Source organism: Cydia pomonella, chromosome 13 (assembly GCF_033807575.1).
Source record: "Cydia pomonella isolate Wapato2018A chromosome 13, ilCydPomo1, whole genome shotgun sequence".
NCBI classification, from domain to species: Eukaryota; Metazoa; Arthropoda; class Insecta; order Lepidoptera; family Tortricidae; genus Cydia; species Cydia pomonella.
In genome coordinates, this window is record NC_084715.1 from 21,595,731 (window position 1) to 21,739,909 (window position 144,179).

Genomic DNA, 144,179 nt, shown 5'->3' on the forward strand with positions numbered 1-144,179 from the left:
AAAACATTAAAGTATTATGTGACTATATTTCATTGTCTTCGGTGTAGATTATTTACTGATGTTCCAATTTCCTGTATCAGTTTGGTACCAGGAAATATAAAAACTACACCTCTTCAAAAACTTTGCTGGTAGTTCGACATCTGTAAGTTTATATATAAAACATGATAAAAACACTTAAGTCAAAAACGTATACATAATATATTTGCCCTATATTCTGGTCGCTCGGTAGGGTGCTCAGAAGGCTGGGTGCATTTCCGCGCTGGTTAACAATGCTGATCCTCTGGTCACCAGAAGCCTATATAAGGCGCTCTCATAGAGCCACACTAGTGCCCTAGAGTTTCAAATTCAACCCCAAGTGCCACAAATATGTAGTTAAGGGTTTAAATTCTGGATCAAGAACATGGAATACTGTTCGCTAGTAAGGCCATAGGTATTAGAAAAAAATAATAGTAGGAGACGGCCGTGGTCATGGTAGGTGGTACAGGTGGGCCAGGCAAGCTCTGAAATTATGCACCTATTTTACTATAACTTTGTTCACCTGTGTATATTTACTGTTTCCATGATAATCATTTTTAATATGTAGCCCGTGTAATCGGGCTGTATCATTGGTCTCATATTTTTTAACACAAAATCATAATTTTAATTCAATAATTAATGGTGTTTTACATATTAATCATTAATGTACCTATTTTGCAAAATTTTCTTGCATATAATAATATTGTTTACTTCAATTGACGTGTTTATTATTTTCGTTACTATGTCAACGTTAATACTTAAAAAATTATAACGTGAAGGTTGAGTCCGCAGTACAGTTACAGTTTACGTACATAGTGGCATTAGCACAGTCGGATTAGGACCAAACTCGAAATGTCTGAACATATATATCTGCTTACCATCAGGCGGGCCGTATGCTTGTTTGCCGCCGTCGTGGTATAAAAAAAGTCATGAAATTTGGTATGTATATACGTTAAAGGCCCCTTTTTCATGCCCACACCATTTGACATTTGGGGACCTCGAGGAACCACAGCCATCTTGGAAAATGTGGACCATCCAGGAGAAATTCGCGTTTTACTCTAAATCTACGTTCTTTATTCAATAATCGTGTAAGGCAACATTCAAGCTTATAAAATTCTACATAAAATAGTTTTAGACATCTTTGCGAAAAAAAAAATGATCTTGCTTTAAAAAATACTTGCTAAACCCAGATTTAGCCCTTATACCCTTTCATAGGATATTCTCTTAATAGGAAACTTGGAAGAATAAAAATTCCACTTTTAACTATACATTTGTACATAATCTACCCCAATATCAATATTTTACTTGACTGCAACTTAACCAGAAAGTAGGGTATAAGTACTGAGGATTCAGGACAGCCTGTAGCTTAGGATACTGGACGGATTTTTTAAATGACGTATTATTTAGCCCTAAACTTTTTTCTTCCGTTAATTTTAGTAACTTTGTATTGCATAGCACTTGTATTCTAACTGTGGATCTACTGATCAGGGTGATACTGTGGCTCAATAGTTTAGGCGCTAGAAGAAAAAATATTATTTAATATTCGGAGTCCTCTTAAGGCGGCTGTATTGATTTTTCTTTAATAGAACAAGTAAAAGTAGGTTGTGAATGGCAAGAGGAAACTAACGATACGTCATTTAAAAAAATCCGTCCCGTATCTTAATACCTAGCTACTGGGTGTACTGAAACATCAGTACACCCAAAACCCTTCTTTCTGGTGTAGTCGCAGTAAAATAAAATGTTAATATTGGGGTAGACCACGTACAAATGTATAGTTAAATATAGAATTCATATTCCTCCGAGTTTCCTTTTAAGAGAATGTCCCCTGGAAGTGTATAAGCGTTAAACTTAGATTCAGTAAGTATTCTCTATAACAAGATGTATTGTTCCGTAAAGATATCGAGGACTTTTTTGTGTAGAATTTAATAAGTTTTAATGTTGACTGTTGTGTTGATGGTATACATTTTCCAAGATGGCTCGGATTCCTCGAGGTCCCCAAATGTTAAATGGTTTGGGCATGAAAAAGGGGCCTTTAATTTATATACATAATAAATTTCATGACTGTTACAGAGATTTCGAGGTTGGTCCTAATCCGATTATGCTACATTGTGCGTCCGCAGCAAATTCGGTTCTCCATACAAATGTAGTTTCGCTCTCATTTTAAATCGGCTAGCTAGATTGCTCTGAAACTTTGTACTTACAATAGGATATGGTATATCTATGCCTATAATTAATTTAAAACATAAATGTGAAATGAGAGCCAATTAAGTTCAATATTAAGAATATGTGTTGTTGTTGACTCGCCGACAACGGAATTGAGATCTATATGGGTGCCATGTTCTGTGCTGTGTAGAAAATCCTGAAATTATAAAGGATTTGTCTTGGCTAGTTTTTACATATAGGCTACGTATCACCGAAACGTCACAAACACCACGAAGGTTCGGCTTGTACGGGCCCTCGTTTTTCCTATATTCTTATACGCTGCGGAGACCTGGACTATCCGAAAGACAGAGGAGAAGACGATAGACGCCCTAGAAATATGATGCTGGAGGAAAATGCTGGGGATATCCTGGACCGAGTTTCGGACTAATGTCTCCATCCTTAAAGAACTCCGTATCAAGCAGCGCCTTCCGACTCTCGTAAAGACCCGCATACTCAGTTTTTTCGGTCACGTCTCGAGGAGGAACAACGACTCCATAGAGCGTCTAGTGGTGCAGGGTAGAGCAAACGGAAAAAGACCGCGCAAAAGGCCACCTATGCGATGGACTGACCAAATCAAATCTGCCATGAAGGGTCCCCTGAACGCATTTGCCAGAATTGCCCCCAACCGCGAAAAATGGCGAGAAATCGTACGGCAAGCAACATCTGCGCCTGATATCAGCAGTTGACCACGACGCTCTGCAAAGAGTACAACGACAAAGAAGAAGAAGACGTATCATATTTGTCTAAAATTTGGTTTGTTGGTACACACACAAGGGATAGTCTCTAGCTAGGTACGGGGTGCCACACTCGTCAGCGCGACGGCGATATTTTTTACCTTTTACCTAAAAATCTCAAATTTGTGTACGGGCTCAGCTCCTGTTTCGTCTTAAGCCTAAATTTAACAGATTCTGACTCACAGGGGGCTTTGAGCATGCTGTTGCGTTCGTTTTCAAATTTTGAAAAAAAAAAACTAGCCTAACAACACAATAAATGCTTGTTTTTCCGCATTCTTCACTATATCTCCCTGTCTCACTAGTATCTGACCTTCTAACCCAGAGGGGAAAATATACCTTATTGGGGATACTCCATCTTCCTCATGATAATATATTTTACTTTACTGAAAAGCAATCGGTACATGTTACAAGATGCACATTGTTAAGAGCCGGGGTTAGAACCCACGACCATTGGTTTTAAAATGAAGCTTTGTATATAATTTGTATTTTTATAATAAATCTGTTTTCTTGTTGACATTTTGTGGTATTGTATTGCTTTATGTTAATTGTCAAGATATTTTTTTCATTTGTCACATGCGTCACATGTACGTTTTTATGATAGATCTACATCGACGCAACTGCATGTCATTGTCAAAGAGCATATAATCACTACGTTCTAAGAGACGGGACTTCCATACTAGCGAGTGGAATCAGTTTGTTTCGCAAATCATTACCAAAATGTACGACAAAAAACTGTCAAAGAACCATAGCACCAACATAAGCGATTTAAATAGTGTAGTACGCTACACGCTTACGATTCTTATCGATATCGATAAAATGGGGAGGGTTGAAACATAGGCTCCTGTCTACAAATTTTGTACTCGAAATCAGGTTAGCATCGAGTCCACATTTAAGTTGTATGTTATATAGTGGATAGTTCTTAATTGGACTACTATCTGGTCGGGCTTAATGTGGACCCGAATTATTTTAATACAGTTTTTAAGTCGTGTTTTTTATTTTATTAAATGCTTGATTTTCATAATGATGTGCACATACATGTTTGAATAAATGTAACTTTTCTATGGAAAGATGTATCAGGTCTTCGTTCCCAACAAATTTGGCCCACTGCCTGCATCTGAAAACATACAGCCTTGGAAAAACATGACTTTATCTACAGTTTATATTCCATGTGTTTGCTAATGAGATGATTAACTGATTATTTCGCGCTAATATGCATCTATAAATCATGTTTTTCGGCATCCAGTTATCAACAACCCTTTATCAATGCTTTAACTTTTTAGTATTTATATGTCTGTTAAGCATGAGAACGGGTCTGGCCTTGTTGGCAGCGACCCTGCCTATGAAGCCGATGGTCCCAGGTTCAAATCCTGGAACGGGCATTTATTAGTGTGATGAGCATGAATATTTGTTCCTGAGACATGGGTATTTCCTATGTATTTATAAATACTTATAAATTAGGACTATGTACATATATATATTCATTATTACACAAACTGACTTAGTACTAAAGTATGAATGGCATGTGTTGTGGGTATATATATATATATATATATATTGTTGTCTAAGTACCCACAACACATGCCATTCATACTTTAGTACTAAGTCAGTTTGTGTAATAATGTCCTATAATATTTCATTATTTATCATAAAAACAGAGATTAATTTTCTTACATTTTAGGTTAATATATTAAATAATCACTAGATAAAAAAAATATGTTAACTAATGACCATTAATGCATAAGTAATAGATAATTTATGCATTATTAATTTTCGACGAATTAATTATGGTCATATTGCATGCTAGTTCTAAGGAAATTTCACATATTTAATTTAATTATTTACACTGATATACAAATAAAACTACAGTTATCGATAGTTATAGTACATCCCTAGTTCACAACGAAAAATAATGTAAAATATCTAATTTTCGATGTGTTTATAGCCCGCTGACCCAAAATAAGGTCAAAAGTATCTAAAGCAATACTTACCAGTCTTCATCCAAGGGAAATTTCGCCATAAAATCCCTTTTATCGTGATTTTCTCGAGTGGCTCGCTTGCCACATATTTCACACTTAGTAAACCGTTTTCTCGCTGGCATTGTAACAAACTCGCTCTTTACTCTGATCACGGTTGACTATTTTCGATTTTTTCACTAAATAATAAAGAAATTACACGAAATGCCCGAACAAAACATTGAAGCCTTCAAAACAAACAAAGCAATTAGGCTGACAGTAGACTTGATGTAAACTTGACAGAATAAATAGCACTGACGTTTTCTTTTTCTTCGTTGGCAATGATTTGCGAAACAAATTCCATACAAAACTTTTTTCTTCCTAGTTGCGTCAGCCTGATCGGAATTTGGCAGCTAACTCCATCTTGCGTCCAGTAGAAGAATCAAAATCGTACAGAAAAAACTACTCTCTGCCTTAGGATCCCCTTTTAAATGTCATAAATCCAAACATGGCAGCCATACCCATCGACAAAAAAGTCTACCGTTGATCTAATTTCATTTGACAGTTAACTAATACGTATTCGACACGCTTATATTTGACAACTAGAATCCTGACTAGAGCTGGGACTGCGTACCAAAAGTACGTCTCTGTTACTCGTACCAAAAGTACGTCTAAAATACCAGTTTTACGAGTATGACCCCCAATAGGCAGTTTACGTATTTGCCGTGCTTAGGCGTCTTACAAATAAGGATTATTTATACAAATATCGACTTATTATTTCGGTAAGGGTCGGAAATATGGTGACGTTTTGAGTGAAGGCTATGAATCTATTGTCATATTTTTGTTATATATTATTACATTATTTTTCGATACAACAGACACCCAGACGACCATCTGTTAACAAAATTTTATTTTACCTAAAGTAACGGTAAGAATGGAGGTACGAGGTGATAAAAGTTTCATATTTGTTTTATTTCAGAAATCAAAGTCCGTACTTTTAAATACTCGACAAGCTAAAAGTAGTCTATTACAAATAACCTGTTCCAAAAACTATTCCGGTACAACGCCCCGCCTCTAGTGTGGATATTGTTCACTGACAGGTGGTGATAATAGCAATTCGACAAGTCACAATATTTCTCACATCAAATGGAAATCAACACGAAACGTCACTTTTAGCATGTCGAATAAGGGCCCTGCCTATTATATTATTACGATTTTGCTGCACGGTACGTTTTCTTGTCTTCGAATAAATCGATACCAAATCGCATTCTCAATATCTGCAGAAAAATGAAAAATATCTCCACATAAGCGCAATGCAACCCCTGCAATATTCTACGAATTCCCGGCATCAAAGGCATTTCCTTGCACCCCTGGGGTGCATGTCCGCGCGGGGGGCAAATGAAATGTCGGTCCCCATGCTCCCTTAACTACTGCTCGTGGGGTTCTTTCCCTCTTGTCGTATTATCGCTTACAACATGTAAATATTGGTCGTAGCTACGGTAATAAGTAATGAGTACTGATGATTTGGAAGACATTGTTTATGGGGTGTTCGATTGACATTATTGTCAATGGGGTATGTGAGGGTTAAAGGATGACCCACGCTAGAATGGCCCGAGTTCAGGTCGAGGCGACCGATACTTTGTTTTTAGGTTTCCGTACCAAAATAGTACATTACGATACAAGTGCGAAAAATAGGAAATTCGAAACGAGTGGCGATAAATTAAAACACGACCGAAGGGAGTGTTTTAAATCGACACGAGTTGCGAATTACCTATTCGCACATGTATCGTACAACGTTTTACAGTACATATGGCCCTTTAAATGTTCGACACAGTAACATAATATGCTACTTCTCGCACTAATGCTATAAAGTAGCCCCATATGTACTGTAAAGGTACAAAAGGAACCCTTATAGTGCGACTCTCTCCGTCTGTCACATCGCTAAATATCTCAAGAACCTCTTAAGCTATCGATTTGCAATATGGAATAGTTTCGAACGCTAACCCAATTATATTGAAAGTATTATTTTTAATGTTTACTTTTAAGACCTATGGAAAATGCCCTACATGAAGAAGGGGAAAAATTTATCGTGTAGGTATGTGTAAGTGTATCGTTTGAAAGAGCTTAAATTATACATTCAAAAACATTTTTTTTCCACAGTGAAATAAAATTATTTATGAAGGAAAACGTGACATAACACCATTCCTCCTTATATCCAAAGTTTACCGAAGAAAACAAATGAAATTTTGACATGATATTAACATTACTATAAATTTTACAGCAAAAATATCTACCTCTATCTTTTGTTATTTTGTTTTTTTAATTATTGATAAGAAAGCATCACGTGTTCACCGATCACCTGTCACGGAAAACGAGACGTCAGACGTCACTTATAGCAAGTCGAATACCGGTCGAGGTGCCGGACGGCTCGGCCCAGTCATTTAAACGTGAGTTCCTTTAACGCGTTTTAGTATGGTGGAGCAAATGTTACACCTGCGGCACCGATTCATAATTAACTACGATACGATATTGCGTAGTACCCATCTGTGGCCAGCGAGGGCGTTAAAATGATTTGCAGGCAAGACGGAACAAATATAATATTTTCCTGTAGCTCAGCTTTTGAAAAAAATAGGCAAGTCGGTGTCGTCATCGATATCCCGCCACCACTATCAATTGCACTTCATGAACTCAAAATAGGTATATTTAGAACATGAAACGCATCGAGTTGCTAAAACTTCGGTCTTGTGAATATATTTTTTCTTCAGGAGCTCGAAATGCCTGAATACTGTGCTAAAATTCAGAAACTTTTCAAATTGAGCGTGTTTTTGGTTAAACTACATGTTTGGCCGCTATGGGAAAAGTTTGTGATCGAAAAGACTTATAAAAGTTGCAAAGGATGCAGACAGAAGCCTTCTCAACGTATCCATCCATTTTTAACTGTTGCAACCGCACTTTTAAAACTCCAGCACGAATTGAAGTTGTGAAAAATGAAGAGTGCCTCAAAGTTAGACGCTTAGCCTTACTGTTGGCTCGTGGCCAGAAACAGCATTTGAACTAAAAGTTGTACCATCAATCATATCATCGTTGCTGTAAAGTTCCGAAATTAAAAGTGTCCTAATTTTGTAAAAAATATGTATTTGGAGTCGACATAATTTCTCTATTCTTTCCTCTCAGACAGTCAGCTTTCTATCTCTAGTGCCTATACTGTGCTAGAACGTTCAATATCGTCAGGTAGGTATGCCGGCCGAGGTTTATGAAATCGTTTCGGCTTGGAATATTGGACCGAAAGGATACCCGGGATAACTCGTTTGACAAAGCTTCGGGATAACGCGGTAATATAAATGCTTCCGACCATCCAATTTTACCTATAATGGGTTTTGTTCATGAATTTTCAATGGGTATATTTACTTATGGGTATATTTATGGGTCTATTTATGCTTTTATTTATTCTCCCATACTTAGGTACCCTCTTACTTAGGTAGGTAGTAGCTAGTAGGTAGGTTAGAGTACTTAGGTAGGGCTAGTTTACTCTCTGGGTTGGAAGGTCAGATGGCAGTCGCTTTCGTAAAAACTAATGCCTACGCCAAATCTTGGGATTAGTTGTCAAGCGGACCCCAGGCTCCCATGAGCCGTGGCAAAAATGCCGGGACAACGCGAGGAAGAAGACTTAGGTAAATAAATATGTAGGTGAAAGAGAACATTGCATTGTGAGGTAACCTGCATAATTTATTAGGGTCGGCAACGCGCATGTAACTCCTCTGGAGGTGCAGGCATACATAGGCTACGGACACTGCTTACCATCAGGCGGGCCGTATGCTTGTTTGCCACCGACGTAGTATAAAAAAAAATTGAGCCAAGAGCATGTCGGGCCATGCTCAGTGTAGGGTTCCGTAGTTACCATTGTGTCAGAATAGGCTAAACGGGGGCTAACTCGGAGTAAGTACGAGTATCATGTACATTACAAGCGAAAGGGAGTACTTTCGCAGCGCTGTGTACGTTTTTTCTTCTGAGAAGACTTTTTGGAATAACTCAAAAATGACTGGACCGATTATGTTTGCTATAGTTTTCATTGATTGTATTGTAAAAAAATATATCCCCTACCCTAATTTTTTTTTTGTAAGTACTTACTTTTGATTTTACAGATCGCTTGCCATGCATGATTTATATATCCATGCCAAATTGCAGCTTTCTACCACTAACGATCACGGAGCAAAGCCGCGGACGGACGGACAGACGGACATGGCGAAACTACTTTAAGTAGGTATAGTATAAGGGTTAGTACCGAATAGGTATAGTATAAGGGTTTCCTAGTTGACTACGTAACCCTAAAAAAGAACGAGTGCCGAAAGCGGGAGGAAGTTTTATGGTGTCCGTTAAAGTCAATTTTGGAGCTACAATTTCCGTAGCCCTTTCCTTAGAAAAGTAAAAACATATTTAGCACCCCAAAAAGCGATAAATACCTATATTATTCTTATTATATTCTATTAATTTTTTGTCGTGACATTGTTTTATTTATTAATTTTATATTTTTTTTATTTTCTGTTCTAATGTTAAGTTGAAGATCTTTTTCTTTAAGAAATAAATAAATCTAATCTAGTCTATTTTTTTCTGTTAACCACAAAATTAGATTGTTTGACTATAATATCACAAGCACAATTTTTAAAGGGTCGGCAACGCGCATGTGATACCTCTGGGGTTGCAGGCGTCCATAGGCTACGGTGACTGCTTACCATCAGGCGGGCCGTATGCTTGCTTGCCACCGTCGTGGTATAAAAAAAAACAATATAAGCAGTTTTCTCACGCTCCAGCTATCTAGTGTCATCAATCAAGAGCATTCCGACCCAGTTACGAGATACAAACACGTCGTATTTAATCACACAGCTCGTATTTCTGCGACATTTCTAGTACAAAAAGCTTTTGCTGGCACTACAGCATTTTAAATTGAAATGTAACGAGTAGAACGGAGTTTTTAACATTATCTAATCGCAGTGCGAGAGTGAAGCAAGCAAATGATGTTTAAAAAACTTGTCCTAGAAGGCGGACTTTCGAAGTTTACAAATTGATATCATTTCGATATCACTCTACAGATTTTTTCGTATTTTTCCGATTTTCCAGCATCTTTCTTCCTGATTGATCTGGCCCGTCTCGTGCCCAACGCAGACAAATGGCCCGTTTATACGCATTCTATCTTTATTATTAATGCCCCCATTAGGGAAGGGAATATTTAGATTGCGGGACCCGTCAGGACCCACATGTGCTAGAGTTATAAAAGGTTAAGAGTCATCGCACTAAGCCCACTTTTCACAGTGATAACTACATGTTTCAAGAGCACTGCATTTTTTTTCTGTAACAAAGTGACTTTGATCCTGTTCTCACCAAGGGACCTAGCTAAGATGGCAATCGTACATCGACAATCGCTAAACAAAAAGAAGAAAATATATCGGGATGAGATATGCTACAAAAGTTTTGTGACTATTGCATATATTATTTATATTAAGGGTCTGTCTGTTTCACAAAGTCTGAGTAAAATATCGGATAGCTAAGCAAATAAATTAATTGCCAGATAAAACTTCCTGCAAAACTTAGCACTTTAACCAACCAGTTAAGCTTATTTGAAGATTGTGTAACGCCAGCGATGATATCATTCGTCATATAAGTGGCCAATAGCTTATTCAGAACTTTACTTGGACACTGTGAAACTTTAATTGGACATTGTGAAACTTTACTTGGACATTGTGAAACTTTACTTGGACATTGTGAAACTTTACTTGGACATTGTGAAACTTTACTTGGACATTGTGAAACAGCCCCTTAGATTGAAGTTTTCTATCAAATTATCAACGATTGTCATCTTGAGGATTCTTCTGGGGGCCTACCAGAAGGGAAAAGTGACAATATTAAAGAAGCTCAGAAGTTTTGTACAGAGATTTCTATTCATTCTTCCATTTAAACGACCTAGATTGTTTTATACGAGTACATAGGTGTATAAAATTGCCAAGGGATAACGTTCGAGTGTTTTTGGCCAAAAGGTGGAAAAAGATGTGCAATCCAGTTTGAGTGTTTCGATACTGAACCGCGATTGTATCGCTGTGGTCGCCGTCTGCTATGTCAGTCCAAAATAAGATAAAAAATATATTGGGCCTCATAATGATTAGAGTTCAAAATCGTGCCAAAAAATCTCTTATTCAAAACTTATAAATTATTTGGATTACGGTATGGAGAGTACCCTTCATTCGCCTGTGGCCGTCAACCCTTCGTTTGCTGACCTAACGGGCCAATTATCTCAGTCGTGTTTAAACGTCACTCATTGTGCGGGTTGACTTTTATTATTGGGGTGAAGGGTTATGGATTTGGTTCATGTCATAATAAAGGATTTCGCATTGGTAGATTGTACGGGAAATATCGAGATTAGATGAAGATCGTATTCGTTGTTGCAAATTGTCTCTAATTATGCACCCGGCCATGCTTCTTTTAAACATTTTATTAGAATAATGTTCAATTAATAGATCCATTTAGTGCGGGTTTTATAGAAACCACTTTTACACAGGAATCGTAATTTTAATTGGTTTAAGGACCTGAAAAATGTGTAGCATTTAAAGGAAATCAGCGAAATGAAATATTATTCTCCGACATAGTAAAAAATTATGCAAACGCAAATCAGGATCGGTGAAAATTAAAATCTAAAGGGGCCAAAGGGGGTTTTGTAAATGTTTCTAAAATTCAATCACAAAAACCGTTCCACCTCGCTAGACAGACTCAAATTGAAACCTAGATTGGTGACAAAAAGCGCAAAGAATCCACCCCTTTCAGATCTAGGGCCTGAATGGATGAATACAACGGGGGTCGTCAGAGCAGAAGGTAGTTCGCGAAGCTTGCCGAACGCTGTATATTGCAGACCAGCCAACCTACTTATTACATAGGTTGTAGCATTGTTTTAGTATTAATCTTTAAGAATAAAACTTCGAAGTTGAGTCCTGACAGGTGTAGAGAAGTCACCATTTAAACTAAGAGATACATACGTCAGTCACAATAGGTTGGTTCTATAAAACTAGGTTTCTTCGTTAAAATATTCTGAGGTCATCATTTTTAATGTCTTTATATGGGATCAACTCAATGAATGCAAAGATAAAGTAATAATCAAAAGTGTAACCAAGGTGACAATTAAAAGGAAACATTAGTGGTCATTTTTCCATACAAAGCTTTTTCGACTTTTCTGCTCTGCATTTTGGGTTCACTTTTTTTTATATGAGTTCAATATTACCATTCCCAGTGTCTGTACTTTTTGCTTTTTTTAATAACAGCGCAAAAAATCAAAACGGTGAGATAGATAATTTCTTTCTCATTTCGTTCCCAAAATTTCGTTACGCTTGGTTAAGTTTTGGGGGCGGAAAATGTCGAGAATGAAACCTCGATTTCTGAGTTTTTTACATCGGGTTTTTTGCCTAAGCTGCAGTTGCCCTTATCGCACTAATTTTAGAAGCTGCTCCCATCAGCGCGACGGAGACATTTATCTAAAATTCTCAAATCTCAGAAGGGGCTCATCTGGTATTTCCTCTTAAGTGTTGTCTCTATTTGGTTGTAATTTATCCCATGGTTCAAGTTATTTTAGATATGAGACGAGTCGTTTTGTGAATAGACAAGTGTTGAATACGGAGGTGTAGGGTGGGGGGAGGCAGTTATCGTCTCGAGTCGAGGCACGAGTGTTTGGTGATTTAACGTGTTTGTCGCTTGACACTGAGGCTGGCTGTGATGGATCAAGTTTGAACCCTTGTGATTTCTAGGAAGTCTAAAGTCGTTGGCAGTAAGTGCTAAGAATACACAGTTAAGAACCTCAATTTCATAACCTCTACTTTTTATTTAATGTACATTTCAATTTATTTATTCAACAGACAACAATGGTCCATAATGGTTAGTAACAAAACTAAGTGTTAGTAGAACAAAAAACAAAAAGCGAACAGTACAGCAAAAACAATCACCTAGCGTTCATGACACTCAATAGTACATTGTGCAACGTGGGGGGGGGGGGGGAATTTTTCATCACACTTGCGAAGAAAAAAACTAAATTTTAAGCGAAATAATTCTTAAATACGGTGATCTTAGGCATCGAAGACCAGACCTATTCGGCATTCAGCCACGATTGAAAATTATGTAAGAATATTTGAAACGGCTGTTAAATTAATCAAATTAAATAATTTTAAACATAAACAAAAATATTGGATTATAAACCTCAGTATTTTAAAAGTAAAACTCATTTATGCTATTTGGTTTGTATGAATAAGTGACATAATTTTAAAAAATCTATATAAATTATTTCATAATTACATAATTTCACAATCCATAACTCCCGCGGGAACAATATAGGCCTTTGTCCTTCTGTACACCTGCATGAAATAAGATCTTTGTCGAGCGAGTGTGATGAAAAATGTTGCACAATAGGTGAGTCGGAGCTGGCCCGCACTCTGCAGCAGGGATCGGAACCGGTTTTTTGGAAAAACTCTGAAATAAACATATATTTCGGTTTATTTTATACTCCAAATATAGGACTCGGTTGTGTTTTTAGATAACGACTTCGTATTATTAGATTGCCCAATTAGAAATGAAATAATTAACAAAGAACGAAAAAATACCGTTTTCGTTCCCATACAATAAATACCGGTTTCCGATCCCTGCTCTGCAGAGCAACGACGCAATTCTTTTTCGTATTATGGCATTGTAGTCAGTAGTATAGAAAACCCTGGTCGGCTAAAGTTATGTAGTTCGACTATGACATTGCTACACTTTGTTATTGCAAATGCCACGCAGCATTAGCTTGGTCCCTCTCTAATCCCATATTTTAATTTGGGATCAGGTAGGTAGGTGGGGATTGGGAAGGGGAACTATTCTCTGAAGCATTGTATGCCATCCTTTTCCCTCATCATTTGAATAATGGAGTCAAACGAATTGTCATTACGAAGACGTGGCGTATGATTGCTGAACTTCTGTCATGCATACTGATGCTTTAGCCCGTTTAAATGTAAATTTTGTGGCTAGAATATTGACGAACTAGGAGTAGGTACGATAGGAAGATAGATTACAGTCAGTAGATGTGGCTAAGCGGGCTAGGGATCTACAGTGATGAATCTTCCTCCTCGCGTTTGTCCCACTAACACACACACACACACACACACACACACACACACACACACACACACACACACACACACACGCACGCACCCACGCACGCACGCACGCACGCACACACACACACACAAATAATAAATAAATAATAAATATTATAGGACATTACACACAGTGATGAATCTTACTAAGTAAATGTAACAAAAATTTTAAAGTCCAAAAGACGTTGCGACGGTCAGCCAATACATGTGGATAAAGATCTAGATGAATAAAGTTTTTCGTTATAAATAAATAGGTAAATATTACACAGAATGGCTTAGTCCCACACAGTAAGCTCAATAAGGCTTGTGTTGTGGGTATTAGAAAACCATTTTTTTATTTTTTTATTAGCCTATTTGTGTGTCCCACTGTTGGGCAAAGGCCTCCCCTCTAGCTTTCCAATCCTCCCTGTGCTGAGCAAGCACTATATATAAAAATATAGTTATATATAAATACTCATTTACAAAGAAAGAATCCATAAATCAGAAACAAATATTTGTGATAAACACAAATAAATGCCCTTACCAGAATTCGAGCCCTAAAAAACTTAAAAAAGACTTAAAAAAGTTTTCCAGAGTAAGGTATATTCACCTCGCACAATATGGCCAAAAATAAAAGTACCTGTATGTCCTACTCTATAATACCCCGCTATATAGATATCCCTAACGGCCCGACCACGAACTAGCGCGGCGGCGGCAGCGGCGAGCAGCGACCATAGGTTGGAGCGAGACGCAGCGATCCGACCTTTTGTTCCCACCTGCCGCCGCTTGCCGCTGCCGCCGCCGCGCGATGTCGTGACCGGCCCGTAACGGCGAGCCGGCTTGCATAAATTGCATAAAGCCGGCGCGGCGCTGCATGCAAATCGACCGTCTTCACTGGGCTTACATTTCCCGGCAAGTCTGTGATGGTTTCCAGGCGGTTATAGCATTTTTGAGTCTTAAATCCGTTGTACAATAGTAATTCAATAAACAGAATTCAATTAAAATATTTATCAACGCGCTTCATTGCAAGGTAATCGCTCCGCTTAAGTATTGACTGTATCGATGAATTGAAATTGTATGAATGAACTCATAAAAATTCTTATTTTGAAACATCGAGCAAGATCATCGCATTTAATTTCAGACTACGTTGTAGGTACTTCATAGGTTTCACGTACCATCGCTCACACTGTTAACTGCCCATCGGTGGACCTTATTAGAAAGGGCATAAGGTCCACCGATGGTCAGTTAAGAGTGTTGCTGTTTGTACGCTACGAGTACGTCGTAGCGCGTAGCAAATATTTCTTATAATGCTACAACCAGACATATTTGTAGCAAATACTAACGATAATGCTACGATATAACGCTACAAATTGCTGAAAGTGCGATGCACCAAATGAAGAAAGATTTGAAAAGCCAATGGCTACTTATAAAATGAGCTGAGTAGGTAAAAAAAAAGTTAGTATCAAGTTAAATGTAGAATTCACAGCTACATATTTTTAACTGTACCAGAGGCTACTAATTATTACCATCCAGCGATCATTCTAAGAAGGTTTAAAATAGTTATGAAAAGTTGAAATTTTTGGCATAGATTTATAAGTTTTGCTGTGCTATGTACGAACACTAATATGGATTGTATTATTCGAAATAAAAATATTGAATTGAATAATGTATTTTAACATCGCGAAACCAATTTGATGAGTCCCGTTTATCACGATTTCAATCTATCCAATAAACGTTCAACGCAAATCGCACGTTTCGTTTGTAATTCGAGGTTCAAAGTCGCACCCTGTAATACTTTGAAGTTTGATCTAACAACCACTCTAATATTGATAGAATTTTCAAGTTCAACCAACTGGTTGTCAAATTTGCGACTACACCCCTAGGAGACACTTCTTATGTCTCACACACATCTTAGCTTGCAAATTGGTACATGCTTCTAAATTCAATACATACGGGGTTAGACGAGGGGAGCAAATTGAATTCAGTTCGCGACTTGCTCGTGAAGTATTTTTAAAACATCCCCAATATTTTATGTGACATTGAAGTTAGTTGCAAGGATCTTGTAAAGGATCTATAAGCTGCGGTAACCAATTCATTTAGAGTCGGACCAAGATAAGTTGGCAGCGATTTTGATAGCCCAGACGATGCAAGTGTCAAGTAAATGTCATAATTTTATACAAGTTTGACGTTTAAAATAACCATACATCGTTATCGCGGGAGCAAAAACAATCCTGTCAAAGAACACATGTAACAGAATGTCTGTTTTGTATAAACGGAATTTTCTGCCTACGCATTCTAAGCCTCTTAGATGTGCTTCATCTGGCATGAAGTTTTCGTTTGAAAAGGTCAATCATTGCACCTATCACATGAACCTACGTCGTAAAGACAGATTAGCCCTACCAAGTAGTAACTTGCAAATGAGCAGTAAGAGCCCTCATATGACAACTATACGAGCATACAATAACCTGCCTAAAGAAATAACCAAAGAGGAAAAATATGGTAAATTTGTTAATAATTTGAAAAAATATTTAATAGAACAAGATTATTTTAATTTGTATAAATTTAAAAAATAGTTTGATTATGTACTTTTTTTGTGTGATTTTAGTTATAGTTTTGCAATACCCTAACAGGGTCTCATGTTGTGCTTTAATTTTGTAAGTTTCACCTGTATTTGTTTGTACCAACATGATCGCAATAAATATATGATATGATATGATATGATCCAACTCGTATTTCACTATGTAACAGCTTATGAGTCAACGTGTCAACTTGAATAATAAGTCACTAATTTAATTTTTATTTTATTTAGGGTTTTGTAATAGATGCCCAATATTTATCTAAATTTTCTACTACTACATTTTGAACTCTAATTTTTTTTTATACTACGTCGGTGGCAAACTAGCATACGGCCCGCCTGATGGTAAGCAGTATCCGTAGCCTATGTACGCCTGCAACTCCAGAGGAGTTACATGCGCGTTGCTGACCCTAACCCCCTCCCGCCCCTCGTTGAGCTCTGGCAACCTTACTCACCGGCAGGAACACAACACTATGAGTCATCTAGTGTTATTTGGCTGCGGTTTTCTGTAAGGTGGAGGTACTTCCCCAGTTAGGCTCTGCTCTAGATCTGGAATGACATCCGCTGTGCTGTGCCCTACCACACAAAGCGAGATGACATTCACAATGCCCATACCTCTCTTGTGGACGTAGTTTAAGGACGTACCCGGGTCCAATATGTACCCATGTACATATTAACATTTCTGGATAGAAGTGTCACCTCTGTTATTGTTTATTTGTCACGATCTTTCAGTACTGTCAAATCGTTGTTACCCCCGCGATAACGATGTATGAAAATAACCCGTGCACCGTCTAGGCTATCAAAACCGGTGCCAACTGATCTTGGTTTGACTCTATATACACTTTTCACAAAGCGGCAACTAGTAACTTATACTGGGTGTCCTATCCGCCGGCAGATTTCCGATTTAAATATTTGATGAAAAAAAAAGTATATACCAAGTCTATTTATTACAAGCTTTTATTTACTTTCACCTGTCCCGTTGTCTGTGTGTCGGTCTGTAATCAAATCTTGCAAATTAAATTTGACCCACTTCTCGGTTTCCGATGAAGCTGAAAATTTGCATATATGTAAGTCGGGTGGCAACGCAATATTATGGTACCATCGAGATGATCTGATGATGGAGACAGGAGGTGGCCATAGGAACTCTGTGATAAAACAAACCTAATTGTGTTTGGGTTTTTTAGAATTGTCTCGATGAGTATTAGTTGCTCGTGGAAAGAAAAGTACAGTCAGCGATAAAAGCTTGTACCAAAAATATTTGGAGGGTCTGCCATCTTGTGGCCTGAATCGGAACAATAAACGTGTAAATTTACATGTCACGTGTTTTGTTGTGCATGGTAGGTTCTGCCATCTTGTGGGCTACATTGGAACAATAAACATCACATTTACGCCTCGCGCCAAAAATCTGACGGCTCCTGTGCTGCCTCCTATAGTTCATGCACGCTCCCTATACTAAATGAAACTAAAACTCTCCCCCGCGTCTCTCTTGTACTTTGCCTCCAAAATTTTTTTTACGGACGCTACTCTAATATCATAAAGAAGCTAAAAAGCTACATTAACACTTGTTACACTTAATAGAATTTCTTTCATGATATCCGATTTTCTTTACATTTATGGATATAAAAGAATTTCCTGGATTTGATATACAGGAGAAGCTGACAATAGAAGGGGGTGTGAACGTGCAATGAAGAGGTAATCATAGTGGGGGGAGGAGGTGATCAGCCCCCTTAATCTGTCTATTCTTGAACATAATACTATTAAGGCTTGAAGTAGATGGAATTGAAAGGTTCTTTCCTTTATAAATGTCGGGATAAACGTATTATCTAGTAACTTAGACAATTCATTTTAGAAGAGGCACTTAGACCTAAGTAATAAGAAAAGAAAGAGTAATAAGGTAAGTACATTTTAAAACAAGTTACGTAAAATGGCGTGGCTTTATATTTTAACGCAGGATTTTTACAGTAGTTGAACATCAGTATAGTAATCTAACTAGTTATACGAACAGTTCTAGTAAATAATGAATAACAGTATAATTTTGTGGCGGTTTTAAAATTATCAAAGCAAACCCAATGTTTCCTAAAACTATCCTGTTTTACCGGTACTCTTAGTTCTCAGGAATGTCGTCCCATATAAATTAGAATAAAATTATACATATACTCGTAGCACAGCAAAAGAAATTCAAATATTTTTGTCCTAATGATCTAATAATAATAGTATTGTACAACGAGGGCATAACTCGGTATTTAGTTATATTATTATGGTTAAAGCACCGCAAGATGTTGACAGTCTGACACCCGACAACTGACTCAGTCAGTCAGTCAGTTGTCGGGTGTCAGACCGTCAACATCTCCAGCATCTCCTTAGGATGCCTCGTAGAGAGGCGAAACACGTGTCGAGTTTTGTATTTTTTGGTGGTGGGTTGTTATATTTATTTGCGTATTTCTTTTTGCGGTGGTAGGGTGGGAACATTAATTGCATGTAAAAATACGCAAGTAAGTATAACGGGTTAGCACTGATTGACTATCGTTATTTTCTCGCGGATTAGCAAAGTAATATTTCTTGCTTTAATTAGCATGGATTTCCGCAAAGTAACGCCTGATTCTATTAATTATATTATTATGGGTTTAACTTTAATTGCAAATAAAATTGGCTCTAATCTCTCTTTTTAAACCTACACAATGACTTATAATTATAATGTGCTTACACTAAAAAGAAGAACTTTATTACGAGCTATTACTTAGAGAGTGAAAAATGTCTTAATGATTACTGAAGACTCCAAAGATTTAAACGGGCAATAAGCTGTGAAGAATTCATTTATTTCTAAAAAGCAAAGTTTTTACAGAAATGGGAGTTGACGTGTTTTAACATCATAATCAACAATCACAACTTTCAAATTGTTTCTTCAACTGCTTCTTCTCAGAGTTTTTAATGACGTAGGTTTCATATACCGAATGGGCCCTACGGAAGACCAGCGCTGGCTTTATGCTGAGCTGGGTCAATTTCGTGATGCATGCACAATTAATGAGATCTCCTTTTCTTGCTATTGTTGTCTGTACATGTTTTGTGATCGTCACGAATAAATATATTTTTACCTTTTATCTTTAATAAGATTTCTGTAAAATACCTGTCTTTATGTGTAACTTTAGCGATAAGATATTATAAAACTTCGAATGTCGATTTTTTTAGGAAAAAATGAGTTTTAGCCGATATAACAAAACACATGCTCATTATTTTTGCTGCTTTCAAACATATACTCAAACCAGCCATTAACTAGCAAGTTGCTTGAGCATCACTTTCTATAGGACTTAGAAGATTTAGTAACTTTTTAGTACTTTGAAGGCCATTTTCTCCTAACAGGTTGAGTTTGGGCAGCTAAAAAAAAATACGTGTCCGTTATTTTAGACTACTCTATAACATATATTAAAATGAATCAAATCGGAGTCAGACAGTTGGGTACCCTTCCTTGTAAGTATCTGTTAGTTTAGTAAGTTAGTTTCACTTCACTTCACTTGTTTAAAATTATGGCTTCAGTCCAGTGGGACTATTTCGCTAACTCAGGTATAAGAAGCTTTGAATACGACTAAAATTGTACGTTTAGTACAAGACAGTGTACGGTGATTTTATTAGCTCTTGTAAAATAGCTGGACTTTACAAGTAGCACGTGGACTACCGGCCGTTGACTCCAAAATGGTGGTTAAACGCGTTTCAAGATTAATTTTCCATTCACTGCACACTACCACATTAGTTTACTGTATAATATAATAAACTATCGATATTACACTTTAAACAATATTAATGAACAAAAAACAAAGGAATTAATTACGAGGCTAATTATCAAGACGGTTTTCGAACCCGAAGTTTCGTTAGTTTAGTTATTCGATCTGTTTCCGATATGATACTGAACTGTCAGTGTCAAAACTGTCAAAAGTGACGTTTATGTATGAAGAAATGTCAGTTTTGACATTGAAAAATCAGTATCACATCGAATTGTCCTGTAACTCTAATTTCGTTCACTTTTTGTGAACGACAATGAAAACTTTGAACTGTTATTTTATTTCCTTGGTGCTTTTAAAGTGGCGTTTACACGAAGAAAAGAAGATATTTTTATTCAATTCACGTTTGCGGCAATCCCGTTGGAGTGTAGGTTGACCTGAATAATGTCTGCGTAAAGGGGAAAATGCGAATAAATCGTCGCTGAAATAAATAATTCATGTTTTATTTTAATGTTAAGTTTTTTGTTGAAAACACAAACCTGGATTTAACTAACAAAATACCGCTTGTGGCAAAACAGTAATGCATATAGTAGGATGAATCGCTAATAAATGGTATATCAATATATCATACATATTACACAGGTAAATTCCAGAGACAAAAATATATTCAAGAAAATACACAGGTAGTAAAATTGAAAGTACCTAAGTAAAACCATAACCAATTTGAATATTATGATGTGTTTATTACTTATGTAAGTAATGCGCCGTAGGCAGTGGCCACGCTCACAGAAATGTTTTAGCGTTTGTCAATGTACGATTGCCATCTTGGGGCGTTTGTCAATGTACGATTGCCATCTTGGGGCGTTTGTCAATGTACGATTGCCATCTTGGGGCGTTTGTCAATGTACGATTGCCATCTTGGGGCATTTGTCAATGTACGATTGCCATCTTGGGGCGTTTGTCAATGTACGATTTCCATCTTGGGGCGTTTGTCAATGTACGATTGCCCCTGTAGTCATAACTTTGATTTTTTTATACTTAACAATTTTTTTAGGGTTAAAAAGTAAAGTAGGTACGAGGCAATTCCAATACATATAATAAATAAAATTTGTATCATATTTTCCACATTTTATTGTTCCTCCTTGAAATCCTGACCATTTTTGCGTGCAGAGCATTTTTGTTACTAAATGGCGCCCTAGCCAGTACAATGGCCACCCAATTTTCCACAACACAAACACCGACCAGCCTCTGTAAATCAAACTTTTCCATCCACCACCCTGAGACCATCCCTCGAACAAAACTCCCCTACAACGGGGTTTATTCAAACACGCTTGATTACTGGCTACAGGGGAAACTATACTTTATTATATGTACTATTTAAAGGGTATAGTTGTGTGAAACTGGCCTCTATACTAAGAGCAATTGTTAAGGTGCCGTAGCTTCAGAGAGGGGTTTTTGAAAATCGTACCTTTTTAGGGTTCCGTAGCCAAATGGCAAAAAACGGAACCCTTATGGATTCGTCATGTCTTTCTGTCTGTCTGTGCGTTCGTATGTCACAGCCACTTTTCCCGAAACTATAAGAACTATACTGTTGAAACTTGGTAAGTAGATGTATTCTGTGAACTGCATTAAGATTTTCACACAAAAATAGAAAAAAAAACAACAAATATTAGGGGTTCCCCATACTTAGAACTGAAACTCAAATTTTTTTTTTCATCATACCCATACGTGTGGGATATCTAAATATCCATGGATAGGTCTTCAAAAATGATATTAAGGTTTCTAAGATCACTTTTTCTAAACTAAATAGTTTGCGCGAGAGACACTACACACCAAAGTGGTAAAATTTGTGTCCCGCCCCCCTGTAACTTCTAAAATAAGAGAATGATAGAAAATATATATGATGTACATTACCATGCAAACCATCCACCGAAAAATGGTTTGAACGAGATCTAGTAACTAGTTTTTTTTTAATACGTCATAAATGGTAAGGAACCCTTCATGGGCGAGTCCGACTCGCACTTAGCCGCTTTTTTTGACTTTCGCTCGATGTAAAAAAATCACGAACGTAGCTCTAAAATGCACTTCAAGAATTTGTAACTACATATTTATGCACAAAAGCTGAAAATATGAGACCGGTTTGGCCTAGTGGGTAGTGACCCTGCCTACGAAGCTGATGGTCCCGGGTTCAAATCCTGGTAAGGGCATTTATTCGTGTGATGAGCATGGATATTTGTTCCTGAGTCATGGGTGTTTTCTATGTATTTAAGTATTTATAAATATTTATATATTATATATATATCGTTGTCTAAGTACCCTCAATACAAGCCTTATTGAGCTTACTGTGGGACTTAGTCAATTTGTGTAATAATGTCCTATAATATTTATTTATTTATTTATGAGAATCGTTTTTTATTTGGTAAAACTCTCAACAAATTAAAATTGAAAAACATGATAATCAGCAGTCTCGAGTACGCGCATCCGTCTCGCTCACGTTTACACTCAGTGAGAGTGAGAGAACAGCACGAACCTACGAGGCCTTAATGATTGCGTGGACGGGAGGGTGAACGACCCTCGGTGCCGTCGGCAAGCCAGGGTGCTAATGGTTTTGACTGTAATTGGACATTTGCTGTATTTATTGGTCACAGGTATGAAGTTCGGGTGGTTGCTTAGGGCGGATGACATGCAAAAATTTCACAATTTTTCATTCGTAAATTTCGGAGATAAGGGGGGGGATAAGCTTAGCAATAGGTATAATACTTATGTAACATTAAATCGATTATTAGAATAAATAGTAACGGTTAGTTAGCCACATAACGAATGATGTAAATAATAGATTAAGTACATAGTATTAAGACATGACATGTAAAATATATTTTATTAATAAATTATCGTATCGTATCGTATCGAATGGTATATTTTTTTCACATTTCCCTTCATAAGTAAATTTTTAATAAAAAAAAAGTGTTGTGATGTACAATTATGAGCTCTTTCAAATGACACCCCACATGACCTAGTAACTATACTTTGAAATTTTGCCCCCTCTTTATATTGGGAATTTTTCATAATTAATATAAATGAATGAAAAATACACTTCCAATATGTCGGGGTTAGCGTTATTACTGTTTCAAATTTTAATTTTTTTTCAAATCGATAGCGTAAGTAATTCTCGAGATATTTAGCAATGTGACAGACGGACGGACGGATAGAGTCGCACCAGAAGGTTCCTTTTGTACCTTTTTGGTACGGAACCCTAAAAATGGTTCATTCACGTATTTTTTTTAATTGTCATGGATTTTTGGAGCATTATTAACTGCAAACCAAACACTTACACCGAGTGACCCATTAAAAAAAAAACTACATTACTATTATTACACACATTGACTAAGTCCAACGACGTAGTATAAAAAAAAGTGAAGACCTTTTAGCACAATTTTCTGTTCGTTAGTATACAGGGTGATTCATGAGACGTGAGCAGGACTAAGCATACACAATCAGTAAATGTTAATGAATCGTTCACCATCATATTTAAGTAAAACAATCACGCTTTTTATCTGGTATTTAACTTTTTGTTAAGGACAAATTTGATTATCTACAATCATGGACACCCTACAACACTTAATTAAGAAAGATAAAACCTCTTTAACCGTTATGACAGCAGTTTGATTATGAAGAAAACAAAATGTCACACTTGCGTGAGATACGATTTTTCAAAAGTAACCAGACTCCGATGACATTCAATTTGTCACTTGTGTCACTTATGGATAAAACAAAGAGGGTGACCATACATGGCGTAAATAAATCAAAACTATTTTTTTTGAACAGTAAAAAATTAAAGAACGTTAATCTCACAAATACTGGTACGAAACAGTTGCTTATAACTTACTGAATGCTCAAGCTTGATCCTGCTCACGTCTCCTGAATCACCCTGTATTATATTTGTGTATGATAATTTATGTTCTTTTTGTGCTAATAAATTCTTCTTATCTTATCTTAGATTATGGTCAAATGCTTACGTTTTTCTAATAATAAAAAAAACTGAGAATGTTTTGTATGGAAATTCCGCAACTTCGGAAACTTCTTGGTACAGTCAAGTGTAAAAATATGTGTAAAAAGGCCCAAAAAGAAAAGCACTCTTGTTGACTATACAATAATGTAATAAATTCAATAGAGGTACAACTGTTATAAAAGCTTGACAATAATTAGTACCGGCCAGACGTCATGTTTCTCGGGAAAATCTTAACACCGCGATCTAGGATTTTCAACACATGGTATAGCGACATCTAGCAGGCAATGATATGATATGATATGATATGATTTATTTATCTCACAATATACAATTTCACTTAAAACTACGCGTGGTAAATTCTTAGGAATTTATATTGTGATTGTCGGTTTGTCTTACTTTATATACATAGGAAAAACATGTGACAATTAATAATTCATTTAAAATTACGAAAGTTTTTAAATTTCAATTGTATAAATAAATTCACCAAGAACGGGTCGTCATTAAGGTAGAAAATAAATAGTAACAGTTACAGAAATAATGTCAGCATAAGAAATAATGTCACCATTAGGGTCGTTATTAAGCTAACAAATAAGTAAATTATAGTAAATCTTAAAATACAGATGTCGACAATATGCTTACTATTTAAATAAATCTAATTGGTAATGTCATAAAACTCTTTTATAGAATACAATGGGTTATCCAATAAAAAGTTTCTCAAACGGCTCTTAAATTTTTCATTAGAGGGCTCGTCTTTTAAGTCTTGGGGTAGTCGCTCGTAGTAAGTTAGCTCGTAGCAATTTGACAACTAAAATTAACTTCTTGCAAATAAAATTAGGAAATACATACAGAGGTTGGACATTCCGCCCACCAAGGACAATAATAACACAAGTGTCCTTATTTCCGCCCACCATGAGACATCTAACTCTAACAAAAAAACAGAATGTCATGTAACATGGCACAGTGGAAAGAAATTGTAACATGTGATATTCAAAATGTATAAATACAAACTCAGAATTATTACACTGCAATAAGTTTGCATATAAATTGAACCAGTGATACCAAATTAAAAAAAAACCTCAACTTATATTTGGCAAGAAACAAAAACACAAAAAAAACTTAACTAACAATCTAAAGTTTCTATTGGCAAAAAACATAGTTTGCCAACAGGTCGTTTGATAATATTCCCTTTGCAACGTAAACTAACTACTCTAGTGATTCCATCCAGACCTGGGTGTTTATCAGTGACTACACCATATAACCATCTTGCTGGAGGCAAGTTATCTTCCTTTACTAACACCACACTACCTACCACTGGCTCGGGAGTTTGATGGGCCCACTTATAACGGTGGTAAAACTGAGTCAGATATTCACGCGACCATCGGCGCCAGAAATCTTGGACCATTTTCTGTGTTAGCTGCCATCTTCTTAAACTACCTACATTGGTACACTCATAGTTAGAGTCCGGGACAAGTACTAGGGGCTCTCCAACCAGAAAATGTCCAGGAGTGAGTGGTATAGAATCATCAATGTTGCTACTATTAATTCTTGACATAGGCCTTGAGTTAAGGCAAGCTTCGATTTGAGCTAAAACTGTTGCCATTTCCTCAAATGTCAAGGTGGAATTTCCAATTACTCGTCTAAGATGATGTTTTGTGGATTTGACTCCCGCCTCCCAGAGGCCTCCAAAGTTTGGAGAATGTGGAGGAATCCAATGCCAATTAGTGGAATTTGTAGCAAGCTGGTCGGCAATTTCCACAGCTATGCTTGATCGTTCTTCCGCGTATAACTGCTTCAGCTCACGAGCAGCTCCTACGAAGTTTGTTCCATTGTCGCTCCACAAATCAGCGCAATGACCACGGCGTGCTGTAAAGCGTTTAAAGGCCGCAATAAATCCTTGAGCTGTCAAGTCACTGACTGCTTCAAGATGTATTGCTCTTGTAGCCATACAAATGAAAAGGCAGATGTAGCCTTTGTAAGAGCGGTGGCCTCTTCCCTTTGAGGTGCGCATGTTTATTGGACCAGCATAGTCCACACCACTCTGAAAAAAGGGGCGATTGACAGTTCCTCGAACTGACGGCAGCTGTCCCATCAGTGGATGTCGCGATGCAGCAGCATAGCGAGCGCAAGTCACACATTTGCGAACGAATAACTTAACGGAATTGGTTGCTCCGATGACAAAATATTTAGATCTTAAGTAATTGAGCATCAGTTGTGGGTTGCCATGCAGAGTTTTTTCGTGCGCGTTGTCTAAGACCAAAGTTGTGAAGTGCGACTTATGTGGAATTATAACTGGGTGTTTCATTTGTTCACTGATTCCAGCATGCTCTAATCTTCCACCAACTCTCAGGATACCATCTTCATCAATTATAGGGTTTAGTGAGGTAAGTTGACTCTTCTTATTAATTGTTTTATTTTCGTTCAGATTTTTCAATTCTTCTTTGAAATGATTCGCTTGAACAATCTTAATACACATTTTCAAAATCTCTTGTATTTCAGTGCTTGTTAACCATAAACTTACTTTTTCTTTTCTAACACATTTCAAGAAACGTTTACAGAAAGCCAGAACGCGTAGCAGTTTCCACAATTTAGAAAACCTTGAAATAAGTGTTTCTTCGGCATCTGCTGTGACACCACACCACCACATGTGTGACCACAAGTATTCACGAAGCATGCTTTAGTGCTTTTTTCTTCTAACTTCGTGTCCTTTATGTTTGGTTTTTTGTAGCTAATTTCTTTATTTTTCAGCCACGACGGACCTTCTATCCAGAGTTCTTCTTTACTCAGGTGCTGTGTACCTCTAGACGCGCAGTCTGCAGGATTATCTTTCGAAGAGACATGGGACCATTGGTGCGGCTCAACTGATGTTATTATTTCAGATACACGGTTGGCGACAAAAGTTTTCCATCGATTTGGACGACTATTTAGCCAAGAAATGACCACTGTGGAGTCAGTCCAAGCATGAATGTTTGCCTTGCTGATACTCATAACGTCGGCTACTTCAACTAGCAATTTGGTGAGTAACACAGCCCCACACAATTCCAGACGTGGAATAGAAATTTGTTTGATAGGAGCCACTTTAGTTTTGGACGTGATCAGTGACACGTGCACCTTTCCTTCTTCATCTACAGTCCTCAAGTACACAACAGCAGCAAACGCTTCATTAGAAGCGTCGCAGAATCCCTGAAGTTCCGCAGTTACATTGGATCTAGCGTTGTTCCACCTAGGCAGCTTGAATTCGGTAAGTTGGTTTAGACTTTCTCTGTAGTTTAGCCAATTCTTCAGTAATTGTGGTGGAACTTCATCATCCCATTCGATTCCCGAAAGCCACAATTTCTGGATGAAAATCTTAGCCACTATGATCACTGGAGCCAACCAACCAAGTGGATCAAACAGCCTTGATATGTCAGATATGACACTTCTTTTTGTTACAGGAACTTTGAGTGGAGGAAGCTGTACCGAATATTCAAATTCGTCATTTCTGCGATTCCAGACCAGTCCCAGAATTTTCATGACAACGTCTATCTTCAACTGGAGACTTCCTTTCTCTTTGACATCAGTTTCTTTCATGTAACGCATTAATTCTTCATTATTACTGCTCCATTTCTGTAATTGGAATCCACCTTTTTTCAAAAGTTCATTCATCTCTTGGTACACTACTTTACCCTCTTCTACAGATTCACAGCCTGTTAACAAATCATCTACATAAAAATGCTTGAGGACCCTATCAGCAGCATTTGGATACTGTGATCCTTCATCGTGGGCTACTTGCTGAAGAGCACGCACTGCGAGATGAGGTGCTGATGCCGTACCAAAAGTGACTCGGAGCAGTCTCAAGTGCTTTATCTTCTCCCCCGAGTTTTCACGCCATAGGATGCGTTGAAAATCTATATCGTCTTCGTGCACTTTCACCTGCCTGTACATTTTAACAATGTCTGCTACCAGACATATAGGATGGCAACGCCAACGAAGGATGGTATGACGCAAAACAGGTTGCAGAGTTGGACCTACTAATAGGCCTTGATTTAAGGAAACGCCATTAGAGCCAGGACAAGACGCGTCATAAACTACCCGAAGCTTTGACGTGGATCTGTCATCTCGGATGACAGCATGATGTGGCAAGTAAACTGCATCTGGGTTGTTCTCCTGTTCTGGGGGAACTTCTTCCATGTGTTCTAGCTCAAGATATTCATTGATGACATCTGAGTAGCGTTTCTTCATTTCAGGATCTTTTGCGAACCTCTTTTCTAATTGGTTGAGACGCCTAGTTGCAATAGGCACAAAGTTTCCGTGTTTGCAACTAGGATCTTGATCACGAAATGGTAGTTTCACAATATATCTACCTGTGCTATCACGTTCAGTGGTAGCAGTAAAAAATTCTTCACATTTCTTCTCGTCTTCAGTGTAATGTTGCTTGGGATCTGTCGTATTGTGGTCAGCCTCGAGCTCCCAAAATTTTTTGAGTAACTCATTTTCATCTAAATGAATGTGGTTAACGCTAACGCTTTTACGAATTTCCGACTCACCTAAGTGAGTTGGCCCTGAAACGATCCAGCCTAAAGACGTTCGCTGAGCGATGAGTGCTCCCTGTGGAGCTTTGATCATTTCGTTTAAAAGTATTTGACCGTACACCTCTCCTCCTAGGAGCAAGTCGATTTTGCCGGGAATGTTGAATGTGGAATCTGCTAAATTTAATTTAGACAGTTCAGACCACGAATCAATGACAATACGTTTTCTCGGCCGATTCGATGTTACCTTGCCCAAAACATGAGCATGCACGTTCACTTCAAAGTCAGGTTCTAGGAGTGATGAAATTTTTACCTTTACCACCGCCTTAGAGTTCACAGGTGAACTCTCTTCACCGCCTAGACCCGTGACTGTGCTCTTGTGGGAAACCTTGTTTAGTCCCAGCAGTTGTGCTGCAGACTCCGTTATAAAAGAGGCTTCCGAGCATTGGTCGATTAAACATCTGAGGGTTATACCTGAACCTGTTTTCGACTGAGCTTGAACCAAAGCCGTTGGCAAGAAAACTTGCCCACGACTGGTCGAAAAACAAGTTGTTACATTATTGGGCTCATCACACGATAATGATGGAGCTGTTGTTGCATGTGCAACAATACTGCCTTCAACCGATTGAGTAGGTTTGACTTGAGAATCGGTTGCTTGAGTGCTAGTTTTTGGGTGCAGTAAAGAATGATGTTTGCGCTTGCAAATTCGGCATCTAGTAGATTGGCGACAGGAATATACGTTGTGACCTGAACCTAAGCAATTGAAGCAAAAATTACCGGACTGGATGAAATCACGTCGAGCATCAACATCGATTTTTGCAAAACCTTTACAATTACACAATTTGTGATCCTCTGAACAATAGCCACAAGAAATTTCAGTGACATGATGCACTTTAAAGTTGCTACTACATTGTGCATTGGGTTTCTTTGAAACAAAGCTAGTCTTCGATGATTTCCCATCAAAACATTCGAGTGCCCTAAATCGGGTTTCTAAAAATTCTCGAAGTTGGTTGAGTGTGGGCAAATCTTCAGAAGACTCGCTAACCTTAAGTTCCCACTGTTTCCTAGACTCGTTGTCTAATTTAAGACAAATTATATGAATCACAATTATGTCCCATGTATTTGTGTCGATGCCTAAGTTGTTCAATCCATTTAAACACTCATTTGTAGTGTCCAGCAATTCTTTGAGTGCATTCGCGGACTCCGTCGTAATATTCTTCTGACTCATGAAGCGTTTGAGAATGCAGTTAGAAAGATACTTCTTATTATTATAGCGCTTTTCCAATTTCTCCCAACATGCGCTGTAATTATCCTGCGTGATCTGTACGTGACGCAAAAGCTGTTCAGCTTCACCGACTAAATAACCTTTCAGGTAGTGCAATTTTTGGACGTCGTCTAAATCTCTATTCTTATGGATGAGCGACGTGAATAGATCTCTGAAGCTAATCCACTCATAATAATTTCCTGAAAACGTAGGAATCGAAATCTTTGGTAGCTTTACCATCACCGATTTGCCTTGATTAACATCAGACTTATTCTCAATTGTGGTAGACTCAGTGCTCTTTCCAGGAATCGAAACATTTAGTTTGTTTAAGGCAATCTTAAGATCCGACTTATAATCCATGAATAACTCTTCCGCATTAGAATATATGTCTTCAGTAATATACTCGCTGAACTCAAGTGTAGTAGACTCTTGAATGATTTTAGTATGAGTTGACACAAACTTTTCCCATAAAGATTCTAAGGTTTCTAATCTTGTGCTTAGATAATCTACAGAGTTAAGCCGTTCCTTAGGCGATTTTTTAAAGTTAGTTTTAGCCTTATCTATTCTCAAATACAAGTCCTGTTGCACTTTTATAAGAGCCTCCATGGTGAAATTTTCTAAGTGTTTGGAACTTAGCAATATCTAGGCAAAATTGGGCGTGGATTCCCCGTCGTTCCACTTTCTTCGAAACTATTCTAAGTCCAAACTTGATGAAATTTATTCAAAGTCCAAATTTATTGAAATTTCACTAAGTTTTTGACAGTTGCACTACTTAATAATTTAATGTACTCACGGTTGTCACTTCACTACGTCACACATAATCCGCTTACGTCATACTGCTGCTTCTCACCACTGACGTCACGATGCATTTGCTTACGTCACACGCTGCTCCGGGAAACATAGGCTCTTCTCGCCTTAACACCGCTGGCAGCAAACCACTACCTTGCCCGGCGTCCGTTGGCCCGAAGTTTACCGAATCCACTAGCCGAACTTATCCGGCTCGAAGGACCATGTAAAAAGGCCCAAAAAGAAAAGCACTCTTGTTGACTATACAATAATGTAATAAATTCAATAGAGGTACAACTGTTATAAAAGCTTGACAATAATTAGTACCGGCCAGACGTCATGTTTCTCGGGAAAATCTTAACACCGCGATCTAGGATTTTCAACACATGGTATAGCGACATCTAGCAGGCAATTTGACAACTAAAATTAACTTCTTGCAAATAAAATTAGGAAATACATACAGAGGTTGGACACATCTTACTCAAAAATATGTCCCATAGCATCTTATTCCAGTGTAATAATAGCGTAGTACCATATTTATGAGACGATTGTCGCGATACATATTTTTGCAGCTGTCTGTACAACGCTACAGAACGTTGCTACTAACTCGTGGCATTAAAATCGCACATCGCAAGAGTTAAATGACACTTGTATCTTCGTTCGATTTGTAGCTGGCTCCGCCGGGATATTTTTTGGTCTATTGTTAAATAAAGCTGCACGTGCCACCTGCAAAAAAGGGTCGTATAATTCTAATTGGCACCTCAGCGCGGGCTAGTCCAACGCTCAAAAACAGTATAGGTGCGCTCTCCGATAACACATATTGATTACACATTTTAAACTGGTTCTGTAGCATTCATCTCGCCGGCCCTCAGGAACCGTAGACGGACCACACAAGAAATCGCAAATTATGTTTCCATTTGTTCATTTTGAATCTTATTGCAATTTCCATAGGTGTAGGTGTAGTGGCACGTGCGGTTTTACTTAACAATAGACAAAGGATTAGCCCGCCGGGGCCAGCTACAAATCGAACAACTATAACCTTAGCAACAATGAAATTAAAGTAGGTTACACACGACACTCACACTCACTCACTTTTGGCAGCTTAAGTTAGCACCGCCCTTATTACCTACGTAATAGAGTTAAATATAAAATTAAAGTGAAACGCTGCAAAGCATTAGATGATCCGACTTAACCTCGCTTTCAGGTCAAACGTTCGACATAAGTAATTGCTGAAGACATTGACTACTGACTAGACTAGCAATGTGCAAGTTGCACATCATAATCATTGGCCTTCGAGTCTATTACAGACTATAACAAGCAGTGTCAGATAGGGCAGTAATGTTTATTAAACGAAGAGATACAGGGTTGCCCAAGACCCATGGCTCCCTCTCGGCCTCACTAACTAGATCCGCGGGAAAGACAAGTCAATACGCGCGGAGTCGGATCAGCTCCAGATGCATAACGGCTGGCACCGAGCCGGGTTTGTTTCAAGTTTTCAAAACTTCAGAGGGTAATTTGTTCCAAGCATTTACTATTCGGTTTAAAAAAAAAAATTATTTCAGACGGAATCCATATATGTAGTGTTAATAGTAATTACATAACACTTAAGCTATGTTAGTAGGGTACAGATCAAATAAATAATAAATAACAATAATAATAATTTTAGTTTAAATATCTGCCACCCTCTGGAACACCCGATACTTGCGCATGCGATATGCGTTCGCACCCAGTGTCCCAGCATGGGGCAGTCCGTCTTCTCACTTATGACCCTCAGGATGGTGCATGTTGTGGCTCCCGCGCACTCTGCGCATGGGTGATGCGATACGGTTACGGTTTGCAATAAAGTTTTTGCCGATATTTGTTTTATGCTTTGTTGTTACTAGTTTAACATGGTGTCCTCTTGTGCGCGTGTTTGGATTTCGAGTGAACAGGTCGCTTAGTTCTAGACAGTCGGTATTACTTTCGGTATCTAGTCCAATTTCTAGTCTGTGACTGTAGACTTGCATTGTTAGTGGTTCAAAAACCCGATATTTTACGAGAATGGTTCCGTTGTAGAGAATTGGCTTGGCAGACTATCAGACGACCCAGTTTTGCATATAGTGATTATACGTAACGTAAGTTTTTTTGTTTATTAAATAAATATTTTTTAATCTGGCCAAGTCATTATATATTTATTTAAAAAACCGGTCAAGTGAGAGTTCGATTTACTCGCGCACCGAGGGCTCCGTACAAACTTTGAATTATGTCGTGTGTACTTTTGATCAGAAGTACCTATACCAATTGTAAGAAAATTGTGTACGGCGCCATCTCTCGGCAAATCTAACTAATTTGCGCGATGTAATGCACGTTTGTAGATTTTTCCAAGATTACATTTTTACTGTTTTTATAGTAATTTTCATATTATGTAAAAAATCCATAATTTTTCTTCGGTAAACTTCGGAGAATTTTTTTTCACATTTACCTTCAGAAATCATTTTTTTTACAATTATAAATATATATATTTGGAATGTCTAATTTGAGCTCTTGATACCCCACTTGACCTAGTCACTAGACTTTTAAAATGTTGCCTCCTCTTCATACTCGTATTGGGCATTTTCCATTGTTAAGAGGCTGTCAACACCCAATGTCCTTGAAATTGATGTTACTTAAACAGTTTTTTTAAGAAAGACTATTTGTTTTAATCAAGTAAGAAAAATATATGTTCATATTAATTATATTTCAAAGACCGTGGTTGTACTCGATACATGATTGAACGAAATCAGCTCGATAGAAAATAATTGCAAAGATTGGTCTTAAAATCACCATTAAACGGTTCTATGTCTTTACTGTTTTGACTTATGGGTCTGCAATTAAAATCACAATTTCAAAACATTTATATCTAAACCGCTGTTGAGTAAAATATTACACTAATAATCCATTTTTTTATTTAAATATTTTTCCTATTATTCCCTTGTCCAGGCCAGTAACATGCGACAGTGCTATCTCATTTACTCCGATACAAATAGACAGTGTGCGCGCTTTAGGTATGGGTTAGCGTTGTTCATTAACTATTCCAAATTTCAAATAGATGCGATGTGACAGACAGACAGACGGACGGACAGAGACGCACCATAAGGGGTACCTTTTGTACCTTTTTGGTACGGAACCCTAAAAAGCATATCTAATATTGATACGATTTCAAAATCTGCAAGTCGATAGAAATAGAGTCCTGTGCACGGACACTTTCGGTACTGACTAAAATAACCGACTAGTTAGATTTAACATCACATCTCAAATCTCGAAATTTTTTGTAATTAGTAGAAGAACTGTGTTGCGAGAATTGCATCTTTTTATATGAAATGTTTTTGATGGCGTTTGAATCACACGATTATACGATTATCTTCCTTCGAGAAAACCAATAAATTCTCGTAAATATAGCGACATGCTATATATTTGAAAGCCCAGTCCAGACAGGCGAAGGTCGCACTCTTGATTATATTTATATAGGACGGAGGCTGGATCATTCCAGTGGCTTGTCAAACGATATAGTGCTCACAGATTACTCTTATTATAGTGGTTAAGGGTCAACTGCCATTGACCTACAAATATATTGACATATTCGTATGCCCAGACAGATTAAAGTTGGATTAAGGTCCTATACAGATTATATTTATATAGGACGGAGGCTGGGTTCCAGTGGTTTGTCAAACGTGCACAAATTACTCTCATTATAGTGGTTAAGAGGTTGTTAACTGCTTGGGGTTAGATTTCAAAACATTGTAAATAAATAGTAACTATTGGATTATGTATATACCAGTGGCGGCGCGGCACAAATATTCGTAGGGAACCCGGAGCTAATTTTGCTTTCCTTTTCTCCATAAACCGATCGTGAAACTACTCAACGGGCTGAAATTAGACAAGCCGATGGGAATCGAGTTCTTTGAACGATCCGCCACTGGTATATACACTACATACAGTATATTCATTCGATTTTAAAGTTTATGACTTTGCAATGTACTATGAAATACTGATTTGGCACCGAAGTTGGGTTACTTAATCTTAAAATATTTTTCAGACAATGTCTTGATCTTTTGACTGCAAAAGCAGTGAGCGATTATCTATTCGGCCCGATTCGAAGAATGATACGATAACGATAAGTTCTGTTTTAGATAAGTTCTCATTTAGATATCGTTTGTATGTCATATAATTGACAGAAGTAGCTCGATTCGGGCAACCAATGTCACTCCTATATTTCTAACGTCAAGAAATATCGGAGATAGATCTTATTGGGATCACGGCGGAATCGAAACAAACGTCAATTTTGACGTGTCGTTTAATTATCGATCTTTCCAAGATCTTAAACGTGTTTAATCATTCTTCGAATCAGGCCGATTGTCATAAAGATGTGTGGTAAACACATTACAGTATACTGAAGGACTGGAGTCTCACTTGATCTCGGTTAGCCGTGAGAACGCACGGACTGATTAGAGTAGAGGCAATCAGGCGTGAGCCATAATGGCGGACAATCATGGCTCCCGTCTGTTCATAAAACGTTTCACAGACTTCACTGCCGATGTTATACTGACCCTGCCTACGAAGCAGGGGGCCTACCGCGAAAACCGAAATTCGCAAATTGCGGGATCTATCTCTTTTATTCTCACTAAGATGTAATTGGAGTGAGTGAGAAAAATGCCCGCAATAGGGTTGTTTCCATCTACAAATCTTAGGGCAGAATTGTATCTCAATAAATTCTTTTGGATTATAAGAACATGTTAAACTACTTTTAGGGGACCTGTAATGACCATATTTTTGTAAATATTGAATTTAAAATATCTTTTGGTACAACGTCACGTAACCAAACTCGATTCTGATGACGTCACAACTCTCGGATTGACACTGTTGACAGTTAGGCGATAAACAACAAATGACAAATGTCAGCTGACAGTTCGTATCTTCTACGTGTGTATGTAGTTGTGTCAAACCGTAAACTGTGACGTCACACAATTTTCAAAGAGCGTTTTGGGCGCGAAATCATCTGTCAAAATATATTTTGTTAATTTAACATATTTAAAGCCGTTTGTAGTATAAAAGTTGAATTTTAGGGCAACTTTTAGTTAATATAGAACGTAATACAAGCGTTTCAAAAAATTTAAAACAACCCTATTGACGAACTTCGATTTTCGCGGTTATAGCCCAGGTCCTACTTAGGTCCGAATATCGGTAGCGAATTTAGAAAGCTTCTATTTGAGTTCTGGCGCGAACTGAACTGGATTCGCTATTTGTTCAAGGGTTAGCTTAGGATTGGGCTCCATCCCCCCGCGGGTTGCCCACCTTGTCGTGGTGGAGGGGCTTAGTAGCCGTGGCTTGGTCACCCACGGTGAAGCGAAGAGGCAACCAGGGCCGGCCTGTTTGAGGTACGGGCTGGCCCGAGGAGGACGCTCCAAGTGGGCTTGGTGAGCCCGCTTGTGACGCGCTGGAGGTGGACCGTCGAGGAAGAGGAGTGTCGGTATTGCGGTGAGCCGTTCTCCCTATCCTCGACGGCCGAGGTGGGATCGCAGGGGAAGAGGCGTGATGGTATCACGATGCGCCACTCTCCCTATCCCCTGCGACCTTGGCGGGGCCGTTCCGCAGTAGCGGCGTTGGTGGGGCTGCAGAGGAAGAGGAGTGTCGGTATTACGGTGTGCCGTTCTCCCTGTCCTCTGCAGCCGAGTTTGTGGTTTGCGGCAGAACCATGGACCTCATCTGCCGCCGGGCGCTGGGAGTTTTCTGGCGCCCGTGGCCTCCTTGTGGCGGGCTCGGGGGGGTCCGCTACACTGCAGGACGGAGGCCGAGGAGGAAGGCGCGTCGAACCATCTGGCGCGCCTAGCGTGAAGGGCCTTCGGGCATTTGCGAGGGAGCCGCTCGCGGGCGGCTGCCGCCGGTGGGGTCGCGGATGAGTGCGCAAGCGTTCCCGTAACCCCACCAATAAGGCGACGAGGTGACATATGGGGGGTTTTTAGTGGGTATACCGTCGGCCTCATTAGCCTGGACGGGAGTCCCACATAACCACTCGGGTCGCCCCCCGCACCCGGGTGGTATGCGGAATGCATTTTCCCCCCTAGAAAAAAAAAAAAAAAAAAAAAAGGATTGGGCTCCATGCCCTTACATAACATTATTTTTATTTCTATGTTATACACTAACACTATTAGTTTCTATGTTTTTATGTACATTACTAACAAAATATGGATCCTTGGTCTGAATTAAAGATTATAATAATAATAATAATTAGCCCCAATACAATGTTATTTACGTGTTCATGTGTATAAATAAATATTATAGGACATTATTACACAAATTGACTAAGTCCCACAGTAAGCTCAATAACACTCAGAAACAAATGTCCGTGTTCATCACACATATATGCTCTTACCGGGACCATCAGCTCGTGTATAGAAGGGTAAACTGGAATTTGGTAAGTGCAACGCTGAATTAACGTTTTTGCTAAAACAAAGCAATACAATAAGCCGAAGGACTATGAAGAAAATGTATATGTTATCTACTTACCACCTTATTCATAAACGTCTGCTAAAGTTGACAAGCCGCTAATAATCGTTTGTCCTGTTCCGACGTATTGGTATGATGAAAAGGGACAAACGATTATTAGCGGCTTGTCCACTTTAGTAGACGTTTATGAATAAGGGAGTTACACTATTGCAAAAATAAATAACTTTCTAACAGTCAGTTGAAGAGATTTACTAATTTAAATGTAACTACAGGCCAGACATTGTTAGTATTGATTTGATTTAATAATCATTAATAAGAAACGTGGAATATTTAAAATGAAACAAAATATGACGATATTGTTCGTATTATTCTTATTGCTATGTCACATACATATACAAACACTACTATCTGGACCGCATAAGATTTTAAAATTCCCACCATGCGCCAAAATCATACAGTAAGTACACAAAGTTGTACAGATTTGGTCAATAATATTAACAATCGTATTCGACTTGAGAACTTTAGGGTAACTTTTCTACAAGACGCCCGACCCTCCGGGATTCACTGAGTTACGAGATTCGACCCTTAACAGCCTATCCTTCTACGCATCTATAGGCGTTGAAGAGTAAAGAGGCCGTTTTTGAGAATAATTGAAGCTTTGGGGTGAATCATTCCTTGGATCCTAAAGAAAATCTGAATCTTCTAAAATCGGCTTTTAGAAATAGGTTAGTGTTACTTTCTCAATCTTAGTCTCATATGAGCATGTTTATTGTGAGGATTAAATATGTATTCGAACAACTATATTAAAGAGATTTTTCATTAGGGCTTCCTTGTTGTCTAAAAGTTAATCTTCTATTACTTATACTCTCGAAATAGTAACTATAAATAAAAATATAATGACCTATTCTTCAAATGTTATATGAGTAGAGCTCCGCTGAAACGGGATTTTTGGAAATGCAACCAAAAGGCGTGTAAAAACTGTGTTGAAAAATATTTAATAATTTGCAGAGAAGCGGGGACTTAATAAATAAAGCCTTATATTCGTGATGTTTGCATATAGACTATATTTTTCTAACAATACCCTAACGATTGGAGTGATTGCTACGCACCCTACCAATGAATCAAGCTGGAGATGATTCTCGCAATCTACGAGTTAGTGTTAATCAGAGTAAGAGACTCCCCGCTGGGATTACCAGTATTGACCGTGTCAAACAATCACTTAATAGGATTTAGTGATTGCTTGTTTTTGATACTGGAAATACTGGTAATATTTTGATGACAATTATTTAATCTGTGGTTTGTTTTGGCCCCACGTTTGGGCGCCAGTTTAATACAATTTTAATTCAGGTTGTCAATAATTGATTCACTATCCTAAGTAGGTACATATTATTAAATATTGTCTTTTTGTAGCATGAACTTATTTTAGGACCGGACGAATTAGATAAAAGGCACTAAATCTTCAATGAAATAACGTCTTGATATTAACGTACATTGCTATACTAATGTCTACTTTTATGTTTCCAAGACATCGTTAAGTTTTTACAATGCTCTAGCATGAAGTCATACTCGTAAAAATTGTATAAGTACTCAAAATAACAATCAGAAGCGTTTTACCACAACGTGATACCAAGATATACTAGTCTTTAGTACAATAAACGATTAGTAGGTAAACAGGAATCACCCCTGTTTTTCTAAATTCGTCGACAGCTAGCAAACGCGGGCACGTGCCGACCCCTCACTCCACCCTCTATTTGCCGACACACCACCAAAACTAAAACACTCGTTCACTGAACTCACCGTATGCAAAAGCACAGTAACTATTGTTTTGAGCAAGTGCGTTGAACCGGGAAGTGTGGCAGACGCACGCGGCCTGCGCGGCGGTCGGAAGCGTACTGAGCGTGATGCGTTCGGAACGCTCCTCACGCGTTGTTACGTAAATTTTGTTACTGAAATTTATGTCGTCTGGTTTGCGAATCGTGATACTGTATCGGAACACGAATTGACAATAAATTGAAGCGTCACTTATGAAGTGACATGTAACTTGCATTCATCTGTCTAAACAATAATTAAAAAGTCTAGGAAGAACAGCGCTTACATAATAAAAAGGTCGCGGTCATCGCGCGGTCAACGAACTGTAGATAATGCTCTCAAACCCGTTGTTCTTCGCGAAATAACGATGCCAATTGAATATTAATGGTGTGACGTCATGTGTCTGCTGTCTAATTTAGAAAACTGATTTTTGCTTTGCTATATTTATCTGAAAGGTCCTTACAGTAAACTTAATAAGGTTAATTTTCAATATATGTAGGTATATAAAAAATATAGTGGCAAAAAGTTATTTGGGTCACTTCAAAAACGAAGTGAAAAATTGTACAAAAGAAAAAAATATTTGACTTATGTGACAGTGTTCTTTTAGGATCTTATTTAATCGTAAATAAAAACATATTTAATCCAGCCGCAAAATTGCATGACCCCTTATGAATAAATTCATTTATAATATATATCCATGCAATTTTGCAGCTCGCCTTACGTGTGATATTAAATTATGTTTCATGTAAGAGTCAGGTAAAGGATTATCCTATTCCTATAGTAGGCTTTCTGTTTTTTTCTAACTGATTTACAAATATAATAGTGGCCACCTCAGACGAGATTAAATCTAGGACTTTCTATGATTTATTCAGAGCTACAAGTTCAACTCTCGCTAAAGCCCAGTTTTTTTTTTACATAAACCACCATTCTACCATCAGACGCCTAGCTAAGATGGCAATAATAAATCAACAAACACCAAACAAAACAAAAAGAAATACATGTATCGGGTTTACAGATGCTACGAAAACTCACTACGTGACTATTCCCATACCTTATTTAACTTTCGATTGGCACTTTCTGTCAACGATTGTCATCTTACTCCTGTTAAGTAATAGTACATTATTAAAGAGGACGGGAAACGAAGGATTGCAGGCCAAGTAGATATAGACGGCTGAGCGTAGCGAGGACGGATAGGGATACGCGGCTGGCAACCCCGTTTCTCGCCTAGATTTGTATAGTGCTTTTCTCAAACTTGCAATGAAATAATAATAAAAAAATAGGATGATGATGATGATGATTGTTTCATGTCCTAATGTGATAAGTTATTCAGTGCGTTGGGTTTCCAACGGGAAAGAAAATTTGACTATTTTTGCGCTACGACGCACGATTTAGGGGATACAGGCCTATAAAGATTTCTGCATACCTGAAAAAAAAACTTTATAGGACTGTATCTCCTAAACCCTGCGTCGTAGCGCATAAATAATTAAATTTTCGTTCCTCTTTGGAACTCCGAAATAACATTTACCAAACACAAAAAAGAAAAAAAAAACCCAAAAAAGACGAAAATATTTTTTTTTAAAGGATAATGCCAGCAATTTGCTTATAGGGTTTTTAAGGTTTAATGCCAAGACGTGCCATAATTTGACGTTTGAAAACAAAAGAAGGTTGGTTTACAGGCCTAGGTGTGTAAGGCTGTATGAAATTCCTCTACATATCATCTTCACTCATCGCACCTGATATGTGGTATTTCCGGACCTAATTTGAAGTCATGTCAACATTTCATTACAAGTTTGAGAAAAAAAAGTAAATGGATGTTTCTGTACCGATATCCGACACAACCCGAGCACAAGGCGGCGCTGCACTAGAGCAGGTTTCGGAACGCGCCCCGGTATCGATCGAAAAGCGCGGGAACCGGGAACGCGGGAACGGGAAGCCGGGGCGTCACCATGGCGACGGGCAAGCCTGCATTACGCACTAATTGCAAGTTAAATTGCGTGGACTAGGGTTTTGACTGGATTTGACGCATTATTGAATTGTTCGTTGTATACTATTACCTATATACTCGTAATATGCAATGATATCCGTTCTGGCCTAGTGGGTAGTGACCCTGCACATGAAGCCAATAGTTCTGGCCAATTCTGGGTTCGAAACCCCGGTAAGGGCAGTTTGGGTGATGAGCACAGATATTTATTCCTGAGTCTTGGGTGTTTTCTATGTATTTACGTATTTAGTTGTCTGAGTAACCACAATACAAGCCTTCTTGAGCTTAGCGTGTAGTGGGGCTTAGACAATTTGTGTAATAACGTCCGATACCATTTTTTTTACATGTAACTACTATACTTTCTTCTATGCATCCATCTAATATCATTTCATATTATACACACACGTACATAGTAGTAGGTTAGGTACCTACATTTATAAAGGCGTAAACTAGGTACATAGCAATGTGCCAAAGAGGTTTTTCAAAAACTGCTAAAGTTCCCATGAAATTGTTCTCGATATTTTTCTACACATTTATTGCACAACCTTCTTACATTTATTTAAGATAGTTACATATTTAAATTTGGTAAATATACTAAAAACTAAACTACAAAACTTAAAACCTAGATCTAAAAATAAATAAAAATAGACTTAAAATAAAATAAAACTATCCCCCTGCGGCATGGTGCCGTAGATGCTAGCAGCATTTCCTCGCTGTATCGCAAGACTAATTCTTTGAGCGAGGAAGCTGCCAGCTCTGCGGTCACCGGTGACCTCTCTAATCCTTTTCGAAAGTTCCTTAAATTTAGTTTCGATTTCTATGACATTTCGTCAATGTTAAATGAAACAGTCATCTACAGTTAAAAACATTGAGTAAGTAAAACTCCCTAATCTGAACGGGAACTTTAATTTTCGAATTAAATCTAAAGACTTCGTTTGCAAAATTCCACTATCACCCCTCGTTGCACAATGGACTATTTTTAAATATTAGATCCCATTCATTAATTCTAGTTGCTATCTAATTTATTCCGTTTTTAAGTTATTGACAACAATGTACCGGTTATATTACCGTTTAGTTGCCTTATTTTCCTTTTATATAAGTAGATGCGATCATTTCAAAGCTGCTATTAAATAAATAAATAAATAAATAAATATTATAGGACATTATCACACAAATCGTCTAAGTCCCACAGTAAGCTCAATAAGGCTTGTATTGAGGGTACTTAGACAACGATATATATAATATATAAATATTTATAAATACTTAAATACATAGAGAACACCCATGACTCAGGAACAAATATCCATGCTCATCACAAGAATAAATGCCCTTACCAGGATTTGAACCTGGGACCATCGGCTTCGTAGGCGGGGTCACTACCCACTAGGCCAAACTGGTCGTCAAAATCTATTCCATCGCCGAACGCCGACAAGCCAAGCCACATTATCGCTTCCTCATCAACGGTCAGACATATTCTAAAATCGAAAATCTTTCCACCTAACTCCTATAGCTGCGAAAATTCGCGCCACGTCGATTTTAAATTTACTATTACGTGAGCACTTAATCTATGCTTGTTATCCGGGCTCATGGCCTGTGCCAAGCTGTACAGTCAGCCTCAATAGTAGCGACTGAAACAACGCGCCAAAAGTATCTGACATCCCAGATAACTTTTCCAAATAAAGAAAAAATTCTAATTTTCACATTCCAAAGTATATTTTTTACAGTCTTAGGTGTTCTATATTAAAGACATTACTTTTTGTTAAGCTGTTACAGAATGATGCTCACTGTACCAATACTAGATAGTTCGAGAATTCGCGCCACATCGATATCCAATTCACTATCACGTGAGTACTTCATCTAAAATCGTACCATATGGAACGATCCAATATTAATATCGCACCTTACACGACACGTGCTCTGCTTTGCGTTTCACAGATCACTTGCCTAACATAATTGTAGTTTATGTAGTTGCTACATAATGAAAGGTATTAAAATACGAGTGTAGGTTTATGAATCGAATGAAATGAGTTTCATAAAAGGATCACACGAGTATTTGAATGCCTGATTATGTACAGTTACATACACTGCTTTATCTACATAATTATTAAAAGCTTCAAATGAAAAAAAAAATTAAAGTATATAAAAAATGTTGACATTGTACGTCGCGCGTACTTGCGGTGCAATGACTCGATGTCATTAATCATTCATTATACACTAACGCTTTCACACTGCTTCCCTTAGTATTAGTTTACCGTATCAGCTACCGCCTATTTAGGCTTACCTATCGTCGGTTAAAGTCGGACACCTCATAATTGGATCTCTTTTTTTATAATCATGTTTTGTAATTTTTAGATAGCACTATTCGGAATTCGTTAAAATTTAAAAGCAACATAGAAAACCAACTCCCGACCGCCATTTTATTAAAGTAAGATCACGTATTTTCCCATTTTTTCCCCCCCGAGTTGGCGATGGCGTTTGGACATTACGAGGTTTGCTTTTCATTATTCTTTCAATAGCAGTATACCTAAAAAAATTTACTCGCGACCAACGGTGGCAGCATGGTGGCATTTTTATCACCTGTCACTAAGCCTGTCACTTTCGCACTTACATACTAGTAAGAACGTGACAAGTATGGTGACAACCGGTAAAAATACGACCGTGCTTAGCCCGCAAGTAGTTACAGAAATATTAGTATTAGATAGAAGAGTGTATAACGACAAAGAAAGATATTCCAAGACGAAAAAGATCAAAAATAAAATAATAAACAAAAATAATTGCAGAATACTTAGATGTTGGCTACGCGGCTAGTACCTGCCGCCGGGCACATAGGAGATCGTCCGTGGAGCGTCACTTATGAGATTCATGATTAATTGATGGATTTTTTACAATTTGTGAAACAGGTTGTTTGAATTGAGAATAGCATTAAATTTCCTTTTAAGTTAATTAAGCTAACTTGAAGGACCATTTTTATAAGTAAATGTGTGGTGATATCGAGGTCTTCTGAAACACTTTATGAAATGGAGTCTATGAGAGAAAGTCGGGAACCCTGTTGATTTAGTGCGTACCTGTAAGTATTCCGGTTAGTACCTGCCGCCGGGGGCATAGGGGATCGTCCTGTGGGGCGTCACTTAGGTGATGAGATTCATAATGAATTGATGTGGATCTTTTTACGATTTGTGAAACAGGTGCATGAACTGGAAATACCTTATGAGATGTAGCTTGTATGTTAGTATTATCTAGTAGTAGTAGTAAAACATTTTATTGTACAAAAAGAAACATAAAACAGGAAAAAACACACACATCATTTGTACAAAGGCGAACTTACCTCTTTCAGGGATCTCTTCCAGTTAACCTTTGAGTAATTGAGGAGGTATCTAACTTAATAATCCCAACCATATATATAATATTATGAATGCAAAAGTAACTCTGTTTGTCTGCCTGTCGAATTACCTCTACACACGCTCATTACTACGCAAACGAAGGCGCGGGAAGTAAGAAGTTAGTATTATCTATGTAGGTTATTTGGTTAGTAGAATTTAACTATAAAATCTTTTCGTATTAAACTGCATATGAGAGACAGATCACAGTCAAGTTCGCTGCATGACCGCCGTCTATTAATATAAGTATTAGAATCGGAAAGGCCCGACCCGAATAGCCTGAGGTCAATGACACCGACTGGTCAATACAATAATACACCTACAAGCATACCCATTCATGATCGCTTACTCTTTCTAACAGCTAATGCTGAAAGAGTTGGTTGCGTAATAAGGCCAGGAGTAGGATTAGAGCTTTAAAATAGGATCTTAATTTGATATTTCTTGCTAGTAAAAATATACTAGCAGGCGAGAGAGATGCACAATTGCATCTTAAAGTATGTTAAAATTAGGCCACGAAGGAAGCTATCGTGAGTAGAACCCAACTTTTTTTTTAATACTACGGCGGTGGCAAACAAGCATACGGCCCGCCTGATGGTAAGCAGTCTCCGTAGCCTATGTACGCCTGCAACTCTAGAGGAGTTACATGCATGTTGCCGACCCTAAACCTCCACCCCCCCTCGTTGAGCTCTGGTTCTGGTAACCTTACTCACCGGCAGGAACACAACACTATGAGTAGGGTATAGTGTTATTTGGCTGCGGTTTTCTGTAAGGTGGAGGTACTTCCCCAGTTGGGCTCTGCTCTAGATCTAGAATGACATCCACTGGCTGTACCCTACCACACAAAGCGTGATGAGATTCACAATGCCCATACCTCTCTTGTGGACGTAGTTTAAGGACGTACCCGGGTCCAATTGTTAGACCGGCTTTGTTTTCCCTCTGGGTTGGAAGGTCACAGTGCGTAGTCAATATGCTAAGCGTATCCGCTCCGTAGCGAACATAGAGGTACAATAGTATAGAGATGAAATGGTAGACCCGGCAGATGACCGAACGAGATGCTCTTGTGTAACTTTCAGTAGGAGTACCAGAGAAAGCATTATTATTGTTTGCCCTTGTCACAGTATCATTTTTTTTATTCCCCGCCGTAAATTTTAGTATGGTGGGCGACAAATCACTGAAATAACCCGACTAAATTACATAGGTTGTTTTTGGTATGTTGATAGGAATGTTAAAACGTGTTTTATAGTACATATGGTGCTATTTTACCGCACTAGTGCGCAAATTAGCATATTACGTTACTGTGTCAAATATTTAAAAGGCCATATGAACTGTAAAACATTGTACGATACATGTGCGAATAGGTAATTCGCAACTCGTGTCGATTTAAAGCACTCCCTTCGGTCGTGTTTTAGTTTATCGCCACTCGTTTTGAATTTCCTATTTTTCGCACTTGTATCGTAATGTACTATTTAATTTTGTTGCATTGTGTACGTTCTGTTCCTCACGGGCGCACGCGTATAGCACATCTATGGTAGCGAACGAAACGTCACTGACAACAGAGGGCCTACCGCGAACCACGTTCGACGTACCTCCATATCACACTTACGTACGAATTTACAAGTGCGACAGAGAGGCAACACGTCGAACGTGGTTCGCGGTAGGCCTCCTGTCACTGTTGCACTATAATATGGAAGAGTGATAGAGAGAAACAAAGCGTTTCGTTATCGTAGCGCGAACGATTGTCACCTTGGCTAGGCGCCCAGGTCGCTTTCGTAACTCAATCCCTGTGGCGTTTCTTGGAGTTGAGTCGCCGAATGAATCTCAAGCCAGGCTAGGAAGATGATGATATTAAGATTACTCTCAAACTAAGTTACCCTGTGTTTTAAAAGCCATATCATTGTCTTATATACGAGGCAAACGAACAGATGAATCGCCTCATGGTAAGCAATAGGGTTGTTTCCATCTATATACAAATCTTAGGGCAGAATTGTATCCCAATAAATTCTTTTCGATTACATGAACATGTTAAATTACTTTTAGAGGACCTGTAATGACCATATTTTTGTAAATATTGAATTTAAAATATCTGGTGGCACACGTCACGTGACCAAACTCGAAACGTCTTTGAAGATTCTGATGACGTCACAACTCTCGGATTGACACTGTTGACAGTTAGGCGATAAACAACAAATGACAAATGTCAGTTGACAGTTCGTATCTTCTACGTGTGTATGTAGTTATGTGTCAAACCGTAAACTGTGACGTCACACAATTTTCAAAGAGCGTTTTGGGCGCGAAAGCATCTGTCAAAATATATTTTGTTAATTTAACATATTTAAAGCCGTTTTTAGTATAAAAGTTGAATTTTAGGGCAACTTTTAGTTACTTAATATAGAACGTAATACAAGCGTTTCAAAAAATTGGAAACAACCCTATTACCGTGGCCCACGGACACCTGCAACACTAGAGGGGTTGCAAGTGCGTTGCCAGCCTCAAATCAAGATCAGATGTTGAAAGTCCGAATGCCTCCGGAAACGGAAGTGATGGTGGATTTGATAAGCGGCACGCAGAATGCAAGGTGAGGCATGGTGCTTAAAGGCACGGACGGCTTTGCATATGTGTAGGAATTATTGTTGTCGAACGGGGTAATTCGGGCCATGAGGGGCAACATTAGACAAGGGAAATACTCCCAAATTATATGTGCGGCTGGCAGATCTGATTACAATCTTGAAGTCTTGAACTAATCTAAAGGGGCCCACTGATTACCAGTTCGCCGGACGATATCGGCCTGTCAGTTATTCGAGAAAGCGCACAATCGCGAAAAACTGCGATAGGCAGGGCTAAATAATCCATCTTGCCCCGTGGTCCTCTCTACACGCAGGGAGGTTATTAAGTTGTTAATAGTTTAAAAAATAAAATAAAAGTACCAATATAGGATATAAATTGTTCTGATTAACTAACAAAATATGGATCGGATGGTCTAAAATAAACAAATTTTATTTTTTTAATTTTTAGCCTAGACTAAAAAACCGTAGGTATTTTGGGGCTTGGGCGATTTGTGTAAGATTGTCCCTAAATATTAAATTTATATTTAATACGAGTGATCTCTAATTCTACTCATAATAGTCATAATACTCATAATCGTTAAACATTTCGAGATCAAGGTACACAAGTAAAATTATGGCAGTCGATATGAAACATTTTATGAGTAAAATGCTAGCCATTTTACTAATAGCTGAACTACTAAGTATATCGAGTAGATAATATTTAATATGCAAGCACTCGAACGGCGGGGCCTTTGATCTAGCGAAATCATTCGCTCGTATGATTTGCTGGACTTAATTGACCGAGCTGTGATTGCTGAATGATAAATGGCCAGGTTTAGTTCATCGTCAGCGGTGAGACCGTGGTGGAACAAAAGTTGTACAATTGCGGAGCAATAAGATAACGAAGGCAAGTTGACTTCTATCTATTCGTCATTTTCTAAATTTCTAACTTTATTTTATTTAATTTTTTATGGTCTCGGCGAATAGATATCAAGAGTATTATGTTTTTTTTAAGGAAAGAGGTTATGTTAATATATTAAAATGGGTCACTCACGTATTTTAAGCCGAAAACGCTCGTCAGGTTTCACTCCGTACCAAATTTTTTTTTTCACTTTTTTTATCTATCCCTTTCCTACAGTAAGTTAACTGAAACCTTTATTAGTTTTAGTTAGCTATATAGCATATAATATAGCAGTATTGAAAATAATAGTTAAAAATAATAATAGTTTTACTAGTAAAACACCAAGTTAAATTTTAAACTAGATTTCAATACTGCTATTTTATATTCCTAAAATAGACCGGTATTTTTTCGTCCCTCACTAAAGCATGCACCGTGCAACTTGTTCCAGCCCCTTGATGGATGGAGCGCGCTCATAAATTCACACCTGAGTCCCGGAGTCCCTAGCTGAGTACCGCAGTAGGGGAGGTTGCAGTGACAGGTAAGGTAAGTTAACGACGTGATCTGCGAGATTGATGTAAGATTGTGTAGGGAGAAAAAATATAAAACAGATAAAAATAAGAGTTTAATATTCAAAAGGTTTATTGTGTTATAATGTTTAGATATGGTGATCAATCCCCATAAAAATATCAAAAACTTGGATACTCACATTATTAGAACTAAGTGTTAAAAACAAAAATCAAAGTTCTCGAATTAATCAAAAAGTAATTTCAAAGAGTTCCGTCCCATGGTAGATACTTACTATTTAAATATTTGCCTTATTTTACAAGATTAAAAAAAGGAATATTTATTTCATACACCGAAAGTTTATCACGATGAAACATGATTACAATTATTTTAAGTCTAGGTAAGCGCATGGGTTTTTTGCATATTCAATTAATCAAAAGATTAAATGGACATCTCAGAAATTAAATATGCTGGGGAATCCCCTACAAACATGTAATTATTGAAAAACTAAATAAAATCTGGCTTTTAAATATATGGCTTGAACAGATTTCGCCATTGGCAGCCGTCAATGTCAAATGCTGCCAACTTAGTTTCATATCGATTCGATCTGTCAGTGTACGGGGAACGGAAACGGAACGGGGAAGGAAAAATGGAAAAATAGTCTTACCTTTTGCGTTGAATTCAGTTACGTTATCCCCATCACCAAACACTACTTATAATTCAATCCGAACGCACATCAAAAGCTTTTAGCAATAATGAGGTGATTAGTTTATAATTTAAAATGATAACACGCCACAGGACCCGTGATTGGGCCACGGGCGTGGGGTCACTGCGAGTTGCCAATAGGAAATAGGTAGTTGTTTATACCGTGGTGCGTTTCAGATAATATCCCATGAACATCGGAGTCGGAGGCTGGGATCGAAGGCGCGCGCCATGACGCGCCCAGGTCCTCCCAATGAGAACTTGCCGACGGTACGTAGCGCTTTTCGATTATTAATAACAAAAATCGGACGGTGCAATATATATTTTTTTGATTTTTAGTTAGTAGACGAAAACAACACTATCTTATCTCTAATAGATAATACTTTACTCACAAATCTCGTCCAAATGTCTGTATTTTACCATGTTGCGTGTTAACACTTCAGCATGAAGACATGCAGCAAGTACTGAAGAAATATAAAACAAATAAAAGGGATTTCCTCTTAATGATTCATGGGTATTCTTATTTATGACAGCACACATCTAAGTATATGTATTAGGTGCATTATTGTTATTCAGTATAAATATTTTAGACAAGGTGGTCCCCATTTTTTTTTCTTACTTTGTATAGTTAAAAAACAAATTGTGGCATGGTTATTTGCCAATCTACTAAAAGTAAATTGTACTTTTATTGCATAAAAACTCATATTCCATGTCAGCGGTAAGACAATCATTTTAATCTTATACCTTTAAACGAGCAATTCTTGTATATATATTATATTTCTGTGATCTCGGAAACGGCTCTAACGATTTCGCTGAAATTTGGTATATGGGGGTTTTTGAGGGTATACAATCTAACTAGATTAGTCTTATGTTTGGGAAAACGCGTGTTTTCGAGTTTTCATGCGTTTTTCTTTCGACGCAGAATATGGTCGCTAATTTCGTGTTGCCGGCCACTGTCCGTCTGGTCCATCGGGTTAAGACGCGGACTGCTAAACGAGTGTTACGGGTTCGAATCTCGCCGGGTGACTAACTTTTTTTTTTTATATGTTCAAGTTTATATATAATTTTTATTGTTTTAGACAAGTTTAATTTTGTAAAAAAATGTAGTTAAGATTATCACCTATACACCACCATATTACATAGTTATAACCGAGCAAAGCTCGGTCGCCCAGGTACTTGAAGTATAATTGAAGTAACCGATGACTCCTAAAGTCTATTTCTATTTGCATGTATTAGTCACTTCAAATCAATTTAATTTGAGTGTAAGGTCAGTCTCCTTTTGAGTTCAAAGGGGTATATAATAATAGTGAAAAGGTTAAGAGGGAAGAATAGCTTTGCAATCCTAACAAACTAATGATACTTTTTCTATGAAATTTCATTATGGAAGAAAATGCTTTCCACTAACTAAATCTTAACAAATCACTTTGATTTTGATGCCTATCACTTAAGCATAATATATACTCATTTGTAGATTTTTCTTTAAAAACAAAAATCGTTTTGTTGTGTAAATTTTGAAAAAAATTAAAAGCTATGAACCTAGTTTTTCATTGTGTCAATAACATACAAAAAAATCATGGAGAATGGAAAATAATTAGAAGTTGAAAAACATATTCTGTTTTTGTATGTATGATGATGACCGGTCTGGCCTAGTGGGTAGTGACCCTGCCTACGAAGCCGATGGTCCCGGGTTCAAATCCTGGTAAGGGCATTTATTCGTGTGATGAGCATGGATATTTGTTCCTGAGTCATGGGTGTTTTCTATGTATTTAAGTATTTATAAATATTCATATATTATAGATATCGTTGTCTAAGTACCCTCAACACAAGCCTTATTGAGCTTACTGTGGGACTTAGTCAATTTGTGTAATAATGTCCTATAATATTTATTTATTTATTTATGAGTGCATGCTATACTTCTCTCTTATAAAGCATTATTCTGTGTTGTATCTTAATTTAACTTTTGGGAATTTACTAATCATCATCCAAAGTCAGGAAAAAAAGTATGTACTATTGTTTAACTTTTTTCATTGATAATACAATAAAACTTGCTTAAGAAGATACTCCAAAAACATGTCTAAAGCGGAAAACCGTATTGTAATTTCATTAAAATGATCTTAAGAAGTGGATTCAACTGTACTTGGACCACCTACATTTAGAAACTACAACTACATGTCACAATGCCTATTCTCACTTTTGTTTCTATATTTGGTTATCATTATTATTCAACATTAACAATCAAGCCACAACACAAAGGACAATAATTTATAAATAAAACAATATCAACATGAATCACAGAGTGATCGGTGACTGTTGGCTGCAGTATGTGGTCTGTTTTCAGAGCTCATAGGCCATGTCGATTTTCCTGGGAAGTGACAGTGTATGTGGACTATTAATCTGTTAGTGTGAGGGTCTTTCCTGACGGATGTGATGATTAAAAAAATTACATAAAGTCTGTATTGCATGTGTGTGTGTGTAGTTTACAATAAAGCTTGATAATACGTTACTATCATTGGCAATTATATGCTTAACATTGATGACAATTGAATGTTGGTGTCAAAAGTTGACAGTTGTCTCTGGGACCACAAGATTATTTATTATATTTATAGGGAGTATTACTGCAATGTTCTGTCACCAGAGAGAAGCACTATAATATATAGTGAATCATAGAGTAACTTATACATACTATGGCTTAACTCCCTTATTCATAAAACTTTACGGGCCTGATTTAATTAAATGATGTTTTATCCCTTTCTGACAAATACAGAAGTCAAAATGACAAACAAATAAATTCATAGCTAATTCAGGCCAGTAACGTGTTTATGAATAACGCCATATAAGTATATCTGTTTAAAAATAAACTTTAATAGCTATCAATAGAATTGAAAATTATAACTGCCATATAGGGCTGCGCATGCGGTAAGGGGTAAAAGAGATAAGAGATAATAATTAAAAAGATTTAAATTAACTAGTCATATTCTTCAGGAAATAGCCCTCACTAATGTAGCCTTGTACATGTCTAGCCTGTGAAGTCTTAACAATCTCAATGCATTTGCTAAATAACAGTGAAAAATGAAAACCCTTAGTACTTAGAGCCAGTATTTTGATCAAAATACTTGTAATTTAATATTATTTTTTCTTCTTACTATGTTCATTTGACAGTGTAACACTCACCACTCAAGTTATAGTTTTGACTGGATTTTTTTTAAATCTCTATTAACATTAGATTTAATAACCCTAACCTCAAAGGATGTTACATTAGATGCTCTTACATTGGCATGAAAACGGTATATTATATGATATAAAACTATTGTGAATGATTTGACTGCTAAGGAATGGAATGTGATCCCGCCATCCATATTCCCTGACAAATATGACCTCGGTCTCTTAAAGAAAGAGTGGATAGGCTATTACTGAACCAGTGAGCAGCATCGTAGGCCCTGTCTTCACAATGTCATATGTAAGAGATCGGGGAATATGTGGTTGTGTGTGTATGTGTGTCTCTGTGTGTGAAAGTTAAATGATGGACTTGATTTTGTGAAATCCCTTTAGGCTTTAGAGTTTAGACTTTAGATTCACTGAGAACTAAGAATTGTCGTCCTGATTCATAAAAGTGTTACATAATCACTGTTTAAAAACTAATATGCGCATATGAAAATAATCATGGAATTCATGGAGCATTCTATATCTATACTAAGGCGTAGTTAGCGATTGTAATAATATTGTGGTTATCCTTAACGATGAAGCAGGAAAGACAAAATCTTTGTTTGATCCATCTACCTATAGCAACACTTAGGCTGCGCGTCTACCAGAGATATGTGAGGATACGTAGAGGGTGATTTGTTTGGTATTTACCAATAGATTGAGCTGCACTGAGCGTAGATATTAGGAAATGAAGATATTCTAATGGTTCTTAATCCCTTCCCTTGCTATGCATCCTCGCAAGGTGGAAACGTAGCCAAACTGACCTTTCGTAGACCTTATCTCTGTGAAATAAGGGTTACAATAGACCAGCTAACTGTTCTGGAAATGCAAGATTGATTTTCACTATGTATTCAACTTTTCAGGTAAAATTGGTGGTGGTAGGTGATGGCGGTGTGGGCAAGAGCGCCATCACCATCCAGTTTTTCCAGAAGCTATTCGTGACGGATTATGACCCTACGATCGAGGATTCCTACATACAACACACAGAAGTCGACGGGCAGTGGTGCATTCTCGATGGTGAGAATAACTTCTTTATTTTATTATTAACTTAAACGGGACTTAATCGCGTGTCAATAAATCGAGCATCGTGGTTGTGCCGACCGATTGACATCTCTATTGCGCAAACCCACTTGGCCTAGGTACCGGCAAAGAGAATTGATTGTAATAGAGATGTAAAGTCTAAGAAAAAAACGGTGCCCCTTAGTTTGACATCTAAAACAGATGGCGATGTACTGCGCCATATGTTTTGCGTAGTTTTGCGATCATTGATTTTTTAAACGTTAACTTTTGACTATTAGAGTTAACGGAAAATGTATGCAGCTGTACAGCGCCATCTCGTTTACCTTTCACATTCGAAGCACTAAATTGTCTTAGATTTTACGCAGTTTAATCAATGTATCTTTGGTACCGGTAAAGTTAATAACCTTTACAGCTTTCTGAACTCGAATTTTGGTCGGCAGCCGGCAACTGGCAACCCATATATGTAGTTTGCCAAAATAAAAATTTGTTTGTTCTATGGAACTGAGCATTTTAATTGTGTTAAGTTAAGACAAATTTATGCTTCGATTGCCACAGCTAATTAAGATGGCGCTGAATGGCTTCGTATATTGAGCACTCACACTGTGTCTCTGGTTTTCAAAAGTTGACTTTTGACAATTCTGTGACGATAAATGGCGCTGTCTAGAACGGCTGTTAAACTTGGGGCACGACTTTTTCTTAGACTTTACACCTCTTCCACATTTTATGCCTCTGCTATATTTGCATCAGGTCATACGTCAAAGTTCTTACCCCTTCATTGTTTTCCAGTACTGGACACAGCGGGCCAAGAGGAGTTCAGCGCGATGCGCGAGCAGTACATGCGGAAGGGCGACGGCTTCCTCCTTGTGTATTCAGTCACGGATCCGCAATCCTTCCGTAATCTACGGCGGTTCCACACACAGATCCTGCGCGTCAAAGACAGGTAACACTAAAGGATGGTTCACAATGCTGCTCAAAATACTGAGACGGTACGGAACCGCAGTGACGTGCCGTAAGCGTCACGATTTTATTGCATGTCCTCCACACTGTTGCTTAAAAAAAAAACTGTTTATTTCATAACAAAAAACATGCATTTTTCTAACTTAACTACTAATCTTAAATTAAAAAGATTTTTTGAGTTAAGGAGTCTAGGCTAGGTGTGTAGAATTAATTAAACAGTACACTACATCTTTATATAATATTGCATTATTTTCGCATTTTAAGCATGTGTTTTTTTTATCATAGATCTAACTTGCCCACATGTTCGACCTTCTAATGAGCTTGCTAATTCATATGGAAATCTATTCAATATACGCGGTACAATGCATTTCCATACTCTTCAACCCTATTCATTGTTTGTTTTTCGGACCTCAAACGTTGGTATGTTATCTAGGTTACGTAACCGTAAGGGTCGTGTTTTTTTGTGTAAGGATTTTATGTTATTATAGTATTGAGTTACAATGTATAAGTCTATTTTTTCAAATACAGTTAATACTCCGCAGTATTTGAATAGATTTTCATAATTACTTTTATATTTTTATTTAATTTTTATAGGTACAAGTCTTAAGTATACGTAACTGGCTTGAAATACGCTGTTGGTGAAAAATCGCAGAGACGTGCCGTGAAGTCACGACTTTACCGCATGCTCTCCACACCACTGCTTAAAATGCGCTGACGCGTCGTAGTTTCGCATGAGGCACGTCACGGCGTTCCGTAAAGTGACCGTATTTTGAGCAGCGGTGTGTCCGATCCCATATAGTAGTTAGCAGCAGAAATTAAATTTAAATCATTAAGTTCGTTTTTTAGTGGCAAAGAATCTCTGGGACTCAAGGAGTAAAAGACAACTGTAAAATCCTGGTCACGGCACCGAAATGTAATCTTCCCCTTCAGAACTCTTTTGGATCCGTAAACTATGATGAATTAATTTAACCCTGATTGCTTTAAATTAAATTAAAGGACCTGATGTGGCCTTTTATGGCCTTTTAGTTTAGTCGGTAAGTTTACGACGCTGGGAGGGTCCCGGATTCAAACCACAATAAGATAGGAGTATTTTTTGTGCTGGGCCTTAGTTCCTGATTTATGTATTATGTGTACCATCGCCTAGTATGTACCTATAAACCACGCCTTATTGAGCTTACTGGACTATTTAATAAAAAGCCGGACGAACGAACAGCGCAGGCCAAGTAATAACGCCCTATTGGTACTATTCGGCACCAACACTCTGAAAACAACAGCTCGAATCTGTTATTTATGTACATTGCATGGATTTCAGGGACACCTACCCGATGCTGCTGGCCGCCAACAAGGTTGACCTGGTCCACGTCCGCGCCGTCAGCGAGGAGGCTGGGCGAGATCTCGCTCGCTCGCTCAACGTGCCGTACATTGAGACCAGCGCTAAAGAACCGCCGCTGAACATCGAGCGGGCTTTCCACGAGGTAAAGATTACCAAAACGCTCGCTAGATGGCACTGTATTGGCCGACACGTTTTCTACATCGCGCTAACGGTGTGTCGACGTAGAATCTATGAGTAGTGGTGAGTTGGTGTTGTTAGATTGCGCAGTTCATAATGATGCAGTGAAATCTCTCTCGCTCTCTGAACGTGCCGTATATTCGAAGCATCGCTAAGGAGCCAATGCTGTACTGTACAACGTGCTTGCTTGTGCGTGTGTTATGAGATAGGGAATACCGGTCTTTAATTTTAAAATTATTCGTATTAAAATGAAAATCTTGTCCACAGCTGGTCCGTATAATCCGCAAGCACCCTCAGCAGGAAGAGAAAGACCGACGTCGCCGGAAATTCGGAAAATGTACGCTGCTCTGAGATCCATACGTGAATAACTTCAGGAGGATACCCAAAAGAAAGTTGAATAGCTGCGAGTACAGAACAAATGTGTAAGTCGCGGGAAGTTTCCAAAAAGAGAAATGTTTCATTCTCGTAAATTTCAAACTCGGAACAAGTAATAAATAAAGGGGAGTGGAAAAATTTCTTTCCCAAAAAGAAAAAGTATTAGAAAATAATATCATGAGGAAATATCGAAATTATGGAAACTTCATTAGTTGAAAGTAATTTTACCTGAAATTCTAACCTATTTTAACTTGGAGGATTTAACAACTAGAGGCGCCTTATTTTGTAAACAAAACAGCCTGCCGATTTTGCGGGGGTGGGGCACGTCAGATAAACGTCAGTCCATACAATACATATGACCGGCGGCCGAGGTTTTCGACAGAAGGGTAAGCTCTTAAAGGCAAAGGCGACTCCAGTTGTTAAATCATCTAAGTACATGCACATGATGTTAATAAGAATATAAAACTTGAAGATGTCGAGAGATTATTCGACTAAATTAACGTGAGTATTAATCCGTTCAAATAATCTTATTAATTTTGCGCTTCACGGAAGATCAACTGCGCTTTAAGTGGCCTAAGTCTAGGGTTGCCATCTCTAAAATTTGGAAACCAGGACAAGACGCGTGAAAACCCCGGATTTTAGAGTCCAGAACCCGGACATGTCAACAGGTTTTTTTAAACAGGTTGTGCGTGGGTCGCGGGCGGCCTGAGGCTTAAAATTTTTAAACCCGGACTACAAATGAAGTCCTCCCCGGACGCCCTCTAAACTAGGAAAAATCCGGGGAAACCCGGACGGATGGCAACCCTACCTAAGTTAGACCTTTAAAATGAAGTATCCTTAGTAAAAACTTAGTAAAAATAAATGCTACAACTGAATACAGAACCTTCTTGAAATTAAAGTTGGTTTAAAAATGTGCTTTTTGTAAATCCAGCTGTATTTGAAACTATATCTAATGTTAGAAATAGTAATGTCGGTTTTCCATTTGAACAAAGAAACGAGATCCCTTAATATGAACAGTTTTAAAAATAGAACTGTTTATAAATAAGAAATTGTTAAGTGGGTGAATCAACTTTTTTTTTTTGTTATCCTGTCCCGTTGTCCAAGGGACAACAGTGGCACAGTTTGTATGAAGAGACGTTGTATGCCGTTCTATTAACATGCTTAGTAGGGGGCCCATTATGGACATTGGTTATAACGACCACAAAAACGCAAGTTTGATACATTTAAGTACCATAAAATCAGTATTTCAATGAACTTTTGTCCCCTGGACAACTAATCGTAACCATGGCAACGAGTGACGCTAAAAAGTTGATTCTCCCAAATATGTGGATGTATATTTATGTAAGCGAGTCGGAGAGACGAAAAACCGTTGCAGTTATATTTGTTGGTTGATCGTAGTCACAAATGCCAAGCATTTATTTATCCAATGCAGAGACCAGTAAAGAATAATGATTGCTGATTTCCGTATAGTTGCGCTACTTGCGAACCTTATAGTAATATGTTGGGCAACTTTATATGGCGACTACCAATCTTTATTTTTTATTTGTCTCTGTCCAAAGTTTAGTTTGTAAGCTATATAAAGGATTTATTGAAAATGCATTTGCATTTTATTTATTTTTAATGTATAAGAATAGATTGGTTTGTGTATAAAGTAGATATCAAACCGAAGCGCAAATCTATTAGCGTTTTTATTTCTGGATACTAAAATGACAGTTCGATCTTCCGAAATTGTAGCTATAGTGTTGGTAACACGAGTCTTTCGAGTCTACATTTGAAGAACTGGACACGTTTTTTCAGACTGCGCTAAAAACTTCTAAGTCTCGAGTTAAGTCTTAAGTCCCGAGTAGAGTCTAATATTGAGTCTTTTTTATGCGCAATTCAAAATGACTCGAGCCTCGAATAAAGACTATCAACAAATTTGTAGATATTATCTAAATACAAATAGCAGAAATGAAAATGAGCGTAATAACGCTCACAATGATACAATACAATAGTATGATTCTGCGCGGTTGAGCGGGTGCGATGCATGCCGATTAATTTTACATGAAGATTGCATGTTGATTTTTTACCTAAAAAGAGTTCTCTGAAAAGGACTCGAGTCTATAAAATAATCGGGTCTCTAGCAAGTCAAAATGAAACTTGAGTTTTGACTTAATTTTATAAGAGTAAAAACACATTCGAGTCTAAAAGAGAGGACTCGAAGGACTCGAGTCTTAACATTATGTAGGACTGATTTGTCATTTTAGTACGAAATTGGTGCAATATAGAAACAGATAAAGATAAGTGTTACAGATTTTTATTTATTTATTTAAATAGTGCAATAATGCACACTAAAAATAATTACAAATGGCGGACTTAACGCCTTAAGGCATTCTCTACCAGTCAACCATAGGGTAAAAGAGAAATTCCCGAATGTGGGTGCAGTGAAAAAAATAATTCGTAAAAAAAAATTTACAATTTTGGACATTCTTAACATTATTTACAGATATAGAAATGAAATATGTTATGGATATAGTTTTTTTTGCACTCATTGTAAAGCATAATATAGACTGCAATATCGAAGAAATATACAGTAGCGGCAAAATTATATTATATTGCTATTTTTATGCAGGCAATGACCGCCTGCATAAAAATAAAATTCGTGAAATTAGACATTAGAATTATCCTAGGTTGATCGAATTGTCGTTTTCATTCGTCCCTGTATTCTAAATTTCATCGAAATCTCTAAAGCAGTTTTTGAGAAATTACCTAGAAAATTGTGCAAATGAATCTGAATAAATATGATAGATTATTTGCCGCTAATGTATGACTAACAAAAACGGTTATTAAAACGCAATACACATATGTATTATAATTAATTAGATTGTAAAAAAACTAACTATTATACATAACTTATATATTTATTTAACTAATTGGTTCAATGACATCACATTCGCAATACTCCAAGGCTGAAATTACCAAAAATATGTAACCTTGATCTCTGACAAATCATTCGAGTAAATAGGTGGAGTGTTTCTCTTTCGCTCTAACGCTGCGAGAGCGAAAGAGAGAGCAAGTAAACTCGGATGTCTATACGTCTACTGGTATGCTTTAATAGTTATTTACGATAGAAGTGCGAAAAATAGGAAATTCAAAACGAGTGGCGATAAATTAAAACACGACCGAAGGGAGTGTTTTAAATCGACACGAGTTGCAAATTACCTATTCGCACATGTATCGTACAACGTTTTACAGTACATCTATCAAATCATCAAATAACTAACCATTTTTTTGGTAGACGTGTAGACACCGAAGTATTCGCTAAGTTTAGAATGTTGGGAGCATATTATATAAACGTGCGTGGGTACAGTTACAGTACCGTCGTCTATTGTTAACTGACTAATGGCATAGAGAAATAAGCGTTTGTTAGTCGTATACCTCGAAATCAAAAAATCCTTGTAGCTTTTCACCTATGCGCGTTTCACCGTGATAGCGTATTTTGTTGTAGCGTGTAATATCGGTGGTATATGTTGTTACTCGCATATATTTTTAATAGATTTTTACAACAGTAGCAAATTTTAATGTAGCATATATTTTCAATAGCCTATTCAGTTAGCCGCAAAAAAAATTAGTTGCATTTTACCTGGGTCGCATATTATTCGTAAAAAAAAATTGGCTATATCACTGGGATATAATAAAAATACGGTCGCTTATTGACCTAATTGTTACAGCCATACATTAACTAACTAACTAAGCTTTGGAGAATTTGTTATTTAGGAAATCTACCTCTAAGGTTAGTCTACAAGTGCGAAATTTAGTGCTTAAAGGAAATGTCGCGATATGTAATAACGCATTATAAAATATTAATAAATATCTATCGAGGTGAAAAGCGACTACAGTGAAGAAAGGCAGGGAAGTAAATATACTATGAATTTTATACACCATTGTAATTGGCGACCAGAAATCATACTACAAGAAAAAATATCTGTTTAGAAATTATGAGATCGCGGCGAAACGCGAATACTTGAAAAGCTACAAGGAATTTTTGATTTCGAGGTATATGACTAACAAACGGAAATAAGCATAGAATGCTCACTTTTCGTAGTCGACATCTAGCGCCGAGTAGTGGATTTATCAGTACCGCTACTTGACACTAGATGTCGCGTCCGATGATAATTGTATTGCTCAACAATTTACAACTAATATTACAAGTAGAAACAGTTGAAAATAGTGTTCCGGTTAATGCGGTTATAATATTACGTGAAAATTGTTGAGCATTAGACTTTTCGTTCGTTGCGACATCTACATAATTATGTCGACTACGAAAATAATAAGCGTTTTGGTGATTTATGGAGTGCTATGCTCAGATACTTATTTTTCTATGCTAATGGCCAGTCAACATTCTAAATGTTGCTGTAAGTACAGTCGCCATCAGATATATCGGAGCGGCCGAGGTGCTCACAAATATCTGAACACGCCTCTATTGTCAAGGCGTTACGGTGTTCAGATATTTGTGGACACCTCGGCCGCTCCGATATATCTGGCGACTGTACGACCGTTTTCAGGAGTTTTTGTATAACAATAAACTTGTATCCTATAGATATATTGTTACACGGCTACCATGGAAATGGGCATTTTTATTAAATGTTAAACTTGTATTTTAGAGTTTGGAATTTTATATTATTTCCACTCAAAATTTTGAGTTCTTTCGACCCTTACGGGAAAAAAGTCTCCACACAATTTTTTTTGTTTGTTTGTCCGTTTTGTTACGGTCATAGAAGTTTGTAGGTATTTAGAATCGAACGTAACCAAACGGAAGAAAAATACTGCGGACGTTTTACTCTAGATAAGGATGGAAAGAGCTCGGTGATGATGATGATGATGGACGAGATCCCATACAGGGATAAGTTCCTTTGTTGTATTTAATTTACTCTGTAACTGTATTTTTCGTGTTTTTATTTCTATGTACAATAAAGTATAGACATACTAACATACATTATTCTGAGTAGAAAAAATATGAAAATTCCCAATTCTGAGAAAACTTTAAATATACTGAAATACCAAAATACACTAAAATAAACGAGATTTAATATGTTTGCGTGTGATAAAAATTACGAGGAAATATAGGGAACGTGCATAAACTGTAGGAGGCAGCACAGGACACGTCATATTTTTGGCGAGTGGTGTATATTTGAAGTTTATGCTTCCAAAGTAGCCCACAAGATGGCAGAGCCTACTATGCACAAGAAAACGTACATGAGCGGTAGATGGCAGCACTTACTTTGGCGTGAAATGTCAATGTACATGTTTATGGTTCCGATTCAGGCCACAAGATGTCAGACCGTCCAACGGACACGGTCCCTATAAAGAAACATTCCTAAAGGTACCTACAACCCACGCACGATAGATGTAGCACATAATTTAAACGAAAAGGAATTGAAATTGTTCATAAGTGTTTTATTTAAGGTGCCCGGCGCACAGTATTAGATATATCTGAGCGGTCACGGTGCTCAGAAATATCTGCACAGTGCTGAGTCGCCATTAGATATATCGGATCGGCTAAGATGCTCAAAAATATCTCAACAAGTACTAATACGCATTCACTTCGCGCAACTTGCTTCGCTTGTAGCCAATAACACGTTTTTGCTTTGTAGCGAAAAGTGCTGTTGGTGGGACGATGGGTCGCTAGCAGTGAACGTGTTAACATCTTGATAATAGGTGAAATATAAAGAAAAAAATAGCCAAGCCCTCCAGTAGGCGAGGCTGGAGTCGAATATAGTATTGTGCCTACTGAGAATCAAATATAAATATTTAATAAAAATAATTTGATTATTTCCTTCTATTAGCTTTCTTCAGATATTTGTGAACACCTTGACCGCTCCGATATATCTGACGGCGTCTGGACAATCGCCGCGATAGTAAGGCTGGTTTAACCTTTTGAACGCCAGACGACAAAGGAACATGCCGTGCCCCGGACGCTGGCTCTCACGATTATTTAAGCGAAATTGAACTTTACAGAGTCCCGCGTTAGTCCCTATTGCATTGGCGAAACTGTCGGCTGTAGCCGTCGTTGGCGTCCTTGGCAAGTCATTCAGATGTCGGCCATAGCCGACGGTGGCGGTCAAAGGGTTAATGTCGCACTGACCGTCCGGTACGGAACGATCCGCACTCACCGTCGGGTGCGGAACGAACCGCACCGACCAATATGTACTAAGGTGCTCCCTGGCGCCAATTACCTTCGATCTGAATCCCTTAGTTTTCTAATGTTTTTTGTAGCTTATTATATTATTAACAGCAACGGCTAAGCAATATAGTATCCCACATTTAGTTCAAAGTTCATTGTCTTCGAGATATTTGCCATCAAAGATGAACAATTTTAGGCCAAAAATTAATATCTCTGACCAGTTTTTAGAATCGTCAAAAACGAACCCAAATATGTAGATTTCGTATATAATATAAGCTTCACAGCAATCGACTATCGAAAAAAGATCGCTCCCCACCGACGATCAGTGCGACACTAAAACCAGCCTAAGGTTTTCACATTCGATACGGATCCGCTCCGGAGTGCGAGCTGTGCGCTATACGTGTTGCTGCCTCGCTCACACACCGGAGCGGTCGCATCGGTGCGATAGAGTCGGACCAAGCTAACTCTGCATTTGCAATGACTAAGTGTGACAATGTCATTATTAATGAAAAATTTCTATAAAAAAGTGACGTTTATAAAGCCACTACCTCACTTTGTTCTGTTCAAGTGAAAAGTTAGCTTAGACGGATTCTAACCGCGTAGATACGGTAGAGGCCGCGACACCCCATTGCACATAGCTTTACTAAACCTCGAGGCCCAAAGAGTCGGCGAAGAGATTAAAATTCGAATCTAACTTTTAAAGTTTAAGGTCGTTTTTTGACTGGCAAGTTTTAGACCCTGTGGGTCTCGAGGGCTTAAAGCCTGCACATATTGGGCCAACGCTGGTTAATCTAAGGGACGCAACCATGCGGAAGAGCGCATACCCATTTTGAAGACAATGTTTCACAAAGTTCTTTGTTTTTGTTGTTATTTTTTTATATTGTGGCGATGTCGTACCACCAACAGTTCTAGAGTCAGACCAAGATAAGTTGGCAGCGATTTTGACAGCCCAGACAGCGCATGTGTTATTTTAAACGTCAAACTTCTTTGAAATTATGACTTACTTAATACTTGCACAGGCTGGGTTATCAAAATCGATGCCAACTTAGCTTGGTCTGACTAACGCATAACTGCGTCTTATAGATTTGTCAAAGTTAGCTCAAAGGCGGGCTTACTGTACAGTCGCCATCAGACATATGGGAGCGGCCAAGGTGCTCACAAATATTTGAACACGCGTCTACATATAGCCAAGGCACTAGAGTGCGTGTTCAGATATTTTTGAGCACCTCGGCCGCTCCGATATATCTGATGGCGACTGTAGGTACGTTAAGCACAAATGCCATTTCAAGACTTATTCCATTGTAATATGGATGTAGTTTGAATGGCAAGCATAACCCCTGTATTTAGGCAAGTAGCACAGAAATATTGTACATTGTTGTTAATCTATGTTTTATATGTTGTAACATACAATAAATGTAGAAATGTACACGTTGTTTTATTTCAATCATCTAAAATATCATTACGTAGTTCGACGGCGTAGCTACTGTTTCACAGGTAAAACTGGATAGCGTATTGGCAAATAGCTTTTGCTACTCGCCCACAGAGGGCGCTACTAGTTACATATTTCATTTATTCAATGAAAATAAGTGGTCAGCTAAAGATGACAAGTAACTGTTGTATCATTCAGTGTTGCCAGGCGTACGATAATTGTCGTACACGTACGATAATTTGGGCTCCGGTACGATGTACGATCCAAAGAGCATTATCGTACGCAAATGTACGATAATTTCAGCCCTTAGACGATGCCACCAAAAAAGTATAGTTTTGGAAGCAAAATAAGACACTTTCCTTGAGAAATAGGCTACAGTTAGCACCTTTTGGGTGTTCGGCTCCTTTGTTTACGTCAAAAATGTCGAAATTTAATTCAAACCGTTTGGATCAATCACAAAAATACAAAATTTTAAAACTGATTTTTGGGCAATTTAGACGAAAATTGCGTTTTTGTTTAATTATTCATTGGACATGTATGCTTATTTTGCAATAAATTTTGGGAGTAGTGCATTTTTGATAGGTGTACGATAATTTTTTCATCGGTACGATAATTTTGACACTAAAGTACGATAATTTTCTTCCACTCACCTGGCAACACTGGTATCATTACTGCTTTAATAAAATGAGTGTCGTTCGTTGCCGAGTTACTGCTGCGATGATAGAATGTTTAATTCGTCACTCGTTTTATCAAGCGACAGCGCACAAAGAAGCAAAAGTAACATCGACTGTGTCTATGCCACAACAGTAATGCAGCTGCAAACCTTGCATTTGATAGGTTTTCTGACGGCATTGGCAAAGGCTTTTGTTACTCACCTATAGAGGGCGCTACTAGTTATATTTTTTTATGGAAATAAGTGGTCAGCTAAAGTTGACGTTCGGATAGCAACTGCATTACTGTTGCGACATTACTGCTGTGGCCTTAACGCGGACGATGTCACTGTCCATTTCTTTGATAAAATTAGTAACGTTTGTAACCGCATTAAGGTGCGACCAAATCGCTGCTTAAAAACGGTGACGGTACGGAGTCATAGAGACGCATCGTAAGCGTAGGTACTCACAGTTGTCTAGACAACAAACCATAGAAACTCACTTAGAGATACGTTAACATGACATTAACAAAATAGGTACAATTTGGTTCAACTATTTCGTGCAAATATTAATAACTATCTAAGTTTTTTAAAATCTGTTATTGTTCATACACATTGGGACACCGGTTAGTTTGTTGATGGTAACTGTAGGCGAAAGTGGACGACTATCCCGTAATTGCTATTCCATACAAACGTATACCCCATTTTCCTTTCTGGATATTAATATTATTGTAACTATTTTGACGTAATTTGATGTATATCAACCACAACTATGCCCGATTGTGAAATTTTTTATTATTATAAGTGTCAAGAACTTTAAAAAAATTGTACGTTATCTATTTTTCGAAATCGAAAAAATCAAACATGCGGGCACAGCTGTGCTTAAAATACATCATATATTGTGTAAAAACACCAGGAAAATGAGGGTTACGTTTGTATGGGGAAACTATCGTACACTTACTGTACACTATATTATGCAAATAAATTATTTACTTGCTTGGCGCCTCAGTATGTGCACAATCGTCTTTTCCAGTTGGAGTGCATATTGCACAATAAGTTTCAGTGGCGTGAAATCATACTGTATTTCCCCAGAGGATTTGAGCTGCTGTGAGCGATCTTTTCCAGACAACTTTAGGGTAGAAGGATATAAAGAACAGAAAACTTTAGAAACAGGTAGTGCACGAATAAATTACAGGAATAAGAAGATCACTTTACTTGAGGAAAATTTTAGTGTAGCAGGGAACAAGTCAAATTATTCTTGGATATTTTCTGTGATGCTAAATTATTGTCAATCTAGTATAAGTTTTAACATTTTATTAATTTGAAAGAAATAAAGAAATGACATTTATTCCATAAAGCTCACATACACAGAACAAGAAGATGAAATAAATAAGATAAAAAGACTTAAAAAGATAATGATACGAATGTATACATTAAAAACAGAAAATTACTCATAATAAAATATGTGAATAATCAACAAATCAAGTCTCTTTTTCGTACTCGTTTCATCTGATTTTCTATTATAACTAGGTACAGGCCAATTCGAACATACACTGACATCAAACCGATATTTTCACGATATTGGAATCATATCAGTTAGCTGTTATTCGCGCGGGCGTGCCAGGTGTGCGTTAGAATTGGCCTGTTAATTGTTTACAAAACATAAATAATAAAAATTGCGATCAAATACATTTCGCCGAATAGTTAGCAATGGCTGATAAACTTTGCGAAGAATGTTATCTTGTTTACTATGTTATTTTATTGCAATCTAACCTTAAAAGGGAAAAAACGTACCTACCTAACTACATGCTGTATCGACAATAAAAATTAAATGCTGTACAGTTCTTTTAATTCTTTTTCATATAGCTGTAAGTCTTATCATTAATTTTTATTTTTTACTTTGTATGTTAATAACACATATATGGGCTGTAAATGCCTGAAATAAATGATGATTTAATTTAATTTAATTTAATTTTCTTCCTCGGTCCCTCATTGCTGAGGATCGCGACCATATATGCTCCGTCTCCATATTGTGCGGTCATAAGCCATATGGGACACGCACTGCATGTTGCCGCCAACCACCCTCTTCACACCATCAGATTTTTTTCTCTTTTCTTTTTTTATATACCACGACGGTGGTAAACAAGCAGACGGCCCGCCTGATGGTAAGCAGTCACCGCAGCCTATGGACGCCTGCAACTCCAGAGGTGTTACATACGCGTTGCCGACCCTTTAAAAACCTGTACACTCCTGTTTTGAAGAACCCCATACTGTAGACCCTCGGGAAAACCTCGGGTGCTCTTCCTTGTGCACGCTTGCCATCCACTTGACCAAAGATAATCTGCCTTTCTAGGTCATGCTTTTTAGACCGCATGATATGACCACAATATGACTAATAAAGCTTGCGCGTTCTTGATATATTGTAGAGAGCCGTGTTGTGATTTTCAGCTGCTCTAGGATGGACTTATACAGTTATTCAAGCAAAAAACCTGTACTCGTACTTACCATTACTTACAACGCGATCACACGATAGCCCTGGATTCAAACCTGGTACCTAATCTTTCCTTTACCCATTAACCACCAATTATACTATTATAATTATTTTTTTTCTAATCAGGATACGTTACTGAATATGGCCTTAAGCGGATCCCCTTGTTACATCTTGTATATCAACCACTCAACTCAGACGGTTGTTAAAGTATAAAAAAAAAGTATTGTCAAGGTGCTTTTTTTAGAACCGTGAGCGACGACGAACTAACCAGTGGTAGGCCTACCGTCTCAAACCACCAACAAATGCCGACTCCGAAAAGATTAAATTTTCGCCCGTAAGCACTTTCCGTCACATAGCATAAACTTATTACTACCTAGGGTAAAGGCACCAGTAGTCAGCCTTTTTACGAATTTTTTATTATGTTCAAGAACGTCTCATTTGCCCACTAATTGACCAATAAGAATTATTTATTTATTTAAACTTTATTGCACAATACATGAAGAGTACAAATGGCGGACTTAATGCCAGAAGGCATTCTCTACCAGTCAACCATGAGCCAAACCGAAAGATCCTAATTGGTGCAGGATCAGAATACAGAGTAAAATGACAAAAAAAAAATCACAAAATTACCTATATAAAATTATACGTACATAAATAATATGATACATAAATATAAATACATACATATATAAATATATACCCATTGTGAAACATCATGAGGACGACCTTTGAACTTGTCAAACAGATGCTTGCGCAACATGCGCTTGAAGGAGAATTTGTTCTGGGCTTGTCTCATAGAGAGAGGAAGATCATTCCACAGCCGGATTGCCTGAATGTTGAAGGAGTTCGACATGAAACCTGTACGATGTCGAGGGACAATAAGTTGAAGGCTACGGGAGGTTCGGAGATCGGTGCCGGGGCGCGGAGTAACAAATTTGAATTTGGAACGAAGGTAATCAGGGGCTGAAGGATTAAATAAAATTGTAAACAAAGTGCAGAGAATACGCAAGGATCGACGTTCACGAATAGGGAGCCAGTTAAGTTTTTTGCGATAAGCAGAGATATGGTCGTATTTTCGGAGTCCAAAGACAAACCGGATGCAATTGTTAAGTAACCGATCGAACTTGGTTAGGTAAGCTTGTGAGAGATTGCTGTAACACACATCAGCATAATCCAGGATGGGCAGAACGAGGGCTTGGACAAGAAGAGTCTTGGTGCAGGTCGGGAGAAAATGTTTGAACCGATAAAGTGCTCTTAGAGTATTGGTCACTCTACGACAAACGTATGAATGTAATTATGAATGTTTTTACTCTTCAATAATTTAATAAAGTTTAATTTTTATAAAGAATACAACGTAATTTTATTTAGCTTTTGGAAATATTTCATTAAATATAATGAAAGGGCCTTTTTGCCTGTAATCAGCCCCCTGTCTACCAATACACAGCCTTTAAGTACCCAGTGTCCAGCCATCCCATTTTAACGGCTGACTAATGGGTTCTGAGTTCCGTGGTTTCAGAGTCCAGTGATCATCCACAGGATGACTACTGGGTATTCGATGTATTTCAATGAAATAAAATGATAATAATGTAAATATTTACAGGTGCTTGAATTAACGACTTACATTTGCATTTGAAAATAAATAAAAATCTTGAAACCTATGGACAGCCTCCCTCGGCTGACTTCTGGGTTTACGACCTTTTTAAAATTACTGCCCTAAACCCAGTAGTCGGCCAGGGGTGGCTGACTATTGAATTTTGTACAAAAAAGTAGTTCCCGATAGGCAGCCCCCTTAAAAATATTATTTTAATATGGATTTATATTAGTTTTTTACTTTTTCCAGATAAATTAAATATTAATTATGTGAAGCAGTGCACATTCTTTTAAAAAAATATCACATTTCGGCTGGTAACGTCTAATCAAAATACCATGTGACACTCCAAAAAAAAATGGCGCATATCACATATCCCTTCATTTCTTTGTAGTAGTGTTGTGGTTTATGCTAGACAATTCTTTTAAAAAGTAAGTTACTTTTCAATTCATACTTTATCAATCTATAATCACTAACTTTTGGCATGAAAATCTGAAAAACTTTGATATTTACAAGCAAAAATAAGCAAGAAAGGCTGACCACTGGTGCATGGCTGAGCACTGGTGCCTTTATCCTACTTTGAGCCAGCACATGTCCGACCGCCGCTGAGTGTATTCATTAAGCCACTATCTATCATCTTATCAATAAATGGTTATTCTGGTGAAAACTGCAGTGTTATCATTATCAAATATCATCTCAAGATTGTGAGGAGTATAAAGTACAGACATTTTGCTGGGACATCAAACCATCTGAGAACAAAACTTGTATACCTAACCTGTGAAACGTCCAAAATAAAGGTACTTAAACAAAATTAATTCGTGATAGACCCACTAAAAAGAATGATTCAATATATGTGTTCAAAACGCAAAAGTTTTAAGTGCTACATTTTTGCCTGATCTGAAATGGAGACGCTCTTATTATTATGGGAGCAAGATGCATATTATAGTTAAACCGGTAAGCGTCAGTTGTCTTGTGTTCATCTGGTAAGTGATCTGGGAACTCGAGACACAGTTCGTTCAGTTCAAGACCTGGCATTCGGAGTGTATACAATTGGTGTTGCTTGATATTTGAGTGCTTGTAGCCATCTTGCTCAAACTTAGTTTAGCTAATTTTAAGGGGTACCGGACATAAGGTATGTGACACGCTTTCTTTTAATTTTTAGCTTTTTACAAGCTTTTATTTCACTTGCCCTGTTAGTATGTATGTATGTTAGTGTGGGCTAAATCTTGGAAGCTAATTTTGTCCCACTTCCCGATTTCCTATAGAGCTGAAATTTTGCATACATATTTATTATTATTTATTTATTTTTAGAGGTGGCGGCGCTAGTGAACCAATGTTTACATCGTTTCCGTGCTATTTACGATCGTAAAATTAAATTTTGTGCTACAAACTCAGTGAAATATAAAAAAAGTGGTGAACAAACAATTAAATCATAACATACAGTGTGGATAAAACCTAACAACGTCTGGAAAGTATAAAAAAAAACAGTGAAATACGGCGGTTGTGTTTTTTTTTTACTTTAACAGTGCGTTTTACGCACATACACCGAAGAAACAGAGACTAAGGAGAAAAAGACAAATACCAGAAAGGCGAAACGTGAATATTAACTTAATCGTAGATTATTTTACATTAAATTTCGTGAAAATATATCAAAAATAATTAAATAATTTTCAAGACTACCCCAAGAAACTAACGCCATCTGTTGAAAATCATTGGAAGCAAATTGACAACTATCGAACTAATTGATATAAGGTAACGGCTAGTATCAGCCACAAACAGCTAGTTCAATAAAAATCCACAAGAGGGCACCTGTAGTATCAACACATAGTAATTCCTTTTACTTTTTAAATTAATTTTAGTTTCTTCCCACCTTAAAAATTATGTAAGTACTTTTATTCTTTGCATGAAATAAAAGGCTTTTATTTATTTATTTATCTATTATATTTATTTTTAAACACATGTCCGGCTCACAGCGGAGGCCAAATGCCATGATATGGAAAAAACATGTCAAAACATATACCTACACAAAATCATATTTTACAAATGCACAGATAAAAAGAAACGCGAATTAGTCTAGGGACGCTGAGAAAGATATTTAAATATTCGGATATTTTCGAGCACAAACACTCAACTTATCATTAAAAAGGTCAGGTCCACATGCAAGTGGATGACAATGCAATATTATGATGATATGGAGCTGATCTAATGATGGAGACAGGAGGTGACTAAGGGAACTCCGTGAACAACGCAAACTAATTGTGTTTGGGGTACATAGAATCGTCTCGATGAGTATTAGTTGCCCGTGGAAAGAAAAGTACAGTCAGCAAATGAATATGAAATTTTTGACAAAAACTTTTTATAGGTAGCTAATTATTATTATTACTCGTAGCTTTTAGCTAAGGACAATAAATCAAGACGTATTTTAGCCTAGTCGATGGTGACCCTGCTACGAAGACGGAGATCCTGGGTACAAAACCCAGCAAGGGTGTTGAGCATAAATATTTTATTTTGGTAGTTTCTATGTATTTAAATACACAAGGTGTACCAAAAAAGTAGGAAATTATTAAGAAGGTGACGGTTTGTATAATTTCAGGCTCGCGATGTGGCAGCAACTGGCGTGGCTCCTACTCCTCATGCTGGCTGGTGGGTCACAGCTGGAAGAACTCACCAATGACTCCGAACAAAGTTACTGCACCGGCGGTTATTATAATGACACTATACTTCAAGGTAATACAAAAAAAAAATAGGACATTATTACACAAATTGACTAAGTAAGCTCAATAAGGCTTGTGTTGAGGGTACTTAGACAACGATATATATAATATATAAATATTTATAAACACTTAAATACATAGAAAACACCCATGACTCGGGAACAAATATCCATGTTCATCACACGAATAAATGCCCTTACCAGGATTTGAACCCGGGACCATCAGCTTCGTAGGCAGGGTCGATCACTACCCACTAGGCCAAACCGGTCGTCAAATCTGTCGTTTACAATATTTTTATATTCAAATCATTTGCGATAAAACAAAATAGATCGTTGAAAAAATTCTAGCTTAACCGACAAATTTGGGTCTTATATTTTGGCTTAGGGCAGACCATGTGTAAAAGTCACGCTATTTCCAAAGTAACAAGCACTCTGTAAGTGTATACAACACACCGGCCTTATATCGTCAAAAGATGGCTGACGATATAATAAATATGTTAAAAACGGGTCACTAAGTATTTTAAGTCAAAAACGCTCGACATGTTTTACTCCGTACCGAGAAGAATTGTCAGGAGCTTGCGTTGACGGACCGGTGCAGACTACAGGCGCCGGTGTCGGCAGGGGAGGCGAGAAACTACCCTCGTTTACGGCATTATTGTTCAATAATGGGTTGCACAGAACACTCACCGACTGTCCTCCGACGTAGTACCCAACACAGTTTTGCAGCTTGGAGGCACTGACCAACCACAATCACGGTTAAAATTCGGATGACGACTAATTTCGATAGCCTATCAACACCGTGGCAACGTCAATAACCTCGCAGAAAATAAGTAATAGTATTATCATACTGAACAGCCAGGCACTGCCCCGCCCCGAATTGAATTACCTCGCCCCTCGACAGCAGCCTGACGGAATCTTGACGGAATCTCCGTTCGGTTAGCAACGCGATAACGGAACGTTTTTTTTATTTTATTAAAACGAAAATTTCTCGGAAAGGCAAATGCATTTTAAAGAACAACACAGTGTAAGATGTGTGATTATAAACACCCACCGATTTTTATCAATCTGTTCGTTGAATTTGTGAATGTTAGCCAACATTCATGTCATACACAGATGTCCCTCATAAATGTTTTATTTTTCGTTTTACACTCTTTTCATATCTATACTCTGTATCTATTTATCTATACTAGGTATTTAAACCTTTGTTTAAGCTCCTCCTTAAGCCAGTTGAAGGTAGATGAAAATATTACATGATCAAATAATGTAGGTTTAAAGTCAGGTCGTTCAGTGACCGATCCAGGCGGTTTTGAATTTTGTCGGTTAACCAATAAATGTTATAACTACCCGAAAATGTACAAATTGTTTGTTTACTTTTATTTAAATGCCTAAAGTATAGAAATTGCCTATTTATTGCTATCTGTCACAAAAAAGAACTTGTTGCTCGGGATATTCGCGTTCGTTTTTTCATTTTAATAATTAACAATATATCCGGCTTTGGAATGATCTCCCACTCAACATCAGACAGGCTTAAACCAAGCTCACGTTTAAGCGACGTATGTTACAAGCTCTCTGGTTAATTGTCCATCGTAGTCATATTAGTATTTTTTGCACTGGGTACATAAATTAATATATATGTATGTATATTAAATTATAGTATATTTATGTAAGTTTATTACCGTTAGTATATATTATGTATCGCTATATTGCTTGTTTTAAGTTACTTATTCTGTTTTTTTTTGTTTAATGCCTGCACCTACTACTGTTTCTGTTAAGCCTGATGGTTGACTGGTAGAAAATGCCTTTAGGTATTAAGTCCGCCATTTGTACTTTATTTGTTATATTGTGCAATAAAGTTAAAATTAATAAATTAAAATATAGTATGCTATAAAATGGATATAGTTTGGCCCAGGACTGTCACATTTCGAACATAGAAAGAGAGAATCATACTGACTTTGTCTAAAGCTAGTACTAGCATCCAAAAGAAAGGGATGAGTATTATTTTTCTGGTTCTTATGGACTAAGAAGTTTCGTTTGCCAGACTATAAAAACAATTAATTAATTACAATTATTATGTAGTTGACTTTGAATTACGAACCGACCATGTCAATTCAACAATTGGAGAATCCTATACATTTTGTTCCTTTACGTAGGTAATTCGGTCGGGTTATCCAACGGTCGGCGGCCAGCCCTAGCCAACTTAGTCACACAATGACGCGTGTATGTACCGTTCACACATACAGACGAACACAGGTATAAGTACACTAAAATCAAATATTTGAATCATGTTCTTTTGTTATCGAGCGTCACGCCCGGCCTAATTTAATAGGGAGAGTGCATGAACTTAAGGAGGCAGCACAGGCGCCGTCAGATTTTTGGCGCGAGGCGTAATTGTGACGTTTATTGTTCCGATGTAGCCCACAAGATGACAGAACCTACTATGCACAAGAAAACACGTGACGTGTAAATGTACATGTTTATGGTTCCGATTCAGTCCACAAGATGGCAGACCCTCCAACGCGCATGGTCCCTATAAAGATAATTTTGACTTTGACTTTCATTTATAACTCAAGGGTATAGGTGTTCCAAAATTGAATCGCTTACCTTGTGACAAATGGGCAAGACGTGCACGTGCTAACGAGCTCCCGCGCACCGAAAGAGAAAGAGACAAGCTTATGTTCAACAACGAGTATGATAAAGATGGATAGAATTCGAAAATTAATAAAAATAATAGATTTCTTCGTAGCTATAGAAATAACATGGAAGTATTTTTTGTGCTCTTCAAGTATTAGTATAACCTATCTATAGTTGTATAATATCACTGCTTTGACTCTAAATGCGAGTTGGTAATTGGAAAGGGGTTGTTTCCAGACAATTCCACATTCGACTACATAGTGGTGGGTGCGGGCGGCGGCGGCGCACCCGCGGCGGCGCGACTCGCGCTCGCCGGCGCCTATGTCTTGCTCGTGGACGCCGGCGGCGACCCCAGTCTCTTTACCAAGGTCAGATAATTTCAAAGATGAGATGTTTCCAGACAATTCCACATTTGACTATGTACTGGCGGCGGTGGCGCGCCGGCGGCGTCACGTTTCGTGCTCGGCGGCGGCTGCTCGTGGACGTCGGAGGTTACCTCAGTGTTGCAGAATGGAGTTTGTATAGCAACATTAAAAACTTTACTGGTTTCCATGGTAACATGAAACAATGTCAACATTTTTCTTCTTAGACAATATAATATTCGTAATGAACGTACTTTTGCATTTTTAATTCATAAATTTACTTATTTGGACCCTACGGCCATAGTTCAGCCTTTAACATGGTCCTTTTGAGTCGGGAACTGTAAGTAAATAAAATCAAGTGCGTCGAAGCGGATTCTAAGAAGCACGAAAAATTTTTCTTTCGTCTCGTCTGGCGTAGCCGATTTTGTAGGTGCCGCCATTGTGCTGTACCATTGCAGCGTTCGACGAGCCGGGAGCAACGCGTTCCATAAACGCATCACCACTCACTGCGCAGCGAGCCCGCGCGTGGAATGGAATAACAAGTAACGTTTTTGGTTTTTAAATGTGTTTGTGAATTGTTCCTTTCCCGATATTATTGAGTGATTTTGGTGACAAACATCTTAAAAATCTGGTTATTACTATTGCCGTCACGTCAATTTGTGATTGTGCACGAAAAGTTGTTATATATGCATAGTGTGGTCTGTATAACAATATGGAAAAAACCGAAGAACAAATAAAGCGTGAGCTTATAGCACGCCGAGGCTCAAGAAAAGCGACATTAACTCGTATCAAAAATAAAATGGATGCCTCCTATATTAATGATAAGCAAATGTTACAATTGATGGTCGAGAGGGCCCAGGTGGCATTTAATGAATACGAAGATCTCAGCCTGCAGATAGGGGATGAGGAAGATCCCGTACCGATAGAAACAACATACTATGAATGCGTCGCCGCGATGCGCCAACGTATTTCAGATTTGTCTGGACCTGGACCCACCTCGGGCGCTGGCGCTTTACCGGCAGCGTCGCCTCAAGTTGCGTCAAAAGTTAAGTTACCCAATATACAAATACCTACATTTACTGGTAAATATACAGATTATAGACCGTTTATTGAAATGTTTACTGCACTTGTGCACAATAATGAAGGGTTTGATTGTATACAAAAGTTTTTCTACCTGAGAAGCTTCTTAAAATCTGAAGCATTTGATTTAGTCAAAAACTTACCTGTCATCGGTCAAAGTTATTCGGAAGCTCTAAAAATTTTAGCTGACAGGTACGATAATAAATACAAAATCATCAATGAGCACATTAATGCTTTGTTTGAGTTGCCAGTGCTAACTAAGTCAAGTCCTAGTGCTTTACGCTCATTGATTTCAATTACAAAACAGCATTTAGCTGCATTAAAAAACCTTGACGAGGCCATTGAAAAATGGGACAGCATTCTCATTTGCCTATTAAATAAAAAACTTGACCCGTTGACTAACCGAGAGTATTTTTTGCATAGGGATTCCACAAAACAGCCAACCTTTAACGATTTTTTGAAATTTGTAGAAGGTCGGGCCCTTGCCCTAGAGAACAGTGAGGGACGGGGTGACACAGCAAGCTGTGCTGCTAACAAAGTAGCTCCAGTGAAGGTGACATCATCATCGTTTGTCACTACCAAAGCATCCCAAGGCTGTCTGTACTGCGGTAAGGAACACAAATTATATGCATGCCCTAAATTTGCTCTTGCTTCCATATCGGAACGACTAGGTTTTGTAAAGGAAACAAAGCTTTGCAAGATATGTCTTAATATTCACCTAGGAAAGTGCAAATTTCATTTTAAATGTAAGGAGTGCAAGGAACCCCACAACTCTCTACTTCATGTGAATGAAGAGAAACCATCGGTGTCACTAACTAACATTAATAAAAAGACACTGGTGTTGTTGCCAACGGCAAAAGTCAAAGTAGTTTCGAAAAGTGGCAAGGAGATCATTGTTAAAGCGATGCTTGACTGTGCATCTCAGAATTCTTTTATTACAGCAAAGCTTGCAAGGGAACTAGGTTATCCACTCTTGCCAGGTTCTACAATATCTGGTGTAACCCTAAAAGAAAAATCTATCAAACATAGTTTGCAACTGGATATTTTCTCATGTGTTTATCCATATAAAACACAAACAAATCTGTTAGTGGTAGAAAAATTTACTAACGAAATGTTGCCACAAACTGAAATTGATATTTCAAAGATTGTGATCCCTGAAAATATAACATTAGCCGATGACTCCTTCCATGTTCCAAGTCAGATAGATATTTTATTAGCTGCAAATATCTTTTTTCAGTGCCTGTTGTCGCAGCCTGAGGAGCTGCGCGATCCTGATGCCGCACCCAGCTTGGTTCACACACAGTTTGGTTACGTAGTAGGAGGTGATGTCCCATCTTCTATTCTTAAACGACCTGCTGTTACGCTTTTCTGTCAAGAATGTCAAACCGATATACGCGATACTATGTCCAATTTTTGGCAAACAGGAAAGGTACCCGAAATATATGCGGAACATACATCTGAACAACAACAGTGCGAAAAATTGTTTACTGAAACTGTCATACTTGAAGACAATCAATTTACAGTTTCATTGCCATTAAAGATACCTATCTATGATGTGAATAATACATTGGGGGATTCATTCGGGCTAGCTCTAAAGAGATTTTATAATCTTGAAAAGAGATTTCAAAAGGATCAAAAGTTGTATGAAGGTTATAAGGATTTCATACATGAATATCTCGACTTAGGTCATGGGTCATATGTTGACATTTCTTCATATGATCTTACTAAAGATCCTGTGTACTTTATGGGACATTCAGCTGTTTTAAGGCCGGATGCAGTAAGTACCAAGCTACGGGTAGTCTTAGATGGATCTATGTTAACGAGTAATAAGATATCATTGAATAATATTTTAATGAATGGGCCAATTGTTCAACAGGAGCTGTTTGATATACTGTTGTCATTTAGAGTGCACAAATATTTTATTGTTTGTGATATCAGGCGTATGTTCCGAAATATTTTAGTACAAAAAGATCAGCGATCTTTGCAAAACATTCTCTGGCGAGACACTCCTAATGAGTCAGTAAAATGTATTCAGCTAAATACAGTTTGCTATGGAATGAAGTCATCAAGTTATCTTTCAACAAGATGCTTGAACGAGCTGGCTACGAAATTTGAGAGGCAATATCCTCTAGCCAGTTCGGCAATACTTAACTCTACATATGTAGATGATATCATTCATACAGAGGATAGTTTGACAAAGATTGTTGACACTCAAACCCAGTTGATAGAATTACTTACTAAAGGTAATTTTACATTACATAAATGGGCGGCTAATGACCCTACAATTTTGACAAATATTCCAGCAGAACAGCAGGTTGTTGGGGAGCTGGAACTGAATAAGGACATCAAAACTTTAGGTTTAAAGTTAGATATCAACTCAGATTCTTTTAAACTTTCATGTCCAGTGTCAAAAAATGTCCCTAACACAAAAAGACATATTTTAAGCTACATAAGCCAGTTCTATGACCCGTTAGGTCTGGCTGGACCCGTTTTCGTCCAAGCCAAAATAATTATGCAAAAAATAGCTCAGGCTTGTTCCGACTGGGACTCTGTGCCCTCACCTATTTTACTAAAAGAATGGCTTGAATTTTATAATGATTTGCAGGCAATGAAAGAAATTAAAATAAAACGAAATGTTACTGTTGATAACATTCAGTCTGCTCAGCTAGTAGCATTTGGTGATGCCTCTATTACTGCTTATGGGGCAGCGATTTATTTAAGAGTCACTGACAAGCATGGCAAAGTAACTATGTCGCTTCTTTGTTCTAAAAATCGCATTGCGTGTAAAGACAAGAAATTGACTGTGCCACGATTAGAATTAAATGCATCCCTTTTGATGGCAAAATTATGCTTGAGAGCATACAATACATTAAGTAAAAAAATATCTATTAAAAGTGTGCATCTTTTCAGTGATTCTCAGGTTGTTTTGGCATGGCAAAAAACGGATCCAACAAAACTAAATGCTTATGTTGCTAATAGAGTCAAATTAATTAACGAATATACAAAGGGTTTCCAATGGTTGTATATAAAAACAGACCTCAATCCTTCTGATTGTTTGAGTCGAGGTGTAAAACCTAGTGAACTACAAAGTAACCAGCTGTGGTGGAGTGGTCCAGATAGCATGTCTGATCCTGAGTATAAATTCACCGGTGATAGTGATAACTTACCTGACAACTTACCAGAGATCAAGCATGCTGATGGTTCCAAGCCGGTGTGTATGGCATCATATCGATCGGCTTCTCTTGCAAATTATTTGTTAGATAAGTTCTCTAACATAAATAAGGCAGTTAACGTGCTTGCGTACATACAAAGATTCTATAAAAATGTAAGGCCGGGTTCTCAAAAGATAAAGCTTAATTTCATTACATTTAGCGAGGCAACTAAGGCATTGCATTTCTTTATAAAAAATGAACAAAGTAAGTTCTTTGACAACGAGATGGCCTCTTTGCGGGCAGGTAGGCAGGTTTCGTCATATTTACAATCTGTCAACCCCTTCATTGATGCTAACGGTATTCTCAGAATAGGTGGACGTTTGCAACACTCCTCCTTACCTTATAGCCATAAGCATCAGATAATCTTACCAAAAGAATCTAAGGTAACTTACCTTATTATTGAAAATGAACATTTAAAACTTTTACATGCCAGTCAGAAAGAGGTACTTTGCAATTTAAGTCAACGTTATTATATAGTTAATGGTTTGAGATTGGTAAAAAAGTTTGTGAATAAATGTCTCACATGTTTTAGATTAAAAGGTCTAACAGCAAAACAGCTGATGGGTTCATTGCCCGCTGGTAGAGTCAGCATAGATCGTGTTTTTGCTAAGGTTGGAATAGACTTTGCAGGCCCAATCCTAATAAAGCAGTCAAGAGTGAGAAGTGTTGTCACTACTAAAGGTTATATTGCTGTATATGTGTGTTTTGTTACCAAAGCCATACATTTAGAGTTAGTGTCAGATCTGACCACTGATACATTCTTGGCTAGCTTTAAACGATTTATTGCGAGACGTAATGTTCCAACAGAGGTGTATTGTGATAATGCCGCTACTTTTAAGTCGGCTAGTACTCAGTTGTCTGAGCTATATAAATTAAATAACAATAAATGTCATCAAATTCAAGTTCAAAATGTAACTGCAAAAATGGGAACAACATTCCATTTCATACCGAGTTACTCTCCAGTGTTTGGTGGTCTATGGGAGGCCGCAGTAAAAAGTGTTAAATATCATTTGAAAAGAATGTTGGGCTCACATGTTTTAACATATGAACTTCTGTACACTGCGCTAGTTCAAATTGAGAGCATTTTGAACTCAAGGCCGATCACACCAATGTCATCAGACATCGAGGATCTCTCCTATTTAACGCCAGGACATTTCTTAACCGGTGCGCCCTTAACTTGCTATCCTGAACAGGATATCACAAACTTACCTGATAATAGATTAAAGTTTTGGCGGAAATGTACTGCTCTGCAGCAGCACTTTTGGCGATATTGGTCTAAGCAATACCTAAATGTCTTACAAAACCGTCCTAAATGGAAGGCTACCTTGCCTAATATTAAAGTAGGTGATCTAGTTATCTTGCGTGAAATAGATACTCCGCCTATGACTTGGCCTATGGCTAGAGTGACCAAGGTGTTTCCAGGTCAGGATGGGAAGGTAAGAGCCTTAGAAGTAAAAAAGGCAAATGGTAAGGTTCATACAACATCCATTACCAAAGTTTGTATACTGCCTTTAGATGAATAATGTTTAAAAAAATGTTATATATTGCTATTTTGATATTTTAGTTAAGTTTTATGGCTAATTATCCTACTGAATTGTACTTATACTTAATTTATAACTGAAAGTAGGTAGTCATATACTATATGTTTAATATGTGGATGCTGGTCGCATCTAATGTTTAAAATGTTTATTTAGCTCTATGAAATGTGTCTTATCTTTTACATACTGTTTCATAACTACATTCATAGCAATCTTGTGAACTTGCTTACATAGCAACTTATTAAGTTTTTAGTAAGAGTTATATTAATTTCAATTACACAAACCTTAAAAGATTACAGTCCACTCTAAATATTAATCTGTGTAATACAAGTATACGAGGTGCTAATGTAAAATGTAGTATATATTAAATTTTAATAAGGTATTGATTTTGTGCCTAGTTATGTTATTTTCTGTTGGCGGAATATGTTGCAGAATGGAGTTTGTATAGCAACATTAAAAACTTTACTGGTTTCCATGGTAACATGAAACAATGTCAACATTTTTCTTCTTAGACAATATAATATTCGTAATGAACGTACTTTTGCATTTTTTATTCATAAATTTACTTATTTGGACCCTACGGCCATAGTTCAGCCTTTAACACTCAGTCTCTTTACCAAGATCAGATGCCTTCAGAGAAGAGACGTTTTCAGACAATTTAATATTCGTCTACAAAGTGCTGGGAGCTGGTGGCGGTGCTAATGTACCTACTGCTCATGAACGCCGGAGGCCACCTCAGCCTCTTAACCAAGGTCAGACATTTCTAAGCGATTCCACATTCGACTGTAAATAAAAATGAGTTCGGGCGGCGGCATGGCTTGCATTCGGAGGCGCCGACGCCGGAGGTGACACCAGCCTCTTTAAGCAACGTCAGATGTCTTCAGAAACGAGACGTTTTCAAATTATCTTACCTATCGGTTATACACAGACCACCAAACAACCGCTATTTTTTTTACAGATTCCTGGAATGGCTGTCATGCTGCTAGGATCCGAGAATGATTGGGCGTACCCGACCATTTCCAATAATGTTTCATGCCTATCGTCGCAGCAGCAACAGTGCCGCTTCAGTCGCGGCAAATGTCTCGGCGGCTCCACTAGTATCAATTACATGATGTACACGCGAGGCAATCGACGCGACTACGATGACCTTGGTATGAAAGGCTGGTCGTGGCAAGACCTCAAGCCTTACTTCCTCAAGTACGAAGGCTTGCAAGACTTGGATAAACTACCACTCACTTCTATTCCCTATCACAACACCAATGGAACTATGAAAATAGAATTCTTCGGCAACTCCGGAAACTCTTGGCATTCGAGAATAGCACAAGGTTTTCAAGCCCTCAATGTTCCTTTTAATCCCGATGTTAACGCTGAGTCAGAAATCGGGGTGACGCAAGTTATTGGGTACGTGTACGAAGGCGAGCGCATGAGCACCGCGCGCGGATACCTAGCGCGCGGCGACGTCAAGAGAGTGTTGAAGGTTGCTAAGGATACGCAGTGTACCGGTGTCATCTTCGACGAAAACAATAACGCGATAGGAATCGAGGTTATGAACAAAGAGGGATCGGAAAACAGGATTCTTCGACTTTACGCAAGAAAAGAAGTAATTCTGTCAGCGGGGACAATAGGGACTGCGCAAATCCTGATGCTTTCCGGCATAGGACCGGCGGCTCATTTAAATAGTTTAGGTATTCCTGTACGTGCCGATCTACCCGTAGGCGATAACATCAGCGATCACGTGCTACCTCTGATATACATACCGGTTCCTCGGGGACACGATGCGCCAAGAATAAATCCTTTCAGCGCTTACAGCAATTCTCAAGATTTAATAAAGTGGTGTAAATCGCGCACGGGGACGTTAGCGTCCAACGGAGTTACTGACATCACTGTGATGTTCAACTCTCATTGCTATGACTTTGACCAGCGCAAACTAATTCATAACAGCTCCGACTGCGAGCTCCCCTCACTACAATTCATCCATTCGTTTATAGAGTACAATCAGATACCTGATAACGAGAACCCCTTTCAAAGCACGACAGGTTTAAACATGGACATTATCCAACAGCTTAGCGCCACAAACAAGAACCAGGCCATAATTGTGGCCACACCTGTCGTGCTTCGACCATACTCTCGCGGTACTATCCGTCTGACTAGTACTGATCCTTTACAACACCCTGCTATTTTTCCGAACTACCTGTCGGACGAGCGGGACGTCGAAGAGATGCTGCGCAGCATTACGATCCTGGAGCATCTAGTAGAAACGCCGGAGTACGTGGCGCACAACGCGTCTATCTTGCGCTTGAGGCTTCCGGGCTGTCCGGAGTATTTGGAAGATCGTGAGGGGTACTGGACTTGCTACATCAGGCACTTGACGTACTCGGTGTTCCACGCGGTGGGCAGCGCGCGGCTGGGGGCCGTGCTGGATGAGCAGCTGCGCGTGCGCGGGGTCGCGCGCCTGCGCGTGGCCGACCTCAGCGTGCTGCCGAAGCTGCCTCGTGGCAACACTGCCGCCGCAGCCATCGCCATCGGAGAGCGCGTCGCTGACTTTGTCTTGAACGATGCTGCTAAGATAGTTACAAGAGGCTGATAAAATCAATGTAGTTATTCTATTTCAAGTTAACATGGTCAAAAATAACTTGAAATATAATACATCGACCCATATAGTATTTGCTACACTATCTAAGAACTTACCTATAGGTACCCCCCCCCCCCCCCCTGTATACAATCAGTCTATATCACCTATCACCTAAGAATTTGAATCCCAGTGGCGCTGGGAGCTGGATGCCAAGCGTGACCAAATAAAAGCCAGGTCACCTGCGGCAACACAATATAATTATATTAATGGTGTGCTCACAATATGTCCGCAATTTCGGATACATCAGTCACTTGCGAGCACACCAGCGGCAGCAACGGAGTTAGCAGTCGCAGCAGGTTTCTGTCAACAGACTGCAATACTGTTTAGCAGAAAAGTAATAACTATAAATTAATCTAATAAGATATCTAATAAGATAAGATAATAATAAAATTACATTTTGAGTCATAAAACGGGACTATAATGCGTGCATTTCTACTTTTATTATTAGTCCTGATGTTAATATTTTAACTTTCTGCATTAATGTTCATATTTAAAATGATACAATTAGAAGTCGAATCTTGACTTGCAAGATGTGATCACATTGGGTCTCTATTGTTTCCCATAAAATTTTAAGTCATAATGTATTGTTTGTCCGCATTTTCGTTAGTCATAATTTGGTTTTTCTCAGAAACGCGTAACTTTTCAGGATTGCCATAAAACAAACCTAACCTAACCTAACCTATCTATAGGATAATCTAAGGAAATTCCTGAAAAGTTAACGGTTTCAGAGTTATGACTAATGATAATATGACTATCATTACATTATGACTTTCAATAATTATGTCAAACAAAGGGATCCGGATCACATTGTTTGTTACGAGTGCTGATAAATATAAGTTTGTTAATAATAAAAGTACCTAAGTGACACGATAAAATCACGTTTACGTTCTAAATAATGAGTGGAGATTTTGTTATTATTATTTACTAAGTAGGCAGACAGCTGTTTCACAAAGGTGACAATTGTCACATGAAAATGACAATTCGCTTTACGTTAAATGTGCCATTTGCAACCAAAATTGTCCTATTTTTTTATAAGATTTTGGATTTTTTTGTTTTTTGTACTTTGTTGAACAAAGAACGAATAAGTAGGTATTATAAAATATTAAAATAAATGCTTTAAATCTGCTTTCAGTGGTAACTACTTTTTTTTTTCAAAATATAATGGAATATCAAGCCAAGTCCAGTGAAGTGACAAGGATCATATTTTATAGATATAGACGATGACGCGCAGATTTGTCTAATCTAACCTTTAATGACATGACATAAAGATTCAAGGCACATGTCATCGTGAATGATACGATCTTGATATTGCCTCTTGGATAAATACGATTTCGCTCAACAAGTTACACGTACGCATACGTTGTCAGAGAATATATTTTTACGCAGATAATAGTTAGGTTAGGTTATACTATAAATTGAGTAATAATTTTTTTTTTTTAAACCCACGACGGTTAAAACGTAGTTGGAAAAGGATGCACAAATAATTGTTTAATTTAATTTTAATTCTGTACAAATGTACTTTTTTGACATTCATGGGTGGGCGGTGTTAATGCCTAAATTGATAAATAAAGACATTGAATTGAATTGAATATCCATGACGGAAAATAGGAATTACGTTTATATGGAGAAGCGGCCGTCTACTATACTCTTAATTTAAATAAAGTTCAATGGCGTGGCGCGTTTAGTTTTGTAGCTAAAACCTCTAGGCGTATGATAGGTACTCATAGGAACAGAATCTCCAAATACCAAAAAGTGTCCGACAAAAAAAAACATAAATAGGTGGCGCTATAATACCTAGAATACTTGAGAAAAAAATCTAATCATAGACAGCGCACTTCACTCCGTCAATAACGCCTAGGTTCTTAGCTACTCTGGAGAGATATGGAACTATTATTTATAGCTGACAGCTGGACACTTTTGCAACATTTTTGCCTAAGGAGATTCTGTTATTTGCCTCTTACCTTCCATAGGTACTCAGTCAGCGTTGGCCAATAGCTTTTGCTACTCGCCGCCAGATGGCGTAGCTAGTCACATATTTAGTCAATGGAAATAAATAAGTAAGTATACCTAGATATACCTACATTTCCACAAAGCGTTTCACAAAGTCAACGAGTCAAGGTAAAAACATACCAGTTTTGAATGATTCACGGTTAGTTTCACTAGCTCGTTGGGTGGACGACATTCGGAAAATTGCGCGTCACTTCTGCATGCGATTAGCTCAGGACCGGGGCAAGTGGCGTACTAGAAGAGAGGACTATGCTCAGCAGTGGGCGATAAAAGGCTGATATGATGATGATTATTCACTAGACTACATTATAAAAGGTAATCACGGTTTATATCCCGGTCGTAGATCGAGTCTAGTAAAATCATACCAATATCGAAACTTTAACAAATTGTAAAATAATATATATACCTACTTATACCACTTAGCCGCGTGTTTAGTAAAAAGTAGGCAGAAATATTAGAAAATGAGATATAGGTATACCGCAAAATATGATGTAAGTACCTAATTTTCTTCCCCCTGGGTAGTGTTTAGTGTAATAGTATAGTGATGTTTACTTACTTTAAATCGGTATATACAAGGATGTTTAGGTGCTCTATTATTGTGACAAATTGTATTTTTGTCATATAGGACTATAAGTAAAGAAAGAGTGGTAACTCCATACATCAGTTTTCTTATCAAAACACGAGTTATTTCGTAGTCGACATCTAGCGTCAAGTAGCGGAATTTATCAGTACTGCTAGTTGACAATAGATGTCGCGACGAACGAAAACTCTAATGCTCAACAATTTTCAGCTAATATTATAATCGAATGAACTGTGTAATATTAGCCGTAAATTGTTCTGGCATTCTGGGTTTTCCCGGATTTGTCCTAGTTTGGAGGCCGTCCGGGGGCCGTCCGGGGGGGGGGGGGGGGGGGGGGGGGGGACGGTGTCAAGAAGTGGTTTTCATGTAAGGAAATCCTATATTAAAACTACATGTAAAATTAAAGGACTTGTTTTTTAAAAATATTATTTTCGGGCTAGTCCGGGGAAAAAATGCGATTTACGCCAAATGTCCGGGTTTTTTTAAATTTTTGTCCGGGTTTGGCGAAATTCGAGATGGCAGCCCTACTTGTAGGGCTATCTAAGGTATTTCCTACGAACGCAGAGTAACATCGACTCCCTCTAATAACTAAATAACTCGCGTTTTGGTAAAAAACCTGATGTATGGAATTATCACTCTTTCTTTACTTATTTATATTTCTTTTCTTTATTTATATATTTTATGATTTTTGTATAGAAAATGTATTTTTATTATAACATGACTTTATTGACTGACGTTTTTAGGGTTCCGTAGCCAAATGGCAAAAAACGGAACCCTTATAGATTCGTCATGTCCGTCTGTCTGTCCGATTCTGTCACAGCCACTCTTTTCCGAAACTATAAGAGCTGTACTGTTCAAACTTAGTAAGTGGATGTATTCTATGAACCGCATTAAGATTTTCAGACAAAAATAGAAAAAAAAAACAATAAATTTTGGGGGTTCCCCATACTTAGAACTGAAACTCAAAAAATCTTTTTTCATCAAACCCATACGTGTTGGGTATCTATGGATAGGTCTTCAAAATGATATTGAGGTTTCTAATATCATTTTTTTCTAAAATGAATAGTTTGCGCGAGAGACACTTCCAAAGTGGTAAAATTTGTGTCCCCCCCCCCCCCCCCCGTAACTTCTAAAATAACAGAATGAAAAGCTAAAAAAAATATATGATATACATTTCTATGTAAACTTCCACCGAAAATTGGTTTGAACGAGATCTAGTAAGTAGTTTTTTTTTAATACGTCATGAAATTTAAAAAAAATTTTTTTTTCATCATACCCATACGTGTGGGGTATCTATGGATAGGTCTTCAAAAATGATATTAAGGTTTCTAATATAATTTTTTTCTAAACTGAATAGTTTGCGCGAGAGAACCTTCCAAAGTGAAAAAAAGTGTGTCCCCCCCCCCTGTAACTTCTAAAATAACAGAATGAAAAATCTAAAAAAAAATATATGATATACATTACCATGCAAACTTCCACTGAAAATTGGTTTGAACGAGATCTAGTGAGTAGTTTTTTTTTTAATACGTCATAAAATTTAAAAAAAAAATTTTCATCAAACATATACGTGTGGGGTATCTACGGATAGGTCTTCAAAAATGATATTTAGGTTCCTAATATCATTTTTTTCTAAACTGAATAGTTTGCGCGAGAGACACTTCCAAAGTGGTAAAATGTTGAACAAGATCTAGTAAGATTTTTTTTAATACGTCTTAAATTGTACGGAACCCTTCATGCGCGAGTCCGACTCGCACTTGGCCGCTTTTTTTTCTTACATTTCATCAAATAAACCAAATAATACATTTGACATAATTACTTATAACTTCAAAGAGGCTAATCATACCGCCCACCAAAATACTTAATTTATACTACCTATACAGGTCTGACTGTAACCAAAAAACACATTAACGGCCCGATTCGAAAAATGATTAAGACACGTTTAAGATCTTGAAAAGATGTTTAAAAGATCGATAAGTGTTGTGTTTCTGCCGGTGAGTAAGGTTGCCAGAGCTCAACGAGGGGGGGGGGGGGGGGTTAGGGTCGGCAACGCGCATGTAACTCCTCTGGAGGGGCAGGCGTACATAGGCTACGGAGACTGCCGTCAGGCGGGCCGTATGCTTGCTTGCCACCGACGTTGTATAAAAAAAGACGTGTCAAAATTGACGTTAATTTCGATTTTGCTGTGATCCCAATAAGATCTATCTACGATATTTCTAACGTCAAAGTGACATTGGTTGCCGGAATCGAGCTGCTTCTGTCAATTATAATACAAACGATATCTAAATTTGAACTTATCTAAACCAGAACTCATCGTTATCGTGTGTCATTCTTCGAATCGGGCCGTAACATAACTTCCTCAAGATACGATATGGATTGGATATGTCAGTGAAGGAAGTGACGTTTTTGTTTGAAGTTTTTTCACTTTTAACGCTGACATATCTAATCCATATCCTATCCTTAGAGAATGTTTGACGTATCTCAAAGTTAGAATGGGGCCGCAGGTGTTATTGGACTTAACGTTGCTAATGTTTCCTCCAATTTACAGTTTCAATTTGAGAGCATAATGTCGATATTTCTGTTTATTTTAACAACCTGGTTCGGTTTTGTATATCAAAATACTTCTACAACAATATATGTAATAATATTATAAAAATATTTTAAATCTCCTGTTTTGGAAAGTATATTAGGCACATTTTACGGTATACATTTTCAGCTTATATCCATGTTTCCGAAGCTTATACCTGTCCGTTAAGTCGAGATTAAGGCAATGTCCAGGTTCCGTGACAATTAGTCAGTCAGGTTACTTGTAATCCAGGGTCTCCTCGTGACCTGCGTACGGGATCAGGAACTAGTGTTGGTAAGAATTTGAGTCTCTTGAGTCCAGATTTGAAGAAGACTCTACGCTGAAAAAAAACGAGTAGTTTAAGCGAGTCGAGTCCTTTACTGAGTCTTTTATAAGCGCATCTCCAAAGGATAAATGGCCAAGCCCCATATTTTGACTAAGGTGTAGAGTTTGTGAAGTTAGGGCTTGTAGAGTTAGGGCTTGTAGAGTTAGGGCGTGTAGAGTTAGAAGCTTGACCATAATATGGTCTAGTCTTGGCAAAATTTTATATGAGAATGTTTTTGATGGAATTTCACTTTTTTTGTATGTTGTTAATGTTATTTTAATTTCATATTTTATTTCTTTTTTTGGGTGTATTTCTTACACATCAGAGGTGATTTTTTCATTGTCCGATTCAGGGATCGGAAACCGGTATTTTTTGTATGGGAACGAAAACGGTATTTTTTCGTTCTTTGTTAATTACTTCATTTCTAATTAGGCAATCTAATAATACGAAGTCGTTATCTGAAAACACAACTGAGTCCTACATTTAGAGTATAAAATAAACCGAAATATATGGTTATTTCGATGTTTTTGCAAAAAACCGGTTCCGATGCCTGGTCCACTTATCCATCCATCATCCATCCATCCATCCATCCATCCATCCATCCATTCATCCATCCATCCATCCATCCATCCATCCATCCATCCATCCGTCCGTCCGTCCGTCCGTCCGTCCGTCCGTCCGTCCGTCCGTCCGTCCGTCCGTCCGTCCATCCATCCATCCATCCATCCATCTTTGCATCTCATCTATTATTTTATCAAGCATGAAATTAAGTTTTAATGGGAAAATCCATTTAAGCTTCCATCCCCTAATTTGAAAGGTGGGGGTGTTTATTTAATAAAAATCCTGAATCACGAATTTTATTCTTTAAAAAAGGAGTCTCTATATATAGTTTTTCAGACCTCTAGCATCAAAATTTGCGGAAGTCTCGTACAATCTTTTATCCCCAAGTTTAAGGGGTTGGGGGGCAAAAATTCAAAGCTTTAGATTTTTTTGGTATTGGTTTGGTTTGGTACTAATGCTACCTTACATACTAAATTTTAGCTTTATAGGACTTTAGGATCCTAAGAATTTTGATCAGTGAGTGACAAAGGTAGTGATGTTTTTTTTTTATATATTAATAAAATCTATGGTATAAGAGCTATGTAATTGAAACTTTATACGTTTGATAAGTCCATCATATCCCGAGAATTTTGTTTATCTGGTATAACCAATACTCACGTTATGAGGATTCAGATAAACGACGAAGCGCTTCTAGAAAAGGTAGGTAGTGCCCTTGCGATTCGCTTGCCTCGTCTTGGCGGGGGCACTGCTTTGCCCCCAGATAAGCTTTATTGTATGGCATACCTAACCCATTAAATTTCCATGAAGACGATGCTCTTGATTTTTTTGAATAAAAAAAATGGCTGTGACATAATCGGACAGACAGACGGACATGACGAATCTATAAGGGTTCCGTTTTTTGCCATTTGGCTACGGAACCCTAAAAATTAGAGTTCTCTGAAAACGAGTCTAGCCTATGAAACTCGGGTCTCTAACAAGTTGAAAAGAAGTCGAGTTTCGACTTTATTATATGAGTCTCAAAAACACAATCGAGTCTCAAACGAATCGAGTTTCAACCAACACTAGCAAGAACCTACACAGCTATCTTACTTAACATAACAAGCGTAAATGACTTTTGAAAATCATTCGATTGTATACTGTATTCCCACGTAATAAAGTCCAAATTCAAACTCCTTAACAAATGTTACGACACGCGTGGGGTAGATGAGGTACACAACTTAATTAAAGAAATAATTCTGAATACAAAAACGTGTTTAAAATGTAAAGTTGTAAACAAAGGAAGGCTTGTTTAGAAGAAGCGGGAAATTATCTTGTTTATGTTCTGTGCTGTATAATTTGAGAAATACCTCTTATTCACCGAGGCGGCGCAGTGCGAAGGATGCACCGCTTAGCTTCCCAAATATCGTTTAAAATTAGAGCGTAACTTCGATTTTATAGGAGCGGCTTTTTGGCGGCGGGTTCGTCTGACTCCTGTGCACAAAATAAATTCCCGTTCAAATAATAAGTCTGCTCTTCTATAAATGCACCGTCAGAAATACATTGTCATTTGGAAGATTACTCCATTATTTACCAATATTTACGTACCTACTTCTCTCCTTTTGGGCTCGAACCATTTTCTTATACTGACTCCAGCCCTGGGCTTCTAGTACGGTCAAATTAAGTCAAATTTCACTAAAGTCAGGTACTAATTCTAAGGACTAATAAAATCACTACGGATTGTTTTGTATGGGCTAAAAATCGAACTTTATACAATCGTTACTAAATTCACCCCTCCGGAAAGGGGTGAAATCGGCTGAAAATAATGTAATGGTTATAACTAAGAAGAGAAATGGATATTCGAATAATTAGAATATCACAATATTCTAATTGCAAACCCTACATATAACTTTCCAGTAGGGACACAAATAGGTAATGTAAATACTGCGAGGAGGATCTTGTTTAGGAAATAACAGACAGACGGTCATGACAAATCTATAAGGGTTCCGTTTTTTGCCATTTGGCTACGGAACCCTAAAAACAGAGCGATCGAGTATATTCCTTCAACAGGATGCTCTCCTACACGATATAAAAAGGGCTTAACAGACCCACATTGGGACCAATTTACCTGAATAGCGACCCGCAAATGCTAGATTCTTGCAACTAGGCTTGGCGAAAGAAAAATGATGGACCAGCGTACACCTCTTTGTAGAAAACCCTTCCTGATGCTAGTCTCAGCTGCAAGGAGCTATTGTGTGTATTGGATTTTTTTTCGGGAAAATTTAAATAAAACTTAAAATTTTGTAATAGGTGTGGGTGAGCTCTGGATATGGAGAAGATCTGATTCTATTATTATTAAAGACCGTTTCCATAGAAGGAAACGTGTTTCTATGGAGTGGTCCAGAACTCACCAAACTTCACTACTGAAAAGTTCACAAATACCTTCGGCTAACTACAATCATAGATAGGGTCGCGGTTCAGGCCACTATGGAGTGAGAATAGGTATCCAAAAATTTAAGGTAGGACGCCAGGATACTATCCTCATCAAGCGCATGACATATCCAAATGAAAATCCCAAATTTATTTAATATACACCTTTATTCCTAAAATATATATGACCCGCTACGGTCAACACGAGTTATTTATTAGTAAATAAGTAATACTAAATACTTCTTAGTGACACCACTATTTCTTGAAATTTACACTAAATACATCATAGGCATCTCTGTGTCTACGGACAACAATATCAAAATTTGTCTTCCTAACATAACACTGTCTAAAGTAAAAGTTATGCCCCAACCTCCGGGGATGTTTAGCAGTAAGCAATTGCTCACAGGGATTACAGGTTACCTGTTCAGCATAAAGGGTCCATATTTAACTAAAGGTATATCATAAAAGTCTTAACTTCACGGACACTGCCTAGAAGAACGCTGCCACCGGATGGCACAGCCTTAGAGTAACCAGGGTCCAGGAAAAACCAGGGTCCAGGAAAAAACCAGGGTCCAGAAAAAACCAGGGTCCAGGAAAAACCAGGGTCCAGGAAAGACCCTAAGAACAAAGAAAATGTTCTAGGTTAAAAAATTATGTTTTAACACGTTTAGTTTTATAGAAAAATTATATTTTAAACTGAGGCACAGCGCGATTTAAATTACGGCAATGAAGCGATTAAATGACTTACCGGGGTTTATGCCGGGTCCATTATTTCCTATACCAACGACGGCGCCTGCAGACCGCGTGGCAAGACGAAGAGGTGGTTGACGTTACATTAGGTTTTGCTGGAAAATCCACATAAAACACTATATTAACCCATTTGCGAAAGGACACACTACCTCCGCCTTTCCTTCTTTATATATTTAAAAAGTGTGGAAACTCACCAAGTTATGTTAAATTGAAGGGAAAAGATTAGCAGCCGCCATTTTAGGTAGGCTCTAAGACGCTAAATTATGCACATTTTGGGACGAGCTGTAACAAAATTACATTAACGATTACTAACTTGAATTTACCACAGTTTTAGGAAATAAAACCTTCAAGTAGGTTACATACCCCTAAGATTGATTGCCCAAAGATTTTCTAAGATCCTTCACATCCTGAAGATCGATCGAACAATGATTTATCAAAATTCCAATCCGAGAAACCACAGACAAACTGATGAATGAAAAAATTCCCATTCAATGGATACCGCGACTGACCGGTTTGACTCTCGGAATAATTCGAAACATCAACAATAAAAAGAGTTACTCATTTTGGGAAGCTAATAATATGGACTTTATTAATAATTGGAAATTATAAAAAGATAAAAGAACCACAAGTATATGTTTATTGTCGTACAACAAGTGTGACCGACCATCTGTTACGGAACCATGGACAAAAAAAAACCAAATGACATTGACAGCCGTCAGTGTCTACCGCTGAAATAAACAACTGCTCGGTTTTATCGAAATCATACTGTTAATACGTGGTATTTCTATGTTTTAAAATGTATTTCAATTGTGAAATGTATATACCACAACGAAAACAAAGTGCCTGTGTCCTAGCACAACGCAGGAACACGACATGGATGCGCAAAATGCCACGGAGTGAACGCACAGACTGACCTACTGCTCCGGTAAGTTTTGTCCACTCAATATAGCTAAAAGCGTATATGTAAAGTTGAAAATATCACTACAGGTCTCAGTTCTTGACTGACCCACTATGACATCCGTGTCGAAGACATTTCAACTACCAAATCTTACCAAAACAAACATACCATTTTCTAACCTATAAAGTACCTATACAATATGCTACTCAGCTGTTTATAACACTGGGTGGATACCCCAAAGTGTTACAATTTCTCGCAAACTATGGTATTTACAAGGTCAAATGTATAAACGATATTGTAGCGCATTTAATTTTGCTTTTTATGACACCCCACACAAGCTTACATGTGATATACTTTCTGTGGTATACGCAATATTCTGAACACGGCACCGGCCATTTTGATGACGTCATAACTGGTGACTTAACCACGTTAGAAACTGTCTCCCGATGGTTTTTTAGTCAAAATAACATGCTTAACAACATACTAAAATATGGTGCTGGTTTCATCAAAGGCACCTTTTGGGCCCTATATGACCCTAAGGGAAGCGACTTCATACCTACTAGTATAAAAATTTTTTATACAATCAAACACATTTGAATAAGTAGTCGATAAAGCGGTCAAACACCGATAGATTATTAATATGTTGTAACATGACATCACTATTTTTGATCTCACATAGACAATTTACGCACAAACTTGCATTTCATTTTTGGTCGCACTTTTAAAGTTTGACAGTCGTTCTTGATATCCTATTTTTATGTATCCGGATCCGAAAAATTGTCGGATATTGCAAACCCTAGCTGCGCGCTGCGCTATCTCCCCGCCCTGCCCGCCCCGCGCCGCGTGCTGCCAACCACCTTCGCTTGCAGTTCGTTGCGATTAATTCTATTTACTTTTTTACAAACTTCCGGTAAAAAAATCTATTTTTTATTTAGTGCAAATGTAGTGTCTTTAGATAAGTACTTGAGATTGCACCAACCGACTGACTTATCCTCGAGCCGCAATCGAAAAAAAAATTTTTTTTGTGTATCATACATTGCACATCTTTTTAATTAAGATATACTATGCACTAAGGTGTTCTCTATACACTACTTAGCTTGAACCCAATAGCTTTTAATTTACTCCAAAATTACGGCACTTTATAGTTTATACCTTAAATTTAACGGTCTTCCGTACATAATAGAAACGGTGCAACTCGGGGGAAATAATCTAGTTGCGCCATCTAACGAATCCAAAAAAAGCACGACTACACAACTTACTTCCATACTTTTCCTTAACTTGACTATACTATTCTTAGGTAACCTCCTCCCACCCCATCCCCAATTATTCACATTAAAATAAAAAAATAAATAAAATAAAAATTTAAAAACAACATGGCAACATTTTACATGAAAATGTTTTTGATGGAATGTATTTAACTTGATAATTATTAATACTGTATCCATGTAAATAGCTTTGCAAATACTTCATATTAGGTGATCTTTTCCTAGATGTTACAAATGGGTATAGTAAGTATTCCTTAAAAGATAGATATACACCATCGCGGATTTTTTTGTAGACCAATGAAAGAGGGACAAATCTACCATACATTGTGTTGTTATAGCCCTAACGGATTAGGCAGCGTTTTCGATTAAAGCTCCTAGACAGCGTGTTTTTTCCGACATCGTTGGCAAACATAGTCATATTTCAACCAATTTTATAAAAAACCTTAACAAATTATACACGTGAACCTTTCTCAAGAATCATTCTATCGATAGGTAAAAATCGTATGAAAATCTGTTCAGTATTTTTTGAGTTTCGGGGACGTTTTGTAGGTCGTAGTGGTTTGACGTTTTCCGCTAGATTTGCGAATGCTAGGTGGCGTGACAGTCGTGCACGTGGCGACTAGCCTAAGGACAACATTCCCGCGGTCGACTGCGGCGGTGTTGCCATGTTCGTTTCGTTCGTTTTATATTACTTTCAGTGCATGTCAAGCAAAGTAAGCAAATATTCTTTATCGTGCACCATATAGGTAAAGTTAAAAACACAAAGAAAATGAAAAACAACTTAAAGACTAGGTAACAACACGCGGTCTTAACACTAAAAAGCGATCTCTTCCAGACAATCTCTGGGTAACAAGAAAATTATGTATTTGGTTATTATACTTCGCGCCTCGTCCTCGAGATTAGTAACTGAAGATATATATATACATGTAGTTACGCCGGTAGGTGTCACCACTCTGCACTGGTCTTAACACTAAAAAGCGATCTCTTCCAGACAATCTCTGGGTAACAAGAAAATTATGTATTTGGTTAATATTTTGAATCAGTAGTGCCGATATACATACAATAAGTATGAAAGGTTGTCTGGAAGAGATCGCTTCTTAGCGATAAGACCGCCTGTTGTTACCTAACTTTTACGCGTTTTTTCATTTCCTGTCTATTTTTAAATGTATGGTGCACAATAAAGAATATTTACTTACTTACTTAATAAGTATGTATTTATCTTGTTCTGTGAGTATATCGTCGCCTAGTACCCATATTACAAGCTTGGCTAGTTTGGGGCTAGGTCGATCTTTTGGTATTGAGAGAGAAGATTGTCCCCAAATATTTATTTATTTTATTATATAATATTTAGTAGCTTATAAGTATACCGTAGATTTAAGATCCATGCTTAATTCAATATCACGCATACGGACCTATCAGCAAATCGAACGCCACATTTTATTAAGGAAACTGACAGTCCAGGCCGCACCAGTAACGACGCGACAGTAGTGCAGCTTCGGTCGGGTACTCGAACGTTACCTCAGTCGTCCAGGGTATCCAACGATACTCCACACCATTGGGTTAAAGCGAAAAAAAAAACATTTGGTATGGGAGGTTCCCTAAAAAATTTTTTTGGTGTTTTTATTTTACCGTTCTGTCGTCATGCATGATTTATGTATTCATGCCAAATTGCAGCTTTTTAGCACTAACGATCACGAAACTATAAGGGTTCCTAGTTGACTATACGGAACCTTAAAAATTACTATGAATTGAAAAGATATTCCCTTTTAACATTTTTCAAACTCGATTGGTGGGGTGACAGGTGTCATCTCCATATAATTTAAAACCTAAAATAATAATCTCCCAAAATTGTATGAAATTTGAAATGACACCTGTAATACATTTCCTATAAACGTGAATACTTATACATCAAGAGTGATAACTTGATAAGAATTTGTTTTATGAATCTTTATCTCGGGCCACAGAGGTCAGGATTCTGGAACATACACGTCACGAGACACTCAAATGTTCTTATCGTTCCGCAAAAACCCCACGCGGAAACCTTGGATTTCTAGTATTTTGGGACAAAATACTTTTCGATGCCTAAAAAAGTGTCCCCTCTAAATCAAAAACCACACCCACATACACCACATGAAACCCACAGTTGTACTTTGATCACAAAGATAAAGATAGTTTTATCACACACATCACATCAGACATCATAATCCTTAGTTTTGTATTTCTTAAACTAACTCTCACAGCCTTATCACAATATAACGTAGTTCATCAAAGTAATACTGTATTTCTACAATTATTTAAGCACTAGTTTGTTGCTTAAATTTTTTATACGAGTAGGTACAACAAAAATGGAGCGAGTAGAAGTTTTGTATGTAAAACTTTATAATTATATATGTTACCGTATGCAAAAAAACGGCGCCAATGACGATTTTTAAGGTTATGGTTGATTGTCTTCTAAATATTACTGTAAAAACCTGTTTTAAGTGAAAACGTGTTTTAACAAGTTAAGTCATAGTCGTACTAACGTAGGTACTAAGTTTTAATATAATATTAGATTTAGGTTGTACGTTTAGTAAGTTATTTAATTTGTAATTGAAGTATATTCTGATTTAAATGAAATGTAGGTTTGTCTCTAAACTGTCGTAAGGTATGCGGAAAGACACAACTTGTTAAAATAGGTGACAACAGCAGCAACCCGACGTTAGTATTATGATGCATTCCTCAAGGATCAATCCTAGGCCCGCTGCTTTTCTCAATATACGTAAACAATGTCACCAAAATTAGACTGACAGGGCATATAACTTTATTATACGCGAATGATACTTGTCTCTGAAATCCGGCCGTAATATAGAAGATCTTGTCCGTCAAGCACAAAACGTCCTTTATCTTTTTAACTATTGGTGTTAACGTAATTTGTTGACAATCAATACAAAAAAGACGTCATATATAATACAATACAAATATTCTCATCGCTCACCAATATGAAAAGAACATAATGACCTACAAATTAAACACCCAACTTAGACTATAGTAGACAACGCTGTGGTAGACTATGGTATGGTATAACGTTTAAAGCTAAAAATAAAATGATCCCAACACACACCAAACTTACAATCAACCAACCTATAGATTTTATCGAACATGAAAAATTTCTTGGGCTAAATTTAAACAAATTAAGTTGAAAAGATCATATACGTGGGATCTTAGTTACCGTTGGCCGGTACACTACGTAAAATTACAACATGCATCCCTCACAAAGCCCGCTTGACAATATATAACTCGTTAGTTAAAACACACTTAGCTTATTTAATTAAAGATATGGGGATGTAGGTACTGCCAAAACCAATCTGCAAAAACTACAAAGATAGGTTTAAATAAATAAATAAATATTATAGGACATTATTACATAAATTGACTAAGTCCCACAGTAAGCTCAATAAGGCTTGTGTTGAGGGTACTTAGACAACGATATATATAATATATAAATATTTATAAATACATAAATACATAGAAAACACCCATGACTCAGGAACAAATATCCATGCTCATCACACGAATAAATGCCCTTACCAGGATTTGAACCCGGGACCATCAGCTTCGTAGGCAGGGTCACTACCCACTAGGCCAAACCGGTCGTCATGTTTAGGTTTAGGTTTAAAGAACTTTATTCTCATAAAGAATTACATAATTCACTTACATGAGAAAATTCACATGTTAAAACTAAGTCTAAGCATACAGTGTACACAAAAAACATGTTATTAAATTCACAGTGGGTAGAAATGCATTACAAGATACTTATTACTGAACGCTCGGAACATATCTTTACGTTACCAACTGAACACCAAAGAGAACCAGCGATGTATGAGGCAGATAAGACGATGCGTTAGGATGGATGGGGCAAGATCCCAAAATAAATCTTTATATTGCATTCGTTTTGCTAAACGTTTCGAGCCTTACATAATATATCTTTTTTGGATTTTGGATAGGATTGGTTGACTGGTAGAGAATGCCTTAAGGCATTAAGTCCGCCATTTGTACCGTCATGTATTGTGCAATAAAGATTAAATAAATAAATAAATAAATACATATCAAGATATATTTACAATTTCGCCATAAGACTGATATCAAAGATAAATCCGTTTTTGACGCTAAAGTACTTGTTCAGAAATGGCTAGCCAGTTTAACCTATGACGAGGCAGAGAAAATTGTACAATTTAGAAACTACTAAAATTAAAAAAAAAATCTAGTCTAGTTTCCGATAATTTATAAATCTGTGTAGTTTTAGAATTTTAGTCCTAGCTAACCTAACATTTAAATAAAATTGTCAACCGGTTATACACTCTTTGTTACAACTGCGTAGAGTCTGTGCGTAAAGAGAAGAGTCGTGGAATGTATGGGACCCAATACATTCTACGACTCTTCACTTTCCGAACAGACTCTATCTACAGTTATTGGTTCCCGCGATACAGGCGTGCCTAGTGCGGGTATCAAAATTAATCTTTTAGAAATTGTAAACTTTTAGTGTAATTTTTGGCAATTTTTTTAAGGCATTATTTAAATTTGTCAATAAAATGAGTATAAATTTTTTTCTATACAAGAAAGTCAAAAACTTTTCAACTTAAGACAATTATACACCAACTCAACTTGCATTTTTGTAAGAAAAATAGACAAGTAAAAATACACTCAGATATTGTTTTTACACGACTTTCTATTGCTTGTTCAAAATTTATAACAGGTTTTGTCTTATTTGGAGAAGAAATGATTTTTAATTTTGAAATAGATAAAAATGTAGTAAGATGTAATAACTGATCATGGACGTGTTAAGTATGGCTATTGAGGCTGCTAGTTTTCTTTTATTTTAATGTAACATAACATAAAGTGTTACGGACAATTTTTCTCCCTGGTGGGTATTGTGTGACCTGATAAAATGCCATATGATGATAATGTATTTAGATAATGGGTTTTATTTTTACGTTCGGTTGAAGGTTCCATAGGCTTCAGCGCAATATTAATGTTGATATCACCTGCAATTATATACTCTTATTACTAGAATCCATACTACCAAGTGTGTGGCACGTGAGCACCAAGTGAGTTTATAAAACTTTCCGTATTTGATAAGACGGAGATCTATATATGCCTAACACAATATTATTTAAGATGTCTAGCTGTAAACATGATGATTGTGACAGAGTTATTTATTTTACTCTTTTTTGTTTTTTTTTCACTTAAATAACTAACCCATCATTTTGGTTTAATTGACACTCAGTATGATACGAGTTATAGTTGAAGAGTTGAGGTAAAGGTTTGTTTGCTAAGTCTGCATTCGGACAGAATTATAACGTGAATATTGAAAGAAAGGGTAGATAATGTAGGCATAAAATCATCAAAATTGGAGTATATACTTCTGATATTTTGAGATATCATTGTAAAGTCATTAATTTTAACTTTAAGGTGTTTTTTTAGCTTTTCCATATAACATTCTAAAGGGCGCGCTATCTCCAAGTTGTCTATCTCGTATTTCGTACCTCGTTGAAGTATGCTATCCATAATGACCTGGACGGTAGCGCGTCGCGAGCTTTTTGAATTGTGCTAACATTGATTCCAGATACACCGGCGGTTCATTGTATAGTGATTAACAATATTAGCACCATAGATATTAGCACGAATTGTAAAATATTTGTATCCTATGTTAGTATTAGATGTGAGTATGTGTATGTGTTGTGTGTAAAAAGATAGTAAAAATGTGAAATTAGTTAAGTGTGTATTTTTATGATGGGGGATATTTGGGAAAGCATATTTTACAAGTTCATTTAGAATTTGTAGATTGTAAAAGATATTCATAAAATAGATAGATGCTATGTACATCTCTATCTTCTATGTCTATCTTCTTATTTTCAAACGTAATGTTATTACGACAAAGTCTATAAAATTAGGTGTTAGTCAACTTGTACTGTATATAGGCAAGCTGTGGATATTTGTTTAAAGTATTGTAAAAAATTGTTTGCATTTATATACGATTTTTTTGTATTCAAAAAGTGCATTAGCTTCGTATTTTGATATGTAAATTAAAGAAACTATAGGTCAATTTACTGCTGCTTAATCTACTGTTCAATGTTATTGAATGACTGTTTGTTTCTGAATAAAAGAAAAAAAAAAAAAAAAAACAAGTACATAATATTAGAGTTTTCACATTACTTATCTCTAGTCAGTCTTTCTGTAGGAGATGGTGAATCTGCTCTTCGCTTCTGTTCAATATGATTGGAGTTTGTTCGTGTTTCCGCACGCACCTTGCCAAAAGAGTTCCAACGGAACTTGTACTGTTTCGATCTAGTCAGGTCCCCAGCCAAGTAGCGTAGCGCGAGGCTTTTGGCGTCAAGTGTTCAGACAAGAATATGGGAGCAGGGATCGGAACCGGGTTTTTGGAAAAACTTTGAAATAAACATATATTTCGGTTTATTATATACTCCAAATATAGGACTCGGTTGTGTTTTTAGATAACAACTTCGTATTATTAGATTGCCCAATTAGAAATGAAATAATTAACAAAGAACGAAAAAATACCGGTTTCGTTCCCATACAAAAAATACCGGTTTCCGATCCCTGTATGGGAGTGTCTTCTTGTGTTTTGAAACCCAGAAGTTTTGCGCATAATTTTGTTTTAATTTTATTATTGTAAGATTTGGACAGTAAATTGTTATTTTGTTTGAAATGAAATCCGCATACATTTATTATCTTAAGGCTCGATATCAGGTGTGATGCCGAACCTTTTTATAGTAATCGAGAATTTTCTATAAGAACATGTATTATTACAGAATACAGAATACAGATCTTTATTGGTAAAAGAAAATTTTACAGGACACATTTTACATATGTAATTTACTATAAATGTTCATTAAATAATTGAATTATTTCATAACATTTATTTTTTATATATCAACACCTTTTTCATCTATATCAAATCCCTAGAATGTGCCCCGAGTTTTGATAAGGAGTGAAGATAGAAATGTTGTCGCGTAGAGCAATGGCGGAAAGAAACATTATTACAATAATAATCAATCTTGCTGTATGGTTAAAGGCTACAATAGTACCAATTTAGAAAAAAAATCTATTAATAATCAATTAATCAGTCTATATTATCATTTTACTTACGCCATAAATAACATACACCCATTATACGCTAACGGTGCCATATAGTACCATATTTTGTATAGCAACATAGAAATGATAAAGCTTTAAGGGGGTCCCTAACGCCAATGACCTTCGATCTGAATACCTTAGTTTTCTAATGTTTTTAGTAGATAATAATATTAACAGCAACGGCTGTAAGCAATATAGTATCCCATATTTACTTCAAAGTACATTATCTTCGAGATATTTGGCATCAAAGTTGAAGAATTTTAGGCCAAAAAACTGGTTTTCTGGCCACAACTTTTTTATTAAATAATTTAAAATTTAACTCTCTGACAAAAGTTTTTAGAGACGTCAAATTCGAACCCAAATATGTAGATCTCATATATGTAAGATCCTTCATAGCAATCTAGTTACGAAAATAGTGTTTGTTTAGACAATGTTTATAAAAATTATAAAAAAATAAGTATTAATTTCTTTCGAAATCCGGTAGACAAAAATGGAGATACAAAATTAAAGAACCCATAGCCGTTTGTGTTATAATCCTATCTGTAGTTCAAATAAAGGAGTAACGACTCAAAACTCGCCAAAAGTCAATGAAAACCGCGGGGAGCGATGTCTACACTCACCCTTACCTAGCTGCTGGACGAGAGAGGGGACGGACGCGCGGGAGGAGCACATATGACTTTTTGCATATCATTACGAACCCATCTACGGCACGATCAAGCGCTGCCTTGTACTTAACATTTTAACATACTTACCAAATTCTGTTATATATACAATTTTGTGGAAGCTGACTATACTTATATCTACTGTGAACCGTCTAATTCATTGACGAGCCCCGAATTGTCGAACAAACGGTTGTTAAATGATCTAAAATGACTGCAAGAACAATATACTAGAATATTTTCTAATTCAGAGGCCTAAAATAATTCTGTTTATAATGGGTAAACGTAAACGAGCTCTAGGTGGGTACCATCCCGTTACCTAATAGACGATATCAAATATAGTAAAGTAGTAAGCTATTTATATAATTATGTGTATAGGGATATAATATATATTATATCCCCAAATTTGGTGGAGTTCAGGACGTTCAGGTACCGAGTAAATTTCACGTCGACCAATTTTTTCATTTATTTGGGCTTACGTCATGACCAAAACACACACAGAGACAAATAAACGCACATAATTAAAATATAATTTCAGCTAGGGACAGTTTTACTATGGTAGAGTCACTATAAGCCGAACTTTTGGCTCTATGAGCTGTAGATTCTGTGAGAAATAATCCAAATACTGCATCGACAAAAATATCCACATTACTGTCGAATCTGCTCACAAATTTCTGAAGAATCTGTTGAGACACGCGACCTGTCGGACATACGAAAGCATAGACATCATGCTTCCATAATAAACAAAGTAAGGTTTTGTTAATGTCTTATGAAAGTGATAAGAGCGAGTTGTCATGCGTGTATCATATTGTAAGTGATCTGGGAGCTCGAATGAACTATGACCCGGCGTTCGAAGGTATAAAAATGGTGCTGCTAATTCTGCTTTATCATTTGATATTTGGCGTCTACTTGGGGCCATCGAGCTAGTTTATTAGAAGACACTACTGTTTTTGGTACGTAATCGAATTTCAAGAGAAAATGTATGTAAAATTATAACATAATTATGTCATTATTATTATGTGTCGTGGCATCACTGAATTGGCCCTACGGCAGACCAGCGCTGGTTGAATAGCTAGCATTATGCTGAGTTGGGTCCATTTCGTGATACGCACTTAATGTTCTGGTTCTCTGCTTTTGTTGTCTGTACATGTTCGTACATGTTTGTGACTCTTCTTCCTCGCGTTGTCCCGGCATTTTGCCACGGCTCATGGGAGCCTGGGGTCCGCTTGACAACTAATCCCAAGCTTTGGCGTAGGCGTGTGACTGTCATGAATAAATGTCTTTTATCTTAATCTTACCTTCAAGTAGACAAGAGTACCGCTGATAAAAACAAAATAGTACATTGTGCAACGAGGGGGGTAAGTGAAACTTTGGATACGAGAGGTAATTGGTGGATTGGGAATTAAATACCCAAGTTTGCAATATTCTTACCCCCGGAGTTATACACAATGTTTTTCATCTCACTTGCAAAGAAAAAACTAAATTTTAACCAAAATAATTCTTAAATGACATATCAAACATTCGTCCGCCATTTTGTAATTTTATGACAGCCTAAGCATCGAAGGCACAGACTTATTCGGCATTCAGCCACAATTAAATTAATCAAATTAAATAATTTTAAACATAAACAAAAGTATTAAATTATAAACGTCAGTATTTTAAAAGTAAAACTTATTTATGCTACTTGGTTTGTGAATAGGTGACATCATTCAATAAAAATATTATAACTCCCTAGGGAGTTATAACATGTTTTTCACACTCGATAACTCCCGCGGGAACAATATAGGCCTTTGTCCTTCAGTAGACCTGCATGAAATAATATATTTTTCTAGCAAGTGTGATGAAAAATATATTGTGTACTGTTTTGTAAAGACTATTAATAGTACAGACAAAAGATTTAATTTGTGTTTGTGACCCATGTCGTACCTTACCACAGTGACAAACAACATGAAAGTCGCTAGATAAGAGACCTCATACTATTGTTACTGTGACGAGGTACCAAATGGGTCTCAAATTAAATCTTTTGACTATACATTGTGCAACGAGGGGGGTAAGTGAAATATCGGAACGAGGGTGTTAAAGACCCGAGCTTGCAATATTATTACCCCTGGAGATACACACAATGTTTTTCATCGCAATTGCGAAGAAAAAACTAAATTTTAAGTGAAATGATTTTAATACGGTGTCATTTCAAACATTCGTCCGCCATATTGTCATTTTTTGACAGTTAGGCATTGAAGGCACAGACTCATCCTTCATTTTGCCACGATTAAAAACTGTATAATGCAACGTAAAAGAAACCACCGCGCGGTGTAATAATATTAGTCATACGTGTTATACTTGATGCGGCCGGTATCGTAGGAACCCGCCTTGCCCCGCGCGCGCGCAGCCCGCACGGTCGCCCGCGCCTGGCCTTTATAAGGCACAGCGCGGCCCCGGCTCGCGCAGTTTGTCTCGCGCAGCGATCCGATCACATTGACATGGGACGGAGTAGCTGACTTGACGAGCAAAGCATCGCGACCGCCCGGTGTTGCTTCCGTAGCACGGTACAGTGCCGGTCAGCCGCGACGTACTTATCTAACTGCTAGGACGTACACGTTGTACTTAGGAGTAGTTGCGCTAATCGATACTTCCGTAGCACGGGATATCTTTTTGGCATTGCACTACGTTTCGTATGCTTGTTAGGTTAAGTAAACCGTAAGTTGTAAGATTTAGTTAGTCTCTTTTGTTATGTTGTGCCTTTAAATAGTTTCATACGCTAAGTTCTAGTTTGCCGCTTATTTGTTAAAGTTAAAATCTTAACGTAAACTCTGTTGACTTGTTTTGCATATGTTTGATTTTCTAAACGCTTAGCATTATTTTAGTTTCGCTTGCTCTGAACTATTATTTTTCATTGTAAGCTTTTAGTTTTCTTAAACGTTGTTATTTCTTACTTTTAGTACTAGCTTGCCGTACTGTTTTGATAACATTTACTGTGATACATTCATTTCATTTCTTTTAGTTTTGTAATTTCTTAGTTTTAGCTAACGCTTATCATACTGTTCCTGTAATATTTACTGTGGTGCGATTTTCTTAACAATAAACGTCTCGAACTCTGCCGTGGTGGTTTCTATATTCGAACCTGCATTATAACTGTGTATTTTTTAAACGGCTATTAAATTAAACAAATTAAATATTTATTAACATACACAAAAAATATTGCGTCAGAATTTTAAAAGTAAAACTCATTGATATCTACTTGTTCGTATAAATTAGTGACAATTAAAAAAAAAAACCTTAACTCACTCGTGAGTTAATAACTTTTTTTTCACAATCCATAACTCCCGCGGAGACAATATAGGCATTTATTCTTCAGTATATCTGCGTGGAATAAGATCTTTTTCGAGTAAGTGTGTTGAAAAGATTATTATTTTCTTTAATAATACTAACGGATTTCTAGCCTAGTCGGTAGTGACCCTGCCTGACAAGCAGGAGGTTCCGGGTTCACATCTTGGTAAGGACATTTATTTTCATCACACTTGTTCGAAGATATAGATAATAGACTATCGTACAATATTTCACTTACCTCCCTCGTTGCACAATGTACTATTGTTTGTTAATCTAATCACATACGTTTGTTCGTGAGTTGTGGATGTTTCTATGTATTCAAGTATTTATTTGTATCTACATATCTATTTGGCCGGTTTGGCCTAGTGGGTAGTGACCCTGCCTACGAAGCTGATGGTCCCGGGTTCAAATCCTGGTAAGGGCATGTATTTGTGTGATGAGCATGGATATTTGTTCCTGAGTCATGGGTGTTTTCTATGTATCTAAGTATTTATAGATATTTATATATTATATATATCGTTGTCTAAGTACCCTCAACACAAGCCTTATTGAGCTTACTGTGGGACTTAGTCAATTTGTGTAATAATGTCCTATAATATTAATCTATTATAATTATATGTATCTATATCCTCGTCTAGTAGCCACAGAATCAGAATCAGAATCAGAATCAGAAATTTATTGGTAAAATTCAACATTTTACATGTCATTTTTTCTTAACCTACCGCAACCTTATTGGGTTTACTATGAGACTTGGTCGATGTGTGCAAGATTATCCAATAATACTATTAGAAGTATTAGAACAAATTAAATTATTTTCAGAAAATATTTTTATTTGTTTTTATTTCAAGTAGATACACTACTATATAAATTATAAACTGAAATAAATGTCATATACTATTACCTACTAAGAAAAAGTGACCAAGACTCCAGTGCCGGCTTATTATACGCCTTCAGTAAGAAATGCATATACTTGGAAAAATTCGACCATGCCGCCGTGACCCCGGTGGCCGAGTGGCTCAGGCACCTGCACCTGCCGCGATAGCAGAGGACGCTGGTTCGATTCCAGCCTGGGGCACTGGAGGCCTTGGTTATGGTTACTTTGTCTTAGTATAACTAACTGCTTTGGCTCAGCGATCCAAAAAGAATCTTGGCCTCCGAAACGAGAGAACGCCACCTGTCCCGATCCAGCGCGATGTCTTAGTATATGAAATTTATTTCAGTTTGTCCAATAATATTTAATTTAATTTTATTTTTTATTTTATTTTAGTATATGGAAAACCAACAGCGCTATATATATCTAGAACTTCCAATAGAATTACAGAGCCAATTACAGGTTCTCACTTATAAAAATACAATAAATTATAAAAAGTTTTTGCCCATCTTAATTTACACATACAGTTCCTACAGCATAAGAACAGATCTATATATATATATATATATATATGATTCATTTTTACAAAAAATAAATTAAAAAAAGAAAAAGTAGTTAAATCCTGTGAGTACATATTCAACAATGCACCGAGCCTTGTCCTGCGCCAGAATTATTGTCACCCATGAAGTGTCTAATTAATTTATTTTTTATTACTGCTATGCTATCATTATATATGTCGATATCACAATTTATAGAAACTTTATTTAAACTCATGCCTGCCCTGCATATGAAATTTCCTATACCTAGTAGTAGCTTGGTAATTACTAAACTATTAACTGACAATTTTCAGACGCACAATGCCGCAGCCGCTGGCATGGCTCGTACTCTTGATGTTGCTCGGTGTGTCACAGCTGGAAGCGGAAAAAAATTACTGCGATGAAGATAAAACTAATAGCACTAAGCTTGAAGGTAATATGCAGACTATTTATATAAAATAAAATTAAATGCTGTCTAGTTGTCTTAAGCTATTAGCTTAACCGCCTACTGCGTGTCTGATGTTTTTGCTGAGGGCAGCTAATGGGTAAAAGTAAGAAACTGCGTTTCTTAGAAGATAGACGTTTGACTAGAGTTCAATTAAGGAATAAGTTTTTGGCAAAAAATACATTTTTGGTACAAGATCTTATCGCTGACTGTACTTTTCTTTACACAGGAAACTAATACTTTTCGAGTCAATTCTGACATACCCAAACACAATTAGTTTGCGTTGTTTTATCACAGAGTTCCCATGGCCACCTCCTGTTTCCATCATCACATCACCTCCTTTTAATTTAATAATAATGACATTCAATCTTTTTTTAATCTCTCATACATAACCGGGAATCGAACCTGGTCAATTTTTATGTAATCGCGTGTATATTAAGTGCGTATCACGAAATGGATCCGGTCCGGATCCGGTGATTTTTACCGGATCCGGCAGCTCCTGAAAAGTGCCGGATCCGGCCGGATTACCGGATCCGCCGGACTGGATTGCAATCCCTACGCATGTTAAATAATTAATAAAATGCATGCACGTTATAACAAAACAAACTATATTTTTTAAGTGACAAGTGTCAATACAGCAACAACCATTGCTAAGTAATGTTATGGAGTGTGGAATTAAGAAGAGTGACATCTCTTATGGTAGAACTGTTGCAAAAGTGTCCAGCTGACGGCTATAAATAATAGTTCCAAATCTCTCCAGAGTAGCGCTAGAGTAGCTAAGAACCTAGGCGTTATTGACGGAGTGAAGTGCGCTGTCTATGATTTGATTTTTTTGTTCAAGTATTCTTGGTATTGTAGCGCCACCTATTTAAGGTTTTTTGATGACACTTTTTGGTACATGGAGATTTCTTTCCTTCCTCCACCTTCCATAAGTAATGTGTATGACGAAGTCGTGAGACTGAAGGTTGGTCTATGGGAGCGCAAAACACTGGTTCTTTGTGTCACTTCTGTACGTAGTAATAATAGTTCAATGTTTATTAGAGCTAAATGCTCCTTGAAATTCCTAAAACTGACCATTTCTAATGAGGTTGGCTGCTCTTCTCAAAATTTTACTGACCTGAAAAAAATATTTACAGACAATTCCACATTCGACTACATAGTGGTGGGTGCGGGCGGCGGCGGCGCGCCGGCGGCGGCGCGGCTCGCGCTCGCCGGTGCTGATGTGTTGCTTGTGGACGCCGGAGGCGACCCAAACTTCCTTACTAAGGTCAGGTTCAGAAACGAGACATTTTAAAGACAGTTTCAGCTTTGACTTGGATTAATTAATGAAGAGTCGGAGGCGGCAGTTAAGGCGGAGGCAGCGCGCCAGTAGTTGCGCGGCTCGTACTCGGCGGCGCCGATGTGCATTATACGGAGGCGACCCAAGCCTCTTTACCAAGGTCAGGGGGCCTACCGCGAAAACCGAAATTCGCAAATTGCGGGGATCTTTCTCTTTTACTCTCACTAACACGTAACACAGACAGAGAAAAATGCCCGCAATTGACGAATTTCGATTTTCCCGGTAGCCGCCCAGATGCCTTGAGACGAGACGTTTCTAGACAATTCCACATTCAACTACTTAGTGGTGGGTGCGGGCGGCGGCGCGGCTTGCGCTCGGCGACGCCGATATATTGCTCGTGGATGTCGGAGGCGACCCCAGTCACTTTACCGAGGTTAGAGGAAGACTAGTACGGTCAAATTAACTCAAATTTCACTAAAGTCAGGAACTAATTCTAAGGACTAATAAAATCACTACGGATTGTTTTGTATGGGCTAAAAATCGAACTTTATACAATCGTTACTAAATTCACCCCCCCGGAAAGGGGTGAAATCGGCTGAAAATAATGTAATGGTTATAACTAAGAAGAGAAAAAAGGTGTACTCGGTGTAATTTGGCGTACGTTTTACAACACTTATATCTAAATTCGCACGTGTTATTTATGTTAATTTAAGCTACGGAACAGGTTAAAAAAAAAACAACATTAAAAAAAATCTATTTTGGCCATTGCGGGTCTGGGGAAAGTAATGTACTCGGTGCAAATTGAGTAAATAATTAGAAAAAATATCTAAATCCAATGTCAAATTCGCACCATGGTGCGACACCCGGAAAGTAGTTTTTCATGTTTTACTGTCGTTCTACTTCGGGGGAAATTTTAATACTATTGGAAATTGATGCAATCATATTCATTTGATTTTGTTTACATTCGCACCCCATAAAAAATTGGCATTTTTATACGGAACATGCAGTTTTGTAATCAAGTACCAAAAACGTAGAGCAATAAATACACAGAAGCGACAAGCGCGTGATTAGTGGCAAGAGAAGGAACGCGCGTAGATGCACCGACGAAGCACGGCTCTTGAGGCACGAGTAGTGGCATGTACTGCAAAAATAGTAGGTTTTCTGAGTATGCAGACAGACAGTCAACAAATTAAATACAGGTACGCTCAATGTTTGTTAAATTCGAAAAATCGCGTTTTTCCATATACTTACGAAAACGTTAGACTACTTAGTTCACTCAATGATTGTTTAAAAAAATAGTTCCGTTTTAATGCCAGAAGAAAGATTTGTGCTCGTTGCCCGTCAAAAGTGTCAAACAAGCTGTCTCGGAACAATCGCTGCGCGTAGGGTTTGAGATCCGGATATCCGGATATCGGGTCATAAGATCCGGATATACGGATCCGTTAAATATGGTTATTGACCTATAACCGGAACAATTTTCTAATGAAATTTATGAATAATTTCATACCATTTTGTCATTTAAATATAGTTTTTTCATATATTTAATCAATTCAAATACTAACAGCACATCAATTTTGATAGGTACATCATGTCACGCAGTAACTTTATACAATGAATGCGAATGTTGCTTAATGCAAACATTAGATCATTGGATATCCTGATGACTTGGGGCTATAGGCTCAAAACAAAAGCAACCTGAAGGCCAAGGCTAGGATAGTAGAGTAGGAAGGAGAGAAAATTGGTCTGATAATCAACCACTAGAATATCTCCAAATGAATAGGGCTAAGATGGTCGGCTCTTTATCATTTGTCATGAAGGGCATAGTGACAAGTGATAAAAATAGAACCATGCTGCCACCGCAGATCGAAAAGAAAAGACCTACCTAAAGTAATCGGGAAGAGGAGATAGATGTTCGAATCCAAAATGCCCTAAGATGCTCAGCAGCGCTTCGCCGAGTTCTAGTGTCCAAGCTGATCAGTAGACTGTCCATGATTCAAGTCTATAAGACAATAATTAGATTTTGATGAATGACATCGGTAAGTATTACACTTGGACTCTGAATCAGAAAAAAAAGAACAAGTTCTTAGTGAAGAAGACGAAATTCTGGCGGAATATTCTGGGACCTATCAGAGATGAAGATAGAGAAGATGAAAGCGTAGGAAAAATAGGGAGCTAGAGTAGCTAGTTGCGGCACCCAATATAATTAGCGAGATTATAGCCGCACGACTTCGCAGGTCACTTGGAGTGGACGGGAGAGAATCGGGCTGTGATAAGATATACCGCAGGAGCGATGTAGCCCTAAAACGCCCTCGGAGTATCCAACTAGCGTGGAGTGGTGCAGAATAGAGCAGAGTGACGTTGTTCTTGTGTCAAAGGCCAAGATTCTTTTTGGGTCACTTCATAGTTAGTATTTCATGACGAATGAACACGAGGTGAGGCATTGGATGTATTTCCAACTATGCACCAGCTAATCCAGATATATACCCTCCTTATTAAGTACGGTTTTAGAGATAACATTATGTTAGCTATTATAGTAATCAAGTAATCATTTAAAATTAGTTGGGGTGATATCATTGTATTAAAACATAGTTAAAAACGTTATTTCTGTGTTATCTAAATCAGTTTATTCGGATATTTATTTTGGTGGATATTCGAATAATTAGAATATCACAATATTCTAATTGCAAACCCTACATATAACTTCCCAGTAGGGACACAAATAGGTAATGTAAATACTGCGAGGAGGATCTTGTTTAGGAAAAACCAGAGCGATCGAGTATATTCCTTCAACAGGATGCTCTCCTACAGCATATAAAAAGGGCTTAACAGACCCACATTGGGACCAATTTACCTGAATAGCGACCCACAAATGCTAGATTCTTGCTACTAGGCTTGGCGAAAGAAAAATGATGGACCAGCGTACACCTCTGCAAGGAGCTATTGTCTTGCAAGTGCAAAGAACGCTGTACAGGGTGTGGGTGAGTAAAACACGGATTTAAATACACTATGTTTTGCGCATGCGAAGGTGCATGCTCTGGGACAAAATAATACGTAAAAAAATAAATATTTTTGTTTAATTAGTGTGTAACTTTAACTAGCTAGATCCGGAGTAAACTACAATAAAACGATCTCAGTATTCTTAATTTTGATAATAATACTTTTATCGAAAATATTACTTTACTATAAATATCGTTCAGCAAGTTACCTTTACTTAAACATCATTTGCCTTGCAAATTGTATTGAAACAGCCATCCGACTCTTGGTGGTGTCATCCAGTATGGAACAAAAATAGTGTAATTTGCTTGTTTATAAACCGATTTTCAAAAGTTTAATGGAATTTTATAGCTTATTAATGTAGCATTAATATCTTGATACAATGTCTTCCTGTAAAGTTACTAGTAAAGTTGATGAAAACAAAGAACGGATTTTTTTTCGGGAAAATTTAAATAAAACTTAAAATTTCTCACAAATTATGGTATTTACAAGGTTAAATGTATAAACGATATTGTAGCGCATTTAATTTTGCTTTTTATGACACCCCACACAAGCTTACATGTGATATACTTGCTGTGGTATACGCAATATTCTGAACACGGCACCGGCCATTTTGATGACGTCATAACTGGTGACTTAACCACGTTAGAAACTGTCTCCCGATGGTTTTTTAGTCAGAATAACATGCTTAACAACATACTAAAATATGATGCTGGTTTCATCAAAGGCACCTTTTGGGCCCTATATGACCATAAGGGAAGCGACTTCATACCTACTCGTATAATATTTTTTTATACAATCAAACACATTTGAATAAGTAGTCGATAAAGCAGTCAAACACCGATAGATTATTAATATGTTGTAACATGACATCACTATTTTTGATCTCACATAGACAATTTACGCACAAACTTGCATTTCATTTTTGGTCGCACTTTTGAAGTTTGACAGTCGTTCTTGATATCCTATTTCTATGTATCCGGATCCGAAAAATTGTCGGATATTGCAAACCCTAGCTGCGCGCTGCGCTATCTCCCCGCCCCGCGCGCCCCGCGCCGCGTGCTGCCAACCACCTTCGCTTGCAGTTCGTTGCGATTAATTCTATTTACTTTTTGACAAACTTCCGGTAAAAAAAATCTATTTTTTATTTAGTGCAAATGTAGTGTCTTTAGATAAGTACCGTTTTTAAAATTTTCACGTCTCTCTTAATTTCCCCCGAAGCACAATGTACAAAATAATTAAAAATACATGTTCCATAATTTGCCCAGGCGTGCAAAGTTAACTGAATGTTTATAATGCTTTAAAAAGCTTAACTTGAGATTGCACCAACCGACTGACTTATCCTCGAGCCGCAATCGAAAAAAAAAATTTTTTTAGGGTATCATACATTGCACATCTATTTAATTAAGATATACTATGCACCAAGGTGTTCTCTATACACTACTTAGCTTGAACCTAATAGCTTTTAATTTACTCCAAAATTACGGCACTTTATAGTTTATACCTAAAATTTAACGGTCTTCCGTACATAATAGAAACGGTGCAACTCGGGGGAAACAATCTAGTTGCGCCATCTAACAAATCCAAAAAAAGCACGACTACACGACTTACTTCCATACTTTTTCTTAACTTGACTATACTAGACGTCTTCAGATTATTGTCGTCTAGCCTACTTAGTTAGGTCTGAAGTTTTGTCACAAAAGTTTTGACTGATAAAATATGATACAAAGCTTTTAATACAAAAAGTTTGCTACGATTTGAAAGCTTGTTTTATACTGATCAAAACGTAATATAATAAGTTTAAAATTGAGATCGCGTCTTTATTTACTATTTGTTTACTTTGGGATTGTCGTTAGACGCGAATACGTGGCTGGATTGTGAAAAATAATATTTTACAACAGGGAGTAAAATCACATTAATAAAATAGATACAATCGTGTATTGTATGAAATCAGGTTTGTTTGTGTTTATTTGTATGGTCATTGAATTGTAATAATTTATTAGAACGTTATTTTATTACTAGTATTTAGATCTCCGACAAGTCTTTCTCAAGAAACGGCCAAGCCACATATTTTGACTAAGGTGTAGAGTTTGTGAAGTTAGGGCTTTGTAGAGTTAAAAGCTGGGCTCTATAAGAGATCTGATAACATTTTGACAGTGCGAGCCTTATAGTTTAGTCTTGGAAACATTTTACATGAAATGTTTTTGACGGGGTTTCAGATTTTTTTAGGGTTCCGTAGCGTGTTAAAATATATATATATTTATCATGTGTACATACCTAATATATACTTTTTATTTTGAACCTAAACTTTCTTTATGCTTTTAAACAAGGCTTTATAACTCAATTGGCCCAGTATACTTGTGTATAGTACACATGTTATGTCCTGAACTTGGTCTGCAGTCTACGCAGGTGGGCTACTCTGCGTTCGATACAGTGATAATAACTTCAATTACTTGATGGCTATTTGTTTACCCAAATAAATGTAATCTTGTACATATTCTAGTTGAGTAGTGTTGACGTTGATGGGTATTTTTATAGAGTTAGTCATGATTTCAGTCTTCTTGGCATTTAACTCTAATCCTATTTCTTGGCTGACTTTGAGAAGTTCGCAAACCATTTTTTCCAGTTGTACTGCTGTTTCTGAGAAGAGAACGATATCGTCGGCGAATCTCAAATTGCTCAGACAAACACCTTTTATGTTTAAACCTCTCTGTTTCCAGTCAAGTTTTTTCATAATACTTTCAAGAACAGTAATGAAAATTCTAGGCGAGAGCGGATCTCCCTGCCTGACTCCTCTGCAGATTTTGATTTCAGAGCCTTTAGTTTCCATTTTTACACTTTTGTTATAAATATCTTTTATACTCCTAAGCTCTATAGTCTCACACGGTACGCCACATTCATATAAAGCTGTCGACATGCTTTTGTGAGATATGGAATCGAACGCTTTCGTATAGTCGATAAAAGCTAAGTAGAGCGGACTTTGGTGTTCTTTTTTTTATGGTAGAGGAGGCAAACGAGCCGACAGATCACCTGATGGTAAGCGATTACCGCCGCCCATGGACACCTGCAACACCAGAGGTTGCCGGCCTTTAAGATGGGAGTACGCTCTTTTCTTGAAGGTTTGAAGGTCGTATCGGTCCGGAAATACCGCAGGTTCTTCATATTTCTCTATGATTTGCTCTAGCGCATGGATGTGATCCGTTGTCGAAAAGCTTTTTCTAAAGCTAGCTTGTTCTGGTGGTTGGTGTTTTTCAGTGTATTTTGCTAGGCGTTCTTCGAGACAAGAGGCAAATAATTTATACATATTCGGTTGCAAGCCGATAGGTCTGTAATTATTTATGTTAGCTGGATCTCCCTTATGGTACAACAATATTATATCTGACTTTGCCCAGTCGGTGGGTATTTTTTTATCATTTAGGATTTTGTTAAACAAGTTTGTTAAGTGAGGGGCTAGCAGAAACTTGCCTATTTTTATTGCCTCGTTCGGAATACCGTCCGGTCCATGACTTTTGTCATATTTTAGCCTATCAAATTCAGAATCAGAGAATCTGTCTAAAGTTGTCGAGTCATGGATGATGGGTTCATTTTTCTCTTGGTTGTTATCTTGCGATGAGTAGAGGTTTTTATAAAACGATGTGGCAGTCTCTATTATTTTTGATCTTGAGAAAGTCTTTTTGTTGGTAGAGTTTTCATTGAGGCAAGGAATCCATTTTTTGGTATTTTCCAGCGCTTTGTAACCTTTTTTCAAGCTGCCATTTGAGATAAGGTGGTTTTCAAGTATTTTTATTCTATATTCTTGATTTTTTTTCTTAATAAGTCTATGTATATGCTTATATAAGTAACTGCGCTCCTCCTTTTCCTCTTTTGTCAGTATTTTCTTGGTTGTTAGTTCATGTCTTCTTGCTATTAGTTGCTTTAAGGTTGCCTCACGCTACACAGGGGCAGGGCCGGGCCGGAGCTTCCGGCGCTTCGTTTTCTATGGAAAGCATTACGTCATCACCGGAGCTCTGTAGTGGCCCGGTGCGGGCTCGGAGCGGAGACTAGCCGGTCATGCTATGAGCAAAAATCGGACTTCCCGGAGCCTCCGGGCCACCCGGTGACTCAATTCTTCCTTTCGGGTGATATTCCACTAGTCTAAGATCTTTGTCCAATGTGCATTGCGTCTCACTCTCTCATTACGCAAAATGTCAAGATATCTTCCGTAATAATATTATGTTTTATTGATGGTTCATTTTGAGTGCAGTTAAGGCTCTCTAATATACACTTTTTGATAATGTTGTAAAAAGACTCTACATCTTCGCATTTGTCTAAATTGGCAGTGTTCGTTGTTTTGCTTAAAGTTTGAAGGAAATTTTGTTTATCTTCCGGTGTAATTAATTTCGATTTTGTATTTCTGTAATTAGCTCTACTTTTCCTTAGCTTTGCCATAATGATTGTGCTTCTTACAAATCGATGATCGCTCGGGAATGATAGTCTATTTAATATTTCAAAAATAGTGTCATTTTCTTTATGATTAGTCAATATGTAGTCTATTTGACTTTTCCGTTTTTTTGGGGATAACCATGTCCACATGTTTTTCTTTTTTTTTAAAGAGGCTATTTAGAATAAACAGGTTATTTTCTCAGCAAAACTGTAGAAGCATTTCGCCTCTATTGTCTCTTTTCCCGTAGAAGTAATTACCAAGGATTCTTTCTTCTCCAGCCAGACGTTGTCCGACGCGCGCGTTGAAATCTCCCAGTATAATTTGATGTTTGTGGCATTGTCGACGTGCTATTTGGAGTTGATTGTAAAATTCGTTTATTTGTTGTTCGGTTGATTCTGCAGTTGGCGCGTAGACCTGAACTAAGGTTTAAAATACATATTCTTTCTGTTAAAGCGATAAAGCTCTTAATGTTTAATTTATACTTCTTCTTTATAAGAAATCCGACTCCATAATAACCTTTGGTCTCGCCATACGAGCAGAATAGATGCTCATCATCCTTGTTCCCTAATTATGTGTACATAATTAACTAATATTTTACCTCAATTAATACGTCAGTATTAGCTTTCGAAAACACGTAACTAAATATAAATAAAGAAACTTATGCCTTTCGCCTTGCTTATATCTCTCGGAATCACATCAAAATAGTTACTTTTGCACGTGCAAAACGGTCAACGGCCTGTGATGCTGACAACTAAACAAAATGATAGATGATAATTGCCTGTATGGAAAAGAAAAGAAGAGATTTTTTTTTATGAGGTAGTTCTCGACAATCCAATGTTCTCCTTCCTCCTCTACTTATAACACAAGTTTTACTGAGTGTACTCCTTGGGACTAGGTCGATATGTGTAAGATAACATTTATTTACTACATATCATCAACAATCTTTCAATTCCTTTACAGATTCCTGGATTGGCTACTGTGCTGATGGGATCCGACATAGATTGGGCGTACCCGACTATTTCCAATAATGTTTCGTGCCTATCGTCGCAGCAGCAACAGTGCCGCTTCAGCCGCGGCAAGTGCCTCGGCGGTTCGACTAGTATCAATTACATGATGTACACGCGAGGCAATCGACGCGACTACGATGATCTTGGCATCAAAGGTTGGTCCTGGCAAGATCTCAAGCCCTATTTCCTTAAGTACGAAGGCTTGCAAGACTTGGATAAGTTACCAGCCACTTCTATACCCTATCACAACACCAATGGAACTATGAAAATAGAATTCTTCGGTGACTCCGGAAACTCTTGGCATTCCAGAATAGTACAAGGTTTTCAGGCTCTTAATATTTCTTTTAATCCCGATGTTAACGCTGAGTCGGAAATCGGAGTGACGCAAGTTATTGGGTACGTGTACGAAGGCGAGCGCATGAGCACGGTGCGCGGTTACTTGGCTCGCGACGACGTCAAGAGAGTGTTGAAGGTCGCGAAGGACACGCATTGTACCGGTGTCATCTTTGACGACAACAATAACGCGACAGGAATCAGGGTTATGACAAGGGAAGGGTCGAAAAAGCGGATTCTTCGACTATACGCAAACAAAGAAGTAATTCTTTCAGCGGGAACAATTGGGACTGCTCAAATCTTGATGCTTTCCGGTATAGGACCGGCAGCTCATTTAAATACTCTAGATATTCCTGTGCGTGCTGATCTACCCGTAGGCGATAACCTCAGCGATCAAGTGTTGCCTGTGATATACATCCCTGTTTCTCGGGGACTCGATGCGGCTGGAATAAATCCTTTCAGAGCTCGAGACAGTATAGACGATTTATTACAGTGGTGTGCATCGCGCACGGGACCGTTTGCGTCCAACGGAGTTACCGACATCACTTTGTTACTCAACTCTCGCTGCTACGACGTTGACCAGCGCAAACTGATCAAAAATACCTCTGACTGCGAGCTTCCTTCACTTCAAATGGTCCATTCATTCATAGGGCAAAATATGATACCTGGCTTCGAGGGCGTAGTTCAAAATACGACAGGTTTTAACATGGATATTATCCTACAGCTTAGCGCCGTAAATACGAACCAGGCCATAATTGTGGCCACACCCGTCGTGCTTCGACCATACTCTCGCGGTACTATCCGTCTGGCCAGTACTGATCCTTTAAACTATCCTGCTATTTTCCCGAATTTTTTATCGGACGAGAGGGACGTCGAAGAGATCCTGCGCAGCATTACGATCCTGGAGCATCTGGTAGAAACGCCGGAGTACGTGGCGTACAACGCGTCTATCCTGCACTTGAAGCTGCCAGGCTGTCCTGAGTATTCGGCAGACCGTGAGGGGTACTGGACTTGCTACATCAGGCACTTGACGTACTCGGTATTCCACGCGGTGGGCACCGCGCGGCTGGGGGCGGTGGTGGACGAGCAGCTGCGCGTGCGCGGGGTGACGCGCCTGCGCGTAGCCGACCTGAGCGTGCTGCCGGAGCTGCCTCGCGGCAACACCGCCGCCGCCGCGATAGCCATTGGAGAGCGCGTCGCCGATTTCATACTGAAAGGACCCAAATAAGAAGTATGATATTATTCCGCGCAACATGAGCTCGTCTAACATGTTCAAACACCGGATTGTAAGGCTCAACCACGGCATGCATATATTTTACAGGTTCAATAAAATAAAGAGGAAATAACTTGTCTAGTTCATTTCATTTATTCAGTCACAATTTATATTGTATATATTATGTAAATACACGTTATAATTAAAAATTAAACTTAATATGATGCAACTATAACAATGATTTACAAGACTTACATTATATTTAGAAATATGGGTAGGTCAGAATAATTAATTAATGTCAAATAGCACAATACCATACTATGTGGTTTAAGAACCTAGAAATATAAGAGAAAGTCATATACTTACAGACGAACTGAATATAGGTTTAGTTATTATCATTAATAAAGTCCTGGGCAGAATAATAGGATTTTCTTAAAAGAAACGCTGTATGCATTCAAAATATTTTTTTTTCTGTCCGAGGTTAGCATCAGATTATACTTACCATTTTATTTTTTCCATAAAGAAATCAATCACACTTTCACACCGGGTTCCAGATGATTTAACTGATCAATTGGTTTTTAAAGTAGACTTAAAAATACCTAAAGGCTCAAATTACTACTCTCGTGCCCTGTCCGGAATCTGTTTTTGAGTGATTTAGGATTTAGGATCACTAATTTAGTGGCAAATACTTAAACTGGATGATATTTCCTATCACTGAGCAGATTCACTATTAACTTCATTGTGGTAAATAACTCGAGATCGATGTTTAAATTTCGTCCGAGCGCGCGAGTACAATTTCGTCCGAGCGCGCGAGTACAATTTCGTCGGCAAAAGAGAAGTACTAATTGGTAAGTATATATATTGTCAACAAATCTTTTATAGGGGGCACTGTAAGTTAATTGAAAATGTTTCCGTCGTAATATTATTACATATATATTGACATTGACATTTACACAATGCAATTTGGATATTATTCTATAATATATTTTAACAAATATTAAAGAATGCACAAAAATCTGTTAACGGTTTTTAGGGTTCCGTAGTCAACGGGTGCGTCATGAAACGTATACGCACTTTTGGTATAATTTTACTTTACAAACGTTCATAACGTATAATAACGTTAAGTATAATGTACGAATTGTCTATTTTCAAAAAGTATAAGCTCATAATGATATAACATACATAAAATATATCATTGTTTCGCCTAACGAGCATAAGAAATAATTCCGTTTGAAATAATCTACATTTAGTATACATATCAAAATGTCGAATAACATTTTAAATAATATTTGAATATAAAGCAGCAGAGCGTGTAGATACTGTCACGGAAGAGTGTTGTTTGACAGGAGTATAGATAGGTGCGACGACGAGCGAAGCGAGGAGGAGCGTGTTAGGTGAACTGCGAGCTAATTGAACCGACTTATTTTTTTGGAGAATTGTAAGGCGTTTATTAGTATATTACTTTTTTAGATTATTATTGGTAATGTTTGTTATATATTTTTAAAGTTATATTAATTCAACATTATATTACATGAATTTTATCATAAATGATAGTATACTTACAGGGTATTATTGATTATGAAATTATAATTTTCGTTGTTATTCGTTATAATCGTTATTCTTAGTGAATGTTATACTTTTAAATATTATACTATTAGAGTTTATATGTTCTATGGAATATACCATAAGTACATATACGTTTCATTACTTACCCGTAGTCAACTAGGAACCCTTATAGTTTCGCCATGTCCGTCTGTCTGTCTGTCTGTCTGTCCGAGGCTTTGCTCCGTGGTCGTTAGTGCTAGAAAGCTGAAATTTGGCAAAGATATATAAATCAATAAAGCCGACAAAGTCGTACAATAAAATCTAAAAATTTAATTTTTTTTAGGGCACCTCCCCTACACGTAAAGTGGGGGTGAAATTTTTTTTTCGCTTCAACCCTAGAGTGTGGGGTATCGTTGGAAACGTCTTTCAAAACTAATAGGGGTTTTTAAGAAACATTTTTTGATAAAGTGAATATATTCGGAGATAATCGCTCCGAAAGAAAAAACATGAGTCCCCCCCTCTAACTTTTGAACCATAGGTCCAAAAAATATGAAAAAAATCATGGAAGTAGAGCTTAAGAAAGACATGAAATGAAAACTATAGCGGACATGATCAGTTTAGCTGTTTTTGAGTTATCGCAAAAAGTTTTCCCTTCATAGTAAAACGACTTACTTTAATTAGGTACTGATAATGCAAATTTGCCTATTTGTTTATAAGTTTCTATTTTTCTCCGTGAGCTTCTACGGATTATCGTCTTATCTATTGTTTAAAAACCGCAAAGGCGCGTGCCACTATGAGAAAATGGTCAAGCCGCATAGGTAGCGTTTATTGAATTACTACTCTATTGAGCACGGAATAAGATTCATTATGAACTAATACAGAATTCTAACAGAATAGCTGTCTGATCTCTATTGGTGCGTCTAAGGTAGGCGACTAAACGCTCTCAAACCAGCTTAACTTGTGACACTGCGATCCGAAACAAAGATACGTATTCGAAGACCTCGCTTGCACTGGTAATGCGAGCGCACGGCTAGCTAGCGCCAAGGAAGCAATGTTATGTTTCTCGAGGAGCAGGTAAAAAACAGGGCCGGATTTTCACACAAATATATTTGGGTGGTTTTACGAAATAACGCTAACTCTTCAGACTTCTAACAAACTGACACTGTTTGTATGGTTTGCTTGAAAGAGTTAGCGTGATTTGACTCTAAACGATATGCCTACCTTAGACGCACCAATAGAGATCAGACAGCTATTCTGTTAGAATTCTGTATTAGTTCATAATGAATCTTATTCCGTGCTCAATAAAGTAGTAATTCAATAAAAGCTACCTATGCGGCTTGACCATTTTTTCATAGTGGCACGCGCCTTTGCGGTTTTTAAACAATAGATAAGACGATAATCCGTAGAAGCTCACGGAGAAAAATAGAAACTATAACTCGGGTGAAAGGTACCGTTTCATCCCTTGGTTAACAATTTACTATATTAAGCTCCAGTTTAGCTTATTGTAACGGAAGAGTAACTACGGAACCCTACACTGAGCGTGGCCCGACATGCTCTTGGCCGGTTTTATTTACTATACTTTAGCACATACAGGTTGGACCCGAATAACCCGGACCATTTTAATGGTAAGGTAAGGTGGAGTAAGACGACACCGGGGTAAGACGTAAGACTATAACAAGTATGGAATCCTCACACCTACTGTTAGTCTTGCATCGAACATAAATAAACTATGTTAGTATTACCCCACCTTACCTTATTTATTGATCATATTATAACATTTAAATATTATATAAACATAAAACTATTTTTTTAATAATACATTATATATATATTATATATAATACCTGTACCTAACGTCACATGAAACAAAATGAATCAAATTTACAATTATTCCTCATTCTCAGCTGACAGCGTATGCCGTATAAACTTTAAGTACCTGGGCGACCGAGCTTTGCTCGGTTATAACTATTTATTGTAATATGGTGGTGTATAGGTGATAATCTACATAAACTTAAAAAGTAAAATGTGAACTGACAATTATTATTATTTACAATCGATTTTAACCTTACAGCACTTCTGTCTAAAACAATAAAAATTAAAAAATTATATATAAACTTGAACATATAAAAAAAAAACAAAAGGGCGAGATTCGAACCCGTAACACTCGTTTAGCAGTCCGCGTCTTAACCCGCTGGACCGTCGGACAGTGGCCGGCAACACGAAATTAGCGACCATATTCTGCGTCGAAAGAAAAACGCATGAAAACTCGAAAACACGCATTTTCCCAAATATAAAACTAATCTAGATAGATTGTATACCCCCAAAAACCCCCATATACCAAATTTCAGCGAAATCGTTAGAGCCGTTTCCGAGATCACAGAAATATATATATATACAAGAATTGCTCGAAGATTAGTTGCGATAAATTAGCTTTTCTAATGCAAGAAAAAATTAAATATATTCTATCCTTAATATATTATAAATGCGAAAGTATCTCTTTGGAAGGAAGAAGAGGACGTTTATGAAACTCCCGTGAGACTCGAACATTTTGAAATGTCTCATAAACGTCCTCTTCTTCCTAGCGTTTGTCCCGGCTTATTGCCACGACACATGGGAGCCTGGGGTCCGCCTGGCAACTAATCCCAAGAATTACCGGTGTAAGTTGTATGTTTGCATAAGATGGTACATTTTTATAACATGTTGTTTGGTCTCAATACAATTTTACCAGATCGGTGTAGCATAATTTAAAATAAAATATTTACAATAATTAACTAAATGCAATTCATTTTATCTTACATTTAATCTCATAAAGTACTTGTTAAGGCTATACGGGCACAGCTCAATATTTCTTTATACTAGGTAAGAATTTTGTAGGTGAAAGAGACCTAATTTGGGTCGGTAAGGCGTTGTAAATCTTTGCCGCAACGTGCCTCTGGCATCTCAAAAACATTGCTGTTTTACCAACAGGAGCCTGAACGTCATGAGCAAATATTTTATTGAGCCTATCAATATTAAAATTGGTTTTCGGCGGATATATATCAGGATATCGCCGTAACAGCTTACAGAGCTCCATCTTATACATCGCTGACAGAGTGGGTAAATCTAATTGCTTAAACAATTCTCTACACACCTCAAGATTAGACATAATTCTACGCAAAATACGCACGCACCTTTATACAAGCTTTTATTTAATTTGCCCTGTTAGTATGCATGGGACAAATCTTGCAAGTTAAATTTAACCCACTTCCCGGTTTCCGATGAAGCTGAAAATTTGCATACATATGTAAGTCGTGTGACAATGCAATATTATGGTACCATCACGCTGATCTGATGATGGAGACAGGAGGTAGCCATAGGAACTCTGTGATAAAACAACGCAACGTAATTGTGTTTGGGGTTTTTTAGAATTGTCTCGATGGGTATGGGTGGAAAAAAGTACAGTCAGGGATAAAAGCTTGTACCAAAAATTAATTTTTTGCCAAAAAAGTATTAAAAATTCTTACCAATAGTATTAAAAAAAATGAAATCAGTTCTTATACGGTTTGTTTTACAGGCTTTTATTTAACTTGCCCTGTTAGTAAGTATGTACGTTAGTTAGTTAATGTGGGTCAAATCTTGGAAGCTAAATTTTTACCCACTTCCCGGTTTCCGATTGAGCTGAAAATTTGCATACATACCGTACTGATGATGGAGACAGGAGGTGGCCACAGGAATTCAGTGATGAAACAACGCAACCTAATTGTATTTAGGATTTTTAGAATTGCCTCGATGAGTATTAGTTGCCTGTGGTAAGAAAAGTACAGTCAGCGAGAAAAGCTTGTACCAAAAACTAAATTTTTGCCAAAATTATATTTTGAAATATGAACAATCTTTGTATATCTACACAGTTTCCCCAAATTGCCAATCCAAAAATGATGTTCGACTGTAAAAATGCGTAATATGATTGCAATGCAGTTTTTTTAGTGGAAATTCGTATCAGTCATCGAAGTGCATAAACGAAGCTGCTAAACTTGTTACAAAGAAAATCAACATATGCTTCTTCCAACTTACATTTTCATCTACCCATATCCCTAAAAATTTTGTTTCATCGACAAATGAGACAGTTGTATTGTTTAAACCAGGGGTGGCCAACAGGTCGATCGCGACTGTTAGTCCAGTCGATGGTGGCAAGGCAAAAAATATAAATACGTAGACCAGTTTCATCTAAGGTTTCAAGAAGTTTGTAATTGGTAGATCGCACAGGGTTTCGTTAGTAAACAGGAGATCTTGGGTCTAATCAAGTTGGCCACTCCTGGTTTAAACTAACGTTTATGATTTATTCATGCCCAATAGTTTATTTCATTGCAAGTGTGCAAAGTATGTCATTATTAACGAGTCCAGCGATGTGTAAAAGACACGGGACAAGTAAATAATGATACTTGCACACGTACATTGAACGACGTTTCTTAAGACGTTTGTGTAAAAATCACAATAAAACAAATATTGGTTACGTGACTATTACACTTATACACCTTATATTAGAACGAGCCCATTGTGTCCCACTGCTGGGCAAAGGCCTCCCCCCTCTTCTTCCACTCATCCCGGTTTTGAGCTACGACCGGCCAGTCCCTCAAAAAGGAGTCTAAGTTATCCCGCCATCGCCGACGAGGTCTGCCAGATCCCCGGTTTGACTCGTGGGGCACCCAATCGGTGGTTATCTTGGCCCACAAGTCATTCGGCATGCGGCAGACATGCCCAGCCCAGTCCCACTTTAACTTGGCCACTTTTCGAGCTAGATCTTTAATCTGAGTTTTAGAGCGCAGCGTGGTGTTCCGGATGCGATCCCTTACAGTTACGAATTTTCCCTTGAACTTGAATAATATTGTTAATTTAGCACTATACACTAGTACGTTCAGCAATGACTTACATTGCAAAAATAATCAACCAATTTCATACAAAAACACTCTCGTAGTTGCAATTTAAGTTTAATTATTTGGATACAATTAAAATATAAGTGAAAATACTGAAAATACCGGGCGCCGGTTTTTCTTTTTATATTTTTATTTTTTCTGTTAACGACAGCCAACGTGGCAATGATAGTTTCATTTCATTCAGCCAATTATTACTTAAGAAAATGTTTTAGTGACATATCGTAATTTAAAACATTTTATTCATATAGTTACAAATATAAATATGTTCAATTTATATCGTAGAATAATATTTTTTGGACGTATATAACGGTAATAGCGAAATAAAGATATGGTCGTATGGATTACGGTTAGAAATCAATTTAAAAAAGTAAAAAGAAATAGTTCGCAAAAACCAACTTTGCGAACGCTAAACATCTACGTAAAATAGCACTTTTTGAGCAAAAAGAAAGATTCGTTCATATAATCAAATTTAACAAAAAAATAATAAAAATGTATTCTGCAAGTAGGCCTCAAGGGCTCATTTAAAAGTCAATACAACATTTATAGTAACATCATATAGTGACATGAAAAAATACATAACATCATTTATAAATACAACAGCCAATACCTGGGTAAACATTACATTATAATAATCTTAAAATAAATAATTACTACAATACAATAGAGATGTATCGTATCTAAGGTTAAAAATACATTAAATCTGGAGATGTAAAAGGTCCCCAATGTCAGAGTAACAATATAAACAAAAATATGAACTCAATAAAATTGTTTTAATGATCTCATTAATTGTAATAACAAGCGAAGACAGCTATAAGATCTGAAGGACCTTAAATCTACACAAATACGTTTCAATTGTATTTGATATTATGAAGAAGGAAATACAATGCTAAATCTCTCGTTGTGCCAAGCCCACTCGATTTAAAGAGATCAGTCGCGCTTTATGCAGAAAATAAATTTACCTTTAAGTATTCACTAAGATAAAATATCGTCGCAATTCAACACAGGTATTTCACTACGCACAGGAATACTGGTCATCATTTCCGTTACCAAATATTTATGTAGGTACTTAAAATGAGAGCAAATTGAAAAAAATATAAAGGGTCTTTTCTCTAGTGGTCGATAGTTGTTTAGGAGATATAGCTTTATAGCGACAATTCCGCCTGCTGTTACGTTCACCTAAAATCATGCCTAATAAGTACGAGAATATTGACTGTGACATCGGTTAGGAAAGTCCAATTATAAGTTTCGATTATATCAATAGCACCATTGAAATTGAAATCATTTATTTCGGGCACAAATCCCATATAGTGTTAGTACATACAACAATTATTATTTATCTATCTACATAACTATGTTAGTGTACAATATAAAAACAATAATAAATACCTAAAAATTCAAAAATTTTCAAAATTCAAAATTCAAAAATTTATTCTGCAAGTAGGCCTCAAGGGCTCTTTTACAAGTCAATACAACATTTATAGTAACATCATATAGTGACATGAAAAATACATAACAACATTTATAAATACAACAGCCAATACCTGGGTAAACATTACATTATAATAATCTTAAAATAAATAATTAATACAATACAATAGAGATGTATAGTCTCTATGGTTAAAAACACATTAAATCTGGAGATGTAAAAGGTCCCCAATGTCAGAGTACTAATACTAATAAAATTTGGAGGTGTAAAGTCTCTCCAAGTGTCAAAACAAAATTTATACTAAATAAATAAACCGCGTCTGGACTGTTAAACTAGCAGTCTCATAAACTAATGCTACATTCTGTACATAACTAGTATGTACCAAGTCAAGTATATTATACAATATGACAGAGACGTATAGTCTCCACGGTTAATACATTAAGTTTGGAGATGTATAAGGTCCCCACGGTCTGAGAAAAATAATAATACACAATAATAAGATTTGGAGGTGTAAAGGTTCTCCAAATGTCAAAGAATAAAAAAAATAAAAAATTGTATGAAATACATATTTCACGTCAAGAGACTGTTAAGGTAACAATCTTAAAACTAGTTCTACAGAATACATAACTACTATGTATTTAATATGTCAATGTCATCATCAAAATAACTAAAACATAACAAACATTAATACATAAGGTTGAACAGCTAGAAACAACAGCGCCATATGCCTCTCCGGGACACTGCACGCAAAACTATTACAGCTTTTGAGACTGGATACTTGGCCATGATTCCGTGTCTCCCAAGTAGTCATCTATTTTATAGTATCCCTTTTTGAGAAGTGCATTTTTGACGTATTGCTTGAATGAAGTATAGGGCAGGTTCCATGCCTCTAAGGGTACTTTGTTATAAAATGTTACACAGTTTCCCATGAACGATTTTTTAACTTTCTGTAGACGAAACTTGGAGACTACTAACTTATGTTTATTTCGCGTATTATAACTATGGATATCGGACAGTTTCTTAAAGGACTTTATATTCTTATGCGTATACATTATCACATCTAGTATGTATTGTGAAGCTACTGTGAGAATATCTATTTCCTTGAATCGTTCTCTCAGTGAGTCACGAGAAGCCATGTTATAAATAGATCTGATTGCCCTCTTCTGAAGAACGAAGATGGTTTCTATGTCAGCTGCTTTGCCCCACGCCAGTATGCCATAAGACATAATACTGTGAAAGTAGCTGAAGTAAACTAGGCGAGCTGTCTCCACGTCAGTAAACTGCCTGATTCTTCTTACTGCATACGCGGCAGAGCTCAACCTTTTCGCCAGGGCAGATATGTGAGGGGCCCATTGCAGTTTACTATCTAAAGTAAGGCCCAGAAAAACCGTATTCTCGACAAGGTCCAGCGTTTCGCCATTTAATGTGATGATAGTTTCAGATTTTCTTACATTCGGCAGCGAAAATTTGACACATTTCGTCTTTTTCGCATTAAGAAGTAAGTTATTTGCTGTGAACCATTCTAGTACCTTTTCCAAAGTTTCATTGACTTGGCTATAATCGCTCAGTTTCCTGTCAACTTTGAAAATTAGTGAGGTGTCATCAGCAAATAAGACTATCTCACATTTATGTTTTACAAGGTTCGGCAGATCATTTATATATACAAGGAAGAGAAAAGGACCCAAAATTGAACCCTGTGGAACTCCGAGCTTTACAGTCATTCCAGTAGACTCCGTTCCATTTACAACCACTTTCTGGGTTCTTTGGTTTAAGTAAGACTTAACAAGGCTTAGAGCTTCCGTTGACAGACCGTAGTGCTTCAGCTTGTGTAGAAGTGTGTCATGCTCCACGCAATCAAATGCTTTGGACAGATCGCAGAAGACACCTATAGCATCTAGCGAGTGTTCCCAGGCGTCGTATATGTGCTTGATTAGTACAGAAGCGGCATCAGTCGTCGAACGACCTCTTGTAAAACCAAATTGCTGATCTTGAAGTAGTTCATTCGAGTTAAAATGTCGAAGCAATTGGTTTAATACAATTTTTTCAAACACTTTACTGAGAACAGGAAGTATTGAAATAGGTCTAAAATTTCCAAGGTCATCTTTGCTGCCCGCTTTAAATAGAGGAATGACCTTACTGTACTTCATCAGATCAGGAAATACACATTCTCTAACACAAGCATTAAATATATCGGCCAAATACGGTGCCACTACGTCGATTACAGATTGCATGACTTTCACAGAGATCCCCCAAAGGTCCTCAGTATTCTTTAATTTCAAGGACTTGAACGTTTTAATGATTTCATGGGGGTCAGTATATTGGAAGTATAATTCCATGCTGCATTTCTTGACATTGTTTGTATCTAAGTAAACACCAGCCTTTGCTACAGAGGAGTTCAAGTTCCGTGTAGCATCTGTGGCTATGTTGGTGAAAAAGTGTTGAAAGGCGCCAGCAACATCCAGGTCTGCAGACAATATTCGGTCTTGAACTTTCAGTCTGTAGTGGCCATCACGGGGTTTCGTTTTTCCAGTTTCAGTGTTTATTACAGTCCAAGTAGCTTTTACTTTATTGTCAGCTGACCTGACTTTCTGACCTATAAAGGCAGACTTAGCCGCGGCGCAGACTTTCTTAAACACTTTTGAATATTTTCTTACATATTCTGCAAAATTCTCGTCATGGTTAATGCTCCTCATTTCATACAGGTCATACAATCTATTCCTACTCTTATGGATGCCCACTGTGGCCCATTCACTAAACCTTGTTTTCAGTGATCCTTGCTTTAGAGTCTTTGTTTTAAAAATATTCTTGTGGACGTCATGTATCACATTCGACAGTTCCTTGTATAGTGTATCAGGATCTTGCTCACCTGTAATCAGTGCTGGTACCTTGGATATAACACCTTCTCTAAACCTTTCCATTCGACTGGCAGTGATGGGTCTATATGTAAATGATTGCTGTTGTCTTATAACATTGACTTGGAAATAGGCTTTTTGACCACAGTGATCAGAGTTGAAGCAGCTAAAGATCTCTTTTTTTATAACTTCACAATTATAGAATACATTGTCCAAACATGTCGCCGTGCTAGCTGTAATCCTTGTGGGCTCGTTGAATAGCGGAAACAAGTCAAAAGACTGATAAAGGTTTAGAAGTCTTACAGTGTGTGCATGTGTGGGATCTAATATATTAACATTAAAGTCCCCACAAACTATTATCTTCTTACTGCTAACAAAGACTCGTTTCAACGCATCTTCCATCACGGACTCAAACTGGCTAAAATCCGACGAAGGTGGTCTATAGACACATATTATAATGTGACTCTCCATTTCCACACATGATATTTCTATAGTTCGCTCGATAGAAAGTTTGACTATGTCGTTTCTTTCCTTGCATTTAAATTTTCTTTTCACTATAATCAATGAGCCCCCGTGAATGGCCGACTTTCTACTGAACGAGCTAACTATATCATAATTATAAATGTTGAGTAATAACAATTCATATTCCTTGAGCCAGTGTTCCGTAATACACATAATATCTACATATAGAGATTCTAAGAACAGACCCACCTCTAATTCCTTGCTGGAGAAGCCCTGTAGGTTTTGGTGGACTAACATGATCTCGTGGGGCTTCTCCGCTGTCTCAGCAGTCAGTTTAAATGCTGTGGGCGCCCCCCGGGAGAGGCTGCGCTCGCGCCTGCGCTCGTGGCGCCGCTGGCGCTGTTGCCACTGGCTGCAGAGTCAAAAAGCCCAGGTTCAATGTTGTAAGCAAGCAATTTGGCTGTTGTAACTTTACAGTTTCTCGGTACATACAAATATTGATCATACAATGTGACATTATAAAAGTTTCTTTTGTACATTTGGTTGATATCCATAAAATGGTAGTTACTGTTGTAACATGTCACAGTGTACAGCATGGAATTTAATTCAGACACTCTAATATTATGTTCACGAGATACTGAATTGGAATACGGAAAGGCACACAAAATAATTTTATAAATTCCACGCTGCTCAATATCTGACAGTGTTTGCATAAGGGGTTCTAGGTGGGATTTCCTTACGCCAACACTATCGCCCAAATGTACAATTAGAGTGGTGCCCCTATCAAATTTGTCCTTCGCTAAGCGGTCCACAAAACATTTGATGGAGGCACCACGCATACATATATTTGTCACCTTCTGCTGGAGACATTCACTCAACATGGATCCGAGGCCGGCACCAATACCATCAGAGTAGACGACTGTCGACGGGGGAGGAGTGTCCTGGCTCAGGTCAGGGCGCGCGGGCAGGGGCGCGGCGGGCGCCGGGGCGGGCGCTGCGGGGCCCGGGCGGCGCGGGGCGTCGGTTGACTGTGACGTCTCCTGGCTCTGGGGACTCCTGAGGTCAGGTCGTGCAGGCTGGGGCGCGGCCGGGGTCAGGGGACGCGGAGCGGGGGTCGCCAGCAGAGGCGCGGCGCTCGACTCACTCAACGCGCTCCCCGGGCTCCGGCACTGCACCTCGGGAGATGGTTGACAGGAACACTTGCTCATCAGATCTTGTATCAGTTCCTCATTTTCATGGCAGAGGTCGACCAGGTCTGAGGCAGAGTTGACATGCTGTTGGTTTTCTTTTACAATATGATTGTAATTATCACTTAAGGTTTTGAGTGACCATTTCAATCTACTTATTTCGGACTGAAGTCTAAATTTTTCAGTCTCATATAAATCAATATTGTCCTGTAATTTTCCATGACACCGATCTAATTTTTCCACAAGGTCACTTTGTTTCCTTATAAGTTTCACATTGAGTTGCACACTTTTATTTGATTTAATAAGTTTCTGAGTGCGCCTTATAAATTTATTTAATTTAATATATTTCCTCAATTTCTTGTTACTTGCAAAATAATAAGAAGGGGAAGAATCAACTTTAGTCACATCCATAACTGACATTTCAGCAAAAAGGCTCTGTGTATGTACAGTTTCATTCATCTCACATTGACTCCGCAGATCACTTATTAATAAATTTGCTTCATTCAGTTCACTTTCTAGGTCACTGATACGCCTTAAATTGGATTCATAGTTTAAAACACAGTTATCAAATGTGTCCACAATACACTGTAGGTGTTGACACTGTTTCACACTGTCCATGTAATCAGAGTGTAGTACATTCAGCTGGTTCTTTAGCTCAGAGTTTCTTTGAACTATTTTTGCCACTTCCACTTCACTTTCATCTCGTTCACATATTAGGTTGTTACAGTCCTTTCTCGAGATCTCAAGCTCTTTCAATGTCGCTTTCAGTTGCATTTCCAGGTGGCGAGTTGTGCCTTGACGTGTAAGAACATTTGAAGCCATTCTGAAATATATAAATACAACTGAGTAGGTACACTGAATATAAAAATGTTTGTCAAATATATTTAGAATGAAATGAATGTGTGAGATTATGTGTGTAGTGTATTAGTATAAGGTAATGTATGTGGCAATTGTGTATATCTCAAACTTTGTTTCCACTTATATCCGTCAAACAAAGAGAAATTGCACGTAGCCAATGTATTGTGATGGGACGTTGCTCACAGCGCTATGAGCTTTGTAAAATGTAAGTCGTCTCACGTATGCAATACAATGAGAACTATTGTCTTATAAACTCACAAAATAAAAATACAAAATACTCGCCCGGTTTAAATCCAAATTCCAACGTCCGTTACTTGACACTTCAGCTTCAACAAAGGCCGGTGAATAGGTACAAAAAGCAATGTAATATTGTGTATAATCACTGTTTAACGTTATTTCTACAATTATTACACTTTTTTAATATACACAACATCACATTATTACAAAGATTTATATGAATATTATTTAAAACTAATTAATATAATCTATTTCGATGATGCGTTGGGCCGTTGGTTTCACGCAATTGGTTCCAACGTCTCATCAGTGGGCAGTCCACTCTGACGACAAAATAATGCACAAAGGTTTTAAATGCAAAAAACAGTTAAGGTTCAGCTAGAGGTTTTACCGCAGACTGATTTGATCGTAGGATTCAGCTGGATTAGAAGAAGGGGCGCGATAGTTTGTATGGGGATTCAATAATCGCTTAACCGATTTAGATGAAATTTATTACGAAACGCTATGTGTGTCTCTATCACTCTTCCATATTAGTGCGACAGTGACAGCTGCGTTACAATCGCTACGGAGCGTAAGCGATAGGGAGCGTGCATGAACTGTAGGCAGCAGAGGAGCCGTCAGATTTTTGGCGCGAGGCGTAAATTTGATGTTTATTGTTCCGATGTAGCCCACAAGATGGCAGAACCTACTATGCACAGGAAAACACGTGACGTATAAATCAACATGTTTATGGTTCCGATTCAGGCCACAAGATGGCAGACCCTCCAACGCGCACGGAGGGGATATGCATGTTGGCTTCGCTGCCTGTATATATATTTATTTTATTGATCACCGAAACTTAAAGTTTGCATTACCGCCATTTGACTTTTAATTAGTTTGTATGTATAAATTACTTTGTTTTGTTGAAGCTTATGTTATTGATGTAGACAAAGCAGTGTATGTATTATGTAACTGTACTTAGTTACGCATTAATAATACTCATGTGATCCTTTTATGAAACTCCTAGGCTATAACCGCGAAAATCGAAGTTCTTCGATTGCGGGCATTTTTCTCTGTCACTCTAATTCCGTCTTAGTGAGAGTAAAATAGAAAGATCCCCGCAATTTGCTAGCTTCGGTATTCGCGGTAGGCCCTCTGTTCTGTGAAGTGACTGAGAATTTGTAATAACTATCCGGGCTTTTATTTCATGTTCGGAGCCTAAAAATATACCACCCATGTTTATGTGTGTTGCGCCAAACTTGCATGGGAGCGGAACATCATGCTTTCATTTGAGATAATTTGTACTAGTATTAGAAATTAGGATATAATATACAATTGGCTACTTGACAGTTTTTTGCAACTATTGTCAATCGATCTTGATTTTCCTGAGGACCAAATGTCTATACAGCATTTAAACAAAGCATAGGTCAAAAATGAGAGTTAAAGTCTGACGCTCGCACTCGACGATTGAAACGCCTCTAACAAAATGTAAGGAATTGAATGGTACCATTTTGTTTTATCTTTATGGAAGTTAATAAAAAAGAGATTTTAGAGCCCTGTATTTTATTATAATATCAATATGTCTTGTAAATTTTACTTTTTTACAATGGATGGCTCATTCATGGTTTTCTATCTATCTAGCTAAACTTTGTTATAATATTCAACGTGTCAAGAACCCAATTATTCAATCGTTGCACGCACCTCGAACGCTACAAGGAATTCAACTCATTGTGGCGTAAAAATAAAATGATTTCGATAGCATCCGCAGAATCGATTCATTTAAATAACAAAAGCTTTTCAATTTCCGCAGGTACTTATTTATTTTATTCCTTTTTGGACTGCGGAGCCTGTATAAAAACGTTTACGAAGAGCCCTTGAATTGCGAATACGTTATATTGTGTTATTCTCAAAGTACAGTCAGCATCAATGATAGCGGTTATAATAATGCGCCAGAAGCATCCGCCACAGTTTTATTTTGGCGCTTGAATAGACTATTATGTGTAATTTTTTTTTTTTTAATATATTATAATACGGGACATTCTTACATAAAATCATAGACTAAGCGTCATAATAGCATTTATACCTAGAATTATATGTGACATTATCTATGAAAAGGGACCTGGTATTGTATTGTATTCGGGCGATTTTCCGCAACTCGACGACTTGCGCCTATTTTGCGTGATATGTTGGGGGTGGGCTAGTCCTGCCAGCCCAGCTCCTCGAGGAATCCTATCAAACCTTTAATGTTGAGTAGGACCTCGGGGAGGTCTCTCGGAGATCCGAGATGTTTAGCCCTGTATGGAGTCACTCCGCTGCATTGCAGCACCACGTGAGAGGCTGTTTCTTCTGTCTCCATGCATCCTCGGCACAGGGGACTGTCTGTGACACCTGTTGTGAAAAGATGTTTGTTAAATAGTCCATGACCTGTTATGACACTGGTTACCATACTCAGTCGGACCTTCCCTAGTTGCAGGAGCGCCCTTGTGAGTTTTCCGTTGATGCCATGGCATAGCTTCTTTTGCCTGTCTGCATCCAGCCTGGTTCAGCCAGTGTTCTGTGTGTAGTTTCCCTGTACGTGCCAGCAGCATTGAGCGTACCTTGCTAAACGGTATCGGAAGAATCGGTTCCTTATTGTCGGTGACGGTTACGCCATTATCAACGATGCTCCCATATTATAAACAACGCCGCGCTACGCAGTGCGGCGTAAGCGCCATCGACAATAAGGTCCCTTTTCATAGATAATGTCACATATAGCTTTATACTCATACTAATACTCATACTCATTTATTCATAAAGTTAATTTACATGTCAAAATAAAACTAGATTAAAGTTAAAACTAACTTAAAATTAAAATTACAATAAAAATTAAAACAAAGCCTATTTACATTTAAAATTAAGATCTTATACTTACCTCATGTTACCTAAGGAACAGTGGAGGCTCCCAACACAAGCTATTTTTGCTTACAGGGAGGCTACATCCCTTAGCTTATATTTACCGTGTAAGTTACAAAAATAAAGAATTTTGTATTTGTATTTGTTTGTATTTTTCATAGTATAAAGCTCAAGACGGCTTGTGGGTACTAATACTTGTAAATAGAGTTATTTACGAATAACCAAATAAGGGACCTTTAATCCCCTCTATGCAAGAGTGATAGAGAGAGATGACAACGTTACGCTGCGGAGCGTTAACGATTGTCATGTTGGCTACGCGGGCTGAAGACATTGCTATATTTAGTTAAAGAGCTGGGTTGGTTAGAGTAGCGCTACCTCATTTTACGCACAGAATAGGCACAATCAGCCCGATTCGAACTTTAAGATACGTCAAATATTAGGTCTAGATACGTTATGGATCGGATATGTCAGTGTTAAAAGTACCGTGTCTTCAAACAAAAACGTCACTTTTGACACTGACATATCCGATCTATACCAATGTACCTTAAAGTTCGAATCGGGCCGAATGGCTCTTTAGCGATAAGGCTGCCGTTTATTTACCTCTGTCTTTATGTATTATGTGTTTCCTTGTAAATTAATTTTGATGTTGTGCAATAAAGAGGATTTGTACTGTATTGTATGTATTGTATTGTATTGTATTGTATTGTATTGTATTGTATTGTATTGTATTGTATTGTATTGTATTGTATTGTATTGTATTGTATTGTATTATATTGTATTGTATTGTATTGTATTTTAATGTTTGTCGATTTGCGGAAAATTTCCAGCAAAACTAACTTATTAAGAAAAGACCATCGATATTTAGTTTTATTTTAAATTTCGTTTCGCTGCCATAGAACTTGATGGCGTTACATTGCCGGTCTGCTCCGACTTCAATTGTTTCGTTCGTTCAGTGTGATAGCGATATTTACCGTGACGTGAAAAACGAAATCGTGACAGGCCACAGGAACCATTTGCGACGCCCCTTCGTCTGAAGGGTAAAATTTATAAAACCCGCATAAGACCTGTCGTCATGACGTATGAATTGATCTATGATACAAACTCTACAGTAAGCTCAGGTAATGGTAATCGGTATACTATAATTTTATGGGTACCTTCATTCGATGCGAACCCGGAACAGATACTACAGACACAAACGATACTTCACAATGGCAATTATTAGTAATAATGTAAATTATATTAACAAATAATTAGTCTCGTATAACTGGTACATGAGTACTTATTCCGCGCTTTGCACCTGTATAAATTTAGAATAGTAATACGTTTACAATCTACAAACAGAGCAAGTATTTATATTCAGTCAAGTGTCGCGAAATTGAAAGTGTTGGTAATTTTTTGCAGTTTGTTGTTGCCTTCGACGACGTTATATCCAAATTTTCACCGCAACCGTAAAAGCTGTAAGTACTAGTCTAATAATTTTCAGTACAAAACTGCATTGGTACTATACTTACACGTATAATATAAATAATAATAATAATATTTTTTTATTATTATTTATTTATTCATAAAACAATATTTACATTGTGTTTGAATTTTGAATTATAATTATTATAAAACTACTTAAAACTTTATGAACAAAAACAACAAACATGCAACTAATATTAAAATTAAGACATAAAAACACGAAAAGTAACAAAATGGGAACTAGGATTTAATTACAATATAAATGTAGGATGTCAAATTGTAAATTTAGAAAATAGATAGATAAGATACTAAACAATTAAATTAGGATAAAAGTTTCATGTCTGTATTTACAATTACTCAACTGACGAATTATATATTAATTCAACACAACAACGTACTGAATGGGATCCTATGCCTTAACTTATTATTGTAAATTTTTTATAACATTGGTAACATTATTGCTAACAGTAATTTTATTTGTAAAAATTTAGTGTGTGTGTGTGTGTGTGTGCTTGCTGCGTGCTGCGTGCTGCGTGCGTGCGTGCGCGCGTGCGCGCGCGTGTGTGTGTGTGTGTGTGTGTGTCATAGCTTATAAGTTTTGTACATATTTCGCATACTATTTCTGGTTAAATATTTATGTTGTTGTTGTTGTTGTTGGTAGGTTTTAACCTACCACCTATCGTATAAACACCTATGTACCTTGTAATGTTTACAGCAAATAAAGATTCTTATTCTTTTTCATTTAAAATATTGTTGTGTGAGTGTTCGCTACGTTTTTCTTCTTTCATAAAAAGATCTTCAATCTAATGTGCCTATGATTTCGCCAGTCACACAAAAGTGTGCTTGTAGAGCATGACGTTGTTCGCTAGTTGCTTTTAGTAGTGAAAGCTGAATTTTACCCTCCTAAGGCCCAAAACCCTGCCTATAGTACTTCTTCAGTTCGATGGAATTTAAACTATATTTAATTGGAACAGAGTTGCATTTCTTTTGTTCCGTTAAATTTTCAAACAAAAAACAATTCTATTCCCTGTTATGTATTATTCAAATATCAGGGGCAAATTTTGGATTTTTCATTTGTATTGCCGGTCCTTAGGAGGTTCCAAATAGCCACGATGATTTATAGCTCGATGACCAGAGATAGGTTAGTCGCCTTTAAAAAATATTTCTCATTAGCTGACTTCACACACACTTCCACGTCTCAATATTACACAACATGACATGAATGAGCAAAAAACAAAAAAAAAAACTCGAGACGAATTCGCCATTTTGAAATTCAACCGGAAATGTGACAGTCTGAAAAATGTGTGACAAGTAGGTTATCAAGCAGGAAATCAGACAAGTAAACTTGTGTTTTACCTACTTAAATTTTACATTCAAATGAGCAAATAATTACATATTTGTACAAACAGGTTCGACTTCGGTATTTCCTTACGCCGTTATTGTTCTTAGACTTATCGGTTCTTAAGCAGGTTAGCTACGGCCTATATTCTTCAGAAAACTGTGAACTCCTGGAAATAAGATTTCTACTTTTTGAAGACAAGAAAAAAATAACTAGGGAACAAATCAAATTATTTTATGAAATATTTTTTGATTTGTATTTCAAGTAGTCGCACTACTATACATAAACTGAAACAGATATTACAACTTATAAACTGAAATAGATATCATACACTGAAGAAAAAGTCGGTGGCCGAGGCGGGAATCGAACCTAAGTCTTTAGCTTACGGCGGAAGGGAATGGGTAAGGGTGGTTTGTTTAGTGTATGATATCTATTTCAGTTTTTAAAGAATACGCTATTTACTATATTAAAATCATATCGAAAATAAATTTCACCGATTGGTCATAAAACTGTATCTTTACGAATCATGCATTAAGCAAGAATAACTAGTTATGATACCTACTTAATGCATGACTCGTAAAGATTTTATGACCAATCTGTGCAATTTATTGGTGTTTCTGGGATAATATGAATAGGTCATTTATATGACCTTTATTTTATTTATATAAACCATTTTTTATTACTTTAAAAATAATTTTTCTTTCGATTTTTATTGATATTATAACTTGCGTTTCGTTCGACGACCTCTCTGCTCTAGTGAATAGTGACCCTGCCTATGAAGCCGATGGTTCCGTGTTCAAATCCTGGGGCATTAGGGCATTTATTTGTGTGATGAGCACTGCATGTTTATTTGTTCTTGAGTCATGGGTGTTTTAATATGAATTTAAGTATTTATAAATATCGTTGTCTAAGTACCAAAACACCAGCTTTATTGAGCTTACTAAGCTAACTTCCTGTTATATTTACCTATAATATTATTATTATTTATTTATAATTTAAATAAAAGGTTTTGGATTTGTGCCCGAAGCCCAAACTAAACAAAACCTTTTAAATCCACGAATAAAGTTATCTCGAGTTATATTTATCTCTCACAACCCTAAAGTTTGAATACAATCCCAGTAGAATTATCATTCCGCTCGCAATTCTTAAGTAAACTAAGTTCCATGTCGACTACCGTGAAAATTGTAATTCCAGGAAAGTTTGTGTCCATCTCTATCTTGCATTCTTAGAGTGACAAAGAAAGACAACAGTATGGTAGCCCTATGAAATCCGACGAGGATTTGCTTCAAGGCAAGGATTTTCTGGCAGTTAAAACCTTTAAAACCTCGGTAGCCTAGCGGTAAGACGTGCATTACAATGGTGTGAAACTTAATCTGGAGGCACGGAAGTGCCCCCGCCAAGATGAGCAAAGCGAAGTTGAGAGTTCCGAACAACTGACAGGCCGATACCGTCCGGCGGACTGTTAATCAGTGGGCCTCTTAATAGCATTTATTTGCTTTGGCATATTGATATTTATGTAAAGTCGTTAGATTTGTAGCTGGCCCCCAACGGCTTATCCTTTGTCTATTGTTAACTAAAACCGCGCGTGCCACTACTTGCAAAAAAAGACCGGGTCTCTTTTACGGGTTATTTAATTACAACTTATATGGTAATTGAAATAAGATTCAAAATGAACAAATGGAAAACAATTTGCGATTTCTTGTGTGGTCCCTATACGGTTACTGAGTGACGGCGAGTCGAACGCTACCGAACCAGTCTAAAATGTGTCCTCGATATGCGGAACAAAGGCGCGTTATCGGAGATCGCACCTACACTGGTTTTTTGAGCGTTGGACTAGCCCGCGCTCAGGTGCCAATTAGAATTATACTACCCTTTTTTTGCAGGTAGTGGCACGCGCGGTTTTAGTTAACAATAGACAAAAGATTAGCCGCTCCGGGCCGGCTTCAAATCGAACGACTATAATACGTAGCAACGTATTACATAAATATTACGGCATTTTTCTATATAAGTCGAGTAGTAAAACCTCGAGAATTTAGGGTTCAAGGTATCCATACCATGACTGGTTGCACGCCCTCAACAAGTAAATAAATAAATAATAAATATTATAGGACATTATTACACAAATTGACTAAGTCCCACAGTAAGCTCAATAAGGCTTGTGTTGAGGGTACTTAGACAACGATATATAAAATATATAAATATTTATAAATACTTAAATACATAGAAAACACCCATGACTCAGGAACAAATATCCATGCTCATCACACGAATACATGCCCTTACCAGGATTTGAACCCGGAACCATCGGCTTCGTAGGCGGGGTCACTACCCACTAGGCCAAACTGGTCGTCAAATATACCTAACATTTGTTCCGATACTTATTTCTGAATAAATAAAGCTCTTGTCTTTGCTTCAATTTACCATTAATTATTCCTAGCAATTTGATTAATCCAAGACGTCGGAATTTCTCCAATTTCGTTAAACACGGGATAAGGCCTGCCAATAGACGCCTTGTTACATTAGAAGAGAAATATTTTGTTAATTGTCTGCCTCGAATCCATCAAGACAAGATTGTCTCGCGATAAAACGTAAACTGAGACCTAGTGCCGGAAAAAGGATTTTGCCTCCTTACGTTTCTATTGTACTTCGTCCGCGAGTAGAATTATATTTTTCTGCGATAAAACTATCCTACGAAGGACAAACACAACAAGAAAAGTAAAGAATAAGAATATACATAAAATATAGAATAAGGACATAAATAAGCCTAGTCCAAATGAAAATCGTACATCAACAAATGTATCTGGATGACAGATGCTTGAGATACTACGAAGAGTCATATGGCTACTTCCCTAAATTACTTAACACGATTGTCTATTGGCTAGGCTCCCAGGGATTCCAAACTTTCTACCAAATTTCATCTAAGCCACCGAACCGATTTTAATAGAAAGACAGACATAGTTACTTTCGCATTTAATAAATAAATAGCTTAGGACAATTATTACACAATTTAACTAAGCCCCACAATAATCTCAAGAAGGCTTGTGTTGTGGGTACTCAGACAACGATATATCTAAACACCTAAGACTCAGGAACACATATCCGTGCTCATGAATGACATAATTCAATGCTCTTACCGGGATTTGAACCCAGGACCATCGGCTTCATAGGCAGGGGCACTACCCAGGCCAGAGCGGTCATCAAACATTTAAATGGTTGCACACTCTTTGCAGCATCAGGCTTATTTTTCTTATTTGTCTATTATAAATCAAATTCAAAATTAACTTAAAAAAGAAATTGTCATTCTGATTACTTCAGTACCCCTAGTGTAAATAAATTCGATTTCGAAACGTGACGTACGCGTTTGCGTTTAGTCTCATTTTGTATTGGATTTAGAAAGAGCGCGCCAAGCGGGACGTTTTGGAAACTCAAAATCCTATACAAAATGAGACTTAACGCAAACGCGTTCGTCACGTTATGATGTCGATCAAATTTACACTAGGGGTACTGGTTACATATTTATACTAATTGGTTGTGTCGTTGATGTAATTTTCTGATTATTGTAAATATTTATTAAAATAATATCGAAGGTATATTCCTCCCTTTTATTCATTACAGTACACCATTCCATACATCTTTTTTATAAATATAGTAAGGATATTATACGAAGTCCTAGAATAGAGGTAATATTTGTAAACCAAGTACAATTAATATCTAGTAAGTCACATTTCATTTAAACAAACACAACACCTACCTTTCGCTACTCGTTTATAAAGTTACCTGTTACTCACAGACTCGATCAGCCGAGCAGCAATGTAAACAATCCTGGCCTCCTCAGACGCCACACAATCAACTCCTTCCGGCCCGAGGGGGTAAAATTGAAGATTAGATAATACTATTGCAGATATTTCACTGCCCTGCTGAACCAATTAGCGGTTTGATCGAGGAAATATTATTTGCACCGATGAATGTTGTCGCTAAAGGTTCTTTTACAATAGGGTGATAAAAAAAATAGCACCCGAAGTATACTTGTAACTTTATCCCAGTTACTTTTTTACATTTTATTATCTAGTATTCCAACTTTACAATTCTTAATATATTATTAAAATAGTACATTACGATACAAGTGCGAAAAACAGGAAATTCGAAACGAGTGGCGATAAATTAAAACACGACCGAAGGGAGTGTTTTAAATCGACACGAGTTGCAAATTACCTATTCGCACATGTATCGTACAACGTTTTACAGTACATATGGCCCTTTAAATGTTCGACACAGTAAAGTAATATGCTAGTTTTCGCACTAGTGCGGTAAAGTAGCACCATATGTACTGTAAAGATTTATATAAAGAAACATTAATTTCAAAGTAAATTCGATTTGTGTCGAAAAAAAGTCCACCTAATAACGTGTCGATATTATTCTAGAAACACAAAGTATATTTCTATTTATTCCCACCATATGGATGGAACGTGCGATAAAGCACTTCACACGTCTTTTGTCCTCTTGTATTCGTAAAGATGAAATTTGAAGACCGATATGTTCAAATTATATTTCGTCAACTATAATTATTCTCTCAAATTATAATTCAATGCAAACAAGCACCTTAAATTCTTTAACCCTTAATAGGGCACCGTTTTCTAAATCATTTGTGTTTGATGTGCCCCTATTCGATTTAGGAGGGTCCAATAGCGTATGCAGTCGGCAGCAACACTTCTACAAATCTACAGTACTGCAGAGCGAAATTACTGCTGACAGCATTGCTGCCGCAAATGTCAGAAATCCAGGCACCAACATCGTACTGCCGTCCTATCTCTAAAACCGCTCAAAGCTGCATAATACCAGTTTTCATTTGGACAAATATTCTAAAAGAGAAAAGAATTCTCTATCGACTGGTCTTGGAATCATATTTTTATCTGTTGTAGTTACGGAGATACAGACTCGACCTAACACGCTAACTGCATTATAATTTGATACTTCTCAATACTATAAAATCGCAAACCTACATTATTCTTCTATAAGTAATATAAAAGCGCTTAGCCAGTTTTTTATTTTAATTAATCTTTTACGTTATACATAGCTAAAACACATTTACTTGGAAAAACTATTAATATGTTTTATCAAGTACAATTTTTTTTATTAGATACTACACAAAAAAACAGTTACTATGCTTAAACATGGCTAACGTTCTTTAACCGTTTGTGTTAAAGACTTTTATTGCGATTCATGTAGCAAATACATCACTAAAACCTATTTAGTGTGCTTAACGGGTAATTATGTTTGAGAAAAAGAATAATAATACAACAGTTAAACACGGCCAACCAACAATGCCACGCTAAAATCCCGCTAAGTGTAAAACATATTCCCTTGAATTTTATTACGTAAGGCAGACAGTTTAACAATGCGCCGTGCGCTGTAAGTTGTCTTTTTTATTCGGTGACTGATGGATGCATGCTTATATAAAAAAAACCGAAAGTAAGTGCTACGATTTACATACAAAAATGGAGAACGATAAACCAATGATAATTCACGTCGGTAGTGGATTTCTACGTAGTGAGAACATGGTCACTACGAAAACATGATCTAATTTAAAAAGCAACTATATACTTAATAGAGAGTTGCTGGAATTGCTTAAACATATTGAGTTGGTCTTCCAAAGGTCTAAGTAGCAAGTGTCAGCATAAACTAATATAGTAAGAGGGATTGAGCTAATGCAATCTTAGTGGCGTAATGTTTCGAACTCTGCGGAGTGATGCTTTTATATCAAAAAAGTTCCTTCTAAACTCGCTCATCTGAGGTATCCATGATAGAGAAACAGCGAGATTTAAGAGACCTGGGGAGAGTAGGAAATCTAAATAGGTACCGTTAAAAATAATGGCAGGTAGAGTACTAAAATCAGTCTTGGCAGAACACTTTGACCTAGGTACCTATCACTATAACTTAAATTTCAGTGGATTTACCTTGAGACCGTAACGTGAAAGTCCAAATCAAAATGCTTTCTAAATTAGTGTTCATGTTCATGGTGCAGATAGTCTATGGTAGATGAGTAAAAGAGCCTTGACAGTATGTTTAAAGTGGTAGAAGAAGGAAATATAACGTGTTAGAGTATATAAAGTAAGGAAATGAAACAGGAGACAACACGCTGCCCCGTCCTGTGCAGGCACAATGAAGAATAAGAGCAATCCACCTCTGTTGACGCCCTACTTAATAACTATGAAACTAGTTCACTGTCACAGGAGATACATTAAGAGAACGCAATATGCCTACTAAGATGTCGAAGTCACCCGTGTTGAAAGCATTACCAAAATCCAAGAATGATAACACCGTGATACGAGTAAACCATATCTGCAGTATTTTTACAAGAGCGATAATTGTACTGTGCCGAGTAGAGTAACCGGGTTAATATGGGTTCTTGAGCGCATGTCTGTTCAAAACGTTAATCTGTTTATGTACAAAAGACACTCAAGAATTTAAGAGAGGAAACAAAGAAATGGAAATAAATAGAGCGGTAGTTTGAGAAAGAGAAGGAATTGGACTTTCTAACGGCATCTTACCAAAGCGACTGGAAAATATAAGAAGAATAGAGCTATCGAGGATACATATGATGATATGATAAATAAGGTCAATTAGAGGGAGGATCATGTTTTGGCTCGCATCGTCTTTTCCAACGGCCTTAGACGAGACATTTAAAAAAGTTAAGTAGATGCATTAGAAGGTAAGTTTTAGATTTTTCTACTTA

The 144,179-nt window shown here is 37.4% G+C and overlaps 5 protein-coding genes and 1 pseudogene across 7 annotated transcripts; 4 read left to right on the plus strand and 2 right to left on the minus strand.

Annotated features, from left to right (window-relative positions):
- Nucleotides 1–42,551, minus strand: part of LOC133524594 (uncharacterized) — a 60,356-nt pseudogene extending 17,805 nt beyond the window's left edge.
- Nucleotides 42,552–48,902: 6,351 nt separating this feature from the next.
- On the plus strand, nucleotides 48,903–63,823 carry LOC133524617 (ras-related protein M-Ras-like). Of its 2 annotated transcripts, XM_061860753.1 has the most exons (6): nucleotides 48,903–49,229; nucleotides 49,352–49,441; nucleotides 53,236–53,389; nucleotides 54,179–54,332; nucleotides 55,662–55,824; nucleotides 56,127–63,823. In XM_061860753.1, exons 2-6 carry the CDS (start codon nucleotides 49,403–49,405, stop codon nucleotides 56,208–56,210), a joined length of 594 nt encoding a protein of 197 aa, XP_061716737.1. In that variant the 5' UTR covers nucleotides 48,903–49,229; nucleotides 49,352–49,402; the 3' UTR covers nucleotides 56,211–63,823. The 2 variants fall into 2 exon arrangements, with proteins under 2 accessions (XP_061716737.1, XP_061716738.1); XM_061860754.1 differs by lacking the exons at nucleotides 48,903–49,229; nucleotides 49,352–49,441 and adding an exon at nucleotides 51,483–51,548.
- A 7,331-nt stretch (nucleotides 63,824–71,154) lies between these two features.
- LOC133524536 (ecdysone oxidase-like) lies at nucleotides 71,155–83,260 on the plus strand. Its single transcript, XM_061860621.1, has 3 exons — nucleotides 71,155–71,281; nucleotides 74,136–74,266; nucleotides 81,049–83,260. The coding sequence occupies exons 1-3, from the start codon at nucleotides 71,155–71,157 to the stop codon at nucleotides 82,672–82,674; spliced, it is 1,884 nt and encodes a 627-aa protein (XP_061716605.1). The 3' UTR covers nucleotides 82,675–83,260.
- On the plus strand, nucleotides 74,394–78,711 carry LOC133524515 (uncharacterized). Its single transcript, XM_061860592.1, has 2 exons — nucleotides 74,394–75,948; nucleotides 76,578–78,711. The coding sequence occupies exons 1-2, from the start codon at nucleotides 74,973–74,975 to the stop codon at nucleotides 76,595–76,597; spliced, it is 996 nt and encodes a 331-aa protein (XP_061716576.1). The 5' UTR covers nucleotides 74,394–74,972; the 3' UTR covers nucleotides 76,598–78,711.
- A 19,153-nt stretch (nucleotides 83,261–102,413) lies between the features above and the next one.
- Nucleotides 102,414–118,435, plus strand: LOC133524516 (ecdysone oxidase-like). Of its 2 annotated transcripts, XM_061860595.1 has the most exons (4): nucleotides 102,414–104,567; nucleotides 106,919–107,037; nucleotides 108,186–108,316; nucleotides 116,706–118,435. In XM_061860595.1, the coding sequence occupies exons 1-4, from the start codon at nucleotides 104,545–104,547 to the stop codon at nucleotides 118,311–118,313; spliced, it is 1,881 nt and encodes a 626-aa protein (XP_061716579.1). In that variant the 5' UTR covers nucleotides 102,414–104,544; the 3' UTR covers nucleotides 118,314–118,435. The 2 variants fall into 2 exon arrangements, with proteins under 2 accessions (XP_061716579.1, XP_061716577.1); XM_061860593.1 differs by lacking the exons at nucleotides 102,414–104,567; nucleotides 106,919–107,037 and having other exon boundaries at nucleotides 107,505–108,316.
- Nucleotides 118,436–129,539: 11,104 nt separating this feature from the next.
- Nucleotides 129,540–131,987, minus strand: LOC133524517 (anti-sigma-I factor RsgI8-like). Its single transcript, XM_061860596.1, has 2 exons — nucleotides 130,348–131,987; nucleotides 129,540–129,905 (listed from the first exon to the last, which is right to left on the minus strand). Exons 1-2 carry the CDS (start codon nucleotides 131,500–131,502, stop codon nucleotides 129,828–129,830), a joined length of 1,233 nt encoding a protein of 410 aa, XP_061716580.1. The 5' UTR covers nucleotides 131,503–131,987; the 3' UTR covers nucleotides 129,540–129,827.
- Between the last annotated feature and the right edge of the window lie 12,192 nt (nucleotides 131,988–144,179).

Coding starts and splice junctions, on each gene's coding strand:
- LOC133524617 (XM_061860753.1), top strand. CDS start 49,403: ATGACGCGCCCAGGTCCTCCCAATGAGAACTTGCCGACG. Junction 49,442..53,235: donor CCAATGAGAACTTGCCGACG/GTACGTAGCGCT, acceptor TCAACTTTTCAG/GTAAAATTGGTGGTGGTAGG. Junction 55,825..56,126: donor TCGAGCGGGCTTTCCACGAG/GTAAAGATTACC, acceptor TCTTGTCCACAG/CTGGTCCGTATAATCCGCAA.
- LOC133524536 (XM_061860621.1), top strand. CDS start 71,155: ATGTGGCAGCAACTGGCGTGGCTCCTACTCCTCATGCTGGCTGGTGGG. Junction 71,282..74,135: donor TAATGACACTATACTTCAAG/GTAATACAAAAA, acceptor GGTTGTTTCCAG/ACAATTCCACATTCGACTAC. Junction 74,267..81,048: donor ACCCCAGTCTCTTTACCAAG/GTCAGATAATTT, acceptor TTTTTTTTACAG/ATTCCTGGAATGGCTGTCAT.
- LOC133524515 (XM_061860592.1), top strand. CDS start 74,973: ATGGAAAAAACCGAAGAACAAATAAAGCGTGAGCTTATAGCACGCCGA. Junction 75,949..76,577: donor CCAAGGCTGTCTGTACTGCG/GTAAGGAACACA, acceptor ATCTTTTTTCAG/TGCCTGTTGTCGCAGCCTGA.
- LOC133524516 (XM_061860593.1), top strand. CDS start 107,948: ATGGAGATTTCTTTCCTTCCTCCACCTTCCATAAGTAATGTGTATGAC. Junction 108,317..116,705: donor ACCCAAACTTCCTTACTAAG/GTCAGGTTCAGA, acceptor ATTCCTTTACAG/ATTCCTGGATTGGCTACTGT.
- LOC133524517 (XM_061860596.1), bottom strand. CDS start 131,502: ATGGCTTCAAATGTTCTTACACGTCAAGGCACAACTCGCCACCTGGAA. Junction 129,906..130,347: donor GTGAATGTCTCCAGCAGAAG/GTGACAAATATA, acceptor TTGACTCTGCAG/CCAGTGGCAACAGCGCCAGC.